This window comes from Panicum virgatum, chromosome 6N, assembly GCF_016808335.1.
Source record: "Panicum virgatum strain AP13 chromosome 6N, P.virgatum_v5, whole genome shotgun sequence".
Classification (NCBI taxonomy): Eukaryota; Viridiplantae; Streptophyta; class Magnoliopsida; order Poales; family Poaceae; genus Panicum; species Panicum virgatum.
This window is the reverse complement of record NC_053150.1, coordinates 34,829,869-34,972,912: the sequence shown is the minus strand read 5'-3', so window position 1 is coordinate 34,972,912 and position 143,044 is coordinate 34,829,869. Positions and strand designations below refer to the sequence as shown.

The 143,044-nt window shown below is 46.3% G+C and overlaps 7 protein-coding genes, 1 long non-coding RNA gene, 1 other non-coding gene and 1 pseudogene across 14 annotated transcripts; 7 read left to right on the top strand and 3 right to left on the bottom strand.

Moving 5' to 3' along the window:
- Positions 1–18,962: 18,962 nt before the first annotated feature.
- LOC120680382 lies at positions 18,963–19,069 on the bottom strand. Its single transcript, XR_005677648.1, has one exon. It is a non-coding gene; the product is annotated as a small nucleolar RNA R71 (small nucleolar RNA).
- A 26,636-nt stretch (positions 19,070–45,705) lies between these two features.
- On the top strand, positions 45,706–47,460 carry LOC120678096 (amino acid permease 3-like). Its single transcript, XM_039959259.1, has 4 exons — positions 45,706–46,181; positions 46,264–46,478; positions 46,546–46,700; positions 46,804–47,460. Exons 1-4 carry the CDS (start codon positions 45,706–45,708, stop codon positions 47,458–47,460), a joined length of 1,503 nt encoding a protein of 500 aa, XP_039815193.1.
- A 13,386-nt stretch (positions 47,461–60,846) lies between these two features.
- LOC120677539 lies at positions 60,847–65,297 on the top strand. The gene is made up of 2 exons (XR_005676356.1): positions 60,847–61,626; positions 63,690–65,297. It is a non-coding gene; the product is annotated as an uncharacterized LOC120677539 (long non-coding RNA).
- Positions 65,298–84,910: 19,613 nt separating this feature from the next.
- Positions 84,911–94,486, top strand: LOC120679502 (protein HOTHEAD-like). Its single transcript, XM_039961108.1, has 7 exons — positions 84,911–85,577; positions 86,396–86,750; positions 87,882–88,195; positions 88,330–88,562; positions 92,835–93,011; positions 93,537–94,108; positions 94,207–94,486. Exons 1-7 carry the CDS (start codon positions 85,508–85,510, stop codon positions 94,259–94,261), a joined length of 1,776 nt encoding a protein of 591 aa, XP_039817042.1. The 5' UTR covers positions 84,911–85,507; the 3' UTR covers positions 94,262–94,486.
- On the top strand, positions 90,273–92,408 carry LOC120679501. The gene is made up of 4 exons (XM_039961107.1): positions 90,273–90,865; positions 90,944–91,001; positions 91,372–91,473; positions 91,999–92,408. Exons 1-4 carry the CDS (start codon positions 90,646–90,648, stop codon positions 92,015–92,017), a joined length of 399 nt encoding a protein of 132 aa, XP_039817041.1. The 5' UTR covers positions 90,273–90,645; the 3' UTR covers positions 92,018–92,408.
- A 437-nt stretch (positions 94,487–94,923) lies between the features above and the next one.
- Positions 94,924–96,965, top strand: LOC120679499. Its single transcript, XM_039961106.1, has one exon. It carries the CDS (start codon positions 95,541–95,543, stop codon positions 96,510–96,512), a length of 972 nt encoding a protein of 323 aa, XP_039817040.1. The 5' UTR covers positions 94,924–95,540; the 3' UTR covers positions 96,513–96,965.
- A 244-nt stretch (positions 96,966–97,209) lies between these two features.
- Positions 97,210–104,742, bottom strand: LOC120679498. 3 transcript variants are annotated; one of them, XM_039961104.1, is made up of 3 exons: positions 104,457–104,742; positions 98,293–99,176; positions 97,210–97,979 (listed from the first exon to the last, which is right to left on the bottom strand). In XM_039961104.1, the coding sequence occupies exons 2-3, from the start codon at positions 99,153–99,155 to the stop codon at positions 97,490–97,492; spliced, it is 1,353 nt and encodes a 450-aa protein (XP_039817038.1). In that variant the 5' UTR covers positions 99,156–99,176; positions 104,457–104,742; the 3' UTR covers positions 97,210–97,489. The 3 variants fall into 3 exon arrangements, with proteins under 3 accessions (XP_039817038.1, XP_039817037.1, XP_039817039.1); XM_039961103.1 differs by lacking the exon at positions 104,457–104,742 and adding an exon at positions 102,223–102,530; XM_039961105.1 differs by lacking the exon at positions 104,457–104,742 and adding an exon at positions 102,228–102,515.
- Positions 104,743–107,364: 2,622 nt separating this feature from the next.
- On the top strand, positions 107,365–111,460 carry LOC120679497. 4 transcript variants are annotated; one of them, XM_039961102.1, is made up of 3 exons: positions 107,365–109,707; positions 110,176–110,315; positions 111,190–111,460. In XM_039961102.1, exon 1 carries the CDS (start codon positions 107,905–107,907, stop codon positions 109,036–109,038), a length of 1,134 nt encoding a protein of 377 aa, XP_039817036.1. In that variant the 5' UTR covers positions 107,365–107,904; the 3' UTR covers positions 109,039–109,707; positions 110,176–110,315; positions 111,190–111,460. The 4 variants fall into 4 exon arrangements, with proteins under 4 accessions (XP_039817036.1, XP_039817035.1, XP_039817033.1 ...); XM_039961101.1 differs by lacking the exon at positions 111,190–111,460 and adding an exon at positions 109,833–109,920 and having other exon boundaries at positions 110,176–110,579; XM_039961099.1 differs by lacking the exon at positions 111,190–111,460 and having other exon boundaries at positions 110,176–110,579.
- An 886-nt stretch (positions 111,461–112,346) lies between these two features.
- Positions 112,347–114,709, bottom strand: LOC120678452 (polyubiquitin 11). Its single transcript, XM_039959641.1, has 2 exons — positions 114,492–114,709; positions 112,347–113,500 (listed from the first exon to the last, which is right to left on the bottom strand). The coding sequence occupies exon 2, from the start codon at positions 113,498–113,500 to the stop codon at positions 112,862–112,864; it is 639 nt and encodes a 212-aa protein (XP_039815575.1). The 5' UTR covers positions 114,492–114,709; the 3' UTR covers positions 112,347–112,861.
- A 28,229-nt stretch (positions 114,710–142,938) lies between these two features.
- Positions 142,939–143,044, top strand: part of LOC120679246 — a 1,905-nt pseudogene continuing 1,799 nt past the window's right edge.

Here is a 143,044-nt window from a genome sequence, read left to right as displayed (position 1 = left end):
GCGATAACACATGCCCCCCTGGTTTTGGCAATGATAGTTCCAAAACCAATCCGTCGCTTCATCTTCACGTTAATGCTCTTTAAACACACTGCAACCATCAAGGAAGACGCAACGTCTCTGCAACTGGCTCCTCGTAGAACGTGAAAACCGCCAATCCGTCTTCCATCTTTTCACTATTTAACCTCACCCTGAATCGGCTCTTCTTCACGGCAAAAACTCCTTCCTCCCAAAGCCAGTAGCGCAGAAAAAAAACCCAATCCTCCAGCACCAGCAATGGCGATCTCTTCTTCCTCCAGCTCCAACTCCTTTGGAGATTCCTCTTCTCCCTCTTCCTCTTCTTCCCTTTCCGCCTCCTCCATTGATCCTATCTCAGAGAGCCGAGAGCCGACCCCCGAATGGGACCCAACAGCAGCCTACGAGGCGCTGGCTCCTCTGCACTGGGATGCAGAGAAGTTCAACTTCGGGGTCGCCTCCGAGGAGGACGAACCCACAACTGAGGGAGAGGAAGACCTCCAGTTCCTATTCCAAGAGGAACTGGAGAGCAGCGAAGACGACGCCTTCTCCTGGGAAGGAGTCGATCCCTCCTCAGAAGAGGAGATCGACTCCCCTTCTGACGACGATGAGCCGATGGGCGGAAAGCCCTTTCGGTTCCTCGGGTCCTCCGAAGAGGACAGCGAGGAGGAGAAGAGCAGCGGCGGCGACGGCTGGAGCGACTTCGGGCCCGAAGGCGGCAGCAGCGCCTTCAGCAGCGACGACGACGACAGCGACGACGACGGCAGCGGGGATGCGCCAGCCCGAAGCCCCAAGCGCCGTAGGTACTAGGTACCTACGAACAGTAGTAGTAGTAGCATTGTAGGGGTAGAATCACAAAGCCGAAGGATTATTTCCTTTGTAAAATCGCCTTTCCTTGTAATGATCTCGTATCAATGAAATCAATTTCCTTTAATTCCGTGTGTCTTCGTTTACCTCCTAAAAAGCCGATGGCAACGCATCAGGCTTCTATAAATATCCAAGAGCCGACGAAATTCAAACTAGAAGCAACCCGCACAAGAATAGAGTATCACTTCCAACTTGAACCGAACCCGACGAACTCTCAAATTCGAGCGCAATTCGAAAACCAAGCTCTACAAATTCGAACAAGAACTCTTCAAGCACCCGTAATTCGAATCAGAACCCACAGCAAACAAACCCTAAGTCAACGGATCTGGACCATGGCAGATTCTGCAGCTCAGACGACAAGCTCTGCAATCGATGATGCGGCAATCTGCGGCCTGAAGGTAATATTCGGCCTAATCCTTTAATTTTCTTCAGCTTACTAAGCCTCCGAATACTGAACTCTGAAATATGACACCATATGCATACTTCTGAATTTCTGAACTTCAGGTGTCAGACATCCTTCTGCCGCATCCTTCTAACCCAAAATCTTTCTGTCTTGGCCCACGAACCCATGAAAATCCCATAGATTTGATCTCTTGTGAAGCAAATAGGATTCCTTTTGTGAGTCAAAACATCGATCTGAACCTCTGGGCTGACTGCTTAAGAGCCTGGCCTAACCCCCCCTGAAAGTTGGATTACATGGTACAGCAGAGTAGCAAAAACTCATATGCCCTTATGTCAAGATTTGAACATAGCCGATGCACTTAGCTTATCATTATCACCTCTTGACAAAGATGAAAACCTTCTGAAAACCATCGGCTATTTTTGGTCTGATGCCCTGAACTATTTTCTCTTTGGTCATAGACCCATGACTCCCACTCTGCTGGATATCACCATGATCACTGGCCTAGACATTAGTCCTCCTAATCCTGCTGCTCACAAAATGGCAGAAGTCCCCTTCAAACTGTCTTTCAAGGTTAACTGCACAAACTATGGCACTTACATGAGTTAGCATATGAAAACAAAAGGTCCAGTGACTGAGAAGGAACACACAACCTTCTTAAATCTTTGGCTAGAACACTTCATCTTCTGTGGTCCTTCTTTAGCTCTAACTAAGAACTATCTTCCCTTGGCCTATCACCTGGCCCATGGCAATCGCACCGGCCTAGGTAAACTTTTCCTTGGAGAAACCTACAGATATCTCCATTTGATGACATCTAACTTGCTTAACCAAAAGAAACTGAGAACTGGAGTCCCTTGGTGGTTTATTCAGTTGTGGGCACAACTATACTTTCAGCACCATATCCCAAACTTCCAAGGCCTGACCAAGAACTCTTTTCCTGATGAAAGTGGCAAACCAATCAGATGTACCAGCTATGGCCAAGCTTTATTTAATCTTCCTGGCAGTAAGCTGAATTCAGCAGATGCAGCAAATTGGTTCAGAATCTTCTACAAAGGACTAGATAATCCACTCTATTTCCCATTTACTGAATCTGAATCCTTTGAGAATCCAACTGTCTGATGGTCTCACCAGCTCAAGATGCTATAGTATGTTCGATGACCTCCACATTCCAATACCAGCCGATCTATCCTTCATCTCCTCATCAATCGGCTTCAGCACATGGTGGGGAATGTGGAAAACATATGTATTCAGGAAATCTCTAGGTCCTCGACTGCAGCAGATTAATCCTGAATATGTGATCCCCGAGGGAGAGGTACTGAATTTATGCATTTTGCCCTTTCTAGATCATCCATCCTTCCACTTGTCTAATTCCTACTCACCCTGTTTGCAGCAACAAGATGGTCCAGAACTTATGACCAGCAACGGGGAACCATTCCACTTTCTTCCAACCGCCCCTGATGTACTTTTCTGTAAGGGATCACCAACAATGAAGAAAGTGATAATGACTATTCAGCCAGACTTACTTCAATCGGCTTCCAAACGAAGACAAACTTCTGCAAGTGTTGCCCCCCGAGTCTTGACCAAAAAAAGGAAAATGATCACGAGGCGTGTCATCAAGAAACCAGCACCAGCTTCCCCGAGTCCATCAGAGTCTAACACCAACCAGGTAACTTATCTCTCTAAAACTTCTTCTCTATTTCATACACATGTACTCTGGTTGACTGTAATTCTATTTTCAGGACGCAGCTGAAGACATCTCCAATGCAGAAAGCCTGGAACAACATGAGATGGCTGCAACTCCTGATGCACTGATGGAGGCAAACGAGGAACAAGCTGACACAGTCGATGTTCTTGACGTCAACACAAGCTCTAACAGGACGATCGCTCTTGAACCGCCCAACACTTCCTCTTCAGAACAGGTAACTTTCATGAGAACCAATCCTGATTCAGCCGATAGCTTTATAAATGCATCTTGCCCTAACTCCAGATATGTCCATAGGGCTTTGACATTTCAAGTTTGCTTTCCTTTGACCCAGTATCAATGGGTCTGACTGCCCCTGGAGTAAAAACACCATCTTTGCAGCAATCGGCTAATTTGGCACATCAGCTTCATCTCATCAAGGATCTGCTATCTGCTCCACTCACTGCTCTAGTTGGCGATTCCTGTGAAATAAAGAACATCTTCGAGCAAATAGAATCCCAACTCTCGGAGCCACTGCAAATCAAGCTTTGGACAGCTAGCAATCTTCTATTCTTACGGGTAGAAGTGAACAAAGCACAACAAAGAATAGAAGCACGTCGCTCTCAAGCTTCTCTGAAAGCTGACATTGCTCAAAAGTGCAAGGCCCTCAACCAGAAGAAGGCAACTCTAGATACCAAAGCTGACGTGTCTGCCAACAAGAAACGACTCGACCTCCTGAAGAAAGAACTGGCAGAACTCGAAGAAAAGGTTCGTACCACCAAGAAGCTCATCCAGGCCGAAGAAACTTCCATCGCAAACTCCGAACAAGAGACCCAGGAAATAGCCGAGCAGATACAAGTAGAGTTTGCAGAGATAAGCACCTTGAGCCGGCAGATAGTTACAGGCGATGACAAGGATGACGAAGAAATCATAGCACAAGCTGACGCCGTCCGCACGGAAGCCATCCACGCCATAGAAGAATTACTTAACCAGTAGATAGGCTGAAGAAACAATTATTATCGCCTGTTAACCTGAAACTTGTAATTCATTTAAAACATCTCAAGTTGATGGTCGCACATCGGCTATCTTGCTTCTCACATGTATTTTTACTAGCCAACTCAGCGTGTTGGCTTCTCATTCATATTTTTTTTATCGGCCAACTCAACGTGTTGTTCTATCTCTCTTTTTTTTACTGGCCAACTCAACACGTTGGCCTATCTTAGTATAGCCAGATGGATCTCATTGGCTCTTGTTACTCGCTTTCCCACATGCTCGGGAAATACTTCTTGAGGTGTTGACCATTAACAGCAACAGGAAACTTGACACCGTCTAGCTCCTCAAGCATGTATGCATTCCCAGGTAAGACTTGATCAATCTTGTATGGCCCGTGCCAAGTTGGAGACCACTTGCCATATTTTTTATCTTTAGTTCCCAATGGCAATACTGCCTCCCAAACCAAGTCTCCAACCTGAAAATTCTTTGGCTTGAACTTCTTGTTGTATGCGCGAGCAACTTTAGCCTTATTCTCCTTGATCTTCTCCAGTGACCAAAGCCTTAGCTCTATCAGATCCTCCACATTATCGTTCATCAAGGCTGCATACTATTCAGCAGATAGACCATTCTGGAACTCGACACGCCTTGACCCAGCCGTGATTTCCCAAGGTAACACAACGTCTTGGCTGTAGACTAAATGGTACGGCGATGTCTTAGTGGACCCGTGACATGAAATACGATATGCCCACAAAGCTTCTGATAAAACCTCATGCCAGCGCCTAGGATGTTCATCGATCTTTCTCTTTATGAGCTTGATGAGGCTCTGGTTGGATGCTTCAGCCTGTCCATTAGCTTGGGCATAATATGGAGATGATCTAATCAACTTAATTCCCATGTCATCGGCAAACTTCCTGAATTCCTCCGATATAAAGACCGATCCTCCATCGGTCGTAATGGTCTGAGGAATTCCAAATCTGTGGATGATATGCTCTTTGACAAAGCCGATCACATCTCTTGATGCTACTGACCTCATGGGTACTGCCTCCACCCACTTTGTGAAATAATCTGTGGCAGCCAAGACCCATTGGTGACCCTTGCTAGACGACGGGTTGATCTGACCAATCATGTCCATGGCCCAACCTCTGAATGGCTACGGTTTGATGATGGGATTCAATACTGATGCTGGTACTATCTGAATTTTGCCAAACCTCTGACATGCCTGACATCCTTTGTAATATTTGAAACAATCTTCAAGCATAGTGGGCCAGTAATAACCCGATCGCCTAATCAGCCACTTCATCTTGTGAGCCGATTGATGAGTACCGCAGGCTCCTTCATGAACCTCATGCAAGAGCCGATTTGACTCTGAAGGTCCCAGACATTTAAGCAGTAGTCCTTCCAAGGACCTGTAGAACATGTTATCCCCTATCAGGACATACTTCATGGCCTTGAGTCTTATCCTTCTGGGTGCCCCCCCGAGCCGAATCCTTCAAGTAATTGAAGATATCGGCTCTCCAGTCTCCAGGTTCCAGAAACTGAACCTCTACGTCGACTCCATTGGCTATTTCTTTGTAGCCAGAAGCCATCTGAGCCAAATCATTCGCTTCATTATTCAGAGTTCTGCGTATCCAGTGGAAATTGATGTACCTGAATTGTGACATCAACTCACGGCACTGCATCCATATCGGAAAAAGAGCCTCGCTCTCACATCTATATTCTTCCGTGAGCTGAGAAATCACCAGCTTCGAATCTCCAAAAATTTCCACCGCTTCTGCACCAGCTTCAAGGAGCAATTCCATCCCTTTGCGAACGGCTTCATATTCCACCAAATTATTGGTGCACGGGGCAGTCATCCTAATGGAAAAGGAGTAAGTCGCCCCTCGAGGCGACACCAACAGAATTCCCACACCGCATCCATCATCACAAGCCTATCCGTCGAAAAACATAGCCCAAGCACGAACAAATAGTGCAGCAATATCCGTGCTGATCCAGTCTGCAACAAGATCCGCCAGTGCCTGTCCTTTGACTGCTTTTGCAGGCTGATACCGAATATCGAACTCTGAGAATGCAAACATCCATTTTCCAAGCCGGCCTTTCAGGACAGGAGCCGACAGCATATGCTTTGTCCATTGAAGTCGTTGAGCATCACATTGGTCTTAATTAGGTCGGCAGAAGAACGTCCCAACCGGCGCAGCACTGAATATGGCATTAGGTTGACTGCAGCGCCGGTGTCGACCAACATCCTGTTGACGGGTTTTCCGTTGATGAAGCCCTTGAGGTACAGCACTTTCAAATGTTTGCAGCTTTTTTCCTTTGGTTTCTCGAAGATGACCGGCTGTGGACCAAGATCCAGCTGTGCAACAGGCAAATCCTCCGGCCGGGGTGCCCGGAATTCTGACGGGAGCACGAACACCATGTTCACATCAGCCGATGGCTTCTCATCGGCTTTTGTCTGCTTGGGGCGCCACTCTTTTCTTGGAGGGTGTCTCTCCTCCCTTCGCGGTCGCTTGACCTGTTCCGCGAGATCCGGACGCGCCTTCCTCAGGACGTCGAGGTACTTTGCTTCTGCCTCTTCCAGATTACGCAAGCGCTGTACTCTGCGCTTCTGCGACCGATTAAGCCCGTCAGGACACCACCGTGGGCGGTGGTACCTATCCTCCTCTTCCGGCTCGGAATCACCCCTGGATGACCGCTGGACGTGATCATCGTGACGCACCTTGGGACCCAAGCGCCGGAACACTGATGTTTCGCCTGACTAGTGTGTCCGAGGCCTGCACTCCAAGCAATCATCTATGGTAGGCAATCGGCTCATGCCGGAGTTCCAACAGTACCTGAAGAACGGGCAATGCCAGTGGTCGCGTACAGCCTGGCGCCTTCCCAGCGTACTCCCTGTGCAGTACTCGTACTCCTCTTCTTCCAATTGATGCCGACGACGCAACTTGTGCTGATATTCATACTTTTCCAGGAGCCGATCGGATGTAGGAAGCTGGTTACGGATGTGACGCACTTGCTCTTCAGTAATATGCTGTCGTTCCAGCTTGTGTTCATCCTGCGGCCATTTGCCAGAAGCAGCCTCTCTCCTCTGCTCGTCACGGCGGCGTACGGGCCCCGCCATGTTGATCTGGAATGAAAAATTCTGGCCCGTAGGAGTGAAGTCCGACAACTCTACCACATTGGCTTGTGGGAAGGGCTTCGTGTCGACCTTCATCGTATGTTGAGCCAAAATTAATCGGCCTTGCTTGATAGCCGATTGGATCTGACGACGCAGCTCCTTACATTCACCCGTGGCATGAGTGAACGAGTGGTGCCATTTACAATATAGTCTCCCCTGCAACTCTTGTGGCGTTGGTAGCTTGTGATTTTCTGGGAGCTTCAGCTGTTTTTCTTTGAGGAGCAGATCAAATATCTGCTCTGCTTTGGTCACGTCGAAGTCGAAGCCCTTCACAAGCCCTTGCTGCTTGATCCATTTGTACGGGACGGGGTTTGCCCCCCGAGTCCACTCTGCCATGGCCACTTCTTGCTCCTCGCTAGAGTCATCAGATTCATCCGCCTGGGCCATGTTCACATGGCGCTTGAACTTGTCCTGGTACAGCTCAGGATGACAAAGCTCATATGCCATAACCTTCTGCACCAGGTGCGCCAGAGATGTGAACTCCAACTGAAAAGCCGCATCCTTGATCGGCTTAGCGAGTCCCAGGACAGCCAGATCGACTGCCTCCTTCTCTGTGATGCGCGACGAGTAGCATCGGTTCTTTACTTCTCTGAAGCGCTGTATATACTCTGACACAGTCTCTCCTCGCTTTTGCCTGACCTGGGCGAGGTCGGCAATTCCAGCTTCAGCAACCTCTGAGTGATACTGGGTATGGAATTGATCTTCCAGCTGCCTCCAGGTTCAAATCGAATCTGGAGCCAACGACGCGTACCATCCAAAAGCTGGGCATGTAAGAGATTGGCCGAAGAACCGGACCCTCAGCGGATCCGATACTGAGATCATCCCAAGCTGCGTTAAGTATCGGCTCACGTGCTCGATGGAGCTGGCTCCTTCTGACCCGTTGAACTTGGTGAACTCAGGGAGCCGATACTTGGGTGGCAATGGGATCAAATCGTAGTCACTGGGATATGGCTTGGAATAGCCGATCGCTTTCCTCTTGGGCAGGATGCCAAACTGGTCTCTTAGTATTGCACTGACCTACTCCACACTAAGGACTCCTGGGGCCGATGGCTCAGCACTCAGCCCAGTAGCGTACTTTGCCAGCCACGCTTGTTTCTCCGCGTCTGCTCCAGAAGCTCCTGGGTTTACCATCTGTACCGAGCGTGTTTGATTGACGCTGTCAGGGATGTAGGCGCACGTGTAGCCGTGCGGGATCTCCTTGGGTGGCTCGGTGAGAAATTGGCCTTCTCCAGGATCACCGCCGATCTTGTGGACGACGTAGATCGGCGCGCTCTGTGGTTTTGGAGCCGCAAATGAGAACGGCAATCGCGGTCTAGAATGTAGTGCAGCTTCCTCTGTGTGACTCCCCAGGATTGGTCCCGATGGAGAATACTGGTTTGATTATTGTAACACCCGGTTTATAAAAGGACATAAACCGAGCAATCATATACGTGCCAGGATCAAGTCACACGTATATACAACAGAATGAACAGTATATCATAGCACATATCACACAAAAAGACATAATAAAGCGAATACGAATGTTACTTATTACAATAATGACAAAATGTCTGATACAGCGGAAGCGAAGTACAAAATACGATAAAGCTCTCCGAAGTTGAAGCAGGGCGCCACAGGGACGTCGACTGGGAGACGAACACCTAGAAGTCCTCGTAGTCCTGGTAGCGCTGGACGAACTCCCTCGTGTCGGCAGGAACTGAGCAGCAGTAGCGTAGCCAAGAGGAAAAAGTAGAGAAGAGGCAAGAGTGAGTACACAACTTGTACTCAGCAAGTATAACACAAACTATGAGGCTCTAGGCTGGCTGACTCAACTGCATTAGCTTTTAAGTGTTGGCAAAATTTTATTACAGCTATTTACTACGAGTTGATGAATTACCATTGACCCAGTTACATAGTAATTAATCAGAATTAATTATGATACTACTGAGAACCTAACCAAGACCAAGCCACCAAGGTAACCCCGAGAAGCACCTCCCTCGTCGGAAGGAGATAACTTCACTAATCAAAAGGAGGATCTGGGCCGCTCATAACCGTGAGCACGGCTAGTATACCAGTTTTACACTCTGCAGAGGTTGCACATCTTTACCCACAAGTCGTGAGCTACGCCAGGGGTTCATCACACTTCCTTAGGTGAGATGACTAGCGACTCACTACGAGGCCTTTAAAGAGAATCTCGTTGGTAAGGCGTAACCGCGAGAGTTAGGTCGGCGACGATGGGGCCCACCTCCGGGGGTACAAGCACAGGAGCGCAATCCAAGCACAGACCAAGCCGGAGGAGCAGGGACCATTGAAGCTTACTACTCTTGCCCCGCAGGTAAGTTACTCCAAACCAAAAAGATCTAATTATTACGCCAAGTCTATCCCATTCTAGCCTTGTGGTAGCGCTGTTGTCCCAGGTTGTCGCTCTATGAACCGGTCCTTATGGAGAGTGGCCAACCAAGCACTAAGCACCGTGCTGGCCCCCTAAACCATGTTTCTAACAAAAGCCAATTTTAACGAGACGTGAGCCACTCAAGCCACACAGAGTGCCACTCTCAGAATTAAATTCAAGTAAACCATTAATCAAATTAATTAAAAAGGACCAAAGTGTGTTATAGCGCAGCAACCTAGCACAACTAACTAAAATGCAACCCAAAGGTATATATAAAGGATATAAAGTGGCTAGGAAAGTCCTTATAGGCATACAGTATTAAAATGCAGTATGAAATTGTATTTAAAGGTGATAGGTTGTTCATGTTATACTTGCCTTCCTCGTACTGCTCCTGCTGCTGCTCAAAGTGCTCGGAAGAAGGCTGCTCCTGGTACTGGTACTGGGGCTCCTCAACTGGATCAGCGTCTACTCACGAACACATGGCCAAAACAATGCACAGGAATAAGCATACAAGCAAACACTAACAAAAACTAAGAAACAATACATCAATACATAAAAACAGTGCACAAAACTACTCTAGAACTATTCTACGCGTTACAACGATCGCGTGGACAAAAAGAACGCTAAAAACGGAGCTAAAACGCATAAACTAGGCCTAAAACAAGGTTCAGGGGCTTATTTGTAAGAAAACTGAAGTTCCAGGGGCTTTTTCTACAAAAACCAGGGGCTGAAACGTATTTAAACTAAAGCTTTAGGGTCTAACTCGCAAAAACGTCAAGCGTGGACTGCGGGTACTAAATCTAGAAAGGTCAGGGGGCTAAGCGCTAAAATTTGGGCCAAACTGTAAATGTTTTTACACTATATAGGATCGCGGGTTGAATCTGAAAGACCCCAGGGTCTCTTTAACAAAATTCCAAGGCTGAACCGGTACGCGTGGATCCAGACCGCTGGATCTGGATCTAACGGCTTGGAGCGGATGGAAACGGGATCTAATCTGATCCGTTGGCCACGGATCGGACGGCTGGGGGGGTTTGGGCGCGCGGGGCGGCGGCGCAAACCGCCGGAGCAGAGCTCCGCGGCGGCGAGCTCGCCAGAGCTGGCCGTTCTGGCGCTTCAGTGGATCATTTGGGTTGCGGTTGGGTGCAAAATGACGAGCTCGGCATGGGTTGTCCACTGGGGTACCTAGGGAGGAGTTGCAAGGCTGGGAGCAGGCTCCTCGACGGCGAGGGCGGCTCGGCGGCCACGGGGTTCGCCGGAGTGCGAGGACTGGGCACCTAGAGTGTGCCAGGGCGGTCCAAATCTAGCGCAGAAGGAGGACAGGGACCATGGGGTGCTCACCTAGGGTCGGGATCGGGGAAGAACGTAGCGCAGGGTGTTCAGCGGCGTGGACCGGCGGCGGAGGGGAACAGGGCTCGCGTCCGAGGTCGAGGAAGGGGTGCGCCGGGCTCCTGGACGCCTCAGGTCGACGCGGGGTGCTCCTGCGGCGGCAGCGGAGGGGTCAGCGTGGCCAGAGATGCGGCGGCGGCGAGGAATTGAGGGGCGGAGGTGTTTACCGGTGGCGGCGACGTGTTGCTCCGGTGAGCAATCCCCGTGCAGAGCGCGGGGTAGAGGGCGTGGGGGGCGGCTGCAGGCGAACTCCTCCTCCGTGCGGTGCTCCAGTATGGTGCAGGGGCCGGAGTTGACCTTCGCGGTGGCGGGTTCGTGGAGGCGTGAGTGCTCTGCTCGGCGGAGCAAGGCGAGGCGGGCGGGCTAGGGTTTTGTGGCGGCGGTGGGGGTGATGACGGGGTCCAGGGAGGCCGCAGGGGCAATTAAAGGGGCCGGCGGGGATCCTGGGGATGCGCACCGTGGAGGGCGCGGCGCGAGATCTTCGGCGAGAGGCTCGGCGGTAGTTGCGCGAGGGGGAAGACGACGCTGGCAGGCTGGGCCCACGGGTCAGCGGCGGGGCGTGCTGCGAGCGGGCGAGCGGGCGAGCGGGCGAGCGGGCTGGCTTGCGCCGCCAGGTGGGGTCGGGCTTTCAGGCGGTGCGGGGCGGCTTGGGCGCTGGCGAGCTGGCCTGCGCGGGATGGGGCGTGCGGAGCGGGGCCAAGCGGGAGGCGAAGCGGGCCGGGGTGGAGCGGGCCCGGTGAGCCGAGCGCTGGGCCGCGCTTGGTCCGAGCGAAACTGGGCCGCTGGGAGCTGGGTCGGAAGAAGGAGGGGAGTGGGCCGCGGCAAGGCTTGGGCCGACTTGGGCTGCTGAGATAGGCTGGTGGGTTTGGGTTTTGGGTTTTGCCATTCTATTTCTCTTACTTTTCTAAATCTAATTCAAACAAAGTTTGAATTCAAATTTGAATTTGAATTCAAACCACACTCAAGTAAAATTATGCACCAGCATGAATGCAACAAAATTTAAACCTATGATAAATTTTAATTAATTAGGAACAAAAATTAGATTAAATGCCAACTAAACACAATAAACCTTAGAAAATTAAATAAAGCCAATTAAATTTATTAATAAATACTGAAATTTAAATTAGGGTGTTACAGACCCTACCCCCTTAAAGAAATCTCGTCCCCGAGATTTAGCTGGGCTGGCTAGCAAAGAGATCTGGATATGTCTTCTTCAACTCCTCTTCTCGCTCCCAAGTAGCCTCAGCTTCACTGTGATGACTCCACTGAACTCTGCACATCTTGATGCGCTTGTTCCGAGTAACCCTCTCTGATGTCTCCAGAATCTTCACCGGATGCTCGGTATAAGTCAGATCCTCCTGGACATCTACTCCATCCAGGGGTGCCTGCTCCTCGGGTACTCGCAGACACCTCTTCAGCTGAGATATATGGAAGACATCATGAACTCCCGAGAGGCTGAGGGGTAACTCCAGGCGATAAGCAACTTCGCCTTTCTGCTCTAGCACCTTGAATGGCCCCACATACCGAGGTGCTAATTTCCCTTTGACATTAAATCTGCGGATTCCTCTCATCGGAGACACCTTCAGATATACATAATCACCGACACTAAAAGTCAGGTCCCTCCGTTTGCCATCAGCATAGCTCTTCTGTCTGCTCTGTGCAATCCTCAGATTTTCTCGCACAGCCTGAACCATCTGCTCTGCATCATCTATGATCTCAGGGCCGAAGAGCTGCTTTTCACCAATCTGATCCCAATAGAGAGGAGTCCTGCACTTTCTGCCATACAATGCATCAAATGGGGACTTCTTTAGACTGGCCTGATAGCTGTTGTTATATGAGAACTCAGCAAATGACAGGCACTTATCCCAACTAGTACCATACTGAATAGCACAAGCTCTCAGCATATCCTCCAACACTTGGTTGGTTCTCTCTGTCTGCCCATCTGTCTGAGGGTGATAAGCCGTACTGAAACGCAGCTTCGTATCCAACGAGTCATGGAGCTGCTCCCAGAACCGAGAAGTGAACTGAGACCCTCTGTCAGATATAATCTTCTTCGGCACACCATGCAAGCAGACAATCCGAGAGATGTACAACTCTGCAAGTCTAGCTCCGGAGTAAGTAGTGTTCACTGGAATGAAGTGAGCAACCTTCGTCAATCGATCCACTACTATCCAAATGGAGTTGTACCCTTTCTGAGTACGAGGCAATCCAACAATGAAGTCCATAGTGATTTCCTCCCATTTCCACTCTGGAATCTTCAAAGGCTGTAACAGACCTGCTGGCCTCTGATGCTCAGCCTTGACACGCTGACAGGTGTCACAAATAGCCACGTACTCTGCCACTGAACGCTTCATCCCATACCACCAGAAACGTTCCTTCAGATCATAGTACATCTTCGTGCTGCCCGGATGGATAGAGTATGCTGTATCATGGGCCTCACTCAGAATCAACTTCCGAAGATCCTTCACATCTGGAACACAGATCCGGTTCTTGTACCACAAGGTACCCTGATCATCCTCTCTGAAATGAGGAGCCTTGCCCTTCTTGAGCAACTCACGAATCTCCTGCAGCTTCTCATCATCTTTCTGATGCTGCCTGATCTCTGACTCTAGAGTCGGTACTGCCTCAAAAGCTGCACTAGAGGTATGATACAAGAAGCCCAGACTCAACTGCTCGAACTCCTCGCATAACTCTGGAGGCATCTGGAAAGCCACGGCCATGTTGACATAACTTCTTCTGCTCAGAGCATCTGCTACAACATTGGCCTTGCCCGGATGATAGTGAATCTCCAGATCATAGTCCTTGACCAACTCTAGCCATCTTCTCTGCCGCATGTTCAGCTCATTCTGCGTGAAAATGTACTTGAGGCTCTTGTGATCAGTGTAGATATCACACCGCTGCCCATACAAGTAATGCCTCCAAATCTTCAGAGCATGCACAACCGCGGCTAACTCAAGATCATGAGTGGGATAATTCAGCTCATGCCGACGTAACTGCCGTGAAGCATAAGCAATCACTCTGCCCTCCTGCATCAGAACACACCCAAGACCATCCTTCGAAGCATCACAATATACCGTGAACCTCTTCGTCTGGTCTGGCAGAGTCAGGACTGGCGCCGTAGTCAACCTCTTCTTCAGCTCATCAAAGGCCCTCTGACGCTCATCAGTCCATACGAAAGCCACATTTTTCTCCAGCAAAGAAGTCAAAGGCTTCGCGATCTTGGAGAAATTCTCAATGAACCTCCGATAATATCCAGCTAAGCCCAAGAAAGACCTGACTTCCTTTACTGTCTGCGGTGTCTCCCACTCTAGCACATCCTTCACCTTGCTCGGATCAACAGCAATGCCTCCCTGAGAGATAACATGACCGAGGAATGGAACCTCGTCAATCCAGAACTCGCACTTGCTGAACTTGGCATGCAGCTGATGCTCTCTCAATCTCTGCAACACGAGTCTCAAATGCTCCTCATGCTCTTCTTCTGTCTTGGAAAAGATCAGAATATCATCAATAAAGATCACCACGAAAACATCCAGATAATCCATGAAGACCATGTTCATCAGATGCATGAAGAAAGCCGGGGCATTAGTCAAGCCGAAGGACATGACTGTATACTCATATAGCCCGTACTTGCAGGTGAATGCCGTCTTCGGAATATCCCCAGGACGGATCCTCAGCTGAAAATAACCCGAACGAAGATCAATCTTCGAGAATATACGAGCACCTCGAAGCAAATCAAAGAGATCCTCAATACGGGGCAGTGGATGCTTGTTCTTGATAGTGACTGCATTCAGCTCCCGATAATCGACACACATCCTCTTCGAGCCATCCTTCTTATCTACCAGCAATAACGGAAAAGCCCAAGGAGAGAAGCTGCGACGGATATAGCCCTTGGCTAGCAACTCATCAATAGTCTTCTTAACTTCTTCATGCTCTATAGGTGCCATACGGTAGGGCCGCTTTGCAATAGGAGCTGCGCCAGGCAAGAGATCAATACAAAACTCAATGGCGCGTTCAGGCGGCATACCTGGCAGATCATCCGGAAAGACATCCGGGAATTCAGACACCACGCGAATACCGTCCGTGGGTCTAGCCTCCATCTGATGAAGAAATCCAGAAGGCTCTACTGCACTGATAACAACCTCTTGGCCACTGGAAGCTGATAACCAGACTGTCCTCTGAGCACAATCTATACGAACTCCCCATTTGGCCAGAGTCTCCATTCCCAGAATGACATCAATGCCCTTGGTGTCTAGCACCATCAGATCAGTACAGAACTCTACTCCCCTCAAAGAAACACTGACTCTCGGGCAGTAAGTGTGAGACCTCAACTGTCCTCCCGGTGAAGATACTAACAGGCACCTCTTTAATGTGCTAGTATGAATACCATGATGCTCGACAAAAGACTGAGTAATGAAGGAATGCGTAGCACCAGTATCAAAAAGCACTGTAGCTGGATATGAATTAACCATGAACGTACCAATAACCACGTTGGGAGCCTCGGCCGCTGACTCGGCCGTCACGTGGTTCACCCTGCCCTGTGCTGGCGCCCTGGGCTGAGCTGGGCGCCCCTGCTGTCCCGCCTGCGCCTTCCGGGGGCAAGCGTTGGCGTAGTGCCCCGGCTGGCCGCAGTGAAAGCAGGTGCGAGGAGGTCCCTGAGCCTGCTGTCCGGTAGGAGCTGCCGGACGTGGAGCCTGCGGTGCCGGTGGAGCTGGTGGAGCAGTACGAGCCGGAGGTGCCGGTAACCTCGGGCCCTGACCTGCCTGCTGCTGTCGAGGCGGGTACTGCTGCGGTGGCCTCTGCTGGTACTGCTGAGGAGGCCGGTACTGAGGCTGGTACTGCTGGGGCTGCTGGAGTCGTGGACGAGTGTTGCTGCCGGAAGCAACGGGAACAACCTTCCTCTTCTTGTCCTCCATCTCCAGGTGCTTACGCTCAGTGTTGAGCGCACTGTCAACCAGATGGTTGAAGTCGTCGAAGCGGAGGTTGAGCAGCGCGTACTGGAGGTAGTCCTCAAGACCCTCCATGAAGTGCTCCTGCTTCTTGCGGTCATCCGCAACCTCGGCAGGGGCGTAGCGTGCCAGCTGAAGAAAGCGATCACGATACTCCGTGACCGACATAGTCCCCTGAATTCACAAGACAGATAGATATCGGAAGATTAACTCAAGATTCATAAGGATAGAACAAGGGGCATTAGCTCAAAAGAAACCGCTGAATGATTATATTTAAGATTACCTGCTTCAGTGCAAGGAACTCCTTCTGCTTCATCTTCATAACGCCCGCGGGGACGTTGTGGCTACGGAAACGCTCCCTGAACTGGAGCCAGGTGAGAGCCTCGCGGTCGTGAACTGGGTGGGACTCCCACCAGTCCAAAGCTGCCCCTCGCAGCTGTCCTACTGCGTACAAGACGCGCTCACGATCATCGCACTGGGCGATGTCCAGCTGACGCTCCACTGCACGGAGCCAGTCGTCAGCCTGAAGAGGGTCGGACGTGTGAGAGAACGTCGGCGGGTGACCCCTCAGGAACTCAGCACGCCTGTCGCGAGGCTGCGGCGGTGGAGGAGGCGGAGGCTGAGTGTGAGCCTGCTGAAGAGCCTGAACAGTGTTGTTCAGGGTGGCCATCATCTGCATCTGGAGCTGGAAGTACTGCTCCGGAGTCAAAGGCGGCGGCATCGGGATCCCGGTACCCTGGTTGTTCTGACCCTGCTGCTGGCCAGAACCGGAACCGGTGCTCCTGGTGTTCACCATCTGATTTGAACAAAAGATTCCACGAGTAAGGATATTGTAGGAATAAATTCAGATGGATATGATAACTCTTTGCGGAAAAAGACTCAGCCATGATAAAGTGGACAGGATAGAGTTGACTGTTTTACCCCCAACGATCTAACTCATTTTATTAATTAGTTAACTTTAACATCGGAGTGATTTTCTTTAGACAAATTTAAACTACTAAGCTATGCAATCAGTCAAAAATCCAAATCAAACATGTAGCATAATAACAAGCAGACAATTTTCACGACTTAGCCGAGTTTAGCAATAGACTCGACTAACACAACGCGTCGCGGAACGTGCTATCGTTTTATTATAAAAGGGTCACCTAGCTAACTCATGGTAGTCAGATGACTGATTCAGGCCAAATCTACGAGAACCATTCTTCAGAGAGAGAAATCAAGGCAAGACGGGTAAAAAGTCAAAGAAGTCAAGGGGTATAATAGTAAAATAATTTCAGCAACCAAGGATTGGGGAGAAGAAGTGCTAAAACTCGACCAGTTCTATCTAGGCTTCGTCCTACAGTCGATACGGCTCTGATACCACTCTGTAACACCCGGTTTATAAAAGGACATAAACCGAGCAATCATATACGTGCCAGGATCAAGTCACACGTATATACAACAGAATGAACAGTATATCATAGCACATATCACGCAAAAAGACATAATAAAGCGAATACGAATGTTACTTATTACAATAATGACAAAATGTCTGATACAGCGGAAGCGAAGTACAAAATACGATAAAGCTCTCCGAAGTTGAAGCAGGGCGCCACAGGGACGTCGACTGGGAGACGAACACCTAGAAGTCCTCGTAGTCCTGGTAGCGCTGGACGAACTCCCTCGTGTCGGCAGGAACTGAGCAGCAGTAGGAGCAGTACGAGGAAGGCAAGTATAACATGAACAACCTATCACCTTTAAATACAATTTCATACTGCATTTTAATACTGTATGCCTATAAGACCTTCGCATCGAGCAGTCGACGACAACGCCGAGCACGGTGTGGCTCCGTTTAGCATACTCCCCGATGTTCGGGTTCGGTGTAGGAGTTCATGAAAAGAGGTAATGGGACTAGATGTAGTCCAGTGCGGGACCTTCTCCCCGCTATCCCATTTTCCTGGCACCTGTAGTCCTAACCATGTCCTAACATAACCCCGGCTTTGGATAGAAGCACTAGGACACCTAACCTAGCCTAAGCTCCAGCTGACTTAATGTAGAGTAGAGTAGTTCCTTTCTTTTGTTGTTTCTCTCTTTTATTCCTTCCTCTTGGAGTGTGGATGTGTGATGTGTCGCATTACCCTTGCTTATTCTTTACTTGGACTTACCCCTATTAGAGCATTGCCTATTATTTGAGGCACAATGTCATGGTTAATATTAAGTACAATATCTTTGCCACTGCCGTCCTTTGGGACACAAATAAATGACAATACCCTTATTCTTCGGGTGAAATGCTACAATGGTATATCCGTGTACTTGCAGATCCTTCTATAATCATATTGATTATACCACGAGAGTGGCACCCCTTGGGTGCAGTTGCTCGGATGGGTTCGGCGCCCTCATTTCTAGTGATTGCACCAAGGACCGCCAACAAGCATTTCTGGCGCTGTTGCCAGGGACTAACCATTCCTAGTGATTGCGCTAAGAAATGCCAACAAGCATTTCTGGCGCCATTGCCGGGGATGGCAAGTGAACAAAGATATTGTACTAATGTTAATTTAGGCTTTGTACTCAGGATATAATCTTTACTCTTTCAGGCTAATGTCACTATGTGCCTTCTTTATTTTTGATTTGAAAAGAAGACAGGGGTAGTGTATGACCGGTTTCTCCCTGCTAGAAAACTACACAGACTATCCAAAGAAGCTCGTGAGAAGGGCACAACCTCGTGTCGTTCCTCTTCTCGCTATTCTCCGGCACAGGAGCCCATTTCGGAAGCACCACTTGTTCTTGAGGCTATGGCTGAAAAGACTCTCCGCGAATTCTCCGTCCCCTACACCGACAAAGTGGCCACTGGCCCCAACATCAATGTCGGGGATGTGAACTTCGAGCTAAAATCAAGCCTCATCAACATGGTGCAGGCTAGCCCATTCTGTGGCAAGCCAAACGAGGACGCAAATGCACATTTGCAGAATTTTCTGGAGCTCTGCGACACCGTTGTTATACGGGGTGTCGCTGCTGACATTGTCAAGCTTCGTATGTTTCCCTTTTCCCTCCTAGGGAAGGTGAAACAGTGGTTTTATAACGAAAAGAACATCGACACCTGGGCCAAATGCTTGAAGGCGTTCCTTGCAAAATTCTTCCCGCTGGGCAAAACAAATGCCCTGAGCGGGAAAATATCAAGTTTCCAGCAGACGGTGATGGAATCCATCCCAGAAGCTTGGGAGAGGCTACAAGAATACATCCTGGCCTGTCCTCCTCATGGCATGGACGAGTGGCTCATCCTGCAAAGCTTCTACAACGGGCTCACGACGACATCTCGAGCCAATATTGATGCCGCTGCTGGAGGAGCCTTTCTCGACCTGACCATAGCCAAAGCAAATGAATTGGTCGAGAAGATGGTCTCCAATTAGGAGTGGAGCGATGAACGACTCCAACCCCGCATGAAAGGCATGCATACCGTCAAGCAGACGGATATGATTGCCGCAAAACTGGACCTCCTCATCAAGAAAATGGAGGAAGGGAGCCAACGACAGATTCAGGCTCCCGTCTACGCCATGGGTTCGCATTTCGCGTGCGAAGTCTGTGGCAATGATGGACACTCGGGGAACGACTGCCCCAAAACCCGTGAGGACTGCGCCTACCTCAACAACAACATCAACAACAACGGGTACCGTCCACCACAAGGAGGCCAGGGGTGGAACCAGCCACGTCCACCATTTCAGGGAGGTAATAATTATAACTCTTCTTTCAATTTGAATTTCAATTTGAACCAACCTCCCTTGAGAGAACATGTTCTTGGCCAAGTTAAAATTAATGAAAATATAAACAAAAAGCTCTTAGCCAATGATAAAACCCTGGAAAATCTGAATGTCAAGCTTGAAACTTTGTCTTCAACGCTTAAAAACCAATCAAGTTTCAATAAAATGATAGAAACCCAACTTGCACAAATTGCTGCTGCTTTACCTATTGCTGAGAACGGGAAGACCCCAGGGCAACCCGAGCCTCCCGTAGAAAGTGTCAACATGGTGCTCTCTAGATGGGGCAACTCGTCCCGGATGCCACCACGAACTAACCGTGCAGGTAGGTACAATTCCCCAAGGAACGACTCTTGGGATGGCCTTGAGGCGGCAGTGCAAGGGGATCCAGGGGTCCCCATGATCAGTTGCTTGATCTATGACAAATACTACGAGCACGTACTTTGCGATCTGGGGGCAAGCGCGAACATAATGCCCAAGATAATTTTCGAAGAACTTCAATACCCTACTCTTTCCCCAACAACTATGCTCGTGCAGCTTGCAGACTCGTCAATTCGATATCCCGAGGGGATAGTCGAAAATATGCTGGTGCGAGTACGAGATTCCTTCATCCTTGCTAATTTCGTGGTAATGGATATAGAGGGCGACCTCGGAGTGGAGCTCATTCTTGGGTGACCATTCCTGAGGGCCACCAGAGCAAGGATCGATGTTGGGAGGGGAGAAATCCGCTTCCGTGTCGGAATGAAGGACATATTTTTCAGGTTCAAGCATAGGGATGAGCAGCGCTTCCTAATATGCCAAGACAGCGAAGGGCAAGCACTCTGGGGTGCACCACAACCCCAGCCAGAACACCGACCCTCCGCACTTAAAAGAAAGAAGATAACAAAGAAGGTGTGGAGGAAGGTCGAGAGTTCAGCTTCGTCCAATTCTCCAGGGCTGGCCGACCAATGGTAAGAACATCGGAGAAAAGTCTTGCACGTCGGACTCTAAATGACGCACCCTTGCCAAAGGTAAATTGGTAGTTATCTCATATTTGCTTTTCAATTTCTTTTACCCCTTTTTGATTTCTCCACTGCATGTTTAAATTTTCAAATTTGTTTTCTACATTCTGGAATTTTTTCTAGCAACTTTTTCCTTTATACAAAAATACCAAAAATATTTTCTAAGTTTCAAAATCCTTTTGAAAAAAATTAAATTTGAACATCTTTTCGAGCAAACTTTTGGCCGTGCACCATATTTTCAAAGAACTTAACCGCTAAGAAAGCACCAAGTCGAAGGGGGCACCAGGGGGCCCACCCTGGGGCCGACCGACCCCACAGGTCGGCTGACCCAGGGCCAACGGCTCCTGGGCCCCACCTTCTCCAACGGCTCCATAGCCGTTGTGGCTTGCCTCTCCTCTGGTGCACGCGCCATATTCTCTTTAAATAGAGGCCGAGAGGGGTGTTGAGCTCTCTCATGCTCACACACTCACTCACACTCCCTCTCACACATTCTTGCTCGGGTTTTCATAGGATTTTGGCTCAAGTTTGATTGCAAGAAGACTCTCTCTCTCTCATTTCCTTGCTGCAAGATCACCCACATAGTTCGAGGAACAACTTTCGGGTAAGAGTTTTATTTTCACTAACGTAACCCAAATCGAGTTGTTCTTGTTCGTTCTTGTTCGCTCTTGTTGCAAGCATGAAGGGTATAGGTCGAAAACTTTTCGGAGCTATCAACAAGATGACAGGGACAAGCTCATCTCGTTAATGGGGTGGGTCGAGCTCCCATCATTCCCCCGAACCTACACCAACACCGACCTTGATAGATTATGAGCAAGACGAACAAGAAGAACAGTTCGAGGAGGAAGCTGCAGAACCGCAAGCCAAGGACATGGAGATAGATGAAGATGATGCATTGTACCTCGACTTGCAAGACGATCGCGAGCGTCAAGCCTACACCATGATCAAGCATCGAAGCTTTGGTTACACCAGAGCCTTCGATCCGGACCTCCTCGAGAAAAAAGGTATGGATATTAACTTCGCTCGTGTTTGGCATGCGGTTGGATGAAATGGTTTTGTGCCCGTTGAGGAGAATGGTTCTCGTCTCCTCACCATCCAGTTTCTTTGCACTCTTCGGGAGGTGGGCGACGGTGTTTCTTTCCGACTGTTTGGAGTTGAACGCTATTTTAATTGGAGAAATTTCGGTCACCTCCTTGGTTTTAATGCCCGCTTGCCAATTTCCCTTGAAAAAGCTTGCCGCGATTTTGATCGACATGAGTTTTGGGGTTTGATTTCGGGTCAAGTTGTTCATGGCAAATTTGCACCTCGGTGCAATGACATTCAAAACCCGACTCTTCATTTGATGCACAAGTGGGTGGCTATCACTCTCTTTCCAAGAAATGATCCACGACTAGTGCAGAACGATGAGTTGATGATATTATACGCCATGGTCAACAAGATCTGAGTCTGCCCTGCAAAAGCAATGGTTAAGTGGCTTACAAATTTCAGGATGACGGGTCCTATTGAGTGCACTTCGTTGGTTACCCGCATCGCATCAAACATGGGAATCTTAGACGGGAACCCCGTTCCCTTCATTGAGGATCCTCGTGCTTTGATCGATGAAACTTATTTGGTGCAAGGCCACACACTCAAGAGATTCCGTTGGTTTTCTTCTCCCTTGGTTATGCAAATGAGATTCCGTTGCCAAACGCGGGGTATCATTTGTATAACTGCCGTTCGCTAACCATGCCTCTTGTCCCACAAGAGGAAAGCCACAGGCATAGTGCTTCTATTTTACCTGGCAGGGTTACAAGAAGTAGGGCCAGAAGGGAGGAATTCATGCAGCAACCACCTCAGCCTCAACCACAGCAGTATGAGGCTGGAGGTTCGTCATGGCAGAGAGCCAGCTCCACCGAGTGGGCACGGCAGGCCTCAGGGCACCGGTCCACTAGTTCCAGCTCCAGTGGACCTCCGATCACCACCAGACGTTCAGCTTCATCCAGAGATTTTGCTACTCTGACTCAGCAGATGGGTGAACAGAATGTACGTGCCTCCAACATCGAAGAGTCGCTAGGCCAGCACATCCAGTCAACCCAAGACTGGCAGCGATTCACTGGCGAGAGGATCCACACCATGGAGAAGCATCAGCAGCAGATGTAGGAGGAGCAGAGGGCATACTACCATTGGGCTGGGTTCAACCCCAACCAATAGCAGTGAGCCTAAAGCTAGCTTGGGGGAGGACTCCCACGAGAGGTATCTTGTATCAAAATTTATCCTTTACCGCTTTCAAAACCATTGCATGAAACCAAACAAAAATTTACAAAACTAGAAAATCCATAAAAATTTGCATAACTAAAACCAAATAAAAACTTGCAAAACTTATAAAAAACCCAAAAATATTTACTTGCTTTCCAATATGTGTAGTAAGCATGTGTAGTTCTTCCTTGTTCAGATGATGAATAGTTGCTCTGTTAGTTCCTTTCTTATGCCTAGTTACAACCTTGTGCTCTGCCTAAGTTTTGAGTTTGGTGGCTAAATTGTTCAAACCTTAAGCTTGAAACTTATGGGTAGCGAAAAGCAGAATTCAAATCTAGGTTGTTGTGGGTTATGATATGGCTAAAAAGAGTTGCTATGATCTTCTCCTACATGATGCTTGATACCCGGAGTATTTCTTTTCAAAAATACAAAAATAAAATAAAGTTCCTCGGTGATATGCAATTCCCATCCAAAGCCATATGAGTTACAAGTTTGAAAAAACCTTTCCATATATGCAACTTGTCCTCTCATTGAGCTTTGTCAAATTGTTGTGACCCTTTGAGAGAATCACTTCATATGCCCATGATCAAGATCACGTACACATCCACTCACATGCTATACTTCTACACCTAGAAGATAGCAAGTACATCCCCCATCCATCAACAAATAAAACTCCAAGATGTGCCATGTTTATCTCTCTCCAAAGTTATCATCATAATGTATGGGCTATACAAAAAGAAATAAAAGATGCATACCCAAAGAAGGTATGCCACATGCCAACAAGGCATGTCAAAAAAAAAAGAGAAAAGATGCATATCCAAAGAAGGTATGCCACACACCCACCAAGTGTGTCAAAAAAAAGAGAGAAAAAAGAAAATATAGCCCATACCAAAAACATAACAAGGGAAAGAGAATTCATATAAAGGAGTTCTCATCCATCATCCACCAAAAATATCCACACACTTGCACATCTTGATCAAGGCTTATGACTTGTTTCTCCTTTGGATCCGGTCTTTGACTTAGCAAAATATGAGAAGCAAGGTTCCCATCATATCCTCCATACCTACAGATCCACCAAAAAGAAGCCATTAGAAGTAGGGTGCAAAAAGAAAGGCGCATAAAAAAAAGGCCTTGGTAAGGAATGAATCACATTTGAGCGATCCGAGAGATCACCCGAGGAACTTACAAATTTCTTTTCAAAAACTTTATAAAACCTCCGGATTGATGGTTGAACAAAGGAGTGGTAAGTGGTACTCTACAAGCTGTTCTGACCTTCAACCGCCAAAGATGAGGATGATGCTATAAGCCCCACAGGAGTAAGGTAAAAAGGTACGAACAAGGCCAACTTATTCAGAATAAAGGTAAGAACACTCAGTTGTGCCTTGGGCATAAGTCAGGAATGCGACATTGTAGTAACTCCTGATCAACAACCTAAGTCTAAAACTTTGCTCGGGACGAGCAAAGGGCTAGCTTGGGGGAGTTGTTGATGGTGCTTAAGTGCCATTTTCAACCGTCAACTATACTCAATAATCAAGGAAAACTACATGCCTTACTCGCATATTTGTATCACTAACCTTGCTCCACAGTTGTTTTTGAGTTTTGTACATTTCAGACGAGCAGGAGCGAAATAAGACGAAAACATGCAGCATACGCCATACAACTACGCAGAATATCGCATCCGGTGTCACACCCGTACAAAGAGGGCCCACATGTCAGAGGAAACGGGGCCTCCACGCAAGATGCACTAGAGGATAAGGGTAAGATCCAACGAATCAACCACTCAGCAAAGGATCAGGCCAAGGGGCTGCCAGGTGGGGTCGGCCGACCCCCTGGGTCGGCCGAACCTGGCCTGGTTCCCGTCCAGGTGCACTTCGAGGAGGAGTAGCTGCCAAGGCACCTGATTACCTTCCATATGTGCGTTGGCAGGAAACCGACCTCTAGAGCTATAAATAGGGCCTCTATCCACCCTCCTACACACACACACACACTTCATTTCCACCATTCCAAGAAGGCTCTCCTCTCTCTTGATCTCTTAGCTAGGTAGTAGAGCTAGGCTAGTTCTTCTTTAGCGAGCAAGTCATCCTCGGGGTCGTTGAGCAATCCTCGGCTCCCGGTATGGCTTTGTATCCAATTTGTCAGACTTCTATTGATAATATAGAGTTATGCCATGGTTGCTTTACTATCCTGATAGTTTATCAATCCATGCTTAGTTCGTTCATGAGTTATGCTAAGGTCTTGGTTAGGCCAGATGATCCGGGTATGAATAGAGGTTCGATGTGCTTTCGGGCTTGCTCTAATGTTTTACTTGTCCATCTAAAGGGTGGGAGACCTGGGGGCACTAGAGTAGTGACTTCATACACGATCGTGGTGCTCGGGTATGCGGGATCCTTCGGATATGATCGTGTTCCACGGTGTGACTGGGGTAGACGGTAGGTGGTGACAGCCCTGTCCGTCCGGCGTAACAGCGGTGTTGCGTTTAGCATACTCCCCGACGTTCAGGTTCGGTGTAGGAGTTCATGCAAAGAGGTAACGGGACTGGATGTACTCCGATGCGGGACCTTCTCTTCGCTATCCCATTTTCCTGGCACCTGTAGTCCTAACTATGTCCTAACATAACCCCGGCTTTGGATAGAAGCACTAGGACACCTAACCTAGCCTAAGCTTCATCTGACTTAACGTAGAGTAGAGTAGTTCCTTTCTTTTGTTGTTTCTCTCTTTTATTCCTTCCTCTTGGAGTGTGGATGTGTGACGTGTCGCATTACCCTTGCTTATTCTTTACTTGGACTTACCCCTGTTAGAGCATTGCCTATTACTGAGGCACAATGTCATGGTTAATGTTAAGTACAATATCTTTGCCACTGCCGTCCTTTGGGACACAAATAAATGACGATACCCTTACTCTCCGGGTGAAATGCTACAACGGTATATCCGTGCGCTTGCGGATCCTTCTGTAATCGTATTGATTATACCACGAGAGTGGCACCCCTTGGGTGCAGTTGCTCGGATGGGTTCGGCGCCCTCATTTCTAGTGATTGCACCAAGGACCGCCAACAAGCATTTCTGGCGCTGTTGCCTGAGACTAACCATTCCTAGTGATTGTGTTAAGAAATGCCAATAGCCGCGCTGCAGATTCTCCGCCAGGAGTACGAGTGTGTCAAGGTCAGCATCCTCGCTCCGACATCCATGGTGTGCAGCACGCCCGCGGTCATCCACCTAGACCGCCTCCGCGCCGGACCACGGTTTCGATCAACGCCTGCAGAATGGGACGCCGCAGTCGGCATCGCAGCGGTGGATGGCGGACAAGCCGAGGACGCCCAGTGGTGGATCATCGAGCCGGGCAAGCTGAATGGCGGCTTCTCGCAATCGGCGCGGATGGGGAGCCTGAACCCCAAGGAACGGGTGTTCGCGGCGAGCAGCGAGCGGCTGAGTGGTGAGCCGCGAGTGGGCAAGCACGCGGCGAGCGGCACGCGGCGAGCGGCACGCTGGCGGGCGGCCGAGCGGCAAGCGGCGAGCGGGCAGGCATGCGGAAGGACGGTCGAGCGGCAAGCGTTGCACGGCACGCGGGCAGGCGAGCAGTGCGCGGGCGGGCGGTCGAGCGGCGCGCGGGTGGGTGGCCGAGTGGCAAGCCGCGAGCTGGCAGGCACGTGATGAGCGGCACGCGGGTGGATGACCGAGCGGCGAGAGGCGTGCGTGCAGCCGAGTGGCACGCAGGCGTGTGTAGCTGAGCGGCGAGTAGCACGCGGCCAAGTTGCTTTGAATGGTTGTGAGTGGTTAGATGGAGAATGGATGGAGGAGATGGGGGCGCCAGTTACGTGGTGACTTGCAAGAGGCAAGTCACCCAATCCGGCTCCGCGGGTGAGGACGTCACCTGGAAATGGGTTTGTAGAGGCGAGTGAGGGGTGACTCGCCTCTACAAATATTTTTAGCAACGAAAAGCAGGGGCGGTTGCGGCATTCGCCCTTAAAAATGTCTTTATACCCGCCTCTACAAACTGTTTATGTAGTAGTGACCTTCTACACAAAGAATAAATATGTAAGGTGAGAGGGGATCACCTTGTCGTAAACCTCGTTGGGGCAATCCGTTGTGTATAAGAGCCATTGACTTTAATTTTGTGAGAAACTGAAGTAATACATTTCATTATAAGCTGCACCCATCTATCATGAAAATCCATCTTCCTCATCATTTTCTCAAGAAACACCCACTCCACTCTATCATATGCCTTAGAGCAAATCCAACAGCATATGTAAATTACTTTGGAGAGGTAAAAACAGAGAAAGTGTGGTAAAAGTTTGTTTCCAACCGAAACTCTAAATGTGTGGCTTCTATTTCTCCTTCTCCATCCCGGGAAAACCGGTAGGCTTCTTTGCCTACTCCCCACTATTCGCCATCCTCCCTTTTGCGTGCGGCCGTCGCTCTACCACGCGCTGGCCAAGTTCCTGCGCACCAGCAATCCTCCCTCCGCCCGCCATCGAGCCGCCCAGGGAAGTGCCCCTCCGCTTGCCGTCGAGCCGCCCAGGAAGGCGCCCCTCCACTCGCCATCGGTGTGAAGCAAAGCGGCTAGGGCGGCAACGCGGGATGAGGCGGGGGCAGCGGCGTGAGGCGGAGACGTGTCGCTCCTCGCTGTCGACCTTGCGGTGCTACCTGACTGCACCGCGCCGAATCCCCGTAGGCTGCCCCTAGGTCACGCTCACTGCGAGCCACCGGGCCAGGGCTCCCACCAGCCGTGCCTTGCAACTTCTCGTACCGGGGCTCCCGCTGAGTTGCTGGCGTCGAGGACGACGTCCTTGGACGTGACGCCGGTGGCTGGGTCGAGGCCGGCGGGCACATGCTCCGGACGGTGGAGGTGGTCCATCTTGCCACTCCAGTAGATGCGGAAGGTGTCGCAGCCAATTACTACCTCCTTGTGATGGAATTCCCATGGCCGTGGCATTTCAAGAGGCTTGCTGATTTGCTGTGGATCGAAGAAAGAAGGCTTCGCAGTGAGTTGAGCGAGTCCCAAGCGAGGTAAAAGCTGCGCCGACTGCCACTGGATGGTGCTCGGCGAGGAAGGAGAGCAGGGGCAATGCACCACCCGTTGGATCTGGAGTGAGCTGCTGGAGCTGAGCGGAGGCGGCTGTGCCATGGGAGAGGAGAAAAAACAGGGCCGCCGCTGGAATTGGAGGAAGTTGCTGGAGGAGAGTGGAAGCTGCTGTGCCATGGGAGAGAAGGAGGATGCCCGCAGCGCGGGGGCTCGGGAGGCCGGTGGAGGAGCCATAGCGGCAGAGGTGATCAGAGAAGCCATGGCGGGCAGCAGCCAACGGTGGCCACGGTGAAGATAGGGTTGTTGGGGGAGGAAAAATATACCTAAGCTGCTGGACTACCCCTGTGTTTTGGAGCTCTATATTTTTTTATAGAGTTGATACAACTTTAAATTTAGCTAAGGATATACAGAAACTCTTGGAGTTGCTCTTACTCATGTCTAGTTTAAGAGCAGCCATCCCTCCCACACCCTTTCTTTTAGAATTTATATGATGCATAAGTTCATAAGCCAACAAGACATTCTCTGTGATTAATCTTCCCAGGACAAAAGCACTTTGAGATATGGAAATAATGTTTGGCAAGATCTTCTTTAATCTATTGGCAAGGACCTTTGATATCAGCTTATATAGCACATTGCACAAACTAATAGGTCGAAGATCTTTAAGCATTTGTGGTGAATTGGTTTTTGGAATCAACACAATAATAGTATCGTTCCAGCCCTCTGGCATTGGCCCCCCATTAAGGACACAAAGCACCTCTTGTTTCACCTGTTCCCCAATCAAAAACAAGAATTTCTTATAGAAAATAGAGGGCATACCGTCAGCACCCGGAGCTTTCAGATCGCCTATACTATGAAGGGCAGACCAGATTTCATCTCCTGTAAAGGGCTGCAATAGAATTTCATTCATATTTGTGTGACCCTATGGTCAACGCAATCCAGCACCTCATCACATTGGTTACCTGCATGAGACAAAAATAATAGTTGATATTGATTAGCAATGAAACTCTTCAGCTGCTCCCCCGCCCCCACATCACCATCTTCGTTCTTCAGCTTCCTTATGTAATTCTTTCTTTTTTCATTTAGAGGCAAAAGCATGAAAAAATACAGTATTCCGGTCCCCCTTTGTTAACCATGTATTATGAACTCGCTGCTTCCAATAAATATTTTGTTGATCTTGCAATCGTTCAAGCTTATAGCACAATAAATGTTCCTGGTTTACTGATTCTTGAGATATAGTCCCCCGCCTACAGTTCTCCAACTCCTTCACACAATTAATTCTTTTTTCCAAATCTTCTAGCACATTCCTCTCCCACTTCCATAGCAGCACGTCTCTTTGAACCTTAACCAGACTGTTACTCCCTTCCTGTATAGCTCTTTCCCATGCTTTTCATCACCTGTTGTTCGCAGTCATCTTCCTCAAGCCATTTAGCTTCAAACTTTGGCATGATCTCCACCTGTTCACTCCACTCCCTACTGTCCCTGCTCCCCACATCAATTATAATCGGCCTATGATCTAAATGTCTAGGATCTCCATTGGTTACCCTTACTATAGGAAATAAGCATCTCCAAGCAGTATTTGCAACTGCTCAGTCAAGTCTTTCATTTGTAAACCTGGCAGCCATATGGTGATTATTGCGCCAAGTAAAAGGGTCTCCAACAAACCCCAAGTCATGCAGATCACAATCCTCCAATGCCAACCTGAACTTATGCATACTTGATTCTGCCCGTGGGGAACCACCTTGCTTCTCGCAGCTGAACAATATCTCATTAAAATTGCCACTACAAAGCCATGGCAGATTAAAAATCTCCTTAAGAGTGCGTAGCATCTTCCACATATTATCCTTCATTTCACATTTTGATTCCCCATAAACACCAGTAAATCTCCACTCACAACCATCCTCCTCCTTTATGACACTATCAATATGATATTTAGAAAAGCTTTTCACTCCCACATCAATACCCCTTCTCCAAAACATAGCTAATCCACCACTTGCTCAATCACTATCCATCGTCACCATATTTGACATTTCTAGTTTCCACCTCAACCATTCCATCCATTTCCCATCATGCTTAGTTTCTGACAGAAAAAGAATATCTGGGGCCTCCCGCTTCTGGACATCCAGAAGCCCATGAATTGACGGGACATTCCCCAATCCCTGGCAATTCCATGTTATAGCCTCATTTTTGCATGCGAGGTTGCTCCTGCAACCCCGCGTTCTCTATTTTCAATTTCTTAGCACCATCCTTAGTTTCATTGTCACCCATTCTTCCTTTGTTACTATTTTCCTCTCTTGACACGGGCACTATGTGTCGGTGTTTACCGCCAAGCCTGCTCAGGGATACCCTTAGCAGTAGGGTTTGTAGGTAGGGATCGATGGCTCTGGAACTCGATGGTGCAAGGAACACAAAAGATTTAGACAGGTTCGGGCCGCGAGTTGCGTAATACCCTACGTCCTATGTGGTGGTTTGTATTGCCTTAGGTGTAGATGTGTTTCGAGGGGGTCCCTGCCCGCCCTTATATATCCGGGGGGATAGGGTTACATGGAAAGTCCTAGCTAAGTACAGTTGGAGTCCTTCTACAACACGATCAGGTAGTTTCTTTGTTCTGCAGCTAGTTCTACGCCTATTCGGGAAGTTAAAAAAGAGGTAAGGTACATCCATGAGCTATCCTTTACTCTAGAACATTCTATGTTTGTAAGCAGTCCCGCTGCCCCGGGTCTGACAAGCCCCCGAGCTCTTCATAGCCGAGTCCTGCAGGCGTCGAGTACTTGGCTGGGCGTCTTCGAGTCCTTCGAGTAGTTCTTCTGTACTTCCATTTGCTTCGAGGCTGTGAGGTGCTCAAGCCCCAAAATCTTGATCATATATGGTGCGCGAAGTACTCGCGCTCCATATGGAGTAGCCCCTGAGCCTTAGGTTGAATCGTAGAATCAGGCTGAGAGTCACTTCAGTCTTTTTTTTCTTCTTTATTTTTCAAATTTTTTGAAAAATAAATCTCTGATACATATATTCCGCAGCCCCCGAGTCTTGAATTTAAATCCCTCCATTTAGATTTAAGAATCAATGTAAAATCGTGGCAACAACTGAAAACTTCCCTGAGAAGGAGAGAATCCGTTGGTATCCCAAATATTCAGAAAATTACCCCTGAAGACCGTATAAAGCCGGTTGAAAACTTCCAAGGATTTCACCTCTTGAACTCCTGGCCACCGTCAAACTCAGATTTCACATTTGTCTCTTCTCAGTCAAAATCCAAAAGCCCCTCTCGTAGCCCCCGAGCCAAAACTCGTGATTTTGAGATGGCTCCCAAGAAGAACAAATCCAAAGTTGATGAGGGAACTGTCGCCAATAATGTCCACAGGTTGGCATAAAAGTAAGATGTCTGAATCATTGGTCCGGGAGTTGGAAAATATGGGTCTCCTCCAAGAGCAGGGCGTGAGCCAATGGCGCGCTGGTGAAGGAGAAGATTACCCCATGGAAGGTACCCTTGAGACCATTATGTTTCGCGATTTTGTAGAATGTGGTCTCACTCTTCCTGTATTAGAATTTTTCTATAGACTTCTTCAGTTTTGGGGAATGCAGTTACACCATCTCACTCCCCAATCCATCTTGCATCTTTCAATTTTCACTCATTTCTGTGAGGCATTCCTTGGACTTCTCCCCCATTTCCATCTTTTCCAACATTTCTTCTTCCTTGTTCCAATCCCTAATGCCGCCAATCCCGCCGTCGTCGGGGGATGTGAATTGGTACTCCGCCCTGAGAACCGAGGCGAGTACTTGGCTTATGATCCGTCAAGTCAAGGAGCCGAATGGAAGAAATTCTGGTTCCATGTTGGGAACTTTGAATCCCCTCTTCTAGAAAGGACTGTTGGTGCACCTAAGTCCAGGAGAACTGGTCGAGTAGAGGACCTGGTGGCAAGCAAGTTGAAGCTATTCTTCGTGCGATTGCCATTATTAAGAAAAAAGGAGTCACTGGAGATCATGTGGTCTTCTCGTTTATCAGTCGCTGGACGCAGCCTCTCCAGCTACGAAAGCATCCTGCCTTTAGATATGAAGGTACGCAGGATCCCACTAGGATGTCCTCAGAACCATTGGCTCAGTCTGAAGTGATAAAGAGATGCTGCAAAGTACTCGATAACTTCGACAAGTCTTTGACACTTCCAACACTCTTCTCGGCACAAAACCCTCCTGAGAATGCCTGGGTACGTGCTTTGGATTCCATGTCGAGTACTTGTAGTTAACCATTTTTGATCTTCTGACTAAGTATTGTCTTCTTTCTGCAGAGGAATTATAAATCCTGGTATTGTATGCATCCAACTTCTGCAAATGCTGATTCTGACGACAGCAAGAAATGGAAGGTGGCTCCCGGATCAATGTTGCAGAGGAAAGTTCCTCGTCTCGATGCCGGCCAGTAAGTATATAACATTTTGTTGATTGTATCCCGTTTGCCTCAGCTTTCTTATTCAAAACCTTGCTTGGCTAGGGTCCAACATCTTTCAGCGCATGAAAAAGATCAGGTCCAAGACTTCCGGAAGTGGGTGTCGAGTGGTTCGGAAGAAACTAGTCGATCAGCCCCCGATTTTCCTGTAATGGGTTGATTGAGAACCCGGCTGCTAGTTTCCCGAGTGCAGACACAGCTGAAAAACCAAGCGAGCGAAGCCCTGAAACATCTGATACTCCTGCAGCTGTTGAAGGAGCTTCCAAAGCTGGTGGATCTGGGAGTAGTGGGTCAAAAGGTCCTTCCGTTCGACTGGTACCATTCCAGTCTATGCCTCAGTCAGCTCAAGAAAAGCTGGGAAAGGAACTGTTTGATGATCCGTTGTTGTCTCTAGACAACATGAAGAAACTTGCAGATTGTATGCAGTTGAGCTTTAAATTCACCAAGGTGAGTCTTCTGCCACTATTTGTCTTTGTCGAGTAGTTGTTGATATCTGACCAGATTCGCCTTGTATGTCTCAAGATATAGCCAATCGATCTTTTTTAAAATCTCATGCTCTGTATAAGACTGTGGACAACAGAAAGGTCTTGGAGGATCAGAGAGCCATGATTGCCAAATGTCTGGATGAGTCCCTGGCGGCTCGTAATAAGCTCTATGAAGCAAATCAACAGCATCATCTGGAGATTTATAATATGAAGCTCCGGATAAAAAATTTTGAAGAAGAAAAATCAAGGCTGCAGGAAGAAAATTCCAAGCTTCAACAACAAGTGCAGACTGCCCAAGCTTGTAAGTACTCGATCTTTTTTCCTTGATTTTGCTTGGTCAATAATAATTACTGAAAAACCTTTCCATCAGGTTCTCCAGAAGACCATACTCGACTGGTTGCAGCAGCTCAAGCTCTTGTGGATGTGATCGATGAAGGAGGGTCGTCAAATAGCAAATCCTTGGTGGAGCACTTGGAAGAAGCTCCCCAGAAGATTTTTGATGTCTTGACGGCTACTTCCAAGAATTATCTAACCCACATGATAGGAGTAGTCAAGTCGTACTTACCTCAGTTTAATCTAGCTCCGATAGCTAAAGGAATAGCTCCCAATTGCTCTGATGAGAAATTCCGAGAGTATTGTAAGGAATCAGAAGTGATTGCGGAGGAAATTCTGAAGAACATGGCAGAGTAGACTACTTGTAACAACTCTTATCATCTTCAGTGAGCTCTTGTCGTTGAGCTTGTATCCTGTTGGTGTGTCTTCAGAAGCATAATCTGATATCATAGGATAAGTATGAACTAGACGATCAATCAAGTAGAATACCCGAATGGCGTATGAACTAGACGATCAATCAAGTAGAATACCCGAATGGGGTAATCCTTAAAGTTAATCAGTTAGGATGAATCCCGTCGGACTATCCAAATAGAAAAACTTGTAAAGATACCCGTAAACTACTCGATCAGGCGAGTAGTGTGTCCTTACCAAGGACTGGAGTAACCCGTAAGACAAAACTGTTAGGTACGAATCCCGTCGGGTTGTCCAAGACGTAAATGTCATAGGGATATCCGAGGCTTACTCGAGCGAGGCGAGTAAGGTGTCCATTAACCAAGGACTGGAGTAATCTTTAAGGCAAAACTATTAGGTAGGAACCCCGTCGGGTTGTCCAAGACGTAAATGCTAGAAAGATATCCAAAACTTACACGAGCGAGGCGAGTAAGATGTCTAACTTGTAGACTGGAGTAACTACTAAGATTGACCTATTAGGGCGAACCCCGTCGGGTTGCCCAATATGGACAAAATGTAGTAGTATCCATAACGTACTCGAGCGAGCGAGTAGTTTTGCATTGACAGTAATGCTGGAGTTCCTCATAGTTGACCTGTTAAGATGAACTCCGTCGAGTTATCCAAGATGAACAACTAGTAAGGTATCCATTCACCTTCTCGAGCTAGGCGAGTAGGTTGTGCCCTCTAAGGGAAAGGATGCAGCTTGTGTAGTTGTTCTGAAGGAAAACTGTGTAAGCTTATCCCGGACTGGTGATGCTGTAAGATTGCCTTTAATGTAGTCGATATGTCGATAAAAATCCTCACTTTATTAAAGAAATCAACTGACACCACTAGTCTGCTTGGATCAAGGATAAAACTTGCGCAAGTGTTCAATGTTCCAGGAATTTGGTACCTCATTGCCATCTGCATCAGTGATTCTGTATGAACCTAGTCTTGTAACCTTAGTTACGATGAAGGGACCTTCCCATCTGGAATTTAACTTGTGCAGTCCTGTTTCATCCTGAATCCGGCGAAGTACTAGTCCAATGTTGAAGGATCTTTGCTGGACGTTGCGGTCATGATAGCGTCTGACTCCTTGAAGATATCTAGCCAATTGAGTTAAGGCATTGACTCTGGCCTCTTTGACTGAATCTAGCTCCAGTTATCGAGCTTCATCTGCTTCTCCTTCTTGATAGGCTTCTACTCTTGGGGATCTCCACATGATGTCCGCGGGTAGTATAGCCTCTGACCCATAGGTAAGGAAGAAAGGAGATTGTCTAGTTGCTTTGCTAGGCTAGGTTCGCAGCCCCCAGACTACATGAGGTAGTTCTTGAATCCACTTGCCACCTTTCTTGGTGCTGGCGTCGTAGAGTCTTTTCTTCAAGCTATCGAGTACTAAACCATTGATGCGCTCCACTTGACCATTTGCCCGAGGATGATCCACAGAAGCATATTTGACCTCGATGCAGGAGTTATCACAGAAATCCCAAAATGATTGTGATGTGAAGTTGGAGCCAAGATCTGTAATAATGGTGTGAGGAAAACCAAACCGATGGATAATGTCGGAGATGAAGTCCACTGCTCTATTTGATGAGATCTTGACAATAGGCTTGTGCTTGATCCACTTGGTGAACCTGTCGACTGCTACCAGCACATGATTGAATCCTCCTGGAGCGACGGTTAATGGTCCGATCATGTCCAAACTCCAACAGGCGAACGGCCATGATGGAGAAATTGCTATTAGGTTGTGTGCTGGGACGTGAGTCTTCTTGCTAAAGAATTGGCAGCTAGGGCACCATCTGACCAAGTCTTCTGTGTCGAAAATAGCTGTTGGCTAGAAGAATCCAGACCTATACACCTTGCTGACTAGTGTCCTTGATGCAGCGTGATTGCCGCAAATTCCTTCGTGTATTTCTCGGAGGATATCTTTGCCTTCTTCAAGGGTAACACACTTCATGAGGATGCCTAAAGCAGAGCGCTTGTGTAGGTTGTCGCCGACGTGGACGAAACCCTTGCTGCGCCTGGTGATGCGGGCAGCTTCAACGCTTTTAGGATCAACATGTGGTGGAAGCTTGAATTCCTTGATGAAATCAATAAACTGAGTTCGCCAATCTTCATCAATCATCAGCACTTCTCTGACTGTGGCCAGGGCCTCCGTGTCAGTGTCTTGTTGGCTTTGTTCCTTGACTGATGGATGGTGAAGTTCATGGACAAAAACTCCTGGTGGAACAGCTGCTCGAGTGGATCCAAGTTTGGAGAGGAAATCAGCTCCCACGTTGTTGTTGCGATCGACGTGGTGGATTTCCAATCCTGAGAACTTGTTTTCGAGCTTTCTTATTTCTGCAACGTATGCGTCCATTATATCCTTGTTGACGTCCCATTCTTTATTGACTTGTTGAACGACGAGTAGAGAATCGCTGTAGACGAGTAGTCGCTTGATGCCGAGAGATACTGCTAGTCGGAGGCCGTGTAGCAATGTCTCGTATTCGGCTTCGTTGTTGGAGAACTTGAACAAGATTTGGAACACATACTTCAATTGTTCTCCCTTGGGGGAGATGAACAAAACTCATGCGCCGCCTCCATCGATCTTGAGTGAGCCGTCGAAGTACATCACCCAATGCTCTGGAATGTTCTAGGGTGCTGGAATTTGATTTTCCCGCCATTCAGCCAGGAAGTCGACTAGTGCCTGTGACTTGATTGCTGTTCTTGGCTTGAAGTTGATTTCAAAAGCTCCCAGTTCAACTGCCCACTTTGCGATTCGTCCAGTGGCATACCGATTGTGGAGTATATCCCCCAATGGGAAGTCAGTTATGACTGAGATCTTTTATTCGTCGAAGTAATGCCGGAGCTTCCTAGAGGTGATTAGAATTCCATACAGAAGTTTCTGAATTGATGGATATCTAACCTTTGATTAAGAGAGTACTTCGCTAATTAAGTAGACTGGTCTCTGAACACCGTAAGCGTGGCCTTCCTCCGGGCATTCGACTACTATCGCCGTACTGACTACATGGGTAGTCGCAGCGATGTAGAGGAGTAATTCCTCACCGGGTAGTGGAGCTGTTAGAATCGGCGGTGACTGGACATGTTGCTTGAGATTATCGAGTGCTTCCGCGGCTTCTGTAGTCCACTCAAATTTATCTTGTCGCTTTAGGAGTTTGAAGAAGGGTAATCCCCGTTCGCCAAGCCTGGACAAGAATCGATTTAAAGCTGCCATGCAGCCTGTAAGCTTCTGGACGTCCTTGATGGTAGCTGGGGTGTCCATGGCCATGATGGCATTGATCTTCTCTGGGTTAGCTTCGATTCCTCGGTTGCTGACGATGAATCCGAGTAGTTTTCCAGAGGGTACACCAATGACGCACTTGGTTGGGTTGAGCTTCCAGCAGAATTTTTGGAGGTTGTTGAAGGTCTCTTCCAGGTCAGTAATGAATTGATCCTGGGTCTTCATTTTGACGACGACGTCGTCAACATAAGCTTCAACATTGCGATGTAGCTGGTCGGAGAAGCACAGCTGTATCGCGCGCTGGTAAGTAGCGCCAGCGTTCTTCAACCCGAAGGACATGGTCTTGTAGGCGTATGCCCCATAAGGGGTGTTGAAGGCCGTCTTGATTTGGTCATCTTCTTTTAGGGCGATCTGATGATACCCTAAGTAGTAGTCGAGGAAGGATAATAGGACACATCCTGCTGTCGAGTCGATTACTTGATCAATACGTGGTAGCCCGAAAGGATCCTTTGGGCAATGCTTGTTTAGATCAGTGCAGTCGACGCACATCCTCTACTCGTTGTTGTTCTTCTTCTGGACGAGCACAGGGTTGGCCAACCAATCAGGGTGGTAGACTTCCTTGATGAACCCAACTGCGAGTAGTTTTGCCAGCTCTTTCTTGATGGCTTCTCGCTTGTCCAGTGAGAACCGCCGTAACCGTTGCTTTTTTGGAGTTGCTTTAGGGTCGACCTTCAAGGCATGCTCGATCAACTCCTTGGGCACCCCTGGCATATCCGCTGGTTTCCACGCGAATACATCTCGGTTGGCCCTAAGAAAGTTGACGAGCTCGAGTTCCTATTTGCCACCCAGTCATGCTCCGATGATGGCTGTTTTGGAGTCGTCTCCCTCTTGTAGCTGGATAGTCTTGGTTCCCACACCATTGGTTGGTCTAACCGATGATTGGCTTGGCTTCTTGGAAGGCATCGACTCCTTGAGTGAGAGTTCTTTAGCAGCAGCAAGTATTTCGCTGACAGAGCTAGGAACCCTGATAGTAGAAGCATGATCTATTACTTCCTTGTCGCACTCGAAGGACTTGAGGAGGTCTCCCCGTAGTGAAAGGACTCCATTGTTGCCTGGCATCTTGAGGAGCAGGTAGACATAGTAAGGCACTGCCATGAACTTGGCTAGTGCAGATCTTCCCAAGATAGCATGATAAGAGGACTCGAAGTCGGCTACTTCGAATTTGATGTATTCTGTCCGGAAGTTCTATTCTGTACCAAATGTGACTGGGAGGGTAACCGAGCCAATTGGAGTAGAGGAATTTTCGGGGACGATGCCATAGAACGGAGCCTTGCTTGGAGTAAGCGGACTCATATAGTTGAGGCCCATCTTTACCAATGTGCTTGCAAAGATTAGGTTGAGCCCACTTCCACCGTCGATGAGTACTCGAGTAAGCTTGGAGCCCTGAACGACTAGATCGAGTACTAGTGGGAACTTTCCAGGTTCAGAGAAGCTGGTCCACTGATCCTCCCTGGAGAAGGTAATGGGGACCTCACTATATTTGAGTGGCCTCTGAATTGCTGGTTCGACTGAGAGGACCTCTCTGAGTAGGAGCTTCTGAGCTTGCTTGGAGAAGGTAGAATCTCCTCCAAATATGACGTTGACGACATTTTGCTGCTGTTGGAAACTGTCACAGTCTTTCTTGTCATCTTCATCATCTTTGTCTTGTTCTTTCTTTGAAGCAGTTGCAGGTGCTGACAGGAAGGATTTGCGCAGGATCGTGCACTCCCACATCGAGTGGTTGCTCTTGGGGTGGATTGGACATCTTTTGTTGTGAAGTATCTTGTCGAACTGGTCTTGCGGTTTGTCGCCCTTCTTACCGCGCGGTGTGCGATTCATAGTGCCGACAGTGTCGTCAGGCTTACGCTTACGTGTAGGATCCCGCTGGTTGCTAGGCCCTCCACGGTCGTTGTGGCGCTTCCCGTTGTTGTCGCTGTTGCGACAGGGAAAGCGACTGCGTTCTTGCTCCTCTTCATCTGCCCAGTGCTGCATCATGTCACGTAGATCTACCACCGTTTTGGGCGGATTACGCCCAAAGTCGCGGTATAGTGATTGGATGGTGATGCCGCTCTAGAAGTAGTCGATGACGTCGTCGTCGGTGACGTTGGGGATGGTGGCTCTTCTGTCAAAGAAGCGCTTGACGTAGGATCTGATCGACTCGCCTTGCTCCTGCTTGATCATGGATAGGGCGTGACGAGTAGCTACTCGATGTAGCGACCCTTGGAAGTTGTCGACGAACGCCTTCTTGAGGTCCTCCCATGAGTGGATTGACTCGCGCGCCAAGCTTTCGAGCCACGTGAGGGGTGCGGGCTCCAAGGCCATCGGGAGGTAGAGGACCTTGGTGTTAGTGTGTCCCCCTGCAACACTAATAGCGATCGAGTATAAATGTAACCATCGAGCAGGGTCTTGCTTACCGTCATACTTTTGGATGTTCGTAGGCTTGAAATCCTTCGGGTACTCGATGTTGTCGAAAACCTTGCTCAAAGCTTGGAAGTGGTCGGAGTTGTCCGCAAGTTGCACTCTGCGTCTTGCGTTGATGATGTCCCATGCGTCCACAATGGAATCGGCTACCTCTTCCCTGTTGTTCCCACGGTTGTTGTTGTTGCGGTTTGGCTGAGGGCCAGGAGCTTGATTTGCTTGTGGTTGGCCACCTCTGGGGCGGTGACTACTTGCAGCTTCCTGATCCTCTTGGTTTCTTCGGTTCTGCTGTTCCTGCTGCTATTGACGTTGGTGGCCTCCAGGGATACGGCTTTCTTGAAGTATTACTGTTGCAGTAGTCCTTGATCGCGTGCCGTGAAGCGAGGACAGGGGGTTTTGTTTCTCGAGTTGTTCAACAACATTTTTGGTGAGATTTATGACTCGTTCCAACTCGGGATTCTGAGGCATCGTCATGAGTCGCAGGGTTGCTTCTGTCATTGCGGCGATTGGTGTTCTGAAGATGGGATCCGTAGCATTGTTGAATTCGTTGTTGAGGTTGCGTGGCGGGAGATGAGCACGTTCGGCCGTATGAGTCCTGCGCACTTCTTTGCGTTGATTCCTTTCTCTGCGAGCTGTACGAGTGACTTTGTCTTCATCAGCTGGAGCGTCTTGGGTCAGGTTGTCTACTGAGATCTGATCCAAGGCTTCGTTTGGATCATGGTGGCTTGGAGCACCTCCGGGCTGGATGATTACCGGAACCAAACGCTTGTGAGAGAAGCTTTCCAGGTCTGATTCATAATCAGCTAGGACAGTTCCACCGGAGCCAGTTTCCCTCTTGGTTTCGAGGGGGTGCCGTGTTGAAATGGGAGATCATCAATGCTGGCGACTTCTCGCAGGTTGTCGAGTAGTTCTGCGAGAGTATGACCTCGGCAAGATTTGAGTTGCATCATAGCCAGCGCATTGGTGATGAAATCTAGGCTGTCTTGAGGTGACTCAACTAGATCTGAGTAAACGTCAAAAATGGGTGTCTCCCGGCTAGCAGTGGCTGATTGGTTTTTGACGTGAAGTATGTGATCCAAGCTATTTTCATAGGAGAATCTAATCATCTGTTTGTAGACAGATGATGAATTGCGCAAACCAAAGACGGGTTGCGCGATAAGAGTCCCAATTCGAGTGGATTTCGGTTTGAGATCAATCTGAGTCCGAGTAGAACTCGAGTTGTTTTCGAGTTCCGACTCGATCTCCTTGGCAAAGTCGGGAAGCAACATAACGCCGCGATCAAGAGATCTGGCCAGCTTGTAGGAGTCTTCTGACGTGGACTTAGCTCTGCCAGCCGGATAGAGAACCAACAATGGTACTAACAGATATACAATCTGCCACGTATGGTTGTGCTGTGGTAAAGGCGACACTCCTCTGAGGACATGGCGTATTCGCAAAGGCTTAAGAACAACATGTATATTGATGCCAGGATGCATGCTTGGGGCCTTGTATAAGGATTTATAGCAAAATGCACTTTCTGTTCTAGCACTGCTGGCGGGTTCTCAATCGTCAAGATCACTGGCCATGTGTTGTGAGTGCTAGTTCTTTCACCAAATAAATTCATTCCATCCGTGCTCAATGGAAACATAACATTCCTCGGGTCCTTTCCACATTCCAAATAATACTGCTCATCAAACTTCTTCTAGTGGCGAGCATCAGCTTGATGTCGAAGCTTTCCGTCGTCCTTCTTGCGCTTATCTGAATCCCACAATCGCATCAGTTTGGCATCCTTTGGGTTGAAGAAGAAAAGCCTCAAGCGATCAGCAACTGGGAGGTACCATATAATCATGGTAGGAATTCTCCTCTGCTTCTTAGAAATACCTAAGGTAGTGTCTGTTGGCTCAACAGAGGTAACACATTCCTCATCCTTTTGTTTCCCGTCGGATGGACCTTGATTATCGCCACCACAATAACTGGCATTATTTTTGAATTGACTTGCAGAAAATACAGGACATTGTCAGTCTTTGAAAGCATCCCCACGGTACAAAATACAATGATTTATACATGAATGAATTATTTCCACACCCATCAAGAAAGAGAAACTTCTTTGCTCGATAGGTCTTGAAAGGGCACTTTATTTAGCTTTGGAAGCAATCAACCCAACATATGCCAGAGATCATTGAAACTACTTTCTGACCAACTTTGCTTAGCCTTCAGAGTTAACAACTCAATTATGAAAAGAAGCACAAGTGTTTCGGACATCTTTTGACCGCTCATATATATTTACCTCTACTGATTTTATTCACCATCTCGAAGTTTGCTAACCCCTTTGCACTATCAACCAACAGCTCCACTTTGATATGGCGCAACAACTGGCTCAGGAAATTATCATCATCAAGTTTGTCGTCACTAATACCGTCATCGCTACCACCATCGATAGCCCCTCGTCGACACCATCATCATCGCATCCACTAACACGATCATCGTCGTCGTCACCCTCAACAAAATCATTATAAGCATCAAACAATCTATCAAACTTGATTCTTCTATGATTTCGTTGAGTGGATGCTATGATATCTTATTGTAGTTGTGTCACTGAATACCATAATATGCTTGCAGGTTCTGCATAGGCAAGGTATCCTCTAGTCTACCCAATTCTTGCATGGTTTTCTGCAGCTGTGATTTAATTTATTATATTTTTCAAGGAAATAGACTTCCATCCTTCATACTTTGTATATCCATATCCTATCCATCTCTGAATATCAACAAATAATTTCAATGGATTAAAACAATATAATTCCTTCAATTAAGATATAAAAAATAGTATATAAATATTTACTTTTATATATGCGTTGACATTTAAAAAGGTCACTTTAGCATGTACTAACTAAAAATAAATCAAAAACTAACATATTATTGTCATGCACGTATAAATATAGAAAAAAATAAATCTTCTCTCTACTCCATGGATTTAGAAAATTGCTTATTTAGGAATGATGCCAAAACATAAATATTGAGTACAAATGACTATATAATCTTGTTCTTCTACTAAAATAATATAACTTCATCCAAAAGTATGAGACATATGGAGCTTGAAATGGAAAATCTGCACCACGAAGATCTAGATCTTGCTAGAGGCAAAGAGAGCTCCATTTGAGCCTTAAAACTATACAAAGAGCTTAGAAAAAAAAATATGAAATTAGCGTCAACTTACCTCCCACCGCCCCCAACTTAAAGAAAATCAAGTTTAAAACCTTTCATCTCCTTTTTTGTTTTTTAAGATTTTCAGGCAGCACCACCCTCAAGCAAGCAATGGGCTATCGGAAGGAGAAAGAACATAACACCCAAATTTTGTCAGGCATTTTTAGGGCCCTAGAAATAATTTTTTAAGTGTGAGTCCCTATTTTTAGGGTCGGGTGATGGTGTTATCTATCCCTAAAATGATTTTTTTTAGAAGCATATCAGTTGTTACAGTAGAATCTGCTCCTTTTGTGGGAGGGGGTTACCTTTGACCCGCCCCTGGAAAAAACAGAATGTCCCTACAGATCGTTTTTGTAGTAATATTTCCTACGCCGGTTCATGGCTGAAACAAGCAGTGATAGTAGCATTCACCGCCTATGAACCACCTCTTTAAGCTGAGCTAGTGGTGATGGCCGATATGCAAAGGGCTTTTTTGCGGTAGTTATTATTGACATTATCCCAAAGAATGGATGATGATTCAGTAAATCTGAATACATACAGGATGATGTGAAATGCCAAATTATTTTTCTATGAGTAAACTACATGAGCGGTCCCTAAATATGCTCCAGTGTGTCATCTAGGTCTCTAAACTCTTAAAATACATTTTTAGATCCCAGAACTTGTTTCAAGATGTCACATAGATTCCTAATCTCGCAAAATACATTATTAGGTCCATAAACTTGTTTCGCGATGTCATGCAGGTCCCTAAACTCTTAAGATGCTATTTTTAATATAATATAAATGTTGTTTTGCTACTTTAAGTTAATGAAAAATTCTTTTGCTACTTTAAATTTTTAAAAAAATCTATTTTGTATTTTGTTGAGAATGAGAACAAATTATCTTAATAAATTTATACAAAGCACATGCAAAATATAAATAGTTAGTAGGAAATATTCAGGATTAGCATTGATGTCTCCATGTTAAACGAGGAAACTATAATATCCACCGTTGGTATCAAATAATCTAGATTAATCCATGATATATGATTAATAAACAGCTAATTCAGAATGAGAATGATCTTAGTGGTAAGATTTCTCAATGAATCGGCTGGAAAATAGTTTAATAAACAATTTATTTTGAATACAATTAACTAATGGCAATTTTTAGGGATATAAAAATTCATCTTGAGAGTTTATGGATCGAAATGACACATGGAGACAAGTTTGGGAACCTAAGAGCATCTTGAGAGTTTAGGGACCCGAATAAAACCTTCGGACAAGTTTAGGGATCTAAAAATGCATTTTTGAGAGATTAGAAATCTAGATGACATCTCAAACAAGTTCGATGAATGCCCATGTATTTTACTCTTTTTCCATTGTTAAGAAATTGATGTATGTATGTATGTATCTAAATCAATACATGAATCTGCATGTGTATATATCATATCTATATCTTGTATCTATCTATTTATATATTTATATATATACTGTATATGTATATCTATATCTCTATATCATAGACCTGATTGGGAAACTTGTTCCCAGATTAATGAGCGAAAACATGTAACCGTGCAGCCATTGTGTGGGACCATATGACAAGGCAGATTAACAATAATGCTACCACCTAACTTTCTCAAAGTTACCAGGGAATAAATAGCATGCGGCCGAACATCTAAAAAGGAAGAATTATAAATTACTCTCCTCAACTGTAGCGAAAGTCTGGATAACCCCTTAAACTATCGTTTGGTTCATTTTATACCCCAAACTATGCCATTTAGTTCAAATTACCCTCTAATATAATTTGCCTTTTTCATTCCTCCATGCATAGGTGGACTTTTAAGTTGGAATTTTACAAGATAATAGTACACACTATAGCGCATGTTAGAAAAAATATATCATAATTTTTTATTATTATTTTCATAGGTTAGGATATTTAATAATAAATTAACTATTGGAATTCAAAATTATATGAAAACTAATGGGGAAAATTATAATTTTTTTTGTAAATATGCATTGTGATGTCCACCAGTACCCTGCATAATTTGAAATTAAATTTCAACTTGTGTATGGAGAAACAAAAAATATAAATTGTATTATGGGTAAAATAAACTAAACAATATAGTTTAAGGGGTAAATTGAACCAAGTTATAGTTTAGGGGGTTATCCATACTTTGGCTATAGTTGAGGGGAGTAAATTGAACTTTTTTTCCTTAAAAAGAAACACACTATTTTAGAAAACAAGTACAAATTCAGACCCCTGCCTCTACAAACTGCTCCATTAGGGATAGTACATTCAAGTTGTCTGATAGGTGGTCTCATGCAATGGCACATAATGTTAAGATGACTTAACAAACAACCCCTACAATATATTGTCTTTTCAATTGGCTAGTAGTACCATATTCTTAATTTATATAATGAAAAAGGAAATATTATGAGTATCATGAAAACAACTTTACAATGGTGAGGAATCGGTCTCATAATCTTTGATTTTAGCTTATGAGGCGGTTGTTTCCCGAAACAACTGCTTTGTTCTCTCTGCACCTCCTCTCTCCTCTACATCACAAAAATCCTAAGTGGAACTCCATAAGACAAACTATGAGACTGCTAACGTGTAGCAATTTACTCATCTAAGACTGTCAAGCGAATCTTGAAATTGACCAAGCTAATTACCAGAAACGCGCTACTGTCAATAGACACATCATCCACTACTACACGGAGTTAGTCGAAAATGAGAACGCTCTTGCTGAATCAGAGATTTGAAGCTAGATGAACAGGTTCAACTCTAGATATATTTTTTTGAGATTACGCAGCACAACGCACACTCACCACTAAGGCAATGCGCAAGGGCTATGTGCCTGCTAATTTAGAATTTTAGATGAATCTTCAAAATACTTACGCAATTTGGCTATTTCAATCCATTGCAAATGCGATTATGTGGTTGATGGTTACTAATAATCAATCAGTGGAGTATCGATCACGATGTTGTTTGGGTCATGGTTTGTGCTTTTTTCGATTCGTCTCATAGACCTGCTTAAAATATTTGTCAATCATATCGTGATTACTTTTTAGATTTGGCATGTTAAATAAATGTTGGTTTGACAGGCTTCTCGCTGTGGTATCATTCGTGTCAACTGTGGTTACATTTGGTGACAACTAGCAAAAGTAGCACGGACCCCTACTCGGTGGGGGCGAGCAATTAATTGTGTTAAATAAGTACGACCTCACCTTTGTCACTTCATAAATACTGGAGACGGTCAAATGAGATCTCTACAAGCTTCGAGCTTTATATATATATTCTTTGTGCTAACCTTGATTTGGCCTTACAAAAGCTCCCCACCGATTTACCAAACTCTCAGAAACAAGCATCTCCGGCGACGAGATGTCGCACACCGTTAGCGTGGCGCCCCTCGACAATCGCGGCATGGAGGTGGAGGCTGGCGCCGCCGGTGTCCATGTCCGAAGTCGCTCATCAGAGGCAGAGCCATCCAAGCCGCTGGTTGACGACGACGGCCGGCCGCGGCGCACCGGCACGCTGTGGACGGCCATCGCGCACATCATCACGGCGGTCATCGGCTCCGGGGTGCTCTCGCTGGCGTGGGGCATCGCGCAGCTGGGCTGGGCGGCAGGCCCTGCCGTGATGGTGCTCTTCGCCGCCGTCATCTACTACACCTCCACCCTCCTCACCGAGTGTTACCGCTCCGGCGACCGCGTGTTCGGCCGGCGCAACCGCACCTACATCGACGCCGTGCGCGCCACGCTGGGCGAGTCCAAGGAGAGGCTCTGCTGCACCATCCAGCTCTCCAACCTTTTCGGCATCGGCATCGGCGTCTCCATCGCGGCGTCCGTCAGCATGCAGTATGTTGCATTGTAAACCAAGATCGCACTACTCCATTACAACGGCGATAACGAGTAGTTTTGTCAATTGTAACACGAGCAGGGCGATTAGGAGGGCGGGCTGCTTCCACTACAGAGGGCACGATGACCCGTGCCACGCCTCCACCAGCCCGTACATCGCCATCTTCGGCGTCATGCAGGTCGTCTTCTCGCAGATCCCCGACCTAGACAAGGTATGGTGGCTCTCAATTGTCGCCGCCATCATGTCCTTCAGCTCCTCCACCATCGGCGTCTCCCTTGGCGTCGCGGAGATCGTAAGTAATTAAGTCGATACTTGGTAATTATTAATTAACCTGTTAAGTGCTGACATTCTCAAGGATTTCAGCGAACAGAGGGCTAAGGGGCAGCCTCGCCGGCGTCATCAGCACCGGCGCCACCAGGGTGACCCTGTCCCTGATGCAGAAGGTCTGGCGCAACCTGCAGGCCTTTGGAAACATCGCGTTCGCTTACGGTTTCTCTATCATTCTGCTCGAAATCCAGGCACGTCACCAGCCGTGACAGCTGATTCCTTATTGCCATTATTTGGCTGTTGCTTACTCCAACTGTAATAATACGTCCGTGCCTGCTGTCTTCTTCCTTTCAGGACACGATAAAGTCGCCGCCGCCGTCGGAGGCTGTGGTGATGAAGAAGGCGACGGCGGTGAGCGTGGCGGTGACCACCGTGATCTACCTGCTGTGCGGGTGCGTGGGGTACGCGGCCTTCGGCAGCGCGGCCCCCGACAACATGCTCACGGGCTTCGGCTTCTACGAACCCTTCTGGCTGCTGGACGCGGCGAACGCCTTCGTCGTCGTGCACCTGGTGGGCACCTACCAGGTCATGACCCAGCCGGTCTTCGCCTACGTCGAGGCCCGGGCATCCGCCGCGTGGCCCGGCAGCGCGCTGGTCCGCGAGACGGACGTCAGGCTGCTGGGCCGGACCATGGCGTTCTCTGTGAGCCCGATCCGGCTGGCTTGGCGCACGGCGTACGTGTGCGTGACCACGGCGGTGGCGACGCTGCTGCCGTTCTTCGGCTCCGTGGTGGGGTTCATCGGGGCCGTCTCCTTCTGGCCGCTCACCGTCTACTTCCCCGTGGAGATGTACATCGCGCACCGCGGGGTGGCACGGGGAAGCACGCGGTGGCTGCTCCTGCAAGCGCTCAGTGCTGGGTGCCTCGTCGTGTCCGTCGCGGCTGCGGCTGGGTCGATCGCCGGCGTCGTGGAAGAGCTCAAGGCGCACAACCCGTTCTGCTGGTCGTGCTGACCGAACAACTCACTGAGCGACCTGAATCCTCACCGCAAGAATATATATATCCTAGTATGTTTTAGCCTTCTTGTGGTTGAGACTATCCGAACTGCTGGCAAGTAGATAGAGGAGAAGCGACGGGCTGCACCAAGAAATATTATGAGAGAGACAAGTGGGTCAATTATTAACCTTGTTCTTAGCAATTCGCTGGGACAGTGCTGCAGCTCTCCGAAAAATTGGCACAGACAATGCTGCCTCTTTGTCACAATCAATCATAATTAGCGATCCATTTCTAATTCTCTAGTACTGCATTTATTAAAAAAAGAATTATCCTTTCTAGAAATCTAACTGCACAAATCAGCTGATGATTAATTTTAATTAATTTTCTGAGTTGCGTACTTACTCCCTCCAAATTGGTAAGGAAAGTCGTTTCGGACATCGACACGGTCTCCAAAAATAACTTTGACCATTATCTTTTTGCTATAAAAAATTTATATAATCAATATATATTTTTACCAAACTATATTTTAATATGAATCTATTTACATAGCTTTCATATTTTCAAACTCCACCAAAAAATATTATTTATAATCAAAGTTTAAGATATTTGATTTAAGATAAACTTAAAACAACTTTTTTTACAAATATGGCCCCCGGCCTGAGTCCAACTGCTATGGGGCGGGAGGAGGCCGAGAGGGACCTTTAGTTCGGGTTAGCAGCTCCAACCGCCAGATATATCTATCTCTTATATCTCTGACACCCACCATGATGATGGCCAGGCGTTAGACTAGAGTAAGCCTCAAAGCTAAGCACACCAAATTGATGTTGGTACTTAAAAGCTAAGCTAAACAAGGTAATATAACTTGAGGGAGCATAAGAAATGGTATGACATACTATCAAGATAGCAAGATAACCATGAATAAACTCTATATTAAGCGCAAAGTACAGACAAGTAGAATACAAAGCCATGCCAAGAGCCGAAAATCGCTCAGCAATCCCGAGGATGATATGAAATTGAATCGGTAGAAGTTCGAGCTGGAACTGAGTCATTCCCAGTTGAGCAACAGCAAGATGGTATTCCTTAAAGGCCTGAAGAGCTTCGTGTAAATTTGGTGCAGCTCCATCAAAGGCACAGGTATTCCTTGTAATAACACAAGGATAAAAGTTTTGGTTCAACCTCCCAAACAGCTAATCGATGCTTTTTTATTATTCAGGCTCATGTTTATGATCATTCCGTAATGGCATGAACTATGACCAATAACAATATAGTAAAGGCGATGATCTCTTATTGTAGTATTATATGGATTATCCTAGGAGTTAGAGACTTCAAATCCACTCTTGTTAGAGAAAGAGTGACATTACGAACCGCTCTTGTTACAACAAGCAATTAAGAACAATAAATAAGTCAGATGGAAGCGTGTAAATTCATACTTGAGTAGTAAAATGAAAAGAAATGCACCAGTCCGTTAATTTTGATTTACTGTGACGGTTAAATACAGGGGAGATGAGACTAAAGAAGACGTCAATAATGGTGAAAAAAGAAATGCACCAGTCCGTTAATTTTGATTTACTGTGACGGTCAAATACGGAGAAGATGAGACTAAAGAAGATGTCAATAATGGTGAAAAAAGAAATGCACCAGTCCGTTAATTTTGATTTACTGTGACGGTTAAATACGGAGAAGATGAGACTAAAAAAATAAAAAATAGAAAAATATAATTTCACCAGTCGGGAATCGAAACCGGGTTTGTACCGTGGCAGGGTACTATTCTACCACTAGACCACTAGTGCAGTTACGTTTAAATTGAATATGTTTAAACTTTTTAAAATTAGGAAGCGAGTTGACAATAGAATTGCTTGGCGCTAGACCTGATCATCCATTATCCATTTTCGTTGCCATCTTAGGCTGTCCGCACTCGTCATATTTTATATTCATCCTCTAAAAAGAATATTTCTGTCTGGTCATCGATATTCTCTACTCTATATCAGTTTCTTCCGCACTCGTCGTACTCTAAACATCAGTCCCAGGAGGCTGATGACACATTCATTACATCAGATGGTACATCACCGTACAACTCTACGCGGTAATGGGCAGTGAAGCGCCACTATCGCGAGGATTACAACTAAAACCCACACAACTACATTAACTACGAAGAGGGGGTCATCAGAGTCTTGCGCCATGCGGAACCTCCTGCGGGTGACCCTAATCCACAGGCAAGGTTGGGTGCAGGACGATACCCCTACTCAGCGTCGTCGGGAACGAAGTCTGGATCTTCCTTTGTAAAAATTAAGAATGGGGTGAGTACAAACGTACTCAGCAAGTCCAACCACACCCACGGAGGGGGTATAAACAGAATATAATGCACAGGGTAATTCAAGGATAAGGTCAAGGTTTACTTTGCGGAAAGCTAGATTTTATGCATGGGTTCATTTGAAAGAAAGTATTTCCAAAACCAGTTTTTGAGTAACACATGGTGTTGATCCACACAGGATCCAGGTTTTAAACTACTACCGGACTCCTCATCCGCCGTAGCACACGGCACAACTGCCAGACATGTTTCCAAAAACAATTCACGCCAACCCATCCCACAATAAACACTAGTTATGTGACCACACCGTAACTCGCCCAGTACCGTGGGCACGGCTATTCGAATAGATTTTAACTCTGCAGAGGTGTGCAACTTTACCCACAAGCGGGGTACCACAGCTCGAACACCGTAGTGTCGGTGTAGATCCTAACAAAGCCATTACCCACCTTAGTTAGACCTGGCTAGCCATCATGGGATCCACCAAGGGGTCATTGACCTATCACAAAGGTTGTAACCGGGGCATAAGTCACACAGAGCTAATCACTTCTCCTTGATCACCCGTTACTCTTATCTCTCCTGATGGCTACCAGAGTAACTAGTGGGGTTTATACTAAGCCGTTGCCCATTCAACGGTCGAGTGATTTGCACGATAGTGGAGTTAGGTGAGATGACACACCAACTCGGTCCTTAGTGGTGACAAGATGTATATCTCCCCTCCTTGCTCTGCCGCACAGGTACGAGCACACCGATCGGCAAATCACACAGAAATGCCATCCATCCCATCTAAACTCATCTTTCGAAATTCCACATTTTTTCCCTCCCCACACACTCGCACATTTTCCTTTTATAAAACAAATTGTGTTTAAGGTCCTAAGCGCTCTAGCAGCGATTAATGTCCAAACAAATCACATTCAGACATTAATCTAGGTGGTCAAGGAATGGTTATAATAAATCAAGGAGGTGGCTATCCAACCATATTTTTAGCAGGCAAAACATATGCAATTTTATAAAATAGGCCAATAGGTTGTGTTTATAAAAACTAGGACAAAAGCAAGCATCAAAGGATGGGATTGAACTTGCCGTCTTCAAAGCCTTCCGGGAGGTCCTGGTCGAAGTATTGTCCTTCGGGCTCGGGGTCGCGGAACTGGTCGTCGTTCGCTTGCTCGCAGTACTGCTCATCGACGGGCTCTCCTTCGTTCACACCGTGATCTACGACATATTCAAACAAGCACACAATCAAGAAAAGAAATAAAAGCTTTATCGTTGAGCTCGATTCGGAAACAAATAAGGTATGGAGATAGAAGTAATATTTTAGGGAGGTTTCCTAATGGCATGGCCAAAACTATGTTAGGTTTGGCGTGGTAAAGTTTCAGATCGATCGAAGATTGTTTGGCGCATGAAATGATAGGTTACAGAGAGGTTTAGGGGTTAAACCAGGAGTCAGGGACCTGTTTGTAATTAGTTCTGAGATAACAGGGACTTGGTTGGAATTTTAGCGAACATCGGGGTCACACTGGAAAAGTGTAGGGTATAATTGAAATTGTGCTTTTATGGTGGAAGGGTTTATTTGCGAATATAATAAAGGGCAGGGATTCATTTGCAAAAAGGTAAAAGAGTGGAAGGGCTCTTTATAGAATAGAGGAAAGGGAAGGGGGTTTTGGGCAAAATGGCCCTTCTTTAACCTCCCTCCCGTTTCCACTCCCGTGAAACAGAGGAGAGGGGGTCTGGGGCGCCGGCGGTGGCCGATTCAGGCGTCCCAGGTCATGGCGGCGGCCTGGAGGAGGGGAAAGAGAGAGAGGGTGACGAGGAGAAGTGATTCCCCCTCTCGATTCAGGTGGTGGTGGCCTGGAGGGGCAGCGCCAAGGCGGAGGGCGGCGACCGGCTCTGGCCGGAGCGACGGCAACGCTGCGGGGCTTGGCGGCGACCAGAGCTAGGGGCAATGCGGAGAGGAGGCCGAGGGGGTTCCCATCCCCTACCCACCTCGGGCAGGAGCAGCCTGTAGAGGCGCACCCACGATAGACGGCGGAGGCGAGTAGAGCAGCTTGCGGTGGCGGCGCTCGGGGTCTTGGGGAGAGCTGCGCGGTGGTGGAGGTGGTTTGTGGTGCTCGGAGGCGAGGCAGGGGTCTCTTTATAGCCGAGGGAAGGCTGTGGAGCGGGCGGGGCAGGTGGTGGCGGCCGGCGAGCGGCGCGACGAGCCTTAATGGCGTTCGGCCACATTCCCGTGTCGCGGAGCGGCGTGTCGGCGGCGAGGCCGGCCCAGGGAGATGGAATGGCTCGGGCAGGCGTGGGCGGCGGCAGTAGCGAGCACAGGGAGGTGGCAGTGGTGGCGTGGGGCTCGGCGTGCAGGGCGGCGCTGTTGCTAGGCGACGGGCGGCGCGGCGAGAGCACGTGGGAGCAGAGCCTAGAGTGTGTGGGCGGGCCCGGGAGCAGGGGCGAGCGGGACCGGGGGCGGCCGGCGTCGAGCCGCAAGCGGCGAGCGGCGCTCGTCGTGTGGCACGGGCGTGCGCGCGGGCGAGCGGGTGTGGTGTGCGCGGGTCGGCGCGTCGGGGTGCGGCGCTCGAGCGTGGCGAGGAGCAGAACCGGCGCTGGGCAGGCGGCCGCGACGTGGCACGGGTGTCGCGGCTCGGTGCGCCGAGCGCCGCGTGTGCGCGTGAGCGTGCGCACGGGCAGGCCGGGATGGCGCACGCACACAGGGGCGGGGAGCGGCCAGCGGCGTGCGCGAGCGTGGTCGGGCGGCGTGGTCCAAGCGGTGCTCGGGAGCAGAGGAAGGAGAGAGGAGAAGGGAGGAGGGAGGAGAAAAGAAAAAGGAATGGAAAAGAAAAACGGAAAAAGGGAAAATGGAAAAATGAAAAAGAAAAAGGGAAAAAGAGAGAAAAGAGAGAGAGGGAGAGATTCGCGCCGGCGCTGATCACAGCGACGACCACGGGGCCGGTCGGCCACGCTCAGCGGTCGCGTGCGCGCGCGGACGAGACCCTAGGGAAAGGGGTCGGGGGTTGGAAAACGGACGTTTGGAACAGAGAAATATTTCGGGAATTAAGGTTCAGGGTTTTAAGGTTAACTGAGCTCAGCGAGTGATTTATTTGTTAAATTTTCCGGGATGTCACACCCACGCATCATCCTCCCTTCTCTTTTTTATTCACCAGCGCTCTCCCTCTCTCCCCGGTCTCTCTCCCTCTCCTACCTCTCTCTCCCCTACCTCTGCTTCTTCGGCTCCCCTGCTCCACCGGCCGTCATCTCCTCGGGCCGGATCCGGCGGGCGCCGGCCGGCGCGGGATCCGGCCTGCGCGGGCTCCAACCGGCACGGGATCCACCCGGCGCGTGCCCCGGCCAGGCGGGATCCGCCCGACACGTGCTCCGGCCGGCCAGGCGTGCGAGCCTAGGGGGCCAGGGCGGACACAGATCTTTGCGCCACCCTGCTCGCCACTGCCCCCGCCTCCCCTCCCCCCTTTTGCCGTCCGCATACCTCTGCTGCCACCGCCGCACCGGAGGCCCAAATCTGCGTGGTGGCCGGCCCTCCTCCTCCCCGGTCCCGCGTGCCGGCCGTCCCCGCGCCGGCCATCCTCCTCCCCGCCGGCGGTCCGCGGGCTAGGGGCTGCCCCGGTGGTGGAGGCTGCGCGGGGCATAGGCCGCGGCGGTGGAGGCCGCGCGGAGCAGAGGCCGCGGCGAGGCTGGGAAGGGGCAGCTCGTGGTCGGGGCGGGCGGCGCAGAGGCCGCGGTGAGGCTGAGCGGCAGCGGGGGCGGCGAGGCTGGGCGGGAGCGGCTCGCGGCCGGGGCGGGCGGCGCAGGGGCCGTGGCGAGGCTGGGCGGCAGCGGCGGCGGCCACGGCGCAACCCTTCCTCCTCGCTCCCTCGCCACGGCAGTCGTGGCAGCTGCGGCGCTAGGGCTGCGGTGGCGGTGGCGGCCCGCGCGAGGTGCGAGGGGCGGCGGCGGCACGCGTCCTCTGCGACGGCGGAGCTGCGGTGCGGGGGCGGCGGCACGGAGCAGCAGAGTGGCGGCGGAGGTCTGCGTGGGCGGCAGGGTGGAGCGCGGCGGTCGGCCGGCCGGAGCTCCAATGGTGTCGGCATCGGGTCTGCATCCGGCAAGGCGCGCGGCGGCGGCGGGCCTCCCTCCGGCGTCTCTCTCTCTCCGGCGGTTGGGACGGCACGGGAAGGACAAAGAGGGCCCACGCACGAGGCAATGGCGTATCGTCCATACCGCACTGGAAATGGCATGCGGGAGGCGGTCCGGGAAGATAGCGTTTGCATTTACCATGCCTGCTGCAGCTCATTTTTACGGCAAATGAAACTACAGGGCGGGATAGCGGATGCTATCCCGTACCCAGTGCAGACAGCCTTAGCCCTCTATCTCTATGCAACTAGTTAGAAATGCGGAATGAACGAAGGTTACACCTAATTCAATATCATGAGGTAGGGAGCAACAATAGGGTGCTTTCTTAACCATGGTAAATTGGGTTGGGTAATTCTCTCTTTTATTTTTAGTTGGTGCGCTCATCAATCAAGTCAAGAAGGGTAAAGATGGATGGAAAATGCTTGTCAAGCTCGGTTCTTTAAAGAATAGCACCCTCATCATCCTAGTGAAAAGCGTATTGGGATTCTCTAGTTGTGGTGGTATAGTGCTGTTATTAGTGATTTGGAGGGTGCCTCCCGTGGGCATGCCTGCTACGCTTGAGGAAATGACCCTGCGATGTATGCAACCTACATTCTAAAACCGTTTCTAGTGATTTAGAATGACTAGTAAAATTTGGTCTCTGGCTCTAGGTAATGAAATGTGAAGTAGTCATTCTAAAACCATTCCAATTCAATTTTTCACCAAATTTATGTTACTGTTGCAGGAACCCCTCTTTCGTCTGAACTTCCTCATTGTTGACCAAGCCTCTAATCATCACGTAATTACCGTATATTGACGAACGTACTTTGAAAGGTCAGATATATTTTCGTAGAACTAAGTCCAGGACTCTCCCATGTGGTCGAGCTTTTTTCTATTCCAGTTTTTACTAGTAACGCGGACTAAGTTGTGTATGCCTGAGGACTAAATACGGCCAATATGCGACACATTGGCAGCCAAAGAGAGTATTTATTACACTACGGGAGACCGCCAGCCTTTTGCACACGGTAAAACCTTTGCCGTGTGTTGCACACGGCAAACGGCACATGGCAAATAGGCGTCAGCAAAGAGGTCCTTTGACATGTGTCATTTATCAGGCACACGGCAAAGAGTTTGTCGAGTGTTAAAAAGTACTCGGCAAAGAATTTTTCAGAAAACTAATTTTAAAATAGGAAACAAAAAAATAATCAGGGGAGGACCCCACCGGCCAACCACACACCCGCTCCGCCAAAGTCGAAAGTTGCAGTATTTTTCGCGCACTACGCAGCCAACAGGATTCGAACCCACAACCTGAACCTCACGTGTAACCTTTTCTACCACTGCACCACACACTCATTTGTGTCTAAACTTCATTTTCCTTATCCACATATTATACTAAATCGAATGTAAGTTGCTTGTTTGAGGCCCAAAACGAATTCAAATTAAAAAATTGTCAACTACAAAAATTCATAACTTTTCGAGATCTACAACTTTTATTTTGGTAGTTTCTCCTTCCGAGATTGTTTACGAAATTTGAAATTAACTTTGTCGTGTGCAAAATCTAGATCACACTGCAAAGCATGGTTGTTTGCCGTGTGTCTTGATCTGGCACACGGCAAACCCTTGCTTTGGCGTGTGTCTTTGATCTGGCACACAGCAAATTGTGTTCGAAATATTTTTTTACTTTCAATTTTTGTACCATTCAATTTGTTCCACTATTTCATGTTCGCATAACCTTGTCACAATTTTTACCTTCCCAAAGTGAGTCAACAATTCATGTTTTATGATTTTATGCACAAAAATATATAATATTTCATGTTTTTCAAGCTCGAATTCCAATTATATTGTTTAATTGTAAAAAAATTTAAAATTATCAAACGACTTTGAAAAATAACCAAAATTTTACATGAAACAATTTAAATTGTCTATTGGCTACAGAAAAAATTTCGAAGTCAAACACAAATTCGATCGTAACTTTCACTCCAAACCTAACCGCATCTTTCTCAACTCTCTGATTCTTCTTCACAGATGTTTCCATTTGTAAGCATCGTACGTGACAAAAATTCGAAATCCACTCAAATTTTTACCATAGCCTCCACATATGATATCATGAGATATTGACAAATCTCATAATTTTTATAATTTATTTGATTTTTTTATAATTTTAAAATCATTCGGACACACGTTCATGGTCGTGTTTTCTGCACAGGATGTTTAAAATTTCTTTTCATTTGATGTGTAAGACCTCAAACTAGGTTAAATAACATGAGTATCATTTTTCACTCATTTTATTCTATTATTTGATTCAATTGTTGTCAAATTTGACTTTATTAAAAAATTGCTTGAAATGCAATTAATTTGTTAAATATAACAAATAAATACAAAAATATACTAAATTTTAATATAGAGTACCACATGTTGTATGTGAAGAGTAGAAAAAGTTTTGAGGTGATAAGACAAAAAAAACTATTACTTTGCCGTGTGCCAAAATAAAACACACGGTGACATTGCCGTGTGTCACGAAAAAAAACAAACGGCAAACTATTTCTTTGCCGTGTGCCAAAAAAAAAGCACACGGCAAAGCATGTCTCCACCGCGTGTTATATCTTTGCCGTGTGTGTAGGGTTGAGATGGCGGACTAGAGGGGGTGAATAGTCCTTTCTAAAACTTAAAATGTTGCTGGCTATTCGAAACAAATGCGATATTCAAACTAATCGGGCTAGCCAAGACTACACCCCCTCTATCTATTACTTGCACTTTACAAAAAGGTTCTAATTGAGCAACTAAAGTACCGGACTAGGTTGAGCTCACCTACACAATTCTAATTTGTAAGGTCACACAAACCTATGCAACTAATACTCAAACAACCGGGGAGCTCCTACAATACTAGTATGCAAAGAGCACAAAGCCTAAGCACAACTAGAACTTACTCAACTAGCAAAGCAACACAAGCTAAACTAAAGACCTTAAATTACTTAGCTACACAAACTAAGCAAAGTGACTAATAAGGCTACTAAAACCAATTAGTCACGCAAGGGAGCTACTTCTAAGCTACACAAGCAATGAAGGAAACTAGCAAGCTAAACAAACTAACTAATTATAAGAGCAACTACACAAGCACAATATGAGTAGTAAATACAAACTTGTGTATGTAACCGGTACCACCGGTTTTGCAAATCCGGTGCCACCGGTTTTGCCTGGGCAGAGAACTCCCAAACTGAAAAGAGAGGCTAGAGAGCTCCGAATTAGGCCAAACTTGAAGATGATGATTGAATTTACTTCCTCGGATATATCTCCAAGTTCCTGTACTTAAAACACAAGCACCACTATATCGAGCAACTTCACCACAACCGTAAATTATGCACAAAGAAAATCAAACCATTGGGGAGACACAAGATTTTATCTCGAGATTCACTTGGTTGCCACCAAGCTAGACCCCGTTGAGACAAGCTCCATGGTTGCCGTCGATCCTCTTGCTAGTGGTGACCCTCAAGTCACACTCTCTCACGTGGAGTGCTCACACCGAGCTCTAGCACATGATCCGGCCGGACCATTTGTTGCTCTTCAAGTCTCGCTCAACTAGAGTTGCTCTTCGCGGCTCCTACGGGGTGAGCACAATACCCCTGACAATCATGGTCCCGGAGCCTTGCACAATCTTCTTGCAAGCTTCATAGAGACACCACCACCACCAAGCCGTCTAGGAGGTGGCAACCTCCAAGAGTAACAAGCACCACAAGCTTGCAACTTGATCACCTAGTGCCAAACTCTTGCAATCTCTTAATGCAACGCACTAGAATCACTCACTCGCAATCGGATCACACACTTTGCAAGCATGAGTTAGAGACTATCTAGCACTCTCCAAGCGTGGACACTAAGTCCCCAGGGTGCCAAGGCCCTCAAAATGGCCGGCCACTACCTCTATTTACAGTGGGAGGCCAAAAACTAGCCGTTACCAAACAGAGTTTTCCCGGACTGTCCGCCTCGCAGAAACCGGACGGTCCGCCATTCAAACCCAACAGTTAGAAATGCAATGACTACATGTCAGAGTCGACCGTTAGAACCCCGGGCAGACCATCCACCACCTAGGGGCGAACTGTCCGCCGTTCAAAACCCCAAACTCCCAAAAACGAAAATGTTTCTGACAAAAACTGGAAGTGACTTGCGGACTATCCGCCGTACAACTTGGGACAACACCCAAAGTCCAGAATGGTTCTATTCGAGTTCAAACCAGAAACCGGCGGACCGTTCGCCCCCCACTAGCGGACCGTCTGCAGGTCTATTTCCAGCAAAACCGACCATCGGTAAAACACTCATAACTTTTAACTTCGTCAACCAAATTAGGTGATCTTGGACTCTATGGAAAGCTTATTTAGATGACTACGCAACCCAACTGAATAAATGATCCAAAACAAAATGGATCAACCCAGAAATTCATTCCAAGATCCAACCCATAGTTAGGAGCACAACAAAAACCTTTTTTCCAAAGCATGCCAACTCCAATGTGATCTCCATCGGGATGATCAAAACCTTTAAGCCTTAGTTAGCATTTTCAAATCATTTTTGAATAACTTTCAACGCTGCTCGATTCTAGCAATGTATGCAAAGCTAGGTCGCTCAAGTGGCACTAGATGACCGATAAGCAAATAAGTTTGCCCCTCTTGAAAGTACGGCCATCTATCCTAATAAATCCGGTCAAGCACTTTTCTACTCAACCTCAAACCGGTGAAATGAAATGTCCTAGGTTATACCTTTGTCTTGCGCATTTCCATTTCATCTCCATTTTTATCTCCATCCTCCAATTTTTTATGTAACCAATGCACCAACACAATCATGAATGATATGATCCACTCCATATCATCACATGACATCTTTGGTCCATCAATCTTGACCTTGCTCGTTCTTCGCCGTCGCCTGGGTCCATCGGTGCCAAGTCTTGCTCAAGCTTCACCACCTCGCGGTTCGTTGCTTCAAAGCCTTAACTTACCCTTCACCATTGCAGCAGTCCATCAAACCAAGCCTTGTCCTGATCTTCTTCACCTTGGTCACATGACTCCATATCATGTATCATATGCAATGAGCTCCTTCTCATCATCACCTGTGGACTAATCACCTGTGTATCTCCATATACCATATTATTAGTCCACCTAATGTTGTCACTCAATTATGGTGTTTTAAATAGCGGGCTATAGCGGAAATTTAGCGGCGCTATAGCGGTTTCAGAGAGACACCGCTTCAGGATTTAGCGGGCTATAGCGCGCTATAGCGGGATTTAGCGGGCTATAGCGGACAATAGCTGTATTTTTAGAAGCTAACGCTAAATCTTATAGCCCACTATTTAAAACACTGCTCAATTACCAAAACCAAACAAGGACCTTTCAGTGTGCCCGATAGAAAGCACATGGCAAACAACTAGGCACACGGCAAAGAGCTGGATTCCAGTAGTGTTAGAAAACTAGGCATTTTACGGTATATTTTAATTCCAAGAATTAACATTTTAATCATAAAAAAAGTAGTGATCTTGTGACAACATGATACGTGCTTGTGTTCATGGTATCTACTAACTAACACGAACTGAAAGATAAACCATAGAAGGTTTAGATACTCCCTCCTTCACTTTTAAGGTAGAGTATAACATGGCACTGTCTTCCAAATAACAATTTGTCCATTCATTTATCATATATTATATCACTGATGGTTATAAACTTATAATCATGGTCATATATTTGATTACAAATAAAAATAATTTGACCAATAATTTGCTAACTTTGCATTATAAAAATAAAAAATTAATAGTCAAATTATTGGTTAAATATAGAAAAGTTTGAATCTTGATATGCGTGTGTGCCTTATAAAAGTAGAAAGAGGAAGTAGTACCCCGAAGCGGGACCGGTGCTGGGGCACTGGGTGCGCCGTTACCAAGACTAGATATTGTGTCGGTCTGGGCTGTTTGATGTAGCCGAGATAGGTTGATGCAATTCAGATGGTCGTCGGGAAGTAGTTGGGACGATCTTGATGTTCACTTGGGGAACATAGCTACATACATCTTGAAGTAGTCGTATGTGTGAGGAGGACTACTAGGAGGTAGTTGTACGGCTTGAGGATGAAGGTCACCGGGAAGTAGTCATTCACAGCGAGCAGCCACATAGATGTACGCTCCCCAAAATCATATTCTCTGCCTATCCCAAACAAGATCTCAAAGCAGCGAGTTTTCAGAGGCCTGCTCACGCAAATTTTGTGAGTGCAGAAGTTTGCGTTAGGAATGCTAAGGTAGCGAGAGCAGCGGAACAATGAGGAAGAAGAGAGAGGCTTCCTAAGCAGGAATGTCTTTTAGCGTTTGAGAGGTGTGTTGTGAGGAGAGGTGAGGTGCCTCTTATATAGGCAAGTGTATCAGCGAATGGACACGCACCTGAACATCTTCAATGTAACATCCCGGATTTTTTCGAAATGTTAGAAAGTTGAAAAAGGTGAATTTCAAAAAATCTTTGTGTTAGTGATGTAATAATTCATATAAGTAGGAATTCTGCCTCTCTAAATTCCTAGTAGATTAAAATTTTGTTTTCAATTAAGGAAGTTATTTTGCTAGTGTGAGAATATCTGGAGTTATTTGGATTTTATTACATCTTCCATGTTTATTCGAACTCGATTTGGTTTTATTTTCCTGTTTGCAAATTGAGTGGAATTTAAACTGAAGTGTGCCCTTCAATTTAAATTCAAATGCTAACCTTGCTGAGTGGGACTTAATTTGAATTGAGCCATTCAAAATTAAATCCGACCCAAGCTCTGACCCAAGCCCGTGACCCGTTTCGCAACCCGCGACCCAATATGAACCCAAACCCTAATCCAGGCCCAGGTTCAAACCCACACCAGGCCAGCCCAGCACCCCGGCCTGCCCTGCTTTGCCCCGGCCCAACTCGCAGCCCGCTAAGCCTGAGCCAGCCCAGCGCCACCTCCACCTCCTCTCCCTTGTGTCACCTACAGGCGGGCCCCACTAGTTAGCCTTCCTGTTCCCCTTTCTCCCTCGAATCCACGATGCCGCCGCCTGCTCTGTCTGCATCGCCGTGCGCAGCGCCTACCCCGCTTCACGACAACGGAGCTGAACCGCTCGCCGATGTCACGGCCGCACCGTGCGCCCCCTTCCCCGGCTCCGCTTTTGACCGCCGCGAGCCCCGGATGCACGTCACGCGTCCCGGGCCGTATGCCGAGGATCCCCTCCGCTCCTTTCACCTCCCTGCGAACCCTAGCCCTCGGGCTATAAAACCCCTGGTCGGCGCCCTTGGAACCCTAGAGCACCTGGGGATTTCCGCCAAGCCGCCACCGCTGCCTGGAACAGAGAGGGAGAGCGAGCCGTGAAGAAAGAAGGGGAAGCAGGGGAGAAAGAAGGAGAAGAGGAGGCCGCCGCTGCCACCGTCGCCGAGCCCAGGGAGGAGGTGAACCAGCGCTGCCACCCGGACGTTGCTAAGCCAAGGAAGGAGGAGTCGTCGGCCGCGTCACCAAGCCCAGGGAGGAGGAACTACGCCGGACCGCCGCTGCCCAGGGAGCTTCGGGCCGCCGCGTCGCCGCATCAAGCAGGAGGGCCAGCGCCGCCGCCTATGGAGCCGAGGAGGAGCGCCCAGCCGAGGAGGAGCCACCGCCAAGGATGACACCGCTGCCGCACCAGAAGCCCAGCAAGGACGAGCCAATGCCGAGGAACGCCGCCGCACCTGCGCCCGTACGTCGACGTCAGCGCAGCCGCTCGGCACGGCACGGCCCTGACGCGCCACGGCCTCATCTCTGTCCGCTCCGAGCCCAAATGGTGAGCACGTCGCCGTCCCGTTCCAAACCCTCCCTTGTGCTGCCGACGTGCACGCCGCCGTCGATGAACCGTCCGTAGTCAAGCCATTGGCTTACCTATCCAATCGTTTCTGTAGGAGCCTCGACACGCCGCCGTGCACACCCCGCAGCCATGCCGTCGCCACACCTTGCCCTGCCGGCGTCGTGACGCGGCCCTGGAGTGCCAGGCAGTCGCGAGCACACGCACGTGCATCATCCTGGCCGAAAGGCCGTACCTTTCTGACCCACAGCCTGCACACGTCTCGCCATCGATGAGCCCAACCGCGCTGCGCACGAAAATGGCCGCGATGTCGCGTTCGCGCATGACGAGCCCTTTTGGGCATTTCATCGAGCACCCACGGCGCGCGTAGCCACACAGCTCACACGCGCACGCGACCTCGCCATGCAGTGCACCGTCGCCTAGAACGCCGCCCTGTCACCGTTGCACGCAAACACGCCACCTCCAACGCGGCCGAGCTCCCTCAGTGTGTCCCCTGGCATTATACTGAACACCTTTCGGGCAGTCGCCAGCTCACGCTCGCGCGCACCTGACGCGACGCTGCTGGCTTGATCGCCGCGTCGCCGTCGCGTTCCACCTTCGCCTCTGGGCCTATACCTTGTTCTGGCCCTTGCTTTGCGCCATAACTGACCTGTCGCGCCGCCGCGGACCGAGAATGCCCGCGTTCCACGCGCGAGCGCACACCAACGCCCCACCTGGACACCATGACCCGTGCAGGACCTTGCCGTTCTGAGCCCCAAGGTCGAGCCTTGACCCTGCACTGCCGTGTTCCGTAGTCTTGGCCTCGCTGCTGCGCACAGTGACCTCGAACCCCGTCACGACGTCACGTCCGCGCGTGACATCGGCCATACTGCCGCTGGTGTACACGTTGCATACACACCGAGCCTGACCTCGCCGTGGCTACGCCATGGCCATGAACACCTTGGCCAAGCCTTTTCTTCACCCTCGTCGCTGCAGTGCATACCGGCCATGCCGAACGCATGCGCGTGCATGCGCCACCCTTGTTTTGCCTAGCGAGCACGTGCAAACCCGGCCGAGCCCTTTGGCCATGCCACCTCGTCGTGTTCTGTCCTTGCCGAGCCCTTTGCACTGCCGCTGGCCAAAGGCTTCGCCTTGGCCATGGCCGTGCCCGACCGGGCTCGCCGACGAGCCTCTGTTCCAAGCCGGCGTGCCTTGCCTAGCCATCACTCCATCCTTGCCTTGTCACCTTGAGCACGCCCTTGCACTGCCGCCGTCACATTCACCTTATCGCCGCACAGCCCGACATCGCCCTGTTCCGGCCTGCAACCCAGCGATGTCGCGTTCCGGCCTCGTCGGAGCGCCGCGTTCGCCGCGGCCATGTCATGACCTTGACCAAGCCAAGGGCACGTGAACACATGCCACTCCGGCCGGAAGGCCAAGCCTTCTCGCCGTTGTGCCATCGCCCTTGCTCGGTTCCACCACCGCCTGACCTTATCTGGCCATCCTCAGCCTTGCCGCGTACGTCCGTCGCACGCACACCACTGGCAAGCCCCTACGGGCATTTTGCCGAACACCTTGCGCGCCCGCATACAAGCACACCACGGGGCACACCACGCGCATGACCATACATGAGCTGAGCCGCACTGGATCAGTACCTGGTCGCACCAGATCCCGCTGCCCTTGACAAGTGCGCCATGGACCCCTGCTGACCTGGTCAACATTGACCAAGTCAACACTGACATCATCAACAGCCATGATGACGGCAGCATATGGCTGATCCCGTGCTGACGTCAACATGACACGTGCCACGCCCAGAAACTGCTATGTGGCTGACTGTGTGTTTTTCTTTTTCCGATAATTATTTATTAATTTCAAAAAATAGTTTAATCTTAGAAAATTCATAATAAATTAATCAAACCTCTAAAAATTATGAAACCAGTTTTATAATTCTTCTAAAATCATGATCTACTCATTAGAGTAGGCTTTGCTGTGTGTTTGGATCTTATTTGAGTGGTTTTGTGCATTCTTGCACTTTGGCCCCTATGTTTATATGTATTTACGATTAGGTCCCTACGGGGAGGAGTTGACCAACGTCCCGGACGACTAGAGGATCCAGAAGGACTTCCCCAATGCCTAGAAGATCTAGGAGGACGTACCGGAGGACCAGAAGACCTCGAAGACCCAGAAAGATTACGAAGAACTATCAGGTTCACGCCCATCCTTGCTTTTGAATACCCAATAGGCATTGCGTGCTAGATACACTACGCTTTATTGTTCAGTTGTGATGTGATGAGCCTGCAGAGCCTATTTAATTACCATATTCCTTGATTACCATGTTTACCTTGAATCGTTGAATGCTTTGGCTTCTACGGGTGTTGGTATATATGTGGGATTATTTGATATGATAGTCTTGGCGTGAGTGAAGATTCCCCTATATAAGGAGTCGGTGATTAGGGCTTTTGCGGGGGCGAGCGAACCATAACCGATTTTCGGATCTGGGGCTAGGGATTGTGTGTTGGGCACAATCCTGCGGAGTAACTGTGGCGGGTACAACCTTCCTTCGGAAGACCGTTCCTTCGGGAACTTCGACGGAGTTGGAGGGCAACACCAGTAATGGGTGCCGGATGCGAACCGCGAGGACGGAGACGCACGTTGACGAAGATGCTCGCCCCGGCAAGATTAAGGACCTGAGCTTGTGCACCTGGAAATAGAACTTTGTCAAACGTGCACACCACTTATCCATTATGAGGGTGGACCCGGTCCTGGCTAGATACACGCGGCACCAAGTCTGTAGGAGGATAGAGTATCAGTGTTAGGGGGAGAGGGCTGCCCTATGGCCCTCGATCAGTAGGATTCATTTGGATCCCATTCTAGATTGCTTCATAGCCCTGTGCGACCTCTCGTGGGAGGACGCACCCCAGACCGGGAGCAGGTTGGTGCCGTAGCCGTTAGTTTTGTTAGACCGGTGCCACGGAGTCAGTCGGGTCATTTCCGGCTGGCGTCGGGGCGACTGGGTACAGGTGTACAACCCCTGCAGGGTGAAAACTATACGTATTGCCACGTACTCGATCATGTACAACTCTGAATCTGGCTTCACTTCTTAGAGTGGTTCCACTTGATATATTTCTACCTCCCTCTAGTCTACTTTTTCTGCTCGGATAGCAGTTGAGGTGGCGGGAGAGAGAGTTCCCACACCGAACCAGGGATGGGTCATGTCATAGTGGAAGATAGATATGACCGGGAGTCCGGAATACTGGAATGGCCCGCGTCCTGCTTGCATAGGAAAATCTAGCCTTTTTAGCAATATTTGTTTTCTTTATGCATCCACCTATACACTGCATGCGGATAGTGACGTGAACCTATCCCATCCTTGGGGATAGCCTTTTTTTAGCAATATTTGTTTTCTTTATGCATCCACCTATAATCTGAGTGGAGGATCAACCAAGACAACGAAGGAAGAATTTAAGGACGACCCGAGCTACACTCTGCGCTGCATGTGGAGAAGAGCTGAGAAGATGAAGTTTGCCCAGAAGATTAGCTATCGCTTCCATTTTTTATTTGTTTCCTTTTATGCCAAAGGGCTTGTAATCTGAGATTCATATTACAATCCTTTGGATTATGTAATAAATAAACCCATGTACTATTTTATCGCGAGATATGTCTGTGATATGTAATTGAAATGAGTTCTGTATGTGATAGCTACTGATCCAGGGACTGTCACGATGATATAGAGAGTCGGGTTCTCCTTTCAGAAACCTGGTTCATTTCATTCAAGGTTAGCAATGATCATCAAAGCATAGGTTACGAGTACACATATATATATTTGAAATTTTTGACGGAGTTTTTCCTACAAGTGGAAATCGAGGCATATAAGATACAAGATATATATGATATGAAATTTAGCTTGGTTAGCACAACCTCACAACCACAAGATGAACATAAATAGATAAGAGTAACACAAACCAACATAGTTCATCACACATTACAAACCAAATGTTCAAATCCAAACACAAGTCTCAAATATGCAATAGTTCAACACAAATAAGCATGAGTGGCAAGCGGAAGCCGAAAACAAATGATCTCCATGAGAAGTCCATGAGCTCCCCCTAGATCCAAGCACTCCAAAGCTCCTTCTCCCCCTTTGGCATCAATTGCCAAGAAAGTCAATCCATCGGCGGTGGAGGAGGTGGTGGTGGATAGAACGGCTGGTGCGGATAGAATTCTGGAGGCGGCACTGGAGCCGGAAATACTGAGTAGAAGTGGTCTGAAACCTGGTGAAGGCTGTGCTGAAAGTATCAAAGCGCTGCTCTAGCTGCTCCTGCCTCTGCTCAAGCTGCTCAAACTGCTCAGAAGAGGGCAAATCCTCAAAGCGTGAGTCAAGAGCTGCTATGTCTGAGTGTAAGCTCTCCTGAACCCCCTGCATCCGAGCCATCATGGGCTGAAATATCTGCTGCTGCATGTTCTGGAAGTTGAGGTTCATCTGATTCTGCATCTGACTAGCCAACCCTGCAATCTGAGAGGACATGCTCTCCTGCATGGATGCAAAATAAGGGTCAAAGTAGCCAGCTAGAGGAGCCCACGGCTGCTGTGCTGGAGGATGCGGTGGTGGCATGGCATGCTGAGCTGCAGCTGCTCCCATGTGAGCATCATCATCACTATCATCATCATTCCCTTGTGCATCAGCATCCATATCATCTCCAGGGAAAGGAGTCAGGCCTCAAAAGAAAAGCATTGTCATTCTTGAATGGCCTGAAAGGTGTGTGCTTGCTTTCACATAACCCTCTGAAGCTAGACTTAACCTTGATTATGGACATAATGTATGGAGCAAAATATAAGTTCATCTCCATGTTAAGCCTCAAATCTGCAAGCTGATCCATGATAAGAGCAATGATATTTATTCTATTTCCATTCATGATATGAGATATCACATTCCAATAGTGCCCTCTAATCTTGTCCTTGTTGCCACTCTTAGGCATGAATGTGACTCTAACAATCTTATTGATCACTGCAGGATGATGCCTCAGACCCTGAGTGCCCCCAAAGCTTCTAGCAATTCCAAGATGTGCAGGCTCATAGAACATGGGTAGTCATTCTCATCTAGAGGGTTTTCTAACACAACATTCACACTTTGCTCACTAGTGATGAAATTATAATCCAACTGATTTGCCTCAGCAAATTGTGCAAATGTAGCATAATAGATTCTTTTGCCAGTTGTCCACCTAAATGTTTCCTCAACCATGTTGATCTCTAGAGTGGCATAGAACTGACGTATTACAATTTCATTCCAATCACACCTATGCTGTAGAAAATTTGCTAATCCCATTTGCTGAAATCTATCTACTAGATCAGTCATGACTTGTTGTTGTCTCATATAGCCTAGATCAATGGTCTGATGTTTGAAAACATTCTTCTTAACTAGATGACCAAAGTAATCATCTTTTTGTACCTCGGTTTTGAAGAAGAGAATGTTGGTGTCACGAGGCAAACTGAATTGATCCACTGCTCTTGCATTTGCATAGCTCTCTGCAGTCCACTGTCGACTAGGTAGATCTAGCCCCATCAAATCTGTAACATCATCATCAACCCCCTCAGTCTCTTCCTCTGAAGACTCATCACCTGCATCTCCTACTGAGGAAGCTGCAGCCATCTCACTGACATTTGGAGCATAGTCCACATCATCCGAGTCATCACTGTCTCTTTGTCTTTTGGAAGTCATAACCTTCTTGATTTTGGAAGCAGTAGCCTTGATGATCTTCCGGGGTGGCCTGAGATCAAGATTTAACCATAAGAACAATTACTCAAGCAATAGAACCAATCCATAATGATATAAGTTAATTCAGCAGCCATCTGGAAAAACTGACACTTGCGGACCGTTCGCTCTTCTGAACGCGGACCGTCCGCGGTTCATGAACCACCACAGCGGACCGTCTGCGACCCATCTGTTCTGCGCAGGAACATAAAATCGCCCCAACTTTGATTCACTCATATTTTGAGTTTCAATTCAAATCCACCAACCAAATTTTAACCATAGCATTTCCTCATCACTAGGAACAAGATCCCCCAAGTATTTTCAAGAAACCATGGTCCAAAAATAGATCGGAGCATCTAACCCTAACTCTTTCCAATAAAGAAATCCAAGAACAAGAGTTAGGGATTTGTCAAAATACCGAGAGGACATGATGCACAATCTTGAGAAGAGTCCGGGGATGTTCTCGGACCGTCCGGGAACCACGCCAAAAAGCCTTGACCTTGTCGTCTCCCCCACGTGCTTGAGAGAGAAAGAGAGAGAGCTTTTTGACTATGTGTGCGGTTTGGTGGGGGAGAGTGAGAGGGACATCCATTATAAATCAAGTCTGGCCGACCCCACCTTTCTGTCCATTCGCGGACTGTCCGCGACATCCTAGCGGACCGTCCGCCTTTGAATTTTCACACTGCCACCCGACTGAAACTGCCTCTGGCAAATACTGCCCAACACAGGCGGACCGTCCGCGGTCCTTTGGCGGACCGTCCGCAGTGTATTTTTGCGGTTGAGAACTTCTCTGCAGAGCCTCTGGTGAACAAGTCCCATGAAAGGCGGACTGTCCGCCCCTTACCCGCGGACTGTCCGCAGTACCAAATTTCAGACAGCCCAGAATTTTGCCAATTTTCTCAATTCCAACTCCAATTTGGGATCATTGCTCATATAAAAATCCAAAAATCTCAAGTATGGCATGAAAACCTTCAAAAGACTCATATGAGCAAGTTTCAACTAGAATTTAAAAATTAATCGAATAAAATCATGAAAACTCATAATTGGCTCAATAAATACCTCAAAAATTCAGAAAAATGAAACAAAGAGTGCATGAAAGAACCATATGCCACATGTGCTAGTTTTCAAGCCACATTTGAGAAGTCAATGATATTTAACTCATTTCTTAACTTGCAAAATCGAGATTCATCTAAAGGCTTGGTAAATATATCGGCTAATTGATCATCCGTGCCAATACCATCAATCTTGATATCATCCTTGTTCACATGATCTCTAAGAAAATGATGGCGGATATCAATATGCTTGGTTCTTGAATGTTGAACCGGATTAGAAGCAATCTTCACGGCACTTTCATTATCACATAACAAGAGAATTTCATCAAATTTCACACCATAGTCAAGAAGAGTTTGCTTCATCCATAACAATTGTGCACAACAACTTTCGGCCGAAATATATTCTGCCTCGACGGTTGAAAGAGCCACGGAATTTTGCTTCTTTGATGACCAAGATACAAGAGATCTTCCAAGAAATTGACAACCACCGGAAGTGCTCTTCCTCTCAACCTTGCACCCCGCATAATCCGAATCCGAGAATCCAACCAAATCAAAATGAGCACCCTTGGGATACCATAAACCAATATTAGGAGAATATTTCAAGTATCTCAAGATCCTTTTGACGGCGGTCAAATGACATTCTCTAGGTGCGGCTTGAAATCGTGCACACATGCAAACACTAAACATGATGTCGGGCCTAGATGCGGTCAAATAAAGCAAACTACCAATCGTAGAACGGTAAATCTTTTGGTCAACCGGGTTACCTCCCTTATCTAGGTCGAGATGCCCATTTGTGGCCATAGGAGTCTTGATTGGTTTTGCATCTTCCATACCAAATTTCTTCAAGATATCCTTCACATATTTTGATTGACACACAAAGATGCCTTCCTTGAGTTGCTTGATTTGAAGTCCAAGAAAGAAACTCAATTCACCAATCATGGACATCTCAAATTCCCTAGACATCATTTCACCAAATTCCTCACAAAAACTTGGGTTAGTTAAACCAAAAATAATATCATCAACATAAATTTAACAAACAAACAAATCTTTACCAATATCTTTAGTGAACAAAGTAGTATCAACCTTACCAATTTTGAAGCCCTTAGATATAAGAAAGTCTCTCAATCTTTCATACCAAGCTCGTGGAGCTTGCTTAAGACCATAAAGAGCTTTAGAGAGCTTGTATACATGATTTGGCTTCTTTGGATCTTCAAAACCAGGAGGTTGCTCAACAAAAACAAGTTCACTAATCTTGCCATTCAAGAAAGCATTTTTCACATCCATTTGAAAAAGTTTTATGTTATGAGTGCAAGCATAAGCTAATAAAATTCTAATAGCTTCTAATCTAGCAACGGGAGCGAAAGTTTCACCGAAATCCAAACCTTCGACTTGAGTGAAGCCTTGAGCTACCAATCTTGCCTTGTTTCTCACAACCATTCCATCTTCATTTTGCTTGTTTCTAAAAACCCATTTAGTGCCAATAACATTATAATTCTTGGGCCTCTCAACTAGATCCCAAACTTGATTCCGGGCGAAATTATTTAATTCTTCATGCATAGCATTCACCCAATCCGGATCTCTCAATGCTTCATCTACACGGTTAGGTTCAAGAAAAGATACAAAAGAATAATGTTCACAAAATGAAGCAATGCGAGAACGAGTTTGGACACCCTTACTAATATCACCCATGATTTGATCCACCGGATGATCCTTTGCAAGAACATGATGAATTCTTTGAGGAACAATGGGTTCTTGAGTTGATGAAGAAGGTGCACTAGATGAACCAACTTGATCTTGTACTTGAGAATCATTATTACTTGAATCTTGTACAATTGATTGTACTTGATCATTTGAGATAGAAGTTGAAGGATTAACTCTAATAGAGGTAGAAGGACCATCTTCATCTTCATCTTCTTCTCTTAGTCTAACATCACCAATTGACATATTTTTCATTGCATTTCTCAAACCATCACTTCTCACATCATCAAGATTTTCATGTTCATTGTGAGACCCATTGGTTTCATCAAACTCAACATCATATGCTTCTTCAACAATGCCATGTGTTTTGTTGTAAATCCGATAAGCCTTGCTACAAGATGAATATCCAAGAAGAAAACCCTCATCACATTTGCTTTGAAACTTTGATAACCGAGTTCCCTTCTTGAGAATATAGCATTTGCAACCAAACAATCTAAAATATGATATATTTGGCCTCCTTCCAATGAGCAACTCATATGGGGTCTTGTTATGAAATCTATGACAATACAATCTATTTGAGGCATGACAAGCCGTGTTGATTGCTTCGGCCCAAAAGCTATCCGAAACATTGTACTCGGAGAGCATTGATCTTGCCATATCAATCAAGGTTCTATTTTTTCTCTCAACAAGACCATTTTGTTCCGGAGTATACTTGGTTGAGAATTCATGCTTGATTCCTTTCTCATCACACCATTCCTCAACTCTTGTATTCCTAAACTCACTTCCATGGTCACTCCTCACTTTCTTCACCTTGAGCTCAAATTCATTTTCGGCCCTTGAGAAGAATTTCTTGAATGTGTCATATGTATCGGCCTTGTCATGAAGAAAGAAAACCCATGTATATCTTGAGTAATCATCCACTACCACAAGACAATAGCAATTTCCACCAATACTTCTATATGTTGTAGGACCAAATAAATCCATATGCAATAATTCCAATGGTCTCTCGGTTGACATGACACTCTTTGTGGGATGAGTATTTGCAACTTGCTTTCCGGCTTGACATGCACTACATAGCTTATCTTTTTCAAACTTCACATTCTTCAACCCAACTACTAAATCATGCTTCAAAAGTCGGTTGAGTTGCTTCATGCCAACATGACCAAGCCTTCTATGTCATAACCAACCCAAGGATGATTGAGTGAACAAGCAAGTGGACAAATTTGCCTCTTTAGTAGCAAAATCCACAAGATATACATCCTCATTTCTAAATCCCGTAAAGATGTGATCTTTTCCATCCAAATCTAGTCACTACAACATCATCTTTAGTGAAACTACACTTATATCCAAAATCACAAAGTTGAGTGACCGCTAAGAGATTAAACTTGAGAGAATCAACCAACAATACTTTTGAAAGAGAATGATCACTTGAGATAGGAATTGTACCAACTCCTTTGACTTTGCCCTGGCTATTGTCACCAAAGATGATGTCACTATAGCCACCCACATTCTCATCTAGAGAGGAGAACATCATTGGATCTCCAGTATGTGTTGAGTGCATCCACTATCAAGCACCCAATGTCTTTCTCCGGACTTGTAATTCACCTACAAAGAGGAAGTAACTCTTTTAGGTACCCAAACTTTCTTGAGTCCTTGAATGTTAGTGACCACGTTAGTGACCAAGACTTTTGGCACCCAAATGGCATTTTTTTTAGCACCATTTATAGGTATCCAACAAATTTTGCACTAACATTGCCATTTGAATTTTTCATAAGAATGTAACTTGAATCAAAGGATACGACTTTCTTATTGGTGCAATTCTTCTCAACATGACCAACTTTCTTGCATTTTTCACAATATGGCTTACCACTACTCTTCACAAAAATAGTTTTGGTTTGCACAAAAGCCTTCTTCCCTTTCTTAGGAATGTATCCAAACCCTTGCTTGTTCAAGGTGAACTTTTGACTTGCCCAACAATGATTAAACTTGGCTCTACTATCATAGCACTTTCTCAAATCATTAGTCAAGCAAGTAATCTCTTTCTTTAACAAATCATTTTCCATAATGAGAGATTCATTGCAAGATGAGTTATCAATTTTGGTGCAAAAAGAACTAGTAGAGCTAGAGCCACAAGGTTTATCATCAATTAAATCACAACTAACACCAATGCTCAATGTTGCTTTTCTTTCATGATTAAGCAAGGTATTGTGAGCTTCCTCAAGCTTCTCATGAGTTTCTTTGAGATTCTCATGAGAAGTCTTTAGCTCCTCATAGGAAACTTGAAGAGAAGTAAACTTCAACTTCAAGTCATTCAACTTAGCATTTTCCTTAGTCATGAATTCATTGGCATCATTAAGAATTTCAATAAGATCATCATATGAAAGTTCATCAAGTTCACCATCTTGTTGTACCTTTGCACCACCCTTTGCCATAAGACAATGTGGTGTAGAGAAGAGTGATGGAGCCTCCTTGATGGCGATCCCGGCAACTCCCTTGGATGGCTTGTCATCATCATCATCATCGGAGCTTGCATCAGAATCCCATTCAACAAAATAAGCTTGGCCATTCTTCTTCTTCTTGATGAACTTCTTCTTCTTCTTTTCATCATTTTTCTTGTCCTTTTTCTTGTTTGGACAATTGACAATGATATGACCTACTTCACCACAATTGAAGCAAGTCTTGTCCACAAAAGGATTTTTTCTTGATGATTGACCTCTCTTGCCAAAGTTCTTCTTGCTCATCATTCTATTGAATCTCTTGACAAAAAGAGCCATCTCCTCATCCGATTCTTCTTCTTGGCATCCACTTTCTTCTTCATTTTTGCTATCTTGAGCTTTGAATGCCACACTTTTCTTTTTCATATCAATTTCTCCCCCATGAGCTTCATCTTGAGATTTCTTGAACATGTCATGGGTGAGGATTTCTCCCAATATTTGTGTAGGAGTTGCGGTCTTCACATTTGACCTTACAAGTAAGGTCACAATTGTGTCATATCTTTCCGGAAGACATCTAAGAAACTTGTGGTTGAAATCCCCATCCGGTACCTCAAATCCAAGTCCCTTGAGGTCATTCACAATGTCGTTTAGCCGGTTGAACATCTCGGCTATACTCTCATCCTTCTTCATGGTAAATTCACTAAAATTCCCTTTAATCAAATATAACTTGGCCTCCTTCACGGTTGATGTACCCTCATTAATTTCCATGAGCTTCTTCCATATGTCATTTGCATTTGTGAGGCTCTTGACTCTATTAAATTCATTCACATCAAGAGCACTAAAGAGCACATTAACCCCTTGATCATTTAGTGCCTCATTTTCCTCATCTAGGGGGTGTCAAACTCTTTGGGTCCAAAATGATATATCCATCACTTACTACTCTCCATAGTTTTCTACTCATGGCTTTGAGATGAGCCGACATCCTAGTCTTCCAATAATCATAATTGTTCCCATCAAAGAACGGTGGCTTCCCAACATGAATTCCATGATCACTAGTCATTGTTCTACTCCAAGATGGTTAAATCCGCAATTAATGGAGTACTTAGCTCTGGTATAACTTGTAGGATCAAGAACACCGACTAGAGGGGGGTGAATAGGCGGTTTAAAATCTAAAGCCAACAACACTAGAGAAATTTAATTAGTAACAAAGGAAAGCACTATGTCAAGCTATTACTATCTCTAAATGGGTTTGCAACCTAGGGTGACAAGATACAAATCAAGCTCTAGTAAAGTAAATTGCTCAAAGTAAAAACAAGTATTAAATTGAGCAAGAGAAGTAACCAAGCTTGACACAAGAATTTATCTCGTGGTGTCGATGACTTGCCGGTCACCCCTAATCCACGTTGAGGTGGATTCCAAAAATCAACCGCTCCTCTATCAAGAACCTCTTGATCTTGAGCCGGCTTGAATCAAGGAACCGCTCCACACCTCGATTCCACTAAAGTTGCTCTTCACCACTCCGGTGAGGTGAGCACAAGACCTCTCACAACCGAAATCGGGGCTCCTCAACAATCTCCTTGGAGGAGCTCCACGAAATCCTCTTCTCCAAGCCGTCTAGGGAGCGGCAACTCCCAAGAGTAACAAGTCGATGACGCTTGCTTGAAGTTTCCCTAATGCCACAAAGCTCAAACTCTTGATGCAATGCACTAGGAAGCTCTCACACTCTCAAGAATGCAATCTCTAAGCAAGTGTGTGTGAGAGAGGGATGCCTTAGCTCTAAGATGTCAAGTATGCAGTCCAAATGGCCAAGAGAGGCACCCAAAGGCCGGGCAATCGGTATATATAGACATCCCTCCAAAAACTAGCCGTTACACTCTTTTCTGCGAAATCGCGGACCGTCCGCATTTCAAAAACCGGACCGTCCGCCGTTAAAAACCAGTGAGTCAGAGTGCATTTAATGCGTGTCAGAACTAGCCGTTAAGCCCTGGCGGACCGTCCGCAATTATGTGTTCCACACCACCAGAGACTAACAACGTCTTTGGAACAACTTTGAAGTTAGCCTGCGGACTGTCCGCGACTCAGGAACGGACCGTCCGCAGTTCACTTTTCAGCCCAAACCAGAGAAACAACCTCTCTGGTACAAATCTGAGATTAGCCAGCGGACCGTCCGCGCCCCATGGGCGGACTGTCCGCCGTTTAACTTTGAAGCCCACCAGAGAGACACCCTCTCTGGTACAAATTCTCAGTAAAAGTGACGGACCGTCCGCCCACCTGGGCCGGACTGTCCGCCAGCCCACCAGAGCCTCTGCAAGCTCTCTGGAACGGGATCGGACTGTCCGCCCCTAGGGTGCGGACTGTCCGCCGTTACTCAGTCAGCTCTCAAACTTAGTCTTTTTCAAATCTTTTCAAAATGTTGTTAGCCCTCATGCATGCAACAAGACATTTTGAGCAAAATGGCACTAGAGACCCGTCAAGCATGAGTATACAACCCCTCTTGATAGTACAGCTATCTATCCAACAAATCCGGTCACTTTTCATCCACTAAACGCCTTGTGACCGGTAAAACGTAAAAGCCCTATTTTATACCTTTGCCTTGAGCCCGAGCTTTGCTCATCATCTCCAAAACTCCATATGTTCACAACCAAATCTCTTTCATCCATGGATCAACCTATACTCATTATCTCAAATGAAATCGTTAATCCACATACTGTTGTCATTAATTATCAAAACTCGAATTAGGGGCCTAGATGCTTTCACCCGCCCACCTCCGGCCCTAGCTCCTGCATCAAACCGGTCGCAAGTGAGCCCCTGATGCTCTCATGCCACCCCTCGTCACCAGCCAAGCCCTCCATCGCCGGGAATTTCATCCACACCGCCGCAGCCATGTATGGGGACTACATTGCAAGCTCCAAGTTCTGTCTAGGGTGTTTAGTGCAAAATCCAAGAATCTCATTTGAATTTTGCATTATGTTGATTTCCCCGGTCTGTTGATTTCCCCAACCATTCAGAAGGCTCTCTATTTTTTTACAGGATTGGAAAAACTCTAAATTCAGCTAGGAGGATAGCTATTCTCTCGGAGTGGCTCTGTAATAAATTTATTGTAATTACTACATAAAGCAAACCGCTACAGCCAGATATATCGTGATAAATACATACTGTATGTCGGATCCTGAGTGACAAAAATGTATTCTTCTCCTTTTCCTCCCTGAAAGTAAATAAATTTATTGTAATTGCTACATAAAGCAAACCGCTACAGCCAGATATATCGTGATAAATACAGTATACTGTATGTCGGATCCGGAGTGACTAAAATGTATTCTGCCCCTTTTCCTCCCTGAAAGTTACGACAGATTCAGATTACAGACCAGCACATATAGCATGTGGTGACAAAAAAAAATGTATTCTCCTAGATCTATCCACTTATAGACAGACGGAATGAATGCCGTGGTCCTCCCATCACATACGTGATATCCAAGGAGAACAAGGTTATCTGTGAGATATACTACCTTCCAATACTTCATTTTCACAGCTGTTGTAGAGGGTCAGTCAGTCCATGAGCCCATGTCTGCCATACCAAAACTTCCATGGCTGTGTTTAGTTCCCCTGGAAAGCACTGTAGTGACAGGAAAAAACAACTGTAGCACACTGTAGCACGTTTCGTTTGTTTGTGGTAGATATTATCCTACCATGACCTAACTAGGCTCAAAAGATTCGTCTCGCAACGTACATCAAAACTATGCAATTAATTTTTTTATTTACCTACATTTAGTACTCCATGCATGGATCATTTGCTACATTTAATGTTTCGATGTGATGGAGATGTGATGGAAAGTGATGTTTTTTGGGGGGTTTTGGTGGATCTAAACACTGCCCATGGCAAGTTTAGAGCTACAGGGCACATGATCAATCAGCTCCCTGGCCACACACTCACCAATAAGATCCCACCGTATGACTTGAATAACTTGATGGGACAGGTTGCCACCATAAATGGAGAGCCAACTGGGCCAGATCACGACATCAATACTTTCATGATCTCTGTCTCCTCATGATGTCCTGCTTATATTAGCTCGCTCGCTAATTTCAGCATCACATTAACATGTGCCTTTTGTGGTTGTGGAGGGTGTTAGGATGCATCCATCAGCCCGTTGCAGAGTCCACATCGCAGGGAGGTCACTTCCTAACAGAATTGCTTTCTCCAAGCCGAGAATGGAGGATTGAACAGCCGGCCAACACATGCTGACTCGCGGGTGGAACAGCCAGCCAACGTTGTCCCTGGTAACGCTTGGGCGTTCTTTCAAGCTGGCATTGTGGAGAGAATGGCAGATACAAAGGTAACATGTGCACAACAAATGATCATGTTGCACTCTTGCTAAGTATTTTCAACATAGGTTATCTGCAAGACAGGGGAAAGAAGAGCTTTCGTCAGCAATACATTTTCATTTGGTATCCGATTAGGTCAAAGAACACTGTTAATCCCTTCTACAGGAGAAGAAAAACACTGCAGTTTTACAAGTTCCATTGCATAGTCAGTGTCCTCAGATTTTCATCGAACACTTGGAACCATTGATCAAGAAACTCTGATATAAACACTTGACTAATGGGACACAAGCTAAACAGTTCAAAGCTTCAAAACCGACCTCGCTCATGATATGCCAACTCCAGACAGGGATGAACACGAACGGGAACGGGCAGGAAAACCCCTCAACCATTTCCGTTTTTGTTTTTTATGACGGAAAACGGGAGCGGGAGTGGAATAGCCGGATACGAGAGCGAAAACGGAATATAACGGTTACAGAAACGGGCGGGAACCGGAAAAGTCTACTGGAATGCATTATTATTTAGTCACCATCCACTTTATATAAATATAACACTAAACACTCCTTTACACAAGCTATTTTTCAAAAATATGATCAATGTTTCTTGTTTCCTACGATTAAACCATAAAGTACATGTCCTGATATTGAGTAACATAAGAGGATATATGGTGTGCCTATTATTTTTTCCCGTATTTTATAAATACGGGATTATCCCGGCTAAAAACAGGATTCCGCAAATACGGGCGGGATACACCCCTTCCCGCTTCCCATCCCATTTCCGCATTTTTTTCGTAAATACGGAAACGGACAGGATGAATATAGAAATACGAACGGGACGGGACGTTTTCATCCTTACTCCAGACCATGTGGTCTGCAGTATGCACTTTTGGTTGAACGATATGTACTACTATAGTACAGCTGGTTTTCATTGTGCATACTAATTTTTAAGGGTTTTGCTGCGCTGTATGTTATAGGACTTATTACAAGTTGTGCAAGGGATCTAGGCATCCAAGTTGTATGGGCTAGAAGGTTCTCCAGATCCCCTACACATTTTGAGCTATTTAATTCATATTTTGAGCTATTTAATTCATACGGGCAGAGGAGGTTGTGATCCCTACACAGCTTCAGAGAAGTGTACTCTGTACGTAGAAAGGAACTGGTACAAGAACTCCTGTCCCTATGAAATACTAACTCCAGTAATTCATACCATCTTACCCAGATTTTGTTGGCACTCTATTTCTGTGGTACAGCAGAAACCTTAAAAGGTAGCAGGGTTATTCTAGTTCTCCTGAAAATTTCAGACAAATGAACTAATCTAACCATCGTTCGAAAGGACGAAATGGGAAGAAATTTGCACACAGTTAAGGCTATAACAATGATTTGCTGAAAAAAGGATGGACTGCATTGACATCTATTTAGTTTGGCAGAAATGGACTGGCTGCATTGGATAAAAAGGATGGCACGGGAACAAATTTGGACACAGTTAAAGTTTTACTCCATCATTGGTAGTCAATGTGAAAGCCATAAATGCTGTACTTTTCTTTTCAGATTTTTTTTAAAAGGTGATTTTGACTTCTAATTGTTTCCATACTCAATACAGTCGAGTATCAAGTTAACATCAATAAGTTCAACCAGTGCAGTCCATCCATTGCTGTCGAACTGAAATGCCTAGGAAATCTAGTGTACTCTGATCTGCTGACTAAGTAAGAGATGCCTTCCAATAACACAATTTAAGTTGCGATAATGACTTTTAGTAGTAATGAATCATAAGACTTGTTCTTGGACCAAAAATCTAGTCCCTATGATTGGATTATTCAAAGGAGGTTTGGTTTTGATCCCTCTTTCGCGTAATATGTGTCCTATTGACGTTTATCTGTACTACCGTGGAAAAGGATGTTAAGAGATGTGGCTCTTCTCTGTGTGTCATTATCTTCTGTCATGTAGCCACCTGGTACTGGTATATGGTCGATATCGGTTTGATGGTAGTCTATCTATATCAGCCTAAAGGAATTAACAATCTCTGGATGAGCTTGGCTATATCTCTGCCCCTTTAATTTTGAATTGTAACATATATTGATGAATCGAAATATGATTTATCTCTGTAATGACATAAAAATAGAAATGTGTAGCTGAAGAACAGCAATTGAACACAAGAGGTCAGGATTTTTTCACACCATGATGGAAACCAACAGATGGGTGTTTAGGACTGGTGCAGCAAACTGCACAAAGGTAATAGTTTTCACCCTTAAAAAAAAGGTGTACCCAATGCCGTAGGCTTCCCACACTGTGCGGGGTCTGGAAAAAGGTTGTTTTTTAAGCACCAAGTCTTTCTCTCACAAATGTGTAGAGACTGGGGCTCGAACCTGAGACCTTCCGGTTATAGATGGTAGGCACTACCGCCGCACCAGGCCCGCCCTTCAATCATTTTCACCCTTGTGCCACTGCCACAGAAATGTGGGAGGAACAGAATGAAAGTCTTTCAAAATTTTAGTGTACCTATAATTCCTTCTGCCAAAAACAAAAAATCAGTACTATGCCTTGGTGTTTCTATTACTGCAAGACTGATTTTTGAAGTAATCCAGCTAATATCCATTTAACACTTTAGAAGCATCTTCTGTATCAATATAATGATAAGCACTCCTTTCAGCTTCATTTAAAAAAGAAACATAAAATGAACAGAGCAGGACTACATATACATATGCTATTGTATCATGTTGAAAAGAATGAGCTGAAAATGAATCGTTTTTTATTAACAAGGCAAGGGGTGGATCTATCATGCTAGCAACAAAGTAAATATGCAAGACAACAAAAAATCACAAATGGATATAAGAAACCCTGCTTAGAGTTTTGTCCAAAGCTATTTGACCTAGCTCATACTTCAGCCTCTTACATAATGAAGACCGAAGAGGATAATTTCATTGGAACCTTACAAAAGACAACTTTCACTTGAATCATGACCATTACCTATGCACTTACGAAAGGCATAAGTAAAAAAAAACATTCTGCTATGCATTGTACTTTCACCTATATAAAAAGATGCTTAGTTGGTGCCTCGGAAGCTGTTAATTAGGACAGTGTAATGGGCTAATCTTCCTTTTCCATAAGCCTCTAGTAATGCTGGCTAGCTTGCATCCAGGCGTTAAAAATAAAAATGACAAAAATTTCAGTCATGCTCTAAATAATGCAAGACCGTAAGTACATACGAGGATCACTTCCAGACATTATCTTCCACCAATATTTCAAAGTTGCTGAATGTAGCAATGACTAGTGATGAAGAACGAAACTGCACTCAGAAGAAATCAGGGCTGGACGGCTGGTGGGTATATTCAGACAAGTTTAGCTGTGGTTGGTTGGCTGATGAAGTTCATAAATCTGAGTTGTCTAGAACAGTGCCGCCTTTGCATTGAATGGCATTTAAACAAAGTGGTGAGCTCTCTTGAATGTGTGTATAGTGGCAACCCCCCTATCCCCCAATTCTGTTACCTACAAAAGCCATTGGAAGCTGCCTCAAGGAGACAAGTACCGAGAATCAGAGCTGTCTGGGTAAAAGGGCATAGAGACTAAGGGCGTCAGAAGGGTAGAGGCCGGCTGACTGAGCTTGGTGTCTCCTTCAGGCTCCTCTCGAGGCTTTGTAACACTTCAGGTATTAATCACATGTAATTAAGAATTAATTTCGGTCATTAGCTCTGACTTCCGCGACAATTCACCAAATCAAGTTGTTCTGTCAGTCTGGACCAAACCGGTCTGACCGGTCGGGGTGACCGGTCTAACCGGTTGAACATGTTTTGTGGGTTTTGAACCCACAACAGTTAAAACACACTCTCTCTCTCCCGAATTTTTTTTATTTTTAACCTATGTTTCAATTTTATTTTAAAAATAACCCACCCGAACATATATTTGCAGATCTAACTCTTTTGGTCGCGCCGGTCTGCGTGGCGTGACAAAAACACACTGTCGCGCCACATGCATTGGCGTGACAAAATGTGCCACGTTGGCACGCTTCGGAGCGCTCGGAAGGGGTCTGCCAGCTCATATTCTACGTGTCAACCTTGTCACGCCACTCCCACCGGCGTGACAGTACAGCCTTGTCACGCCACCCCGCTGGCGTGACAAGGTCCGACTTTAGAAAAATTATATCTTTTTCATACGAACTCGGATGGAGGTGATTTTTATACGAAAATTGTAGCTCTCAACGAGATCTACAACTTTGTAGTTTTGAGTTTTTTCATTTGAAGTCATTAAGATGGTTAAATAATTGATTTAAACTTTTGACAGCATATTAAGCACTTTACCTCTATTAGATCATCTCTAACTTGACATGTTTATCATGATTCTACAAATTAAGTTCTATATAATGTTTGATATATGAAATAATATGGACAAAATAATAATAGTTCGATAAGAGATACAATGAGAAATCAAACTATATCATCATTGAGTACGGAATATAATGCAACACTCTAGGTATTATTAATTATAGCTATAAACTAGATCAAGTATTTTTTTGAAAGATTAAGATCTTAAAATATGATAACAGTTTGAAAAAGATACAAATGTGTAAGTTTTATACTAGTAATTAAGTGGTTTAGATGAAATGAGTACTTTGTTGTTCTCATCTTATGGCCTTCTTTTCATTATATCTCCTTTGGTTAGCGCAATGCTTATCGATTGCACTGCTTGGTATGGCTAGCCAATATCATCGCTCAAGGTGCCTCCATGGTCCCACCACTGTAGATATATATTATATTAATAAGCAAGTGTTGTTATACAAAAAAAAAGACACCACGTTCGTCGAGAGGATCTAGAAATTTATACATTAATCTAAAAAGGAGAAGGATTTACACCATTGGATTTTACGAAGAACTAATGATCTAAACTGACTCAAGAGGCCATATCATATACAATTGAAAAATATCTATTTTCATAATTAAAAAATAAAAAAATTAGAATATAATTATAAAGTTCATGCCGAATACAAAAATTCGTCAGACTTTCCCACCCAATCAAGACTACGCCGTATGGCACGTCTAATGGGGATCAAAACAAGTTGATCCTATAGATGGAAGTAAAATGATGGGGCATGATGATGGAGTCAAAACAACATAATATATGGATGCAAAAGAATGACACAATTATTGATTGTTTTATATGCTTATCTGTATATGGGCTTCCAACAATGTTAGGGACCGTAAGAAATTTGGCACAACGGTAGTAGAGAAGTCTCCATACAGGTGGTGGTGGCAAAACGGTTGTACATATGCACATGTAACTTCGGAGTTGATTTGTACAAAATAGATATAATGTATATGCACGTAATTTGATAGGCAATGTGAAAATATATATAATAAGACTTAGTGATGTATAGTGGTTGAAGAACAAACTCCAGGGGAACAAACAAAATAGCCTGCTACAACAAAGTATTTATAATAAAAAAACGTAGCAAAACTAGCCACGCTATTAGCATGGACGAACTCACAAGTTAAATCTATAATTAATAATACCTAGACTGTTGCATTATATTCCGTACTCAATGATGATATAGTTTGATTTCTCATTGTACCTCTTATCGAACTATTATTATTTATTTCATATTATTTCATATATCAAACATTATATAGAACTTAATTTGTAGAACCATGACAAACATGTCAAGTTAGAGATGATCCGATAGAGGTAAAGTGCTTAATATGCTGTCAAAAGTTTAAATCAATTATTTAACCATCTTAATGACTTCAAATGAAAAAACTCAAACCTACAAAGTTTTAGATCTCGTTGAGAGCTACAATTTTTGTATAAAAATCATCTCCATCCGAGTTCGTATGAAAAAGATATGATTTTTCTAAAGTCAGACATTGTCACGCCATCGGGGGTGGCGTGACAAGACTGTACTATCACGCCGGTGGGAGTGGCGTGACAAGGTTGACACGTGGAATATGAGCTGGCAGACCCCTTCCGAGCGCTCCGAAACATGCCAACGTGGCACATCTTGTCACGCCAATGCATGTGGCGCGACAGCATGTTTTTGTCACGCCGCGCAGACCAACGCGACCAAAAGGGTTAGATATGCAAATATATATCCGGGCGAGTTATTTTTATAATAAAATTGAAAAATAGGTTAAAAATAAAAAATATTCCTCTCTCCTCACCAACTTACTTCTCCCTCAGCGAGCTGAGCACGCCTGCTCGAGCTCTCCCCCTCTCATGTTCTCCCCCAAACCCTGGAGCCCAAAACTTCCCACTCCCTTTGATTCCAAGGCCAAGAAAGGGTCAAACCGGCGTGGGGGAGCTTCTTCTCCACGATTCCCTCCCTGGGGTGCCTGGGATTCGAGTTCTTCGTGCAAGGAGGAGCTCACTCAAGGTATGAAGGCTCGTGATGGTCGATCTCCTTTTCTAGATGATCTTAGGTGATTTCCTCTGGTAGAACACATCCAATTACGTCCCTGAACTAGTACCTAGAAGGGTTTAAGGACTCGTGGGTGATTTTCGCCGCGCCAAGGAATCCTAGGTTTTGGTCTGAGTAGGACCGGTCTGACCGGTCGGAGGGACCGGTCTGATCGGTAGGGGTCCGGACAGTCCGGCCATTGGTTCGGATACTACGGGTTTGTGGTGGTTTAGACATTCCGGGTTTAAGCCCGGAAACCCTGGACTTGGGAGCCCGGATACTCCGAGTAGGTATCCGGATACTCCGGATTTTTGGTTTTGAGTCGTACACAGGCCAGACCGGTCTGACCGGTTTGGTATACCGGTCTGACCGGTGTGGCAGTGGCAGAGAGGGGTTAGTAAGGGATAGTTAGTGCAAATAAATGAAAACTAATTCGGGTATCGGTTACTTATAATTTTTGCAAATCATGCCTGCATTCTCTCATATCATATGCATATGCACACGTATAGCAGCCGCGACGGAGGAGGTGGTATACGAGGTGGTTGCGGAGCCACAGGAGCCACGGGGGCAAGCCCCGCAGCAGGAGATCCGTGGGGAGTCGTCCCAAGGCCCATCTCACCTTAGCGCTGAGCAGCAGACTTAAGGCAAGCCCCGGTGCACATCCTCCTATTTCAAATTATAACATATATATATGTCTCTAATAATTGTGCATTAGGTTTAGGAATTGTTTGAAACCTTAGTTGCATGATCCCTAGGTCTTCCTGGGCCTTATACTAGTATGAATAGGTCGTTAGCACTGCTATGCTTAATAGGGCTCGATAGAAGTCGAGTGATAATTCTGTCACTCGCGAGATATAGTATGTCTTTCAATTACAGTATATGAATTATTATATTCAAGATGGAAGGTATGGGATGGGAGACCGGATGGGGGAAGGTGTAGCCCCATCTGTGTCGATTAAGGACCGTTCCGTTGTCGGCTGTGCTGATCGGGGATTGAATTGTACTAGCCACATGCCGGGAGTAGGACGTAGTCGAAACCGGTAATTCGAGTACTGCTTTGCTTCGAAAGTATAGGAACCCGCACCCAACTCCTGGGGTGAGTTGAGTAGTCGCGGAGAATTGGGGATGCATATGTTTACTTTTGGTGGTCTCACATTGAGCTCAGCTGACCATATGTCGTTAGGCTGGTTCCTATAGTTCGAGGCGGGGAGGGGAAATGTTGGTGCGTAGGATCCGACGGGGCTTTTACGTGCCGTGCTGGTTAGGTCCACCTTGCAAGGTTAAATCGGATCGATTCGCCGTGTCTCGCGGTTATGAGAGCCTTGATCTCTTGGTCACATCGTAGAAAGGAAAATGAGTAGAATGAGAAGAGATGAAATGTGGGCTGATGATATCTAATTAATGATTTGATCACCTTGGTTGTTGTAGTTTTGCCAATCATAGATGATTAGTAATTCTATTGATAGAAATGACAGCTAAAACTTGGAAAATAAGGACTCACCTCTAGTGCCTTTTCTGCAAAACCAACCACCAGCCAAAATGCATTGCATGTCTAGATATGTGGGCTAAGTTATACCCACTGGTCGGGTAAGTCTTTCTGAGTATTAGTTGCTCAGGGTTTGTTGCCACCATACTTTTATTTCAGGGCACCCAGACGTTGATTTTCTGCCCCTGCTGTGTCAAATTTATCCGCCGTGATGCAGAGGGGTGGGAAGTGGTGGAGCGAGACCCCTAGACTAGGGAGTTGTCGGATTGCACAATTGTGGGCAGGAAGTGCAACATGTCTGTTTGGTTTGGACCGGTCTGACCGGTAGTCTCGGAGAGATCCATGCAGACCGGTCTGATCGGTCGGACTAACCGGTCTGACCGGTGGTGTAGTGGCAGAACACTAGTATAGTTCTAGGTTGTTTTTCGTTTGAAATTTGGCTACTCCATTGTAAAGTTGTAAATTATTTGAGTTATGTAAATTATGTGTGTATTTGAACCAGCTTTGAAAAATTGTTGTATTTAAACTCATGTTGTAAAGATTGTGGTTTTTCCCTTTTCCGTCTCGCCGTATAATTTCAAGTATTTGTCATGTTTGTACCATCTGCGCCCACCTTCGCGTGGGACTACTGATTTTGTTTCGATCGGGCCGTGGGTTGAGAAAGGATCGCCAAATTAAGCCGTTAAGCTAATGTGTCCTATGTGTTCAAATGATGACCATTACGCTTAATTAGAGTTTTAATTTGGCGGTTCCGTCACAGGCTTCCATGGATTTGATCAGCAGAAGGGTAGTTTTCAAGGCCCTGATGTTCCTCTGCTTCATCAGATCATCTCAAGGTACATTTCGCCTACTCCTGTTCGTCTAGAGACTTAGACTGTATCAAACTTCGTAATGATCTCCCTTCGAATTACTTTGCTCAGCTCTGGTTTTTAAAAAAGGATCTAGTGATCAAAGGTTCGCCCTCAGCGATGTTGGAGTTTGATAACTGACAGCTTTCTTTCATTCTTTCTGTATGTGTGTCTGTCAGCCTTTTCTATTTCCAAATGTTTAACTTGACATCTTGGCTACAATCAGGAGTCAGAAGTTTGGGATGAAGTCCTGTCAGACTGGTACAGTTTTACCCATGCAGCCTGGCATCAGTATTCTAGTGTCAAATTATAGTAATAGTTTTCCACTAAGAAATTTTACATTTTTTGTCCTTATAAGTGGCCTTTTTATAAAATCTTAATCAAAATTTTGAGATATACAAAAGTGTTACTTAAGTAAAAACGCTATGATTCTCACACCGAAATGTTAAAATAAAAAAGTTGGAGATGGGGGAAGAAGGGGAAAAAGGCACACCTTTTGCTTTCGCGACAATGTGTAATAACCAGAGGAACCTGATGAATGGTTATTAGCAGATTGAGGTACTCCCTCCATCCCAATTTATTAGTTGTTTTGGCTTTTCTAGGTTCATAGTTTTTGCTATGCATCTAGATATATATAATATATCATGTCTAGATACATAGAAAATCTATATATCTAGAAAAGTTAAAACAACTAATAATTTAGGATGGAGGAAGTATGTGGTAACAGTTCAAAGAATAAAGAGATTGAAATCTTACTCTGTGATCAAGCAGCTTTAGAGAATAACCTGGAACACTTGAAATTGCAGGAAGAGATCATTTCACCAAACTGAATCTCCCTCCCTTCCTGAAGGCAAGCAGGTTCCCCACATTTCAGCATGAGGCATATGACTACATCATTGTTGGCGGGGGCACTGCTGGATGCCCATTGGCAGCGACCCTGTCCCAGAAGTACAAGGTACTCCTGCTGGAGAGAGGTGGGTCTCCATACGGCAACCGCAACATCACCTTACTGGAGAACTTCCACATTTGCTTGGCCGATGTTTCGCCAGAATCACCAGCACAAGGTTTTATCTCCACCGATGGTGTGATCAATGCCCGTGCAAAGGTCCTGGGTGGTGGAACCTGTATAAACGCTGGCTTCTACAGCCGGGCAAAACAAAGGTACACAATTGACATGTTCTTATCAGGGTTAAACTTTCCGGCGGAAAGCTGTTTTCCGGATTGGACCGGAAACGGGGAAAAACGGAAAACCGGATGAACAGTGCCGAAAAACGGATGAACAGGGTCGGTTGTCGGATGAACAGTGCCGGGAAATAATTTTTCGGTGCGGACCGGAAACGGAAAAAAGTCCGGAAAACCGGATTTTCCGTCCGGAAAGTTTAACACTGGTTCTTATACATTGTATTCTATCTTATGCCTATTTGACCTCAGTTAAGTTTCAATTCCAATAGATTTTAACGATATACAAACAGGCAATTGCTTTCACAAACTTAAATCAGCTGACAAATGACCTATATGCATATATCAGAATGACATATAACAGCATAACAAGCTATAGGTGTGGTAATGTCATATGCTCCAAAGAAACATATAAACTGACCAATGGGAGAAGCCTAATTTAGTCAGTCTAGTAGACAAACTTCTTCATCGTATTAACTGGTCATCTACTGCTCCTAATACGCATGAACTAAGCAGTCCTACATTATGCTCGGGCAAAGGCAGTCCTACATTAGCTGCTATTTACACTACAAACATTACAAGGGAGCCATAATGGTCATACCCAATATGTACTTCGGGAGACCTACCCATTAAAATTCCAGAATTTACAAAACCATTAAAACAATTATCTCTGCACCTGAATGGTCTATGCATAACTTTCTCATGTTACAGTGCTGAAATTTGTTTGGAAGTTGGAGAGACAATAGATAGTGATTGTGAAATAATTCCTCTTGCTATTACAAAGAAGTTGTAACTAATCTAAAGGAAAGCAGGTAGGCTATCTTACCATGTGATAGAATAGAATGAGGAACAATCTAGCCAAATTACACTAAGGTTCATGGTGACTCAAAGTGCACATAGCTTCAGTGTTCCTTACATTACCAAAAGTTCAAAAGAATGCACATTGCCAAAGTAGAATGATCAATGCCAATTGTTGCTGAAATTTCTTTTCTAGATGGTTTTTGCTGAATGTTAAGGATATAATAATGATTTATGAATCCATCATCTCAGTGCTACTAGCAGTAATGTTACTGTTATAATTTGTAACATATATTCATGTGGTTGTCCGTTCAGCTTTGTGCAACAGGCAGGTTGGGACGCAGACCTGGTCAACCAGTCCTACCCTTGGGTTGAAGAGAGGATTGTTCATTGGCCCAAAGTCGCACCTTGGCAAGCTGCTCTCCGGGATGGACTGCTGGAAGCAGGGGTCTCACCATACAATGGATATACTTATGACCATCTCTATGGAACCAAGGTTGGGGGCACCATATTTGATGAGACTGGGTACCGGCATACAGCTGCTGACCTCCTTGCTGCTGGAAATCCTAACAACCTTAGGGTGCTGCTTTATGCTAGCGTCAACAAAATAGTTTTCAACACGAAACAAGGTGAGATTGTTAAGTAAACAAAAGTAACAATTCCCCAATTCAATAGGAAACAAAAGTTATCAGTATACATCGAGAAGAAAGAGTGAACACTTCAAAGATGTATACTATTTACAGTAAACTCATCTCTTGCACAGGACATAGGAAGCCAAGGGCTATTGGCGTTCAATTCAAAGACGAGAACGGCAGGCACCACCAAGCCTTCCTCAGAGAAGAAAGGGGTAGTGAGATCATTGTTTCTGCCGGTGCAATTGGCAGCCCACAGCTATTGTTGCTCAGTGGAATCGGACCAAGGAATGAACTTAAGAAGCACAATATTTCTGTAACCCTCCGCAATGAACATGTTGGTAAAGGAATGTCGGACAATCGGGTTTCTTAAACAGAGGTTGCTCCCCATGGCTGGAGAGGGTTTCACGCGTCCTGTGCCTCCCCTATATGCTGCCACGTGTCAATCAAGGATTTCTCAGCATATGGGAGTTCTTCGAGTGGAGGGGTGCAGCTGCGTGCCTCTGCAGCAGGGGCCCTCCAAGCACATGCAAACCAGACTGGTCAGAGAGGTGAGGCGCTAGCGCAAAGTCTGCAGTGGCACGCTGAAAAAGCCTGCAGTTGCTGGATTCCCTCGCTGTTGTAGAAGCCACTGGATTCGCTCCCTGCTATGTGCTCATCCCTTGCACGCACCGCTCGTCCTCCTCTGTGCGTGGTTGTGTTGCTGAAGCATGGGCCTTAGTCGAACGTAGGCCCACAACCCGTGAAATAGCAGCAGTTTGAGAATGTGCACAACGAAAGAGACGGAGAGAGAGAGAGAGAGCAGTCAATAGGGCCTGGTCAGCCCGGATATCCAATCGAGCGCTGCTCCTGGGATTCGTCTCCCTGCTCACCGATGGGTGTCGCGTCCCGTCAGACTTGGCAGGCAGTGCCGCTACGCTCGCTCCGCTCTTGTCTCCTCCCCTCCGTAGGCACGTGCGGCACCTCCTCCCTCTCTTTGCAGATATGGCCCTGTCGCATCGGAGTCGTCGCGGGAGGCCGGCCGTGCCGTCCCGTCGGAGCAGCGGCGTGCGTGCTACCAGCCCTGCTCCTACGGCCGCTGCCCTTGCCCAGGTAAGTTCTTCCCCCTCCTTCCTTTATCTACGTGTGCTTCGGTGCCCTCTCGCTCCAGCCCCAAACCCTAGCACCATCTGTGATTTCTCTTGCTCCTCCCTTTGTTTGCCTGCCCATCCCGAACCACACCGTGCAAATCGTGAGCTTAGGTTCTCTATTGTATTGTATTTAGTTTTTCGTACATCGGATCTGCTATCTATTGAACTGATTTGCGATTTTTTGCTGTGGTTGTACAGGTGCAGACATCTCATGGCATCAGTGACGCGAGATCTAGAAGTGGTCGCTGAGGAAGGAAGGTGAGGCGCCTACTGCATTCTTTAGGTTTAAAGCACCTTAGTTTTTTCATCTTGTGTGGTTGATCTAAACCCTGCTTCTCTTCTTGCTTCTGCTTGCAATGAGCAGTCAGTTGGATCAGGAGAATATGAAGGTGAGTTTGTGCCTTCATCTTTGAATTTTTGGGCATCCAAGTTCTTTGATGCGTACCTTAATAATCTCTCTTTTGTTCATTTGACAAATGTAGGTTTTTAAAATGTACTCTTTAATACAAGCACGCACAACTATCTCTTTGTTTCATGGCGTGAGATTTAGAGACTCAGAGCAACATGCTTAGCAAACCTTACTAATGTTACTATTTTCTTAAGTCAAGCTTATGAGGTTAGTGCACATTTCACAAGTCACTGCTTAGACAGGGACGGTTATCTAAGTTCAGATGTTAAGATAAGGGACCTTGTATGCCTTAACTTTCTTTGGTGGAAAGAAATATTTGGTTCTTTCTTATAAAGTAAATCTGCTTATTTAGATTTCAGTCTTCTTTCATTCAAGAGTAGAAATAATACCTTCTCCCTTAAATTATATTTGTAAAACGGATTGTTGTATGCTTAGGTTGGAATGTTCATATAAGGGAGCTTGTCTGCATGCATTTCTTTTGTCGAAATAGCTATTTTTTGAATTTTCATAAAGTAAATCTACTTATTTAGAATATTGTCTTCGTTGCATTTATATACTGCACAAAAGGGCCCTATGTAGTGGTTGTTTTCTTATCTTTCTAGGTGCCTCTCCCTAACTTATATATTCATCTGCTCATCTTACATCTCTATGTCTTGCCTGCAGGCATTTTTCTCTTACCTACTACGGGAGATTAAGTGACCAGTCATGTGTTGATATGTACTCTACGATTGAGGCAAGTAGACTTAAATGGATGCAAGACCACCAAAAAGACCTAAGGAGTGAGTCGGTACAAGGCATAGCTGATGCGATTGATAAAGATCTCACTAATGCTGATTCAGTTGGTGGAAAGGTAGTCATCCCTGCCAGTTTTACTGCTGGTAGGAGATATTTTGTGATGAATTACCAAGATGCAATGGCCATCTGCAGGGTCTATGCCCCCCCCCCCTAACCTATTTGTAACTTTCACATGCAACACCAAATGGAGAGAAATAGGCGATGTGTTGCGCTTTGAACAAGGACAACAACCATGTGATCGTTCTGATTTAATAGTGTGGGTCTTCCATATGAAAGTAGATGAATTTATAGCAGATATTAGAGAAGGAAAAATATTTGGACCTATCAGAGCAGGTCAGTAGTTTATACCACCATCACAAGCTTATATTATTCTTTGCTGGTTTAACCTTATTCTAATATTTCTTTTAACAGTTTTGTACACCGTTGAGTTCCAAAAGCGTGGCCTGCCTCATATACACTACCTTGTGTGGTTAGCTGCTAATAATTCTGAATTCAATGCTTCTACTTTTGATAAATTCATTTGCGCGGAAATCCCCGATATTAATATCTAATCTAAGACATTTTGCACTATGACTTATATGAAATGACATTACTATTTTTTTTCAAATAAAGCATTTGTCCATATGCTGCTACAACAATCTATGAATGTTTCTACTTAATTTTCCTGCTTTATGCTGCAGTCTTACTGCTGATCCTAGCAAATTTAAAGATGAAGATGCTAATTCTGCAACCAAAACAGAAAAGACTATCACAAGAAAAATGTCCTTCTCATGAACACAAACTCATTTTTTCAAAACATGTTAAATAATAACATGATATCTAACATGTTTATGTTCCAGGTCCCATCCCTCACCTAACAAGAAAATTGTCAGGAAGCTGCTGCTTGAGGATGACACTGCAAGCGAAGACAGTGGCCATGAACATGATAGTCCAAAGCCTAGGTATCTCCTTATTGCTACAGACTACAAAGAAACAGATATACCACACTATAGGTGCACTTGATCATAAAGCACTATCTTTTTTACTTGTCACCAAATTGGACATTTGCTAGATCATGGTATCTATAACACTGATAGTGCATATCATTTTCATCCTAATCTAAGCATCTTGTTCTACTTAGCCTTGCAGAAATGTGTCTAATTTTGCATGTTCCTACCTTGTGTACTTGTCCTGATTCTTTCTTATGTAGTTTGCCTAGCCAAGCTAGGTAGGGACCTTCCGTTCAAGCTGAATGTCAAGATACAATTCTAATAAATCTTTATTTGCTAATTTCTATGCGCCTCTTTCAGTACGTGTGACTGTATAGCCATAAGTGCCATAGAGATGCTTTTGTTCACTGTTTTTTTTTTCCAAAATAGCATCCTGATCCAACCATTGCCACCACTTCAAAAATATTACCTTTGTTCTAACCTTGTGCTGCTATTAACAATCTCTACAACAACTAACAGTTGTACCTATATTTACAGTTCTAGCGCTGATGCTTAGGAGGAAGAAGGGGCGAAGCTCATTTTGTATTTGCACAGTTGCAATCATGCCTTGACATGCATCTGATAATCTGTTGCTTGATGATATCTATTTAGCCGTTTTATAGCTTGTGCAATCAGCATTACTGAACTCTCTTTTGGATATCGCATGATTGCAAGCTGTGTTATCTCCGCCTTCCTTTAGTATCTTAGTACTCCACTCTTATTTGGATCAGTATTCTGAGCTACCTGCTAAAATGTTTGGTAGCTAGCTACTAATGCTGATTGTCTAATGTAATATATGGCTTGGAGAAACTACTGGCTGCAGATGCCATTTAGCGAACATTGTTATAGCTATTAAGATATTTGCATGGGATATTTCATATTATTATGGTTCAGCATGTGGCACTCAACATATTACTTCTTATTTTACCTATATGTTTTTGGTTGTTTGAAGGAGTTTTTCACAAATTTCTGTTTGTTGTCAGTTTTTGGCTGTGTGAGAGCACCGAGATTAGAGGTTGCTTCTTACTTTAGCTGTGTGTTTTGGGCTGTTTGATAGAGTTTTACACAAATTTCTGTTTGTTGTGAGTTTTTGGCTGTGTGAGAGTGCCGAGACCGGAGATAAAATTAGTTTGGAATGCCATTCGTTCTCACACAACTTTGCAATACCCATCTGTTGAATGTGTGTTTCATAGAGTAAAGTAATTCTTTGTAAAATGAGACATAACTGTTCCGTATAAAGAATTTAGACAGTATGCCAAAAAACTGCAGTTGTTCCATAAAAAAAATTGTATTGGCATAAACACTATATGCAACTTATGATAGTGCGCGCGAAGCTCGCGTTAGGTTCTAGTCCAATGAACTCTATCTTTGTACCTATGAAGAGTCCAGCAAAGCAATCTCTCATTGAAACTGTCGGAATAACCGATGCTGGTGTGTTTATTGAAGCCAGCAGTGGATTCAGCCAGACAGATGATAGCATCCATTGCCACCATGGAATCATGTCTGCCGAGGTTTGGAGTCTGTTTGCCTTTTCTTTTACTTGTATATGCAATTTGTTACATGTTTACCAGCATCCTGATGCATAACACTAAATATTTTGTGCAGAAAAAACACCCTACACTATTGATCTTAAGAAAAATCAATCCCTGCACTGTCTGCTCAGAGCCAACTTCCCAACTTTTCGAAAGCTGACATTTCTTAAGCTTAATCTGTGGGTGCTTAAGATAGATATATAAAAGGAACGAGGAATCTTGTTAAATGTACAAAAAATCATATTGTTCAGCAACTAGATGTTAACTTACAATGACATAATTGTTAGGACATCAAGTATATCAGTATAATGTTTCAGCAATTCCCAGTTATCAATATTCTAAATCAGAAGTGTTTTTTACGAATTATTTGTAGTTGCAAGGAACAGAACGAAACCTTCTTGAGCTAATATAAAAAAATAAAAGATTTAGCATATGTTCACTCCATTTTCAGAAGCATGATCGCTTTCAAGCTTACCTCTAATCAGTTTTGTAACTTCAATGCAGATTGGCCAGCTATCAACAATTCCACCAAAGAAAAGAAGTTTCAATGCAATCCAAAAGTATGTGGATAACAAATATAGCCTACCGAAAGAAGTATTTGACGGGGGCTTCATTCTTGAGAAGATCGATGGCCCGCTTTCTACTGGCAATTTAGTACTTGTGGACACTGATGTTGATAGCAACCCCAGTGTCACCTTCAATTATTTCCAGTATCCAAAGGATCTCAGCCGATGTGTCTACGGGATAAAAACCATTGAGAAAATACTTAAGACAAACCATTTCACTAACCTTACTGCCAATGGTGCTGGATACCCAATGGAGATGCTGCTCAATATGAGCGTATCAGCTAACATAAACTTGATACCAAAGCACACGAATGACACCACATCCTTGGAGCAGTTTTGCAGGGACACAGTAACAACCATCTGGCATTACCATGGTGGATGCCATGTGGGCAAAGTGGTTGATCAACAGTACCAGGTGATTGGCATTTCAGCACTGCGCGTGGTTGATGGATCAACCTTATTTAGATCACCAGGAACGAACCCACAAGCCACAGTCCTGATGATGGGCAGGTAAAGGACAAAAATATATATTTGTACACTTTTCATCTATTATATAAGAAATTATGACTTCACTGGTTAATTTTACTTCTGTTGTATTTGGTGCTCAGGTACATGGGGGTGAAGATTCTAAGGGAAAGACTAGGACAAGCAGCAGGAGTATAACAGATTCATGGACCTTATCCACTTTATCATGTAAGAACGTGACTTAGGAGATAAGCACATAGTGATTTTTGAAGCAATTCATCATGAATAGCCAAAGAAAGAAAAGTTAGGAGTTCCATTTGTAATGTTATTGTTCGTGTGGAAGTATATGGCCCATCATAATTGTGCATTGGCTCCACATGTATACCACTCTTGCTTCAATAGATCTTATGATAATGCTCTACATTTTGGACAATATAAGAGAATCACTACACGCTGTTGTCACAGAATCTGCAAGCCCTAATGAGGACGAGAGTTGAACATTGCATTTTTATTCCACAACCATTGGACCTATGCCGTGCGCTTTAAGTGGACCACAATTATTTTTTGTTATAAGAATTGGCTGCTAACAGAGGTGCATGCGAAACCACTTTTGACTTTGGTGTACCAAAAAAAGTTTATCCCCACATGCACCGCAAAACTCGCCAATTTTTTTGCAGAACCGAGCCTTATGTTGCTAATGACAAGGAACTTGAACTGTTGAGCAAGCTTATCATATCAAATAAGAAAAAAAGGAAGAAACATGGTACCTAATCTTATGAGCCATGCTGAGGGCTCCCCCCCCCCCCCCAGTCCACACCTCCAGGCTCCAGATCATGTAGGAACTGGCGCTCTGAGCCTCTGACGGCTGCCCCAAAGCAACCTGCCACAGAAAGAAAACGACACAGTCACATGGCATGTCTGTGGGTTGACCCGTGCAGGTTTCTGGACGCTCTCAACATGGTGACGCGGCTATGTATGATCCGGGGCTCGGGGCTGGGCATGCACATTGGAGCGGACGGAGCCACTGCGGGAGGGAATGGTTCGTCGTTGGCTGGGGCATTACAGCGAACACCTGGTACGCATCGCCGGTCAGCTAGGCCCCGATGGCCGTAGATGCGAGAGGCGGCGGCGGCAGTGGAAGATGGTGGCCCGCGCGGTGCCGAGACGCGGCGGCGGCAGGTTGGTACCGGCGCCGGCGAGCCGAGCATCTCAACAGCCGGATGGGTAAAGCCCGTCTGGCTTTTACCGCGCCCCGTCAAAAGTTCCCCGGCAGCCGAGCTTAAGAGCAAAGAGCCGAAGGCCAGGACACTTTTAACCCGCGTCGTCTTCCTTTCCATCTCGTGCCCTTTCCCCTCCATTCCCCTCTCCTCCTCCCCTGCAAATCTAATCTGCAATGCCGGCCGAGCAACAAGAAGCGGAAGATTTTGAATTCTGAAGCTGGTGGTCCGCATTGCAATCTCGGGGATTCCGCTGCTCAATGGGGGGTGAGATGCCAGCGCCGCTGCTTCTCCCCTTCCTCCTCCTGCTGCTGGTAGCACCAGCTCCAGCTCCCTCCGCCGCCGCCGCCGCCTCTTCCTTCACCCTCAACTTCTTCCCCGCCGCAGCCGCCCAGCTCGCGCTCTCCGGCGGCGCCAATGCCACCGCCGCCGCAGTCTCCATGGCCTCCCCGGGCGCGCGCGTCCAGTACAGGACCCCCATCGTCTTCCCCTCCGCCACCGGGGGGCTCGCCTTCTCCACCTACTTCGCCTTCGCCCTCGCGCCTTCCGCTGCCTCGTCCCTCGCCTTCTTCCTCACGCCCTCCGCAGCCGCCCGCTCGCCCCCCGCCCTCGCCGTCGTCTTCTCCGCGCGCCAAGTCCGCGTCGACCTCGCCGGCCGCGCCGTCCTCCGCGGCCAGGCCCGCTACTCCCCCGCCCGGAGCCGGACCCGGAGCCTCCACGCCTGGATAGACTACAACGCCACCTCCGCCACGCTCCACGTCCGCCTCACCGCCACGCGCGTCCACCCGAGCCCGCCGCTGCTCTCCTGCCCGCTCGATCTGTCCCCCGTCCTCCGGAGCGGGCCTGTCCTCGCCGGCTTCCGGACGCCCTCCGGCAACTGCACCCTATTCAGCTGGGCCTTCCACGCCGCTCCCTACAGGATGCACTCCCAGCCGTTCAACCCCACCGACCTGCTCACCACACCGGCGCCGCCGCCGCCGCCAGAGCGCCGCTACAGCCCCTGGGGGGCCGCCGTGTCCCTGCTGTTCGCGGCCGCGTGTGGCGCCATGGTCACTTTCTTCGTCCTCTTCCTCTGGTACTCCGTGGCGGCGCGCCGACCCGTCGCGCCCGTGGAGTACCCCATGCACACTTCCGACGTCGTCTACCAGAAGATTGTGCTCGTCGGAGTCAAGGACGACGCTGCCACCGCCGACGATGATGGCCATCCGCCGCCCGGCGTGGCTAGCGAGTAGAGTCGACGATGCTCCTCCCAAGTACCAGCTCTTACCACCAAACTTACCTTGTGGCTTTGTTTCGTTTCGTTCCAGTTCACTTCAATTCAGGTTGCTGCTGCCTTTGCAATTGTCTTGTAAATTACTGTAGAACTCCTACCATCAGTCAGACCGCGGTGGAAACTGCAGATTTTGCCATCAAACATAGCAGCGCAAGCTCTGCACTTTCCACCCAAATCAAGTTAGTTAGCTCCTCATGTTTCAGTTCGACGGCTCCTAATCAAGCTGTAAGTTTGTAACACCACTGCCACTACTGTATCATTTCAGTTTGACGGTTCCTAGTCAAGTTGTAAGTTGTAACACCACTGCTACTACTGTATTTCCTTTCTTGCACTGATGCTGCTTAGTCAGTGTGCTTGTGTAGTTGTGATTTGATTCTCAGCTCTAGGAGACAAACATGAGCGTTTTTCTTTTCTTATTACTAATGCTCAACAGAAATTGGTTGAAATTGGACATGACTTTGTATAATATATACATCCATACTTGCTCAAAAAAAAGACCAAGTCATTTAAAAAGGGGACGTCGAATCCCCTGCCTTTTCTTTTCATGGACATGGTGCTATGAAATTTTACAGGCTCCAGAGCTTTGGGAAAATTCATAATTAATAATGATTTTCTACTTTCTACCAATTGCACCAACCATTTTACAAATGAGGATATATGCTGAACCAGACAAATGACAAAGTTTCAAATTCAACAGTGATTCATATGTACAATATTCAGTGATACCAAATAGACGCATATTTACACCAAGACAAAACCCAAAAAAAATTCCATGTGCAGTATGGAGATTCATTTACGTCTTTGCACGCACCAGAATCCATTTACAACCAACAGATCCTGGGTCTGACAAATTTTGATCATTTGACACCATTCTCATGAAGGGTACAAGGGTCATTCCATCTATAGATCTACACAGCAAAATGCTTAGCTAACTCTCTACAGCTTTGGCAGCAGCCAACCCAGGGTCCAACCAAGAAGAAAACCGGCACCAGCAAGACCTAGCCCGACTGCAAATAAGATTGCGTCAAAGAAGCTGCCTCCCTTCTTCTGCCTTCTACCCTTTCTCCTAGTCCAATCTTTCTGCTCTTGACCCTGTGTAGGCTTCTCCTTCAGGGCCATCCATGGAAGTTCAGGTATTATGGACGCTATCTGAAGCTCTTTGTGCTTGAGCTGGAGGACAATATTCTCCAGCTGCATTATTTTCAGCCACTGATTGCATGCGAAGAGATGTGAGGCCTGACGGAACAAAAGCTTGATGACATCATCTTTCTCATTGTGCGCTTTCTTGGCAGCCATCTCGGCTTCCCTAGCGCGCGTTTGTGAGTGACGAAGTGCCTCCAAAATCTTATCCCGCTCCGATGCATTCTGTAGTGTTTGTTTGCTTTCTGATCCTGTAGTGCTACTGCTAGAAAAATCTTGTGACACACTGCAAGAAAATTAGATGAAACAAATATGTGACATGATACCAAACAAAACTACAGGAAAATGGAAGACATCTAAAGTTTTCAACTGCGAGAAAAAGGAAGTATATCTCTATGGATTGTGTACGCTTACTGACAACAGACATGCAAAATAAACTAAGTCTTGCTCAATTGTGAACAACATAAGAAATCAATAATGAATAGGATTGCATATCCCACCACTAGAACCATAAGTATCAAGCATGATCATCCTTATGCATGCTTAAAATGAAACAAAATTGGCATGAGGATAACGTGGTGAAGCTGAAGAATGCACACCTTAATGTATATGTGCTTGCAGTGCTATAGCTACACTTCACATGGTCACATTGTCCAGGAAGAAAATGTGACAGTCTTCCTGCAGGAGATGATGGCCCCCCATAGTCACCTATATGTTTGCTAGTATATGGTTCTGTCCTGTGAACAGGTACTGTCTGGGTAGGTCTTGGCAGATCACAGTTTTCAATGTGCTGTGTTACTCTTTCTGCAACCAGTAAAGCAAGCTCATTCTCATCAGCGATCTGCCACCATGGTTGAGTCTTTTCACCTTCTTTCCAAGGTACATCCATATCAAAATCCTTCTCTGGGTTCTTCAAAGGTTCTGGGTCAATAAATTCGAAATCTGGGAATTCATTATCCTTGTAAAAACAATTGCTGGCAGTTTGTCTGCACTTAGACGCTTGAGAATAGCAACCAACAGTCATAAGGTCTTGTAAGCCCTTTTCAGGAGGCTCAAAAATATCCCCACTCTTCTTAGTTTTGGTGTCAACTGCTTCACAGAATAATGTTTCCTCATGTTTAGGCTTCGATGCTGAATCCTCCACTTTCTTCTCATCAATGTCCCTGCCCAAACAACAAATCCGCTCACTAGCAAGATCCTTCTGGATCCCGAAATTTGGCTGTAACTGAACCCGCCATCTAACATCTGGTGGCAGATTAGAATTCATGGGATTCCAGCTCAAAGGCATGAAATTGGAAATGGGACGATCTTCAGCAGTTCTACAGTTCCCATTGTTTGTACCATGTAGTTGTTCAGCTGATGACGGACAGCAGGCTAGTTTTGGGGCTCTCTTTCTGTCCTCCTGAACCAGGCAACGGTTCGCAGCACGTTGCCAGGCAGCCCTTGCTTCAGCAGCAGCCATTATTTTCACCAATCACAAAAACTGTCCATACCAACACAAAAAGACTGTCAAAACTTGATAAGAAAGGCCTGCCCAAACAGAACAAATTGGACATAGACCCATCTCAAAATTGCAATCACATTATCCACGCAACGCATAAGTCATCATATTGACCAATACTGAAATGTAAGCATACTGCCTTGACAATGTAGATTTCAGCCTTTTGGTCCAAAGAAGCAAGTGCCAATGAAACAGGAAACTCACTATTACTTTGTATGTTAAAAAGCAACATCAAGTCAATCGATTAAAGTGCAAGACATGCGCATCACTGAACTGAGTAAGACTGCGCAGAACACAAACAGTGGCCAATGCTTAAGTAACATAGTTTAGAAGACAAATAATCATGCATGAACATGCTAGACACATAAGAAGTTTATGTTTTTTGTCCTCCAGACAACATATAGCTGTAAAGCAGTAGGAGCAAAAGGATACATAACTGAATTGGCAAACTATTGCAATTTAACTCACTATTTTTAGCTTATTAGGAATTTGGGGTGGTTAAGAGAGACCTTAAGGATTGAAATATCTCTAAAGAGATAGCTTTGGATAGGAGCGCTTGGAGACTAGCTATTAATGTGCCTGAACCGTGACCTTTGTTTCTTTTGGGTTTCATCTCTAGCCTACCCCAACTTGCCTGGGAAAAAAGGCTATGTGGTAGTAGGAATTTTGGGTGGTTAATGTAATAAGAAGACCAAAAACAAATAAACTGAAATAGCTTACATTACATGGTTAGTTCCTGTGTCCTGGGCTTCCACTTCTACAAGCCAGATGCAATATAACAATACCACTCACCCCCCCCCCCCCCCCTGTGAATATTTTTACAATAAACGGTGGATCAGTTCCGATGCAATTAGCTAACCATTTGTAATGATTCCGGAAACTTACATTAATGCAAAATATGTATCTACTGCAAAGTAGCACAGCGCATCCCTTCTGTTCAAGTTTTAGTTAGTGCATAGAGCATTTCTGCGAGACTCGCAGTAACATTACAAATTCACTTTTTCTCAGGTAGCATTAAAACAAAAGGCCTCATTAATCCAACTCTCGAGGTGCCAGTTTAGTTTTGGTTCTGAACTCTGGTGGGTGTTCTAGAAATTCCCCAAAACTGAACTGAACCCACGAATGTTAATGAGGCTATTCCCCTGAAGCCATTATAAAAGTTCTCAATTCCATCTGTACCACTAAAAAAGTTCGAGCTCCTACCCAACCACTATCCCAATTTTCTCTAGACTTCCATACCATTGCCATCCAATTCTGTCAGTTGACTGTCGGTCAGACTTGTTTTGAACTGTCAGAGGAAGAGAAAGTGCCCGTTTTACCCCTCCCTGCTCACCGAAACAGCGACGCCGGCGTGCGTGCTGTGCGTGTCGTGGCCGCGGACCAGCCCCTGTGCTCCTCCCTCTCGCGGCGGCGCCCCTGCTCCTCCCTCTCGCGCCAGGACTGCAACTCGCCGGCCGGAGGAGCTGCTCGCCCCCGCTCGCCTCGCCGGCCGGAGCAGCAGGTCGCCCCTGCCCGATTCGCCAGCCGGAGCTGCGCGCCACCGCCCGCCTTGCCGGCCGGAATTGGAGCTCGCCCTGCCCTGCCCGCCTCGCCGCCGGAGCTGCAGCCCCCCCCCCCCCACCCGCTCGCCGGTCGGAGCTGCAGATAGCGGAGCTTCATGGCGCAGTGCGGGGCGACGGCGAGGGCAACGTCGCGGCGGACCCGTTCCTGGCGGCGGCGGCGGAGTGGGTCGCGCGGCGAGCGACGGGGCAGAGTGGCGCGGCGGCGTGCGGCGTGTCGCGGCCGCGGACCCGCCCCTGCTCCTCCCTCTCGCGGCCGAGGAGCAGAGGACGAGACGAGAGGGAGGGAGCGGAGGGCAGGCGGCACTGGGATCCGGCTGCCAGGATTCGACGGCGGCAGGAGGGGAGGCAGCGTGCGGGCCGGAGCTGCGTTGCACGGGCCCAGCCTCGCCTCGCCGCCGGTGCAGGGGAGAGAGAGAGGGGAGGGAGGGAGGGCCGGGCCCCAGCTGGCCGGAAGGAGGCGGCCGCCACTCGCCGAGCGCAGCACCCAGGCCAGCTCCGCCGCGGCCGGCGAGCGCGGCGCCCGGCGCGCTCGAGCGGAGGGGCGAGGAGGAGAAGAAGGCGGCGGCGGTGGCGCGGGGCCAGTGGAGAGGGATGAGGCAGAGGAGGGGACTACTACGGCCGCAAGGAGGTCGTGGACGCGCTCCTTGCCGAGGGCCTCGTCAAGCGCCTCCTCTTGGCCTGCCTCCTGGGGTGGCGCTGCGAGGATGACGGCGCCGCGGCGCTGGCCACGGAGCGGCCGTTCGCGAGCATGGTGGTGCGGTTCGCGGTGTAGGTGGAGGTGGGCGAGGGGCTGAGCCCGCGGGAGAAGCGCGAGGCGAAGCTAGAGATGCCAGTCGCCAGGAGAGCGGGCAGAAGCGAGCAAGGGAGAGAGATGGAAGAAGACTGACGTGCGGGGCCCACTTGTAAGAGGGGCAAAAAGGATATTTTAAGCTGTTGTTAGCTGCCGTTTCCTGAAAAGCTAACAAAGCTAACGGGAGTGGCATGTAGGGAACCAAAAATATGGAGTAGTGGCTAGGATGGTGCTGCAACTTTTTTAGTGGTGTACAAGGAATTGAGAACTTTTATAACGGCCCACAGGGAATTGCCTCAATGTTAATCCCACCTGCTGCTCATCCAAACCCAGCAGCAAAAGTACAGACCTTGGAAACTTCAAACCAAACAAACAAAAAAAACTGTGTTTTCACAGCACCAATCAGCGAGTTAAGGACCATGACAGAGCCGTCGATTCCACTAAAAGAAAATGTCTACCAGACATCTAAGCTTAGATCTGCACACCCCCAATCCCGCGACCAAGAACCAAGCTCCTGGTTCTTGCGACTTCCATCCACATCCACCACTCCCCGAAAAGATCGGATACACGGATACTAACTAATAATTAACCCACCACGCAATAAATTAACAGAGAAGGATCTGCATAATCAACTAAGAGGGACAACCAGAGGAGAGAAACAATCGAAGACACGCACCGGACCGGCAAGCCTCGACGATCCGGGGCGGCGCCGGCGGCGAGAGGAAGGGGACGACCGTCGCCGCGGCGTCCGTCCTCTCCTCGGGTTCTTGCGCGGCGGGGGTGCTAACCCATCGGCTTTATTGGTGGGGGCAAGAGGCAAAAACCATGGACGGCGAGTGAATCCGACGAGTCCCACAGGAATGGAGGAAGGAAACGAGGGTCGATGGCTAGCGGATTCGGTGGAGTGGCAGTGGGGTTCCTCTCTGCCCCTCTCGCCTGTCGTTTCTTGGTCTTGGGGCCTCGCGGAGGATGATGACGTGTAAGCTGCTGGGAAAGGGAAAGGTGGAGGGGATTAGAGTTGATCTTCTTCGCTTTTTATGCACTGTTACTCTCTCGGAATTTTTTACCAGGGACACGGAGCGTCGATTAACAATGACCTACCACTTTTCGCCTGGGTCACCGCTTCCTCGTTAAAATTCGTCGACAAATTGATTTGATTCGTTCAAAATTTATCGGTTTCCTTTTTTCGTGGAAGGATGAAAGGAAATGGGAAGTCCGAAGAAATGAAGTTTTTTTTTAATACCCTCACCCGCCCTCTTCTAATCCGGAAAACATCTAGGTAAAGGTAAACGGTAACTCGCGCGGGGTGCCGAGCGCGCGACCCGTGGGCGTCCTGCCGCAGTTCAGGAAGTGGGATATAGCTGCCGTGGTCCACGCTCATTTTTTTGTTTCCCTTCTAAAAAATGCGATTATTTTCTTATAGAGTATTTTCAATTCTGTTCGCACCACTACGTTTCTTATGGTTAGAATATAAAACAAGACCCATGATGCATATATTTTTAAATATTTTTAGTATATTGACAACTTATATTGAATGGCAGTAGCTACTTATGTATTAAGCATGTTGCAACTTATGTGTAAATAGGTTAATAAATTATGAATATAAATTTCTATAAAAAAAATGTTACTCTCATGTTGTTATCTACATGATGTCTAGATAAACTTGGCACATTGACTCTGTACAAGTTGACGCTAGTTACAGTATTTAAATTATCATATTGTACAAACACAACTTGCCTCATAATTCTTTACATGAGTTGATATATTTATTTCCCTATAAATGTCCTACTGTGCAAGTAGAAATGAGATTATAAGTTGTTATGTAGTCATAAGATAACTTATGAAATAGTAGTTGATATATAGTATTGTATCGATACAAATTGCAAAATATCTATATTGCTAATACCACTATATATAAATTGTCAAAGAACATAAAAATATTCTAAATATATGAAAATTGGGTCTTGTTTTGTTTGTGGATTGAATGGTAAAGAATCTAACGGTGCAAACGGATTTGAAAACGGACGGTTAGTAATGAAGTTATCACTGATCAAAGAAAATAGATCAAATTATATCTTAGAATTCCACTGCATGCATGCAAGAATCTTCTTCTCGGGTTCAGCGCTGCATGCGTGCAATTTGCGTTGTGCTCTACCACTCGCGCGTTAGGCGGTCGTATCTCAAAATTTGCGACAAATGCACAATCCAATTAAACATCGTTGACCAACTTCCATCAAAATGCCTTTTTTAAAACATAAAAATTGAAAAGTTCTTCCATCAAAGTTTTGTAAGGAAACTTTGGTCATGTGTTTATAGGTAATTTGAAAAGAATAAAGACTACCTAAAATTCATAAAAGTTCCAACAATAGCTTTTTGCCAATCCAGTGTTCATACTTCATAGGGTGCACCTCTAGAACCCTTTATCTACATGTGTTAGCCTAGAAAATAGTGCTCACATTAATAAAAGGAGATATGGTGTACGGATTGCATCGCACAAGATAGATACTCAATATAACCTGATATTTTAGAGGAAAAGAAAAAATTGAGTTTTTTTTAACCCTCTTCATAAAAGGAGAATGAGAGGTTATATAGAAATTTGTTGGAATCCAGAGCATGCAAGTGAGGAGCTCCGGGTTTTGTTGGAATCCAGAGCATGCATCATGCATGGCAGCAAGGGAGAGCTCAACACGTGATACTAGTCTTAACTGGAATATCGATATATGGGAAAATAAAATATATTCCAAAAAACTAAGTCGAGAGTGCTTTAGATCTCTTCTTAATAACGCTCCTAATGTGGAAATTTCTACAACGTACGTGAGAAACATAATTGCTGCTAGAAAAGAGGAAAAACAAAGTAACGAAAGGGAAGAAGAAGGTAACATCGCAGCTGCTTCGAGAATTTGGGATTACCTATGCTCCTGGGTTTAGAGGGAGCTTCGGCGATGACGTCGGCTTGGTGGTGGAGGCGTGCCGCGACGATGGTGCCACCGGCCTAGGTGGCGAAGGATGATCGTTGCAGTATCGGGACGGTGGCATCGGCGAGCTGGGGTTAGTGTGTTGATCCTCGGTGATGATCGATCCGATGGTAGAAGCCGTTAAAGACGGAGCAGGAGGACGGCAAGGGCGCTTGCTGGAGATGAAGATAACGAGGACGGGAGGGAGCTGATCGCTGGAGACGAGAAGACGATGACGAGGCTGGCGCCGTGGTCCCTTCAAATGTGGACCGGTGGAGGGGAAAGAGCAGGGTAGGGTGAAGCGTGGTCCTCAATGGTGTCGGAGGCGATGCCGACAAGCCAAGGATGTCGACGGGGCTAAAAAGGAAGAAGATAAGATACAACTCAGGATCTATCTGCAGGGGTCTTGCATTGGTGTTCAACGGAGAGTGTGCTTTTTGTGCAGTTGTCTTGTATATATTTTTGAACTCTTAATTAGTAGTTGAAAAACCTCTTAATTAATAGGCTACCGTGCAAGTCACCCGGTACTTTTTGTGGTAACTCTAACGTGCAAGCGTTAATTCAAGAAACAGGCGCGAGTTGATCCGATAAATGTATTGGTAGACGACACCGCTGGCCAGGCCACCTGGCGTTGACGTACATGTGCACATCCATGTCCTGATGATATGATCGATCAGATGTGGCTATAAACTTATCCAATTTGGAGGTGCTCGGCCGCTCCCGTCAGCACGGGGCGTATGTATGGCTCCACGCGACGCTGAGGAAGCAGGTTATTATTGGGCACCAACAAATATGTTATAGTACTTTTAGAAAAAAAAGTGCCATATTTTTTTCTATTTAAATTAATTAACTTTGAATTTTGAAGCTCAAACCATAACTTTTTTATTTATTTTTTGAAAAAGTTACATTTTAAACCAGCCAAAGGATTGAAGCCATCCGGTTTTAATGTTCGAGGATGATATTTGATCTCCGGTTTTACAGTTCGGAGTTGATAACCAGACTATCATAGAGTTGGAGAGTGGGAACTAAAACTTCTCCCTTTTACACACGTCAGAATAAATGGTTGTGCCAACACGTTTGCATTCCTCGTCCTCCAAGGATAGCAACCGAGAAGAGACCATTATTCACTAGTTCAAGTGGAGTGGTGGTTTGTAGTTGGTACAGGATCCAGGCAGAACGTCCCGATGCTTAGAAAAGTGCAGAGGTTGAAAGCTTTTAGTGCGTATGTACAGAAAAAGATAAACGCTACGCCTAGAAGGCTAGAACAAATTTGTTTCTTTTCGAAAGACGGGAATAAATTTTGCCACAAGACGTCCCTCGATCAGGCTACATTCGCAAACCGCACCCAGACCCTTTCTATTTGGAACCTGGTGTGTGGCGTACTGGCGTTCGTTTCGTTGGTCGCGGCGACAAGCAAGTCAAAGACCTGTGATTGTTCCTTCTCCCTTTCCACGCACACCCGCTGTTTTCCGGAAAGGGCTCCTGCCGCCGGTCCCAAACCGTTGGCGTTTTCTTTCGGTGACCACAGAAACCGCTGCCGGCAACAGCTCCTGGGCTCCCGGCGTCACTCCGTCGCCAGTCATCTTTTCGAGTGATTCTGGAGCCCGGAGCCCCGGACACGGCGACACGGTCCGGGCACTTGGCAGTCCTACGAGGAAGAGCCGCCGCCGGCCTTGAAGTGCACGGCGCATATGCGGCCGGCCTCCTACCACTACCAGCGGCCAGCGCCCACCTCCCGCGCCTGCCGGTTACGGGTGAGGCTTCCATCACTCGAGGTGATGAATGAATCATCTATCATCTTGAGACGGTCCAGATAACGGCTATGAGCGCTTCGTTCCTTCCCTCCGTGCCTTCGTCCCAGTGCCACCCTACTCGGTCTCCAACAGCTCCCACCACCGGATTCACCTCCACTGCCCGTCGCCGCCCTAATGTGGCTCATGCCACCGGCTGCCCACCTCTACCATACCCTCGCCATAATGCCCCGCACCACCTTCCAGCTCTGTCCCCATTGGTTCCCGCCGCCAGATTCACCTCCGCGACCCATCACCGCCCTAATCCATCTCTCCGCCGCCACGGATGCACCTCCACGGCCCACCTCTGCCAGACCTCCCCCGCCGCCTCCACCGCCCACCAAGGATCCTCCACCACCCACCGCCTCACCACCCCACCCACAACCCATCACCACCAACAGTCCGCTGCCGCCAAACACCTTCCCTCTATGCCCGTAGCTCACCGGAGAAATCAGCCTCCGGCAGCCCGAACCCGAAATCCTGAACCCCAAGCAACCCAAATTCGAAAGCCCCGAACCCCAAGCAACCCAAATGCCGAATACCCTAACCCGAAACCCCGAAGAAGTGAACGGCAGCGGCAATGCAGCGGAGGAGAAAAAATAGCGGCGAGGAGGGAGGAGTTGCGAGTGGGCTGTACTTGGACCGCGAAAGTTGAAATGGTCACTGGCGCCGCTTCAGGTGATGATAGCCAGGGTTCACGATATCGGGCGAAATTTCGCGATATACATGATATTTCGGTTTTATTTTTACCAGCCAAAATTGATTTTTTTTAAAATATTTATTTCACTAAAAATAATTTAAAAAATAAAAAATGAAAATGAAAAATTCTGATATTCCCGATATATCGGTTTTACCGGTGAGGTCTGATTTTTTTTCTACCGGAATTAAAAACCCTGATGATGGCTGATGGCTCACGTTTTTTAGCGCGAGCGGCCGGTTAGTCCAGCATGGTGTTCGTCTCTTCGACAAATAGCGAAACAGACACCAAAGCCCAAAGCCCGATTAAGAGCCGATATTGGGCTTTGGCTTTCGTTGTTTTTTCAGACAGACGCAGCACAGCCCAAAGCCAAAACGGCAGCACATTGTCATCGACACCCCAGGGCCGCGCGGCTAGTGCCACCCGCCGCCCACAGCACCCACCCTCGCCGGCAAGGCCCCACCGGCAGCGCGCGCTATCAATCCCCACCTCGCCGTCGATGGTGGCGTCGCGTCCTCGACCGAGCCGGCACGGGGTGGGGGCTTCGGCGCCGGCGGTGCTCCTCTCTCCCGCTGGATCCCCGCGGGTCGAGGCCGCCGGGTCTGCGGCGACGATGGGCGGGAGGCCCCTCCAGGTCGACGCCTCTGCCGGCCCGATCCGCGGCGCCTCGGCCGTTGCCGCTGCCCCGCCGCATCCGCCTCCGACGTCCGTCGAGGAGCAGGCGGCTCGTGTCCAGGAGAAGCGGCGGGCGACGGGCGGCTCCGCGTCCTCGTCTTCCTCGAGCGGCGAAGAACCCCTCACGCCCGCGCTTCAGCTGGAGGTTGCCAAGGAGCTGATCTATCGCTTCGGCATGGCGCAAAAAAAAGAGGGAACTCTCAGACGGCGAGCTCACTCTCTTCAAGTTCCTGTTGGATGGGATGCCCACCTTGGAGGCTGCCGTGAGGGCGTGCGGTGAGCGCCACTCGCCGAGGTGGGGGTTCATGGTGCGGGCTCCGGTGCGGTGGGCCTGCCTGCGGCGCGCTGCGTCTCGTCCCCGTCCGCCCCCTTCAGGAGAAGAACCACTCGCGCCTGCGCTTCAGCTGGAAATTGCTAAGGAGGTGGTCAGTCGCCTGACCTCTCTCGTTAAGTTCCTGGAGGATAGGATCCCAGGTTTGAAGGCTGCCTCGAGGGTGAGCGGTGGAGCAGCTCCGCTACCGTCCAAGGTGGCTCCCTCTTGTCCTGTGCCGGCAAAGGGGAGGCGCGCTGTTGCCGTGAACTTGTCGCCAGTGCCCACCCTGCGTCCCAGAGGGCAGGTTGCTACGCCTGCTGCTGAACATGTCACCGTTGGCCGGCGGGTCGTTACCAGGCACTCGGGTGAGGGAGATGCCCATGCTACCTCTGGTGTACACAGCAAGATGTCAGAGGCCAATGTCAGCCATGATAATCATACAGGGCAAGAATTGTCAAGTGAAGATGAATCCTTGTCCTCGTCCTCATCTTCTCCAAGCAAAGAACCCCTCACACCGGCGCTTCTGCTGGAAATTGCTAAGGAGTTGATTAATGGCTTCACCATGGCACAAGAATATAGGATGCTTTCAACCGCTGAACAATCTCTCATTAAGTTCCTGGAGGGTAGGATCCCTGGCTTGGAGGCAGAGGTTGCCTCAGAGGTTTGCGGTGGTGGAGAAACCCTGTCCCCATCCAAGGTGGCGTCCTCTGGTCATGCTTGTTTGAAGGCTAAGGCGAGGCGCATTATTACCGGGATCTCGTCACAGCCGGCGACCTCCCTATTTCGACCAGAGCTGTCTGCGCCGCTGGCGCACCCACCATCTCACCAGGTTGCTGCACCGGCTGCATATGTCACCGTTGGCCAGCAGGTCGTTGCCAGGTACTCAGGTGAGGAAGATGCCTGTGCTAACTCTGGTGTACACAACAAGATGCCAGAGGCCAATGCCAGCAATGAGCATCATACAGGGCAAGAATTGTCAAGTGTAGATGAATCTTTTGTCCTCGTCCTCATCTTCTTCAAGCAGAGAACCCCTCGCACCTGCGCTTCTGCTGGAAATAGCTAAGGAGCTGATTAATGGCTTGACCATGGCACAAGAAAAGAGGATGCTTTCAACCGATGAGCACTCTCTCATTAAGTTCTTGGAGGATAGGATCCCCGGCTTGGAGGCAGAGATTGCCTCGGAGGTTTGCAGTGGTGGAGAAGCTCTATCCCCGTCCAAGGTGGCGTCCTCTGGTCATGCTTGTCTGCAGGCTGAGGCGAGGCGCGTTATTACCGGGATCTTGTCACGGCCGGCGACCACCCTATTTCGCCCAGGGCTGTCTATGCCGCTGGTGCACCCACCGTCTCACCAGGTGGCTGCGCCAGCTGCATATGTCACCGTTGACCAGCAGGTCGTTACCAGGTTCTCAAGTGAGGTAGATGCCTATGCTACCTCTGGTGTACACAACAAGATGCCAGATGCCAGTGTCAGTCATGATCATGGTAGAGGGCAAGAGTTGTCAAGTGAATATGAATTCTTCTCAGAGAAGTGCCACAGTGGGTGTGATCTAGGGATTGTTACTGAAAAGAGCAGTACTACTATTGCTCCAGAAACAGCTCCACCACCTTCAGATGGTGACAGTACAGCAGAATCATCGGGTGTTTCAAATTGTTGGGGCACAGCAACAGAAGATAAAGACTTTGATGACCTCGGGCTTCCAGACGACCTTGGAATTTACTGAGACTCTAAGAGGTAATGTCGTACCATGAGTAAACTTACCAGCTGATAGTATGTTTAGTACATTGCCAGCTTTGATTAGAGACTTAGATTGGTTGTTATGTTGATGTTTTCATAGTATGATGTTTTTGTTTTGGTAGAGGAGCAGTACTGTGTTGGTCGGCGCTGTGGTCGTGCAAGATTATTGTACTTGGCTATTTTGGTGTTTCCTCTATCTTAATGCAAAAGGTATCACTGAAACAAGTCAGCATGGCTAGTTTCATGCTAACCCAGTGTTACAGCACAGAAACAAACTTCTCACTGACACAAAAGACAACTCAGTGATTTTCACGCCAACCCAGTGCAACTTTCAAGTTCATTGAAAGCTTATTTTCTTTGATTTTCTGTGAACTTGGCTGCACAAAAAATTATATACATACTTAATTACACTCTACCATCCAGCATGGCTCTCATAACCTTATTTCTTAAACCTGCTGTTCTCAGGAATTTGATCGGTGGGAGGTGCTCATCTTCAATGACTCTTAGGTGGTTTCAGTGTCAGTTCAGTAAGATCCTTAGTACAAAAGAGTATGGGAATATGATGATATTAGATCTCGAGTCTAAGCAATTATCAATCATTTCAGGTACAGAAGAAGTATTTCTAGTACTGAATGATGCCTATTTCGAGTGCATGTTAACTAGTTGGCTATCATGATGGATCAATCAGTTTGTTATGGCCTATATAAAGAATTAAATATTGCAATACGTTCATATTTTGTTGGTTGATCAAGAGGTACTGTGAGTACACAACTCAATAGGATGTGCTGGGAAACATAAATCATTTGATATGATAGAATCTGTAAAATATTAACAATACTGAGAATAATTGAATTTTAAAATTAAGACCATGACTTGTGTCTCTTGAGAGAACTATCACTATCAGATAATGTTTGTTTTGCAACATAGATAGAGATCTCATATTCTTTTAAGAGTGGAGCATAATCAGATTGTGTAAAAATTAAAGGTGGTTCATAAGTGAATAAGTAATATATGTTGGGTAAATATGAACAAATTGAGTAACTTAGTTCTACTGTGATTTCCTGTATTCTGTGTACTATATTCTGTACTTTCATTAGTAATGACTTAAAGGAAAGTGGAAAGTGTTTACCTCAAGTATCTGCTGACCATCCTCTAAGTGTTCTAAATCTCTTCTGTCTGTGCTGCTTCATCCCACGTTCTGAAAAAAATTTGATTTGTTAATTACTCCATTACATACTATACATAAGCTATTGCATGGTACCTTTTGTATTGTAAATGAAAAGATTGGAGTTTTACCCTGGTTGTTCAGTGTCCATGTGCTGAATAAGTGAATATCTTGAAGTAAGATTTCTCGAGGGATACTCATAACAGTAAAGTTGAAACAAAACATTTCTGTAAATCGTAAAGAGGAATGCTCATGGATGGAAATAATGTTTTTTCTAACTCTTATAAATACCTGATACTGTGTTGTTTTTGAAGATATAGGCACCAGAGGTGGAAGATCATCTTGTCCTAAAACTGAACTGCTAGGGACATTAATATTGCTATCCTTAAGTTTTAAAAGGTTGATACAATTGATTGCTTTTCAAACCTGGAATCGAAGGAATTGCTCTCACAGGCTGTCAATTTAGGTGCTAAATTTAGGGTTAATCCAATTTCTGGTAAAGTGATGAGCATCCTCAAGTTTTGAAATACACCATAGATGAAAGATTAAGTGGCAATATGATATTGTTACTCCATAACTGAATGAATTATGATGCAAACGTTTGTGGTTGTGGATGGAATAAAGAGCAAGAAAAAAACAGGATCCGTTCCTACCATTGCCTCAAAGACTAGCTCTGTTTTGGCCACCTTTCAGTGGTTAGTTACTTCATTTGAAATCCTCCAATTTCTTGCTAAAACTATCTCGTAGTAGCATCTCCCACTATTTCTTCCTCAACGATGATGTAATGACTGTCCGACTGTTGGTCCAGTTCACTCAAATCATTTTTTTTATTTTTCCATTTAGGATCGGCCTCAAACAAAAAATTTCCTATCTAATAAAAGGTAGAGCATCTGCCAGTTTGCCCTAAAAAATGTTTATTACAATCCTAGAGTTAAATGTCAAAGTTCTTCTGAGTCAAGAAAATAGATCAACATGATCATAGTATCCATATGTTTTCTGAGTTAGCATGGCAATTTGCAAAATTATTTGGCGGTACACTTCTCATAGCATAAGATTGATCAGCAGCTTTGCAGAGAAATAAAAGGGGAGTGAGCAGATCAAAAGCAAATAATTCTTCCGAATTTCCTCGAGAAGTTGTATACATTTTACTTTGGGGGAACAGCGCCCGGAATGACTCCCTCGTTTTCGTCCTCAAGGGAGGTATACATTACTTTGGGGAACAGAAAGTAGCTTTCTCTATAGAAAAGTTCCCAACACTGTATCAGCCCCCTAGTGAAATATGATCTCCGTAGTTCAGCGCAATGACATCGAATCTACGCATCTGAGAACGCAGTTCAGCGCAATGACATTGAATCTACGCATCTGAGAACGCTTAAATCTGAAGGTTCTGCACAGCACAGATAAGGCAAACAGACCTCAAAAGCTAACGAATAAGATCTCAGGCAACATAGGTAGAACAGGCATAATCAAAGCCAGAAGAAAATGTTACCAAACAGAGCACACATTTAAGTTCAAACATCACTTATTCATGGTTAAGCCACACTGCTGCACCGCAACAACTGTTTCATGTAAACACACTAGTCCCAACCAGTTCCACAAATCAAACACAACACAGTTCCAACAGAAACGACACAGATACTTCAAAGACAACACCCTTCATGGAAGCGAACAGACGACCCAGGTACAGCAGCAGCTTCAATGACCGGTGGCTTACTGACCACCACGGAGACGGAGGACCAGGTGGAGGGTAGACTCCTTCTGGATATTGTAGTCGGCAAGGGTGCGACCATCCTCCAGTTGCTTCCCCGCAAAGATCAGACGCTGCTGGTCTGGGGGGATGCCCTCCTTGTCCTGGATCTTAGCCTTCACATTGTCAATGGTGTCGGAACTCTCAACCTCCAAGGTGATGGTCTTGCCAGTCAATGTCTTGACGAAGATTTGCATCCCACCCCTCAGGCGGAGCACCAGGTGGAGAGTGCTCTCCTTCTAGATATTGTAATCAGCAAGGGTGCGGCCATCCTCAAGCTGCTTGCCAGCAAAGATGAGCCTCTGCTGGTCCGGAGGGATGCCCTCCTTGTCCTGGATTTTCGCCTTTACATTGTCAATGGTGTCAGAAGACTCCACCTCAAGGGTAATAGTCTTGCCAGTCAAGGTCTTGAAGATCTGCATCCCACCCCTCAGTCGGAGCACCAGGTGGAGAGTGCTCTCCTTCTGAATGTTGTAATCAGCAAGGGTACGGCCGTCCTCGAGCTGCTTGCCAGCAAAGATGAGCCTCTGCTGGTCTGGGGGGATGCCCTCCTTATCTTGGATCTTGGCCTTGACATTGTCAATGGTGTCAGAAGACTCAACCTCCAGGGTGATAGTCTTCCCGGTCAAGGTCTTCACGAAAATCTGCATGCCTCCCCTGAGACGGAGCACCAGGTGGAGGGTGCTCTCCTTCTGGATGTTGTAGTCAGCAAGCGTGCGCCCGTCCTCGAGCTGCTTGCCAGCGAAGATGAGCCGCTGCTGGTCCGGGGGGATACCCTCTTTGTCCTGGATCTTGGCCTTGACATTATCAATGGTGTCAGAAGACTCCACCTCAAGGGTGATGGTCTTGCCGGTGAGGGTCTTAACAAAGATCTGCATCTGCAGAAGAATAACCAAGCAATAAGGTAAGTATCTGGCAATAAACCAACAAAACAGTCTAAAGCAAACAGAGACGTCATGTCATGCCTGCTCATGACCATCGAAACAAGTATATCAAAACAAGTAACAAGAGCATGCCTAATCATCAGGTATAGAATAAATGAACAGCAGCAGCACATCATCATACAAGTATATCTAAACAGATAACAAGAGCACGCAAGATCATCAGGTATACTGAAGAATCATCGAACAGTAGCAGTATTTTTATTCATTTACATAAGCATGCATATCTATTTTTTAGGTATTTTTTTAGGCATGCATGCATATCTACCTAATCAACAGGAGGATGCATGTTGCGGTAAAATTAAAGCTACAACATCATAGAGCATACCTACAACTAAGGATGTATTCATCCATCACCTTAACTATGAACATATAAACATGGGACACGCAGATTTAAATTGAATAACCCTAGAAGATACTAGTTCTACAATGATCTACAGCAGTATCTTCAGACCACAACCAAATTAATCAGACAAATCAGGGGGTAAACCCAGCTATCACCATCGAACCAGATCGTTGAACGTATGGATAGCACATACAAAGACAACGAAAAATAACGTCATGAGGTTAACTGCATCATAATCAGGAAAAAAAGAAAAGCACGAGAAGATCTAGCTAACCCTAGGCACCGACCCCGGCAAATCATCATCATGAGAAACGGTCTCGTCTGCGAACAGCCTAAAAGCACACCTACAATTCTCAGATCAACGACCTAAACCAAATCCACCCACGAACAGCACGAAACGAAGCAGCAGAATCTACCAGATCTACACAAAATTTCCACCTCGCAGCCATCTACGAACAGGGACAACGGCGTATCGAAAGGACTACACCGCACGCGTCCTAACCATCTACTCATCAATAGATCGGAGTTGGAAACTACAGGAGCGACCGATCGATCCAGAGGAGGGGAGGATGGTCGCCGTACCTTGACGCGGGGAAGGGTGACGGGGCTCGCGAGGGGAGGAGGATTTGGGGATCGGGCCGCTTGCTCCGAGGGGCGAGATGGGATTGGGGGAAGAGGGGAGGAGGGGGTGACCCGGAGATTTATGGCGCCCGGGGAGGAGAGGAGGAGGTTGGTGGGGAAGGGAACGAATCCCCCGTGCCGTGTGACGGTGTGCCGTTCCGGGAACGGACTGGTGGCGAACGTAACGGATACGGAAGCGGAAGAGCCCGTTGGTGGCCGTTAGACCTGTGGACGCCGTTGACGCGCTTCTCCGCCCACGTTACACGTCGCTGCAGATTTCTGTTGGGATCAACAACAGAGACGTGTGCGCTGCTCAACCAGGCCGGATCTAATCTACTCCCTCCCTTCTAAATTATAAATCATTTCAAAAACCTAAGAGAATCAAACCATCTCAAAATTTAATCAAAATTATAGAGAGAAATATAATTTTTTTTACATCAATTAGATATACTATGAAAATATAGTTAATAGCGAATCTAATGGTACTTAATTGGTATCATAAATATTATTATCTTGTTATATAATAATAACAACATAGTTTTTTTTTCCCAAGCAAGTTGGGGTAGGCTAGAGATGAAACCCGAAAGAAATAAGTTCAAGGTCCAGACACATTGATAGTTAGTCTCCAAGCGCTCCTATCCAAAGCTATCTCTTTAGAGATATTCCAATCCTTAAGGTCTCTCTTAACCGACTCATCCCACGTCAGTTTAGGTCTACCTCTACCCCTCTTTACATTATCGACCCGCTCAAGAACCCCATTACGCACCGGCGCCTCAGGAGGTCTTCGTTGGACATGTCCAAACCATCTCAGCCGATGCTGGGTAAGTTTCTCCTCAATTGGTGCCACTCCGACCCTATCCCGAATAACTTCGTTCCGGACTCTATCCCTTCTTGTGTGCCCGCAAAAGCACCGCACACATCCGCATCTCTGCTACACTCAGTTGCTGGACATGTCGCCTTTTTGTAGGCCACCATTCAGCACCGTATAGCATCGCCGGACGAATTGCTGTCCTATAGAATTTGCCTTTTAGATTTTGTGGCACCCTCTTGTCACAAAGGATGCCAGAAGCTTGCCGCCATTTCAACCAGCCAGCTGAAATTCTATGCCTAACATCTTCATCAATGTCGCCATCCTTTTGTAGCACCGATCCTAAATACCGAAAAGTATCCTTCTGGACCACCACTTGTCCATCTAGACTAATGTCTCCCCCTCATGCCTAGTCGCGCTGAAATCGCACATCATGTACTCGGTCTTGGTCCTACTAAGTCTGAATCCTTTCGACTCTAACGTGCGTCTCCACAGCTCTAACTTCCTATTAACCCCTGCCCTACTCTCGTCAACAGCGCCACATCATCAGCAAAGAGCATACACCAAGAGATCTCACCTTGTATATCCCTTGTGACCTCATCCATCACTAAAGCAAATAAATAAGGGCTCAATACTGACCCCTGGTGTAGGCCTATGTTAATAGGAAAGTCAGTGGTGTTGCCATCACATGTCCGAACAAACATCGTCGCATCCTTATACATATCCTTAATGAGGGTAATATACTTAGTTGGGACTTTGTGCTTCTCCAAGGCCCACCACATGACATTTCTCGGTACTTTGTTATATGCCTTCTCAAGGTCAATGAAGACTATGTGAAAGTCCTTCTTCTGTTCCCTATATCTCTCCATCAATTGTCGTATTAAGAAAATCGCCTCCATGGTTGACCTTCCAGGCATGAACCCAAATTGGTTTTGGGTCACACTTGTCACTCTTCTTAGGCGATGCTCGATAACCCTCTCCCAAAGCTTCATCGTATGCTTCATCAGCTTAATCCCACGGTAGTTAGTACAACTTTGAACATCACCCTTGTTTTTGAAGATATGTACTAATATATTTCTCCTCCATTCTTCCGGCATCTTGTTTGACCGAAAAATGAGATTAAAAAGCTTAGTTAACCATACTATTGCTCTATCTCCTAGGCATCTCCACACCTCAATGGGGATACCATCAGGGCCCATCGATTTACCTCACTTCATCCTCTTCAAAGCCTCCCCGATCTCTATCTCCTGAATTCTCCTCACAAAACGTCTATTGGTATCGTCAAAAGAGTCATCTAACTCAAGGGTAGGGCCCTCACTCTCCCCATTAAACAACTTGTCGAAGTACTCTCTCCATCTATCCATGATCTCCTCATCCTTCAATAGCAGTCGATCTGTCCCATCCTTAATGCATTTGATTTGGTTGATGTCCATTGTCTTCCGCTCGCGGATCTTAGCCATCCTATAAATGTCCTTCTCCTCTTCTTTCGTGCCTAGCCGCTGATACAGGTCATCATACGCCTTACCCTTTGCTACATTCACAGCTCGCTTTGCAACCCTCTTCGCTAATTTATAGCCCTCGATATTGACTGCACTCTTTGTCAAGGTGGAGGCGCTTGAAACACTCCTTCTTCTCCTTAATAGCCCTTTGCACCTCGTCATTCCACCACCAGGTGTCTTTCCCCTCCTGTTTGCCTCCCCTACTCACGCCAAACACCTCTGAGGCCACCTTCCGAACACATGTAATTAATCTAAGGACAGTAATTAATCGATGATTTGCTACAGTGATGCTACAGTAAGTATCCTCTAATCGCGCGGTCAAAAGCCTCATTAGATCCTTCAAGGTCACTAGCGTGGGGTTCTAAAGTTGATTTTGTAAACTGGATTTGTTTGACACCGTAATTAACGGTCAAAGTAATAAGAGGACAAAACCAAACAAGGCCAGTAGGTGCGGGCCGGGTCGGACTGGCTGGTGGGAGCACGGGATGGCGCGGTGGCCGGCCTCCGTGGCTCCGCGTGTGAGCTTAGCGTCCCACCAACGGCTAAAAGACTAAGGCTGTCTGCACTCGTTATACTCTAAATTCTCTACTCTATATTCAGTTTTCCCACACCCGTCATACTCTATATCTCATCCTCTATTACAACTACCACCACGCCGGACCCATATGTCATACACTATTTCATATTCTCCTCCCCCTCCCCCTTTCTCTCTCCTTCATTCTCCTCTCTTCCCGGCGACCCCTCCCCTCCCGAAGACGGCTGGCGGCACGCGAGGCCGGCCTGCTCCCTCTGCCGGCGGCGCAGCGGGGGCAGCTCAGCCGCGACCCCTGGCGGGGCGCGAGCGGGCGGCCCCCGACGGCGCGCGGCGGCCGCGACCTCTCTCCACCGGCTCCTCCGCGGCCCCGGCGCCATCCATGGCGAGCTCCTTCGCGCGGCGGGCAAGCTCCTCCGGAGCTCCAGCGCCATCCATGGCCGCCTCCCCTGTCGTGGGCCCGCCTCTCCGGGGCTCACCTGCGGCAGCGGACGGGCGACGGGCAGGTAGCGCAGCGGTCGGCCGGCGCTCCAGCGCCATCCTCCCTCTCCGGAGCTCCAGCGCCATCCTCCCTCTCCGGCGTGGCTAGCTGCACGGCGAGCGGCCGGCAGGCCGGCGCAGTGCCCAGACCAACGCGTCGGAGGCCATCGTCACGCGGCGCGAGGTCGCCGGCCTCCATCTGGGGACACCTCTGCATCTGCTCGGCGGCGTGCGCGTGGCGAGCGGCGAGCGGCGAGCTGCGTGCCACTCGCGCCTCCCTCGCTGGCCCACGCGCCTCAACTCGCCACCGCCTCTGGAGCTCGCGCGGGCGGCAATGGCGGGGGCGCGCGCGGGCGGTGCCTCCGCTGCCTCCTCTCTCTCTGGTCACCTCCGCCTCCGCTGCCTCTCTCTCCGGTCACCTCCGCCTCTGCTGCCTGGTCGCCCTCCTCCCTTCCCCTCGTCCTAGATCTCGGCGGGCGGCGACCGGAGGTCGCGGCGGTGGCTGCCGTGGTGGTTGGGTCGGCGCGTACCCGCGCGGGCCCCGCGCTGCGTCATTCGATACTGTAGCCCTAGATCTGCGCTAGGAATAGCGTGTGGAGGCCGATACTGAATGGTAGCGTGCGGGGTAGGGTACCCTGCTGCAGCGTCAAAAACGCTACCGCGGTACTGGAGGAGGCTTTAGCGCTCCTCCTCCCGTACCCGGTGCGGACAGTCTAAGGCTCGGTGGAGATTTTATCAAGAATTTTATAATATTAAATATTATCAATTTTACTGATATGACAAGAAAAAAGAAGGATGAAATTTTATAGAATTGAAGAGAGTTTCATCATCAAAACTCATATGGTATAATTACCTAATTTTCAATCTAAATAACTATATACTATGAAACTACCCATCGAGCGGAAGCGATCAGACGAATCCGAAAGGGGCAGCTAGTCCCAACGACAATGGAGATCGTGATAGTTCGCGAATCACGAAGGTGATTTGACGAACGATGGAAGGTACTAGCAATAAAAGCAAGATACAGGCCGCGAGACGATTGATGGGAACGGATGGAGCCGTGGAGCAAAGGTTTGCTGGGCTTAAAGAGTCCACGAGCATGGAAATGGCAATTGGTGGGGAATGCCGTGTGTGATGCTCCAGTGACAAATACGGGAAAAGTGGCGCAGGATGGCCAGACCAGGACCCCGGGATCGAGCGCTAGCTGACAGGATGGAGGTAAGTGTGTGTGTGTGGGAGGGGGGGGGGGGGGGGGGTGGGGGGGCATGGTGTGCCGCTGGATCGGAAGAGGAAACGCGTCCGGTGCCTGAACACCAGCGTGTCGAGAGCGCCATGGTGGTGGCAGGACGCTTGGTCAGAGGTTCAGAGCCGCCGGTGTTTGGCGTGTGATCGGCGCAGAGTGAGGCACCGATTGCTGCTGGCCACGCCACTGTGAATTTGACCAGCAGGTTGATTAACCAACAGCTGGCAGGGGGATGGTAAAAGGCTAAAAGCTATAGTACCTGATGCATGATGATATGCGGGGTAACTAATTAATTTTTCACTCTATGGACGTGGGTGGGCTTTTTAGTGTGATTCAGCGACTGAAATCTCATTTTAGTCATTCATCCCTAACTTTTAGTCACCTATTATTTGTTTCCAACTCCGACATGACCGATCAACTCACTCTCTATTATTCATTCTGACATGTGGATCCACCCTGTCATAGAAACGTCAAGCAACCCCGACCGCTCGCCCCTCCACGCCCGTGCTCCCGACCGCACGCGCCGGCGCCGCCCCCGCTCCGCCTGCCGGCACCGCCAGGGCCGCCTACCAGCGCCGCCTCCTCCCGGCGCCGACGCCACTGGCATCATCGCTCATCGTCAGGAGCTTGAGGCGGCGGCATCGCTACCGGACGACCACGCCTCCCGGCCCGAACACCTGACGGCCCTGGACCACGAGTTCCTTTCCGTGGGTCCGGCTGACGAGGAGGAGGACGGCACGGTGTACGGGCAGCGTGGCGTGATGCCAGCAGACGAGGGGGATGAGCTTGATGAGTGGTTTGCGTTCCTTCCCATGGACCCAGCCGAGGACGACGACCACACGATCTGGCTCTGGAGCGTGACGCCGGATCTGGATGGCAACGACGGCGACGGGCAGGCTGCGTCGTCGGAGCTAGAAGACTTCGTTCCCTTGGGGATGACGACGATGAAGGGCCAGAAAGACTTGTCTCCTGTGGATCCGACCGAGGACGACGACGGCCGGTGCGGTGACGCGACGCCGGGCGAGGTGACCCTGGGTGAGAAAGGGAGCAATTTGCGCCGGAGACGGGAGACGACTTCATCCCCCTGGAGCCAATCGAGGACGCACCATGGCCGAGGCGACACCGCGGTGGCGTCGGCGTCTGTGTTCTCGGAGGTCGGCGCCATCGCCGACGCCGCGGCGGCCTGGCGTCGCCGACCTCCAGCTCTTCGCCCAAGAAGAGGCTGTCGCCGCTGGTGGTGGCGGGCGCGAGCGCAGCCGGCGATGGCGCGATGGGTGGCAGAGGCGGGCAGGGCGGCGGGCGCAAGCGCAGCCGGCGGCGGCGGGTCGAGATCGGGCACAGGATTGGATCAGGAGGAAGGGAAGAAAAAAAAGTGGGACCCATTGTTCGCAGCCCAAATAGAGAGCCACCAAATTGGGGGAGTGGGGGCAGAAATTTGGAAGACCTACCAAAATGACAGTCTATTCGCTCCTCCTGCTGGAGATCAAATTTTTGCATTCACCGTGCAAATATGGAGATGAAAGTCTATTTAGTTACCCTGCTAGAGTTGTTCTTAGGCGATCACAAGCAAACACATAAGTTATAAAGGGAAAATTCGATTCATGCCACCACAACTCCGTGAAATTGGGTTTCACGTTCAAAATCATGCCACTCAATGGCATGGATTTCAACATGAAATCCAATTTCAAAAAATTGTAGTGGCATGGATCCAACTGACCCAAGTTATAAACGCTTGTGCTGTCGTGAGTGTGTGTGAGAAGGGAGATATAGAGTCGTGCGTGTGTGTGAGTGAGAGAGAGGTATCAAAGTGGCGTGGAAATAAAAGGAGCACATATGCAAACCAACTTTGCCAGGAATGGTAACGGTGATAAGGACGAGTCACGGAATAAGGCCCTGACAATCAGCGCCTGTAAATCCCGTAAATGGAAAAAAACATCACATCGAATATTTGAACACATACATGAAGTGCTAAATGAAATCTATTTACAAAACTTTTTGTATGGATGGGCTGTAAATCGTGAGACGAATTTAATGAGCCTACTTAATTCATAATTTGCAAAAGTGATGCTATAGTAAATATTCGCTAATTATGGATTAATTAGTATCATTAGATTCATCTCGTGATTTACAACCTATCTGTGCAAAAAAAAATTTATAAATAGACTTTATTTAGTACTTCAAATTAGCAAGATTCCATCGCAAATTTTTTTTGTTTCATCTAAACACGGCCTAAGCCAAGATATAGCTAGGATGGTACTCCCTTCGTTTTAAATTATAGGTCGTTTGACTTTTTCAATTTTAAATTTGACCACTCGTCTTATTCAAAAATTTATACAAAACATCACTTCTTTTGTTGTGGCTTGTTTTATTAATACAAGTTCTCGAAGAATGGTTTAAATTTGATTATGTTTACATAAATTTTTTGAACAAGACGAGTGATCAAATTTAGTGTAAAAAATATCAAACGACCTATAATTTAAAACGGAGAGAGTAGGATGGAAAGATAGCCATCGGCTTTGTTTGGTTTGGTAACAAGTGTTACTTTTACCGCTAATTACGATGTCAAACAAAATCAGTTTACAAAACCAACTTCAGAACCCCTACGCTAGTAATCCTAAAGAATCTAATAAGGCCTTTGGTGCGCGATTAGATGATTGTACTGTAGCATCACTGTAGCAAATCATCGATTAATTATCGTCATTAGATTCGTCGCGAAAAGTTACATCCATTTCTAAATTTTTTTTTGCAAATAGACTTTATTTAATACATTATACATACGAGATTTTTTTCGAGAAACGTGCACGCTAGATTCATTGCGGAACCAAACAAGGCCATCGTAGCAGGCCATAATGTGATTGTTCTTCTAATCCATCATCATCATCAATAAAGTTGGCAGGCTGACTGTTTCGCGGATGCTAGGGTGGTGTTTAGTTCTCAAAATATTTTCTATAGTATCCATCATATCAAATCTTTGGACATATACATGAAACATTAAATGCAGTTGAAAATAATAATTAATTATACAGTCTAACTGATTACTACGAGATGAATCTTTTAAACATAATTAGTTCATGATTGGATATTATTTGTCAAATAACAATAAAATGTGCTACAGTACCAAAACATAAACTTTTTCACCAACTAAACACACTCTAGATCTATGTCTAAAACACCTCATTTGATTAGAAGAGCAAGATATGAGTTGGATATGATAGTGTATGATATCGAAAGCAGCATATATCAATAAAGGCAACCGGCAGGCCCGTATCAAGTCAAAAGGTTTCTGACTAGCACAGGAAGAGTGCTCGCGCGACGGCACGGGGCCACTGTCCGGTGCTTCTTCGTGCGAGATCGAGCTCCGCGCCTCGTCGTCTCGTCTCGCCTGACCTGGCCGCCTGGCCTCGCCTACTCCTCGTTTCTTTTCGCTTGTACGTACACTTGTACTGCTAGTCTGCTAAGCGCCTGCGCCTCCTCACTGTGAGTTGCTAGTCTGCTACTCGCCTACTGCTTGTCACGGAGCACTAGAGCAGCAGCGCCGCGCACACGTAACACGCCCGGGCCCCGGGCCCACGCTCAACGCCCAAGAATGAAGAAGCACCTGCACGGCTGCCTACTCCTCGCAGTCGCTAACCGGTGAGTCTGTACCCTTATCAAAGTTGCTCTTGACCAGGGGCGGAGGCTCTGCCGGGTATGTCGAAACCAAAACTCAATACTAATTACTAAATTTCCACCTTATAAATTAGAGAGCTGGCAGCAGAACTATGGACATGGCACCCTCTCGATTCAGCTCTAGCTTCGCCCCTGCTCTTGACCTCCATACTTCCAAAACATTCACTCGCATCTGTATGCCCTGGCGCTAACTTTTTTTTAACTGTGTACCCTTCCGTCCACCTCCATCTAGTTTACACTGTTAAGGTGCCCTGACATGTGAGCCCAGCTAGCGAAGATGACCAAAATGCCCCCTGCCCTCTCCCTCACTCTATTCAGCTTCAGCACTGGAGTGTGTCGCACCGCCGTGCCGCGGCTCCTAGTCCTGCGCCCCGAGAGAAGAGGTCGAACCCGATGGCATTCGTACCGACCCTGTACAGCAGCGTCAAATGGGTGATTCCTGACACAAACCTGCACACACAAGCAAGCAAAATCAAATCAAATCAGACACGCGCTCGGGTCGGTGCAGATCTCGTTCTTCATGAAAAACGAGATGGCTCGTCGTCCTCTTCCTGGGCGGGGACTTGGCGACTCCATCTGCCTCCCCGTTGACACATCCTCTAGGGCTTTCCGGCGATCCTGCTCGGAGCCGCGATTCTCGTTTGCCGCGATTGATAAGGATTATGTTCTGATCAAGACGATACCCATCAGCCTTCGGTGGTCTTCGTTCCTTGCGGATGGCGATGCGAATTGCGCAAAAGCGCCGCATGGGACTGTTGACGTGGCAATGGCGTTGGCAGAGCAGGAACCTGGTGGGTGCGTGGTGGATCCCCACCGCACAGGTTTTGGTCGGATTTCGGCCACCGCTCCTCGGGTGCGCTCACCTCCCGCCTGCAAGGTTACCAATGGCATCCTTGGCGTCCATCCGGCTGAAGCAACACGTGGTGATGATCCAGTGGACAAGTGTGGGTTGGGGAAGTCTGATGGCGGTGACGGGACCAAGGTGGAAGACGACAAACCACTACATCCCGGGACCCCATCCTCTTCCGACCTAGGGTTTCGTCCTGCCTCAATCCCCTCCTCCCCCTCCTCCCAAAACCTTCCAGAGCTGCATCAATCGATTCATGGGGTACTTCCGAAGAGATCACCCTACCTCCTCCTCTCGCAAATTCTATGCTCAGGTGGTAAGATCGTCCACAAATATGTCTCAACCTGGAGCAAATCGGGGAGGAAGAAGGGACAGCTTCGGAGCAGGGCGTGAAGGCCACGGAGCAGGCCGCACGGGAAGAACCAACGTTTGGCAACGTACCGGTCGGATCATTCCGGATGAGATGGAGGAAGGTGAGTTCCATGCTTCTCAAGAAAAAGGGAATACTGATTCTAGATCCAGGGATAGGAATGATGGTCCTTGGGTAGCTGGTATGAGAAAGGAGTCTGGTCAGCAGGGGAGTAGTTCCAATTGGGGAAAAGGACAGCACACAGAGGCTAGAGGTTCCAATTGGGAGAAGACAGAGGTTAACAAAGACTCATCTGCAGCTGGAGGTTCTTCCACTAGAAAAGAAAGTCATGGTGCAGAAGACCTTAGATCCAAGTTGAATACTAAGACTGGAAGTACTGGTCAGCATATAGGCTAAGCAAAAACTGGGTGTGACTTCTGTGGGCTTAAGAATCATTCCTCTGCTGATTGTAAAAGGAAAAATGCTTGTGAGCTTTGTGGTCTTAGTAATCATGCTTCTTTAGATTGTAAAAGAGAGCCACTTTGGATTTTTGGCCCTGAACTTTGTGCTGCTCAAGTCCCTGATCAATGTTTTTTCTACATAGAAGAGCAAGTGGATAAGAGAATGTTGAGAGAAAAGGCAAGCACTGCTATAATTTCAGTTATCAATGGAACCCTGTCTGCCAAGGAAATTGAAGCTGAATTTAGGAGAATAGTGGGTTCTGATGTGTGGAAGTGGAATGCTCGACAAATAGCCGATGGAAAATTCACAATGAGATTTCCTAACTCCAAGATGATCTCAAATTACAGTCAATTTAAGCTGGGAATGAAAACAAGTAATGTGTAATTGCTCATTGAACCTTGGTCCTCCTCCATTGGGGCCAAAGGTCAGTTGCAGCAGGGCTGGTTTAGGGTAAGGGGCATTCCTACTGATCAAAGAAACCTTAGAACCATTGCCAAGATTGGAGGATTAGTTGGGAAGACCATATCAATTGATGAGAAAACTAGATATAGTCATGAGTTTGTTAGAATCAAGATCGCCTGCAAAGATATTTATGCTATACCTGAGACTGTTGAGAGCACTTTAGGAGTTTTCATATATGACTTTGCCTTTGAGATTGAAGAGGATGCTGAGCAAAAAGAACACAGACTGAAAAGTGGTGTCAAGATTCATGAGTATGAACCACAACCTAGTCCCAAGAAACAAAAGATGGATCACTACACCATTTGAGGTGACAAGGCAAGTGATACTGCTGGTTATCCCAACAAGAATACTTCTGACACCCAAACAATATCAAACCAGGAAAGTTGGTGGAGAGTCTCACACAGTAAGATTGCTGTGAGCAAAGGAAAAGATAAGATTCCTGAAGCTGATACTATGAAGGCTAATGCCACCAATTTGGAGACTGAAGATGCTATTCCAGCGGCCAATTATGAACCAAGTGATAGCAGTGATGACTTTCAACTGCAAGTGAACTAGGTGTTGGGGGATGATGCTTGCTCATCTCAGATAAACAAAATTGGATTGGTCAGATGTGAATACTCTGTTTCTTCTGATATCCCACACCACTTCAAAACCAACAACAATGTCCCACTGGGTTCTAATGTCAAAATAACTGTACTTGACTCAGACAATGCAGTATCATATTCAGGATCTCAGGCTGAGAAGAACAATAGCAGGCCTAAGATGTTTGATGTGAGCCAGATCTCTAACCCTTGTGCTGAACTCAAGGAGGCAAGAGAAAATAGAAGATGCAGTGACAGACTTCAACAGAAGATGGCACCTTCTAATAACATTGCTGAGAAGATGAACAGACATAATGATCATGCTGGGAAAAAAAGATCTGCTGCAGGTATCATCCAAAACACAAACTCATTTTCTTGTCTTGATACTGAAGAAATTATTGCTAGATCAAAAGGGATGGGGGTGAACTTTGACTACAATGACTTTAATTCAGTTAACCTTATATCTGATTTGGAACATGCTAGATTGTTACTTTATAATAAAAAATCTGCCCCCACTCCAGTTGTGGAAGTAGAGAATGTAGATTCCTTATCTGAAATAATTGAGTCAGAAAGCTCTGAATGGGAAGACTTTGTGTTCGTCACCCCAAAGAGAACAAGGAAAACAAATAGGAAATTCCTATTTTCTGTTTCCAATAAAAAAGCCACCAAACCAAGCAAGGAAATTCCTTGTAACAAAATAGGAGCAAAGCTGAAGGGAATCTCTGATGCTTATAAAAAAAAGCTCCTGTCAGAAATACTAAAAACAAAGGAAAAACATGAAAGGCCTTATATGGAATTGAAGGGGCATCAAGAAAAAAGATGTCTCTTCTTTTCTTAGAAATCTAATTCTGAAACATAAATTCCACTTCATTGGTATCCAAGAAACAATGCAAGAAGCAATTGATGATACCATAATTAGATCATTTGATCCAAACCAATCATATCTTTGGAAATGGGTACCCTCAAGAGGAAAATCTGGGGGTATTTTGAGTGGAATCAAACTTGACTTGTTAGATGTGGGTACTTTTAAAGAAGGCAAATATATGTTGCAGTTGAATTTATGGGACAAAATGGCAAAGAAAAATTGGAATTTTCTAAACATTTATGGTGTTGCTCATGAGTTGAACAAGTTAGAATTCTTAGCAGAGCTAGCCAACTTCTGTAGCACTAATAAGGAACCTCTCATCATTGGGAGAGATTTTAACATCATAAGATTTTCTTCAAAAAAAATAAAGGTGGCCTGCACAAATGCTCATGTCTTTTCAACTCTATCATCAACAGCTTCGAGCTGATTGATGTACATTTGAATGGGGGGAAGTATACTTGGACAAACAACCAAAAGCCCCCCACCCTAGAGAGATTGGACAGGGTCCTGATTAGTAAGGATTGGGAAGACATGTTTCCAACTATGTTCTTGCACAAACTTCCCAGAGATCTCTCTGATCACAACCCTTTAATTCTTTCTTTAGATACAAATCAGCCTCTGAGAAATCTCAATTTTAAGTTTGAGACTTCCTGGATCAAACATCCAGATTTTTTGGATAAAGTCAGAGAGATCTGGCAGAAGCCTTGCTTTGCTATGTCCACCTTGGACAGAGTTCAAGCAAAACTGAAAAGATTTAAACAGTTTTTTAAAGGATGGGGTTTTAACATTCAAGGTGAGAGGAGGAAGAGAAAAATGATTCTACAAGAAGAACTCCTCTCGCTAGAACATTTGGAAGAAGAAGGCTCTTTACTTCCTCCACAAATTTAGAGAAAAGTGGATATTCAAAGCCAATTGCTCATGATTCTTGGAGAAGAGGAATTGTACTGGTTTAAAAGATCTCATGAAAAATGGTCACACGAAGGTGACAATAACACTGAGTTTTTTCATAGAGTTGCTAATGGTAGAAAGAGAAAAAAACACAATTCTTTCTTTCAAAAAGGGAGATGATGTGGTTGAAGGGGATAGTAATCTACTAGCCCATGCCACTGAATACTATAAAATCTTGTTTGGTCCAGAACAAGGATATTCTTTTCCTTTGGCCCCTGATCTATGGGATGAGAATGAATTGGTGCAAGAATATGAAAATGAAATCCTAACCCAGCCTTTCTCTAAAGAGGAGATTAAGGAAGCTTTATTCCAAATGGAGAAAACTAAAGCTGCTGGTCTAGACAGCATTCCAATTGAATTTTACCAAAGTTGTTGGGAGATTGTGAAAAATGACATTATACAGTTGTTTGATGACTTTTATAATGGACTGCTAGATGTTAGTAGGCTAAATTATGGTGTCATAACTTTGCTACCAAAAGTCGTAGATGCAGAAAAGATTCAGCAATTTAGGCCGATCTGCCTACTGAATTGTCTTTATAAGTGGATAACTAAGGTCCTCACAAGAAGACTTGATGCTTTAAATGAAAGACTTATTCTTCCTGTCCAAACTGCCTTCATGCAAGGAAGGAATATCATGTCAGGAATTATGAGCTTACATGAGGTTTTACATGAAACAAAAAGAGCTAAGCAATGTGGTGTGATCCTTAAGTTGGACTTTGAAAAGGCTTATGATAAGGTGTGCTGGGACTTTTTGTTCAGAAGTCTTGAAATGAGAGGATTCTCTGAGAAATGGTGCACCTGGATAAGACAAGTAGTTACGGGGGGTACTATCAGTGTGAAGATTAATAACTCAACTGGCCCTTACTTTACAAGTCATAAAGAAGTAAGATAGGGTGAACCTCTCTCTCCAACTCTTTTCAATTTTGTTGCTGACTGCCTGGCAAGGATGGTGAGAAAAGCTCTGAGAAATGACCTTATTTGTGGCCGGCCGACAATTTAGTTGACAAAGGTGTAGCAATACTACAATATGCTGATGACACCATTGTGTATCTTAAGGACGATCTTAGTGTGGCCAAAAACCTGAAATTGCTTCTTTATCTGTATGAGCTGATGTCTGGGGTCAAAATCAATTCAATTGCCAAAATGGCAGTTTTCCAATCAAATATCTTGGGGTTCCAGTTAGTCCATATAAGCTCCATGTGGCTGATTGGACACATTTGATAGAAAAGAATGAGAAAAAGTTAGCAACATGGAAAGGTAGCTCACTTTCCATTGCTGGAAGAACTACACTCATCAACTCTAGTCTTTCCAGTTCATTCATTTATCACATGTCAATGTATCTTCTCCCTAAAACTGTAATCAAAGCTCTAGACAAACAGAGAAGAACATTCTTTTGGCAAGGGGGGGGGACAAGGAAGAAATATCACCTTGTGAAAATGGGATGTGATCTGTTTGGACAAGAAGAAAGGAGGGCTAGGAATTAAAGATATTTTCAAAATGAACATTAGCCTATTATGCAAATGGTGGTGGAAGTTAGAAAAAGAAGATGGGTTATTGATGAGTCCGGCCCAGGTGGGATTGGATGAAAAGCCCGACACACCGATTCGGATTCCCGGAATCTCGCAATCTTAGCACCGATAGCCGAAAATACGACGCACCGATCTGGCCTCAAGAGCCCACTAGAGCCCAACGACCTGAACCTCGGCAATCTTAGCACCGTACTCCGGCGCACCCCTCGGGGGAAGGCCCAATCACCCCAAAAGACTAGTCCGATAGGAGAAGGGTGGCTCTCCTTTTTAAGGTGGCTTCCTCCTCCCAAGCTAAGCAAGGTGAGATTATTCAGAGGCTCACACGGTCGCCGCCCGACTACAACTGGGCCACTTTGGCCTATTTTTGTTGCATCTTTGCCAGCAGGTAATAGTGGAGGATGTCCTCATCATTCCCATCCCCTTAACAAGGCCCATCTCTGATACCACTTGATGTAGACTAGGCCCGATCTTCCGAGAGGTAGGGATAAATTTGATTGGTGGAGTACGTGACGTTGGCGATCCGACTTCTAATCAGACACGAATTTGAAGCCTGCAACCGTTACACCACCGCTCTGTTGGTTATCAACCAAGCACAACTTGATTGAACTCGCCATGAAGGTTTTTCCTGCAAGCGAATCTAAGAACACAAGCAAGAAGGTATAAACGCGCAATCTGAAATTGCAAATATGAATGAAGCGAAGGTAAAGTAGGGGTTCAAGAACTCGATTCCAAAGGACTAATGGACACAGTGGAGGAGATCATGAACGGGGGCCCTGATTCTGTTATCGCCTTAAATTAACAGGGTTGATTAATGGGCCGCAAGTGAGTTGGGCTTAATGCAGAAATTAAAGGAGGCTTACGAATCGGCTCCTGCGTGGGCGTTCGGGCCATCTGGGCCATGTACCTTTAGGTTTAAGTTTAGTTTGAGTTAGAGATAGAGTCCAATATGGACACGTTAGTTTAGACTGTTTTCCAAATCTCCGGACTATAAATATGTACCCTATGACATTCGTAAAGAAAATAACGTCATCACATTTTGCAACAACACCTCGGCGCACCGCCGCCCCTAATTCTAGGGTTTCATCCAAGTAAGTGCAATGCTGCCCTGATTGCCCCTCGCGATTAGGGTGCCATTGTTCTTGCTTTTATCTTGGTATTACTCGTGCTGAAGCATTTTTGATGGCGAGTAATGGTAGTTATCCTGATATTTCGCAGCATGTTTTAGTAGATTCATTATGCGCTTACTTGTTTATTATCTGTGAACATCATGATATCTCTGTACGATCATGTTCTAATCTTATGCTAATTCTCGTTACGTAGAGTTAGTCGTGCGGAGATAATATCTTGCTTTGTTTCATTTAGTAGATCCAATCTGTTACGGTTCGTTCTTGTTCCACGAGAATTGGCTCAATATCTGCTAGATTAGGCCTTGCAAACGGATTGGATGTTCCGGTGGTATGTCAGATGCTTTGTTTTGGCCTTAATGGGGATTTGTTCTGGGAATCGGCTCTTGCTAGTTCTTAGGCCTCCGTTCTGGTTAGGGTTTAGCCATCTATCATGCTCGTTAGGCCCAATTACGTGTAGGATGATCCGATCTAGTAGTGAAGCTTTAACCATCGTGGATTGGATCAACTAGATTTAATTAAAGCAAGTCTTACTGTTATCTGTTTTAACTATCAATATCCGGATATATATAGATCTGATCTGACACCGGGACTCGATCGGTTCTTTAAAAGCCGATGCAAGAGTCGTCACGGGGAGCCGACCACGGCTCGGACTAATATTTACATGTGTTTATGCATGCAGGCAAATCGTCGAAAGCACATTTGCACCTTTCTGATCGGGTATAGGTCAGGTGGCACGCCCTGCATCTCCGGAAGCGTCGGCGTGTGCCAGGGTCTGGGCCGTTGACCGAGGGACCAGTGCTAGCCAGCGCCCCGGCAGCCTCCCGGCTCTTCGTGTTGCCTGTCGCTACTCGCCGGTGGGTTTTGACCGACAACAGATTCACAGCAAAAGGACTTGTCGTCACAGTTACAATGAAGAAGACAGTTTCTCGATGGAAAATCTGATCTAAACAAAACCCTAAACCTAATGTGGCGGCGGCTGCTGATTCTATGAGTATTGGGGCGTGCATAACCCCCTAGCCACGTCCATCATGGACCCCAACACGATACACGGGCCAACAACCCAAAAGATGGTGTTGCAGCAACTTGACAGATTCTGGATGTTCACTTATTTCGACAATGCCCGTCGACTCCGAATGAATTTGGGCCTCAAACTAGACCCATTGGAAGCTCCTTGAAATTATCTTTCTATCCATATAAATAGCATCCATAACGGACTCCGTATGTGGCCTGGGCGTTGATTTTGGTGCGGGCTGTTCCTGGACTCCGAAACAGACTCGAACTCGACTTGAATTGGGTCTCCAACTCGGCTTGGCTGCCCTTGCTAGTCCACCACGCCTCCAAACTCCTCCCCAATGTCCTCGTCATCATCTCCATGGTTTCTAACAATAATTAAATCATTAGATAGTTATTTATTCTCAAATCCAGATGACAAATTTATTTGGAACGAGCTCACCTTATAATCAATGGTCGTATCCGAAGGTGTCGTGCCCTCATCATCTGTTATGTTTGTTGGTTTAGTCTAGTCAAGATCTAGTGTCGGTTCCAGTTTCATTGTTGATCCTATTGGTTCTGCACCGATAATACACAGGAAGGACGTTAATTCTTGTCTATTGCCGTTCAGGTTTTTGGATGCCAACGAAATAGATTCTTGTACTCAGTTTGTTAGAGCATCTCCAAGAGCTCTTGTATCCTTGGATAATTGAAATCCTGATATAACTATTATGTAAAATGAAATAGCTAGCGAAAAAGAAATGAAATCCAACAGCTTCTCCAAAATCCAAAAAGAGATGGCTAGCGCTCAGCGCTAGGCAAAGATACCCAGCGGCATCCTCTGGATAGAAAACGAGGATAGAAGATGAGGTAGATAGAGTTTCTATTGGATAGGAGTTTGTTGTCTTTCTTTTCTTTTTTTACTAACTCACCTAAGATACAAGAGCTCTTGGAGATGCTCTTAGTCTGTGAGTTGTATCTCTGTTAGTGCTCCGTGAGAATAGCGCTGTTGCAACTCAGATTGATTTTCCCTTTAACTTCTTTGGGAAAAACAACGAGAAAAGGAAGGCAATAGAAGTTTGTTTTTTTTTCTATTTCCAATGGAAGCTTAGCCATCGGGAGCTGGGTATGCATATCTGGCTTGAGTTGTAAAATCCTGAGACAAAGATAAAACAACAATTTGAGTTGTGCGGCACTTTCTGGTATAACAAAAGGACAAAAAGTAAAAGGCAAAGGTGCTTAAAAAAAAGAGAAAACAAAAGAGCCGCACCAAAACAAAAAAAAAAGAGAGAGGGACCAAAGTAAAGAAAGAAATTCAGAAGTGCTTGCATCCTTTGTGTCCCTGTGTAGTGTTATATTGTTGCTTGCTTGAACTAGGTTTGAGACGAGTTTAGGCCGGCCACATAGACTAGCTTGGGACTAATTTTCAGTCTTGCAATTCTGAATTGAAATATTGATATTCCTTGCTACTATATTGTGCCTACCTAAAGCTACACATATACTTCTATCAGCACATGTTCATCTTGCAACTATTACACCTAAGCTTGACAACTGATTGTGCCGCCTGTTGACTTTGGTAAGAACACTTGCAAGACGGTGGTAAGCCGGTTAAGATATTGCATTCCACTTTCACCACCACCCAGTAGTTGTTAGTTGATAGGAATAATACTTTTGTGTTATCTTTCGCTGTCTTCTAACAATGACAGGTTCTTTATATCCACCAACATATGATGGTGTGGGTGATGATGCGTACTTGGAGTGGGAATTGCTATAGATAACATATTTGCAACTCGTTGCATGTGTCCAAGGAGGAAGGTAAAAAAATGCAGCTAGTGTTTTGCGACACTCAGCTTTAGTTTGGTGGGATTCTTTAAGTTCTTCAGATAAACCCCAAACATGGATAGATATGAAACTTCTTATGTGTGAAACATTTGTTAATCCACCTCCTGCCTTGAATTCATATGATGAGGTGCAAAATATAGAGGATCAGTCCATTGTTGTTTCTCTTGCTACGCCTAACCTTTTGCAGGATGCTGATGAAAAGCAAGAGGACAAGAACGACATGGAAGAAAATGAGGAGCTAACATCCTCGTGTGCAAGTTCAGAACCATCACTTCACAATGCACCTATTACTACCGTTGCAACACTCACGGAAGGTGAGAATTCTCTTGATGTGCTGAATTTTTCCACCAATCATGATATGACAAAGCAACTCATAGTGGAACCAACTCTTGATTTACCTTTGTCACAAGATGATTTGCTTCATATTCCCTATGATAAAGATGACTTACCTGATCATGAACATGAGAGCACTGAACCACACGTTTCTACTGAATTTACAAATGTGATTCATGTTGCTAGTGATACAGATGAGATGAAATTGTTGTCTTCTTTGCATACCTTGGGTTACATTGAATTTGATGTTTTGTGTAATCTAAGTAATTTAAAGGAGAAACTTTTTATGTGTGCTGATTTTCCATGGTTATCTAGACATACATATCATGTTATTGGCAAATATAACAACAAAGGACAATATTTGATACATCGGGTTTACATTTGTACAAATCTAAATTCTCCTTTTGTTGTTCAATACTGTAATCAACTAAGTGGATCCGATACTATTGATATTCATACACCATCTATTCCTATGTTGCCTTTTGTTAGTACTAATCTTTTACAGGATGGTATTCACAAAGCTCATGTGAATTCGGATCAAAGACCCTACAGGATCAGTTTCGAGTACAATCAGCGCCGAGGACGGCTTTTGTTTCAAGAAGGGGAGGATGATGATGGCACGATACCTTCGGATACGACCATTGATTATAAGGTGAGCTCGTTCCAAATAAATTTGTCATCTGGATTTGAGAATAAATTACTACCTAATGATTTAATTATTGTTAGAAACCATGGAGATGATGACGAGGACGTTGGGGAGGAGTTTGGAGGCGTGGTGGACTAGCAAGCGCAGCCAAACCGAGTTGGAGGCCCAATTCAAGTCGAGTTTGAGTCTACTTCAGAGTCCAGGAGCAGCCCACACCAAAATCAATGCCCAGGCCGCATACGGAGTCCGTTTTGGATGCTCTTTATATGGATAGAAAGATAATTGCAAGTAACTTCCAATGGCACTAGTTTGAGGCCCAAATTAATTCGGAGTCAACGGGAATCGTCGAAACAAGTGAACGTCCAGAATCTGTCAAGTTGCTGCAACATTATCTTTTGGGCTGTTGGCCCGTGTATCGTGTTGGGGTCCATGATGGATGTGGCTATGGGGTTATGCACGCCCCAACACTCATATAATCAGCAGCCGCCGCCACATTAGGTTTATGGTTTTGTTTAGATCAGATTTTCCATCGTGAAACTGTCTTCTTCATTGTAACTGTGACGACAAGTTCTTTTGCTGTGAATCAGGGCCCCCGTTCATGATCTCCTCCACTGTGTCGATTAGTCCTTTGGAATCGAGTTCTTGAACCCCTACTTTACCTTCGCTTCATTCATATTTACAATTTCAGATTGCGCGTTTATACCTTCTTGCTTGTGTTCTTCGATTCGCTTGCAGGAAAAGCCTTCTTGGCGAGGTCAATCAAGTTGTGATTGGTTGATAACCAACGGAGCGGTGGTGTAACGGTTGCAGGCTTCGAATTCGTGTCTAATTAGAAGTCGGATTGCCAACGTCACGTATCCACCAATCGAATTTACCCCTATCTCTCGGAAGATCGGGCCTAGTCTACATCAATTATGGCAAACTTTAATTAAAAATAAGTATCTTAGAAATACCACTATCAGCACCGTTAAACATAGACTTGATGACTCACCTGTTTGGTCAAATTTGCTGAAAATCAGACAAATTTATCTTAGAGGAAGGAAAATACAAACAAAAAATGGGAAGAAATCACTCTTTTGGGAGGACAACTGGCTTCATGATAAGCCCCTCTGCATAGAACATCCTGTTCTTTTTGAGTTCTGTGAGAACAAAGAGATTACAGTGCATGAGGTACTGTCGAGGAGAGGTCATCTTACTTTGAGTAGATGGCTGACTCCTCTTTTATTTGAGGAATGGTTAACTCTAGTTGATAAGGTATTTTCTTTCACTTTTGAAAACCTGGATGATACCATTTTGTGGAGATGGAACACTAAGAACACATTCTCTACCAAATCTGTCTATAACCATTTGTCTTCTGAGAGAACTACAAACTCATATAACCATATTTGGAGAGCCAAACTGCCATATAAAATTAAAATTTTCACTTGGTTGTTGGAAAAAGGTGCTATCCTTACTAAAGAAAATTTGGTAAAAAGGAAGTGGCCTGGTAATTCTGCTTGTATGTTATGCAATCAACTCGAAACAATTGATCACCTATTTTTTCAATGTCCTATAAGCAAATGTGTGTGGGCTCTAATTGGCTTTTGCTTGGGCACATCTTCTACTCCTAGAAACTGGACACAGTACAAAATCTGGATTACAAACTGGTTGCCCCAGGGGCAAAATGTACGTCATTTTGGTTTCTCAGCAGTTTGCTGGGCTACCTGGAAGTGCAGAAACAGAGCGGTGTTTGATGCTAAAACAATTAGACATCCTGCAGAGATTTTGCTTCATGCTTGCTCTTTCATGAACTATTGGGCAGGTCTGTATAATTCAGACTTTCAAGGAAGACTATTGGAGGGAGTTAAAGTTTTGATGGCTTGCGCTCAGAAGGTCCTTGCCTGGTGATCCAAACACAAGGTTATCCTTGATGCCCCCTGAAGAAGAAGCAGAGGAGGAAGAATGATGGCCTGCGCTTTCTTCTGTGGCTCAACTCCAGTGCCTTTGCATTTTGTTTTGCTGCAGCAGTTCTGAACTTTGCCTGTCGTCTCTGTCTGTGAGGTCATCGTTTGAACCTTATAATAATCGGTGTGCTGGTTGGTTTATTCCTAGGAATCCTAGGATTTTAGACTAGCTTTAGCTGTTCGCCTAGCCTGAATGTCAGGTTAGTTGGTACAAATTCCTTCCGCTTGCTGGTTCTGATCTCTGAACTCTTTCTTCTGTAACTCCGTTCTTGTAATGGAATTGGGGACAATGCCTCGCTTCGAAAAAAAAAATCAGACAAGCGCTCTTAGCGCCACCTTCATGTTCATCATCCGGGTCTTGCGTCTTGACCATGTCGACAGGGTTGGACGCCGCGTCGGCGACGAGGCCCTTGGTGAAGCTGGCGGTGACGTTCGTGGCGAGGCCGTCGACGCCGGTGCCCCGGCGCGCAAGGATGGGCTCCTTGGCCTGGTCGTAGGTGGCTAGCTGCGATCGTGACGATCATGGCTCGGTTCACCATGAGCCCCCTCACTCTCCTCTCCGCCCCTCCCTCTCCTCTCCTCTCCTTCCCCTGTGCCGGAGATGGCATCCGGCGGCGTGTGGGCGTGGAGGGGCCGCGTGTGAGATCCGGCGGCCGCGGGCGGGATCCGGTGGAGCAGGCGTGATCCGGCCACTGCGCATGAAATCCGGCTGTGGAGCAGCCACGGAGAGGCGGCAGGCGGAGGACGCGGGTCGGCATCGGTGTCGGCAATCGCGGGCGGGCCACAATGGGTAGAGGACGCGGGTCGCCAGCGGCGGCGGCCGTGGACGCCTATTTTTTTGTTTTTTCTACTGTATTAACAAAGGCGAACAGAATATCGCCTCTGAAAATGCGTCATTAACCGTGATGTTTGCTCAGAGACGGTTGGCTCTGCCTGCCTCTGAAAATTAATTTCAATCGTCTCTGAAAAGATTTGTGTAGTAGTACCCCTCGCCGTGCCCACCCCCTGCAGCACCACTAGGCGACACCGCGACGCCCACCCTCCGCGACTCTGCACCTCCGCGCCTGCACCACGCCACACCACCATCCCTTGCCGCGCCTCCGCCCCTGCACCACGCTACGCCTCCACCCCTCGCTGGCTTATGCTAGTTAATGAGCACGGACGACGCGAGACCCGAGCGGGCACGGGTTTGGGCTTGAAAACGAACCTGTGACGGGCATGGGTTTCTAACGAGTCTCAATCTAGCGTTGTGGGTACGAGTTTGGGTAGGCAAAATCCGACGGATATGTGCCCGTTGCAAACCCTATTTGTGAGGCGACAATATGTGCCCGTTGCCAACCCTATCTGTGAGGCACCTACACGAGTAAGAGTTTCCATGGCCGGAGAGGTGTGCCGATCACTCCTTACCATCTTTTTTCCCTTCCGTAAAACGCGTTTATAAGCAAACATGCAAATTCGTCCTATAAAAACAAGGAATCAAGGGAACATATTCCATCCATATATTTCGATGTACTACCAGCAACCCACTTAAATCTTATACCCTTATAAATGCATAGGAGGGATTAGCACAACGCTGGTTTAGGCCCCGTTTTATGCTAATTATGTGTATTAGATGTAGAACTAATGGCAAAACTAATTGTATAATTCGAGAGATGAATGTATTAAACCTAATTAGTCCATGATTTGATAATGTGGTGCTACAATAGATATGTGCTAACCATAGATTTATTAGGTTAATAGATTCCTCTCGCAAATTAGTTCTAGACTTGTGCGATTAGTTTATCATTAGCCTATAATTAGTCTCCAAACATCCAATATGACAGGGCTAAACTTTAATCCTCCAGAACAAAACTCCCGAGATCACCATCTTATATGTTTCTTAAGTCGTGTTTAGTTCATGAATTTTTTTGGATTTGATTAATGTAGCACTTTCGTTGTTATTTGGCAACTAATATCCAATCATGGATTAATTAGGCTTAAAAGATTCATCTAGTCATTTATAGTTAAACTATGTAATTAGTTATTTTTCAACTGCATTTATTGTTCCATGCATATGTCTAAAGATTCGATGCGATGGGTACTGTGGAAAAACTTTTGGGAACTAAACAGGATCTTAGTTAGCAAAAGGGCCTCTACCTAGCGGTTAGAGCACCCGAGTAGTGCCGAGCAGACCTAGGTTCGAATCTTAGTCAGAGCGAATTTACGAGGCTGATGTTACAACATTCCCTCATCCACAAATCGAGGTTTGTGGATTTCTTGCTCCGTGATCAAGGTTGTCTTCTACCTTAATTACAATGCCATTGGGTAGATCCCCCCCTCCCCCGCCCCCGCCCCCGCCCCCGGATCAAGTTTTTTTTGTGTGTTTTTAGTCATCATGTACACCTTTATCGTAACAATAATAAGTTAGCTGTAAATATGTGTAAGGAAAATGGCTCCATTAGGCCATTGTTTGTGATTTTGGTGATTGTATAACAACATAATCAATGGGACTCACAAAGTTTGTGAGATCACATTTATAGGATTTTTAGTTTCCATGGATGATGTCCAAACCATCTCCAAGACGTCCAATGCACCGTTGAGACGAGATGTCCAATACACCGTCGAGACGAGGTGTCCAACCCACCGTAGAAATATCCAAATGACACAGCGATGAGTTGGACAAAGGATGCAGCAGACAGTAGCACCGGATGAACCGGTAACTATGCACCGGTCTAACCGGTAGGCGTCGGATGCACCGGTGCCCAAGCACCGGAGCAATGTGCAGTGATGGTGCCAGCAAGTCATGTGGCACTGGATGCACCGGTGGTGCCAAGTTGACGCACCGGTGCAAGCACCATGTCATGCATCAGAGAGCATGTCAAGCAGCCGAGGAGAAGTTCTTCAGCACCGGATACACCGGTGGTCACCGGAGCAAGGCACCGGTGTAATGCCGTGACAGTTGCAAAGGAGAGAAGCAGCACCGGATGAACCGAAGACAAGGCACCGGTTTATCCAGTGACACCACAGAAGACCCAACGGCTACCTAGGGCATAGAGTGACCGGATGCACCGGTGCTATACCTTCGGATACACTGGTGCATGCGCAGAAAGCTGGGTAACGGCTCTAAACGGCTAGTTCGACTTGGTGGCCTATATATATGGACTTCCCCGGCTATTTGAAGATTGCTGAAGTAATTACAAGCCTCATATACACCCAAGAAAGCCTCCAAGCCAACCCAAGTGCATATTGATCAAATCCTTAGGTTTAGCACTATCTTTGAGAGTGTAAGTGCTAGATTAGCTCTTAGTGAGTGAGATAGCGAGGCCTTGTGCCTTTGTGCTGTGGTTCTTTAGTGAACCAAAGAAGATTTCGGTGCGCCGGCATCTTGGAGCATTGGTGGCTCGCCGGCACGTCATCGACCCGCCGACTTGGTGTGGAGCGGCGACGACAACCTTATGCTGGGGATGTGGAGACCCCCATCCTTTGTGGAGAAGCTCCTTAGTGGAACTCGGGATCAAAGTGACAATGGTTTAGTCTGCGGAAGAGACTTGATTTCTGAGAAGCGATACTCTTAGTGAGTGCTTCAACAACGTTGATGTAGGTGTGCCTTTGTGGCTAACTGAACCACGGGATAAACACCCGCGTCGAGAGTTTGCTTCCTTCCATCCCGCTCTTTAAGTTTCCGCATTTCATACTAGCAATTCTTGTGTGCCTTTTCTTTCTAGAGTAGTTTTTTTATAGGAAAGGCTATATATTGCTAATTCTTTTGGGATAGGGGTTTCACACTAGATATCATGTTTTAATTTAATATTATGCAAATTAGTTGGAGCCATAGGTTTAAGTTTTGAGTTGCCTAATTCACCCTTCCCCCTCTTAGGCTAGAGGGCGATCCCATAGCTTTCAATATGGCTACCTTTGTTGTATCAAAGACTCTGGCAGAAATTAAACTTTCAAATATTTGGCAAATAATCACTCTAAACATTTACAAAAAGATTGGTCGAGAATATCCTGAGATGAGGTTATCACATATTTCTTGTTGTTGAAGGTATATAGTAGCATATATTATTTGCTTATAAGATCATAAACACTGTAATATGTATTGAAACTAGTGGTTATAATATGGTGTTAAAAACTCAAGACGAGCTTTATATTTGAAAATCGAGCATTTTTATATGTATTGATATCCCACCATAATTTATTTCCCTATTGCAATCTTGCATGCTTCGGCTTCATGTAAAATTTGTTGCCTTTACCTCCTAGAGCAATGTTCCCTCTGTGGTTAGCATGATTCCATGAGTCATATCCTTGTTACATGTGTCTCCGCAAGGTAGTTCTGGTTCCTCCTTCAATACATGTGTCTTCGCAAGGTAGTTCTGGTTCCTCCTTCAATAGGTCGGACTTCATACTATAGCTCCACAACCTTCCTTAAGTCTTTTTTGATACATGGTGGGAAAGTCTTAAATTCATTGATAATTCTCGAGGTCTGGATACTTTGAAAGAACCCTAACCTAACCGCGCCTACTCCCTATGGATTAGTTATGTGGATTATGTTTTGGGTCGTCTTGTCCAGCCACGACTGTATCCTTATAACAGTGGGACGTATGGTGTGAGTTCTAATGGTATATTTGGTGGTGTTTGGATGGAGGTTGCAATTTTTGAAAAAATTTGGCTCTTTGACCACTAATTAGAGGTATTAAATCACGTATAATTACAAAACCAGCTCAATAACTATGGCACTGCAGCAGTACTGTAGCTAATGAGGCCTTTGACCGTACGATAAGGAGGTGTTTAGTCACGGTTACTGTAGCACAACTGTAGCCAATCATGGTGGACCTTGGCTCATTAGATTCGTCTCGAAAAGGTACACTCATCCATGAAAAAATTTCGCAAATAACTTCGTTTAGTATTCTATACATATATTCGTCTTTTTTGTAAAATTTTACAAAACACGGACAGTTCTCAAAAAATTTGAAAATTCTCCGTCACATCGAATTTTTGGATACATGCATAAAGCATTAAATATAGTTTAAAAAATAACTAATTGCACAGCTTAGCTGGAAATGATGAGCTGAATTTTTTGAGTCTAATTAGTTCATAGTTGGGTACTAATTACCAAATAAAAACGAAAATGCTATAGTAGCCAAAGCCAAAAAATTTCACAAACTAAACACGCCCACGGTCTTTGTTGTCTTTCTACATGTTTGATCTCTGTCAACCTCCAGAAACATCCTATCAGCGGACGAATTGTCCAATACCCAGCGGTCAGCAAAGTCAACCAACCTGGGCCCATGCGCAGCACGACACGTGAGCGGTCGAGCTGTTCTGCAGAGAGGCAATTCCGGGAGACTGGCAAGCGGGGCCCAGAACAAAAGCGAGGCCGAGGCGCACGCGCGGCCTCCGCCACCCAGACTCCCTGGCTATAAGGATGGATCCGAATGACTGAACATCCGAATTATTCGTATTTGTATCTTCTTAAAATATAAATATGGATATTTGTATTTATATTCGATTTTAATATGAATGTCATATATCCGCATTCGAATCCGATTTTGAGAACTTTTCTCTATTCGATTCCATATTCGTATTCGAGGAATATTCAATCACATCCGTATCCGTCCGTATCCGTAAAAAAATGACTAGTGAGACAATCTTAAACTTATTTTTATACCTAATTACTTAATGTTGTACACTATTTAAATTATTTAGAAAATTAGATAACTAATAATATATTTATTAAAATTAGTAATGATATAAAAATTAACTTTAACTATTTAATATATTTATTTCATGATTAAAATTATTTTATATGAGTCAAATTATTTATTTATTTAATGATAAAATCATTTTTATATATCTTAATTATTAAGTATTTAAATATTTATTTATTTTACCTTTAAAATTAGTATTATATATTTAATATAAAAGATATATATAGATAATTATATTCTTTTTTTATTAGCTATCTTCTAATCCTTTACTCCCCACTTGTATAACGATTTTGATCTACTATAAAATTGTTGACAAAATAAACTTATACTCGTGATAGCTCTATGTTTAAAATCGAGAAGGTATCCGGATTCGAATCTGGATTCGAACTATCCGTTTTGTATTCGTATCCGATGAGATCCACATTCGCATTCGCATTCGTATCCGGATTAAAATGTGGTAAAAGGTGACATTCGAATCCGATTTCATCTGTATCCGATCCGAATCCATCCATACCTAGCTCCCTCCTACCACGCAACACCATGCCATCTCGCCCCCCCCCCCCCCCGGCCGCCACGTCGCCGCGCCTCTCGCTCCCGACGCTTCCCCCACCTAGGGTTTTTTTACCGACCGGTGGGACAAAACTGCCGGCCACCGATAGTGGTAAACCGGACGGTTTGACCGATTACCGGAAAAAACCAGTCAAATTTAAAATTCAAACTAAAAACTCATGTTCAACCGGTTCCTATCGGCTAGCCGGCCGGTTTGACTGGTTTACCGGTCCGGTTTGAGTGGTAACCGGCCAAATTTAAATTTTTTTCTTTTTTGGTTTAAATTCAAATGCCCGCAAAGTATACTAAATGAATGTTTGTATAATATATTTTAGCCTAAATGAACCCTCCAACCCTCTTTTGTACTACTTTTACATTGTATTTGTATATTTTTATATGCATGTTTTTTGTTTAATTTCAAATGCTTGCAAAGTATACTAAATAAATAAATATTTGAAAAAGTTTGACACTATTAGATTCGTCGCAACATGAAGTATTTTAAGGATTTTTTAGGATTTTTTTATTTTTTAAAATTTAAATTTAAATTTTAAATTTGAGCCAGTTTAAACCCTGCCGGAACCGAAACCGGTCCTGACCGGTTTGACTGGTCAAACGGACCGGTTCTGGTCGGTATTTTTAACCTTGCTCCCACCTCCCTCCCCTTCGCCTCCTCCTGCTGCTCTCTTCCCCTGAACCCAACCACGGCTGTGTTTAGTTCCCCCAACTTCCTCCAAAATTTCTAAAATTCTCATCACATCGAATCATTAAATGTACCAAAAAATGCATGCATGGAGTATGAAATGTTGATAAACAAAATAACTAATTTCACAGTTTAGATGTACATTTCAAGACGAATCTTTTGAGCCTAGTTATCCTATGGTAGGATAATATTTACCACAAATAAATAAAAAATGCTATAGTTCACTATAGTACCAATTTTACAGGATTTCGCAGGATCTAAACACATCCCACAACCCCCACAACCCGGCCCCGGCGGCGGCCACAGGAGTGCAGAAGTTCCCAAATCCTCCAACCCCTCTCGCGCCTTCTCCTCCTCCCCACCTTTCTGCTCTCCAGCCGGTTCGCGCGCTCCGATTCGCTTCGCTTCGCCTCGCTTCCCTTC

Excerpts from the sequence above, each read along its gene's own strand:
- LOC120678096 (XM_039959259.1), top strand. The coding sequence starts at position 45,706 with ATGTCGCACACCGTTAGCGTGGCGCCCCTCGACAATCGCGGCATGGAG. Across the intron at positions 46,479-46,545 it reads TGGCGTCGCGGAGATCGTAA|CGAACAGAGGGCTAAGGGGC; the intron begins GTAATTAAGTCG and ends CAAGGATTTCAG. Across the intron at positions 46,701-46,803 it reads TCATTCTGCTCGAAATCCAG|GACACGATAAAGTCGCCGCC; the intron begins GCACGTCACCAG and ends TCTTCCTTTCAG.
- LOC120679502 (XM_039961108.1), top strand. The coding sequence starts at position 85,508 with ATGGATTTGATCAGCAGAAGGGTAGTTTTCAAGGCCCTGATGTTCCTC. Across the intron at positions 85,578-86,395 it reads CTTCATCAGATCATCTCAAG|GAAGAGATCATTTCACCAAA; the intron begins GTACATTTCGCC and ends TTGAAATTGCAG. Across the intron at positions 88,196-88,329 it reads AGTTTTCAACACGAAACAAG|GACATAGGAAGCCAAGGGCT; the intron begins GTGAGATTGTTA and ends TCTCTTGCACAG.
- LOC120679501 (XM_039961107.1), top strand. The coding sequence starts at position 90,646 with ATGCAATGGCCATCTGCAGGGTCTATGCCCCCCCCCCCTAACCTATTT. Across the intron at positions 90,866-90,943 it reads ATTTGGACCTATCAGAGCAG|TTTTGTACACCGTTGAGTTC; the intron begins GTCAGTAGTTTA and ends TTCTTTTAACAG. Across the intron at positions 91,002-91,371 it reads CATATACACTACCTTGTGTG|GTCCCATCCCTCACCTAACA; the intron begins GTTAGCTGCTAA and ends TTTATGTTCCAG.
- LOC120679499 (XM_039961106.1), top strand. The coding sequence starts at position 95,541 with ATGGGGGGTGAGATGCCAGCGCCGCTGCTTCTCCCCTTCCTCCTCCTG.
- LOC120679498 (XM_039961104.1), bottom strand. The coding sequence starts at position 99,155 with ATGGCTGCTGCTGAAGCAAGGGCTGCCTGGCAACGTGCTGCGAACCGT. Across the intron at positions 97,980-98,292 it reads GCAAGCACATATACATTAAG|TGTGTCACAAGATTTTTCTA; the intron begins GTGTGCATTCTT and ends ATTTTCTTGCAG.
- LOC120679497 (XM_039961102.1), top strand. The coding sequence starts at position 107,905 with ATGCCCACCTTGGAGGCTGCCGTGAGGGCGTGCGGTGAGCGCCACTCG.
- LOC120678452 (XM_039959641.1), bottom strand. The coding sequence starts at position 113,500 with ATGCAGATCTTTGTTAAGACCCTCACCGGCAAGACCATCACCCTTGAG.